General features: G+C 42.6%; 1 protein-coding gene across 3 annotated transcripts; it reads right to left on the reverse strand.

The window, feature by feature from the left end:
- Positions 1–3,923: 3,923 nt before the first annotated feature.
- Positions 3,924–55,240, reverse strand: LOC132865876 (histone-lysine N-methyltransferase PRDM9-like). Of its 3 annotated transcripts, XM_060898387.1 has the most exons (7): positions 54,897–55,240; positions 37,356–37,440; positions 32,301–32,472; positions 30,137–30,339; positions 19,099–19,166; positions 18,749–18,927; positions 3,924–5,033 (listed from the first exon to the last, which is right to left on the reverse strand). In XM_060898387.1, exons 2-7 carry the CDS (start codon positions 37,359–37,361, stop codon positions 4,030–4,032), a joined length of 1,632 nt encoding a protein of 543 aa, XP_060754370.1. In that variant the 5' UTR covers positions 37,362–37,440; positions 54,897–55,240; the 3' UTR covers positions 3,924–4,029. The 3 variants fall into 3 exon arrangements, with proteins under 3 accessions (XP_060754370.1, XP_060754371.1, XP_060754372.1); XM_060898388.1 differs by lacking the exon at positions 37,356–37,440 and having other exon boundaries at positions 54,897–55,239; XM_060898389.1 differs by lacking the exons at positions 37,356–37,440; positions 54,897–55,240 and adding an exon at positions 42,988–43,032.
- Positions 55,241–144,179: the final 88,939 nt, after the last annotated feature.

Raw genomic sequence — 144,179 nt, forward strand, 5'->3', positions numbered from 1 at the left:
AGGTGAGATCGCTCCTTTTTTTCCCTATTTTTGCTGGCAGGATTGACTCTGCCCTAAGGGCTATTCTCTCTCTCACTTTGCACCATTACACAAATATTCACAGTGAAAATATTTTGTAAGCGCGTTTCATGAACCAAGTTATAGGATTTGTTGACAACTCGCATCGAGTTCGTTACACTTCTACCCAACGTGAAGCACATGTGGTTGTGATGTCATCGCAAACAAATCCGTTCTACTCATCCAGACGACTTCACAACGGCGCCGTTGCCAGATCTTTCCACTCTGGAACCCGTTCTCAAAAGATTTCGTTTTGGGGCACCCAAAACGCCGGTGCCGTGTGGATGCCAGGCCGAAACGATAAACAATTTTATCAGATTCACCTGAATCCGTTGCCATGTGGACAGGGCCTCAGTTGAAGTTGATTTGAAATAGCTAACATGCCAACATGCTTAATGTATACATGTATGTACAGACACAAGTGTTCCTCATAAAGTGACCACAAAGTTGAAGTTGTGTTTATACAGTGACAAGTGGTCCTAATAAAGTGGCCACTAAGGTGAAGTTGATTTGTATTGGATAACATATGAACTGCTAGCCTGCTAAACATGCAAATTGCTAACATGCTAAATGTATGTGTGGGTTTATACAGACACAAATGTTCCCAGTAAAGTGGCCATTAAGTTGACGTTGATTAGTCATGGCTAACATGCTAATGGCTGATATGCTCAATGAATATGTCTATGTTCTGACACGTGTTCCTAATAAAGTGGCCACTACGTTGGCGTTGATTTGAAATGGCTAACATACTAACTGCTCATCTGCAAACATGCCAATGAATAACACGCTGAATGCATACACGTATGTACAGACACAAGTGTTCCTCATAAAGTGACCACAAAGCTGAAGTAGATTTGTATTGGCTAGCATACTAACTGCTCGCCTGCTGAAGGCTAAACGACACAACACAGATACAAGTGTTCCTAATAAATTGGCCACAAAGTTGAAGTTGATTTGAAACTAACATGCTAAATGTGTTTATACAGACAAGTGTTCCTAATAAAATGCCACTAAGTTGGTTTGTATCAGATAACATAACTGCTACCCTGCTAATTTGCTAAAATGCTAAAGGCTAACATGCCAAGTGTGTGCACATATGTACAAACACAAATGTTCCTAATAAAGTGGCCACAAGGTTGCCGTTGATTAGTCACAGCTAACATGTGAAATGTATGTTTATACAGACATAGGTGTTCCTAATAAAGTGGCCACAAAGTTGGAGCTGATTCGTCACGGCTAACTTACTAACATACTGCTAACCTGCTAATGGCTGACATGCTCAATGTGTCGATATAGGTTTTTCACAAGTGTTCCTAATAAAGTGGCCACTAAATTGACATGGATTTGTAAATGCTAACATGCTAATGGCTCATATGCTAAATGCTTGTATTTTGTATGTCTGAACACAAGTGATCCTAATAAAATGGCCACTAAGGTGAAGTTGATTTGTATTAGCTAACATATTAACTGCAAACCTGCTAACATGCAAATTTGCTAACATGCTAAATGTACAGTGGTGCTTGAAAGTTTGTGAACCCTTTAGAATTTTCTATATTTCTGCATAAATATGACCTAATCATCAGATTTTCACACAAGTCCTAAAAGTAGATAAAGAGAACCCAGTTAAACAAATGAGACAAAAACATTATACTTGGTAATTTATTTATTGAGGGAAATTATCCAATATTACATGTGTGAGTGGCAAAAGTATGTGAACCTCTAGGATTAGCAGTTAATTTCAAGGTGAAATTAGAGTCACATGTTTGTCATCTCTTTGATTGAAATCAACTGTGCGTATTAGGATCACCTGTTTTATTCAAAGAACAGGGATCTATCAAAGTCTGATCTTCACTACATGTTTGTGGAAGTGTATCATGGCACAAACAAAGGAGATTTCTGAGGACCTCAGAAAAAGCATTGTTGATGCTCATCAGGCTGGAAAAGGTTACAAAACCTTCTCTAGAGAGTTTGGACTCCACCAATCCACAGTCAGACAGATTGTGCACAAATGGAGGAAATTTAAGACCATTGTTACCCTCCCCAGGAGTGGTCGACCAACAAAGATCACTCCAAGAGCAAGGCGTGTAATAGTCAGCAAGGTCACAGAGGACCCCAGGGTAACTTCTAAGCAACTGAAGGCCTCTATCACATTGGCTAATGAGTCCACCATCAGGAGAACACTGAACAACAATGGTGTGCATGGCAGGGTTGCAAGGAGAAAGCCACTGCTCTCCAAAAAGAACATTGCTGCTCGTCTGCAGTTTGGTAAAGATCATGTGGACAAGTCAGAAGGCTGTTGGAAAAATGTTTTGTGCACGGATGAGACCAAAATAGAACTTTTTGGTTCAAATGAGAAGCATGATGTTTGGAGAAAGGAAAACACTGTATTCAGCCTAAGAACCTTATCCCATCTGTGAAACATGGTGGTGGTAGTATCATGGTTTGGGCCTGTTTTGCTGCATCTGGGCCAGGATGGCTTGCCATCTTTGATGGAATAATGAATTCTGAATTATACCAGCGAATTCTAAAGGAAATGTCAGGACACCTGTCCATGAACTGAATCTCAAGAGAAGGTGAGTCATGCAGTAAGACGACGACCCTAAGCACACAAGCCGTTCTACCAAAGAATGGTTAAAGAAGAATAAAGTTAATGTTTTGGAATGGCCAAGTCAAAGTCCTGACCTTAATCCAATTGAAATGTTGTGGAAAGACCTGAAGCGAGCAGTCCCAGAGTTGGAAACTCACAAACATCCCAGAGTTGAAGCTGTTCTGTATGGAGGAATGGGCTAAAATTCCTCCAAGCCGGTGTGTAGGACTGATCAACAGTTACCGGAAACGTTTAGTTGCAGTTATTGCTGCACGAGGGGGTCACACCAGATACTGAAAGCAAAGGTTCACATACTTTTGCCACTCACAGATATGCAATATTGGATCATTTTCCTCAATAAATAAATGACCAAGTATAATATTTTTGTCTCATTTGTTTAACTGGGTTCTCTTTATCTACTTTTAGGACTTGCGTGAAAATCTGCTGTTTTAGGTCATATTTATGCAAAAATATAAAAAAATATATATAAAGGGTTCACAAACTTTCAAGCACCACTGTAACTATATTTAATAAAAATGCAAGTATTACATCAAGAGTGTGACCACTAGAAATCATACAAAAACCTGAACAAAAATAGGGTTAGGTCCTATGATGTTCTGATTAACCCCTACTGAATCTAGAATGGACACGAAGGCTGGTCTCAGAGTGTCTTCCAGGTGATCAAAATGAATAATGTCTCCAACAATTAATTCTTTGTGGAAATAAACCACCAGGTTTGAGATGAAATCTGCAAATACAGAAAGAAATTCAAAATATAGACCACAGGTCTGTAAATAATAATTAGCTAAATAAACTAGGTAGCTTATACTTTTGGCTACATTTTAGTATAAAGAAATTCAAACATACTGAATTTTTGTTCAGGTTTTTATATATGATTCCTAGATCATCATTACAAATAACTGTGATGCCTTCTCCTCTACCAGTTAGATGAGGCTGATGCTTATAGCTGGACAAGCTTCATTTAAATGTTCCATACTCATTTAGTTTGATCCACATTTCTGTTAAATATAGTACATTAAACTCTTGATCAGTAATAATTCCATTAACAATTAGTCTCATGCTGCACTACTACATTGATAATAGTGGTGCAGTTAAATCTTTAGTTATATGGTGGTAATTAAGGACTACTTAATGACTACTTCAGATCAAAAGAAAACATTAATAGTTTTGTTTTAAACATCATTCTAAGATTACATATTTTAAAACAGTCATAACATGAACAATAAAATTCAAAGTACAGGTAATTTTCAGCCAAAACTGTAGTGATAAGCATATTTAATTTGACAACTTTAAATCATGCAATGTCTCGGACTTAGTGCACTTGTAGGTCTTAAAAATGTAGGAAACGTCTTTCCAGACTGTGATCAGTGATACGGCTTCTCTCCTGTGTGAAGGCGCTGGTGTATTTGGAGATTACTCTGCTGAGTAAAACTCTTCCCACACTGTGAGCAGTGATACGGCTTCTCGCCTGTGTGAATGCGCTGGTGTATTTGAAGATTACCCTGCTGAGTAAAACTCTTTCCACACTGTGAGCAGTGATACGGCTTCTCTCCTGTGTGAATGCGCTGGTGTCGTTGGCAAGCACTCTCTTGAGTAAAACTCATTCCACACTGTGAGCAGTGATATGGCTTCTCTCCTGTGTGAATGCGCTGGTGTTTTCGGAGATGACTCTGAAGAGTAAAACTCTTCCCACACTGTGAGCAGTGATATGGTTTCTCTCCTGTGTGAATACGCTGGTGTATTTGAAGGTTACTTTGTTGAGTAAAATTCTTTCCACACTGTGAGCAATGATACGGCTTCTCTCCTGTGTGAATGCGCTGGTGTTTTTGGAGATCACTCTGACGAGTAAAACTCTTTCCACACTGTGAGCAGCGATACGGCTTCTCTCCTGTGTGAATGAGCTGGTGTGTTTGGAGAACACTCCGATGAGTAAAACTCTTTCCACACTGTGAGCAGTGATACGGCTTCTCTCCTGTGTTAATGTGTTGGTGTCGTTGGAGAGCACTCTGTTCAGTAAAACTCTTTCCACACTGTGAGCAGTAATTTGGCTTTCCTCCTTTGTGACTGCACTGGTGTGTCTTGAGTGCATTCTGATGACCAAAACTCTTTCCACAGTCTGAGCAGCGGTGAATTCCCTTCTGTCTGTCATTGTGAGAAATGTCAGAACTGAGAGTATCAGTTGATGTTGGCGGACTACTTGAGCATTTGGAGGGGATCTGAAGCTCATATTTGGTCTTTCCTGATTCCTGCAGTCTCACATACTCTTCATAATGGCATCTCTGTACGTGTTTGTCGAGGTAAATTTGAGATGCATAGGAACGAGGACATGTGGAGCAGGAAAACACTTGCAGCAGAACGTTCTTTATTTCTGGAGAAGTGAAAAAACAAAAAATATCAGAAATTTAACAAAATGTAACATGATGATAAAATGCGACAACACTAACCCAATGTAAGGGAACATTTTTACTGAACCTCAAACATTCAAGATTCTACATGAATGAAGACGAGAACATGCTGAAAACAAGAGGGCATTGCACCCAGGGCCAAGCCTTTATCCCCGAGTAACAGTGGCCAGGACTGATGTGTGTTCCAAATTTCATGAGTTTTTCAGCAATGGAATCATTACTGTCCTGGTCCAAATGGTGGTGCTACACAAGAAGCTCACTTTGGGCATGGGGATATCATCAGAACCCTGATGTCTTATAACCTGTGAGGTTTTAGCTCTATCAGGCAATGCATGATGAATTTATGACATGGACAGGTGAAACTATATACCGGACAGAAGTCTCAATGACACACCTGGGGTCAAGCCTCTATCCATGAGTACCAGTGGCCAGGACTGGCGATATGTGTACCAAATTTCATGAGTGAGTTTTTTGGTAGTGGAATCATTACTGTCCAGGTCCAAATGGTGGCGCTATACCAAAGGGTCAAACTGCGCATGTGGATATCGTCAGAACCATCATCTCATATAACCTGTGAACTTTTAGTCATATCAGGCAATGCATGGTGAATTTGACATGCTTCCTGTTCGTGGGGCATAAATTTATTGTTTCGCCATTTCAACATCTTGCAAGATATCACAAATCCCTTTGTAACTTAAAATCAATAACATCTTGAGATGATGTATACCAAATATGGTATGAATCCAACAAACCGCCTAGGAAGAGTATATAAAAATGTAATGCGTGTTTTGGCAATGGAGTCATTACTGTCCATGTCTAAATGGTGGCGCTATACCAGAGGGTGTCTTTGGCAGGCCTTTAAATTACACCTTGGCCAGGCCGTTTAATGGTGTGCCCAAATTAGCGTCCCCAAATTAATCAAGGAAAAAAGGGTGCATCTTTATCACACCTTGATTGTTCCGATTTCCGATCAAAACAATTATTTCCAAAATTGACCGAAAATGTCAAGCAAGCAACGGAACATTACCTATAACCCACTCAGAAAGGTACCAGTCTCTTTCCTGATTGGCGGAAGTTGGATTCCCGAGGTTTGATTGGTTAAGGCATCTGCCATTGACTCATATGCTAGCGTTTCTGCTTTGATTTTCTGGAAGCCACGATGCCGCGAGGACGGCCCATTACTACAGGACGCTCACACAACAAGCAAAGCGACACTTATGAGAGCCGCCGTCTGGCAAGGCTTCAGCCTGAAAGCAAGAAACAAACTGGGCCTTTGGACCGATTTTTAAGTGCAAGGCAAGGCTCATCAATTACAACACTACCACTCCCAACAGCAAGCGTGTCCAACTGCAACAACGAGACTTCAGGAGATGACAAGGTGCGTCCAATAACAACTCCTTCCTTTGTTTACATTGAAAACAAAAGAAATTTGCTGTTGTCATTTTATTATAATATATATCACCAGAAGTCTATTAATAGACTTCTGATATCACACATCATCTATGAAAGATGAAACCTTGGAGAAACTACTTCGGATACAGCTGTTTCCCCTTTCACTAGAGGACAAATTCGTGGAGGAGGTGGTCAACATATTTGACACTAAGTTCAATAAGGACAGACATGTAAAATTACACTAGAAGTCTGAATGAAATGACAGATCGGGTTGTTTGAACACTGGCAGATACCATATGATAGTCTTTCAATTGACCTACAGCACTGCCATAGTTAAATCAAACAGGCTTAGTACATAATAGCATACATAGGCTGTGTTGGGTTAGTTCAGCAATAGACTTGTACATGTGTTTGCGAGTCTAATGTTCATAATACTCATACTAAGGAGATTTTTGTTTTATGTATTTTGGGCATATTGTTTACTTTTTGTTCACTGCTCCAGTTGCAAACCAGTGTTTCTTAGCATGTTTTATCTTTTATTTATTGTTCATGAGATATAATCATCTTGTGCCAAATATTCAGCATTCTGTATGAGACTCATACTAAGGAGATTTTTGTTTCAGGTATTTTGGGCATATTGTTTACTTTTTGTTCATCATTCCAGAAGCAAACGTCAGTGTTTCTTAAACCTGTTTTATATAAATTTACTTTATAGTTCATATGATCTACCGTATTTTCCGGACTATAAGTCGCACTTTTTTTCATAGTTTGGCTGGGGGTGCGACTTGTACTCTGGAGCGACTTATATGTGAAATTATTAAACACATTATTTTATAATTTCACATGTTCGTTATTTTCACACTGACAACCACAAGAGGGCGCTCTAGGCTTGTGTACCTGTACCTGCTACTTCTGTACCACTGAAAATTTTAAATTTCAACATTACCAGTAACTTATAAAGACAACTGAGAAGGGCTGAAAAAAAATGCCATCAAAAAGAAAATCATATTCTGCAGATTACAAGCTGCAAGTAGTAAAATATGCAGCCGAAAACGGTAATCGAGCAGCAGAAAGAAAGTTTGGAGTGAGCGAGAAACTTGTGAGGGACTGGCGAAAAGCGGAGGTTACTCTTACTGCAATGAAGAAAACAAAAAAAGGCTAATCGCGGGCTAAAAGCTAGGTGGCCACAGCTAGAGGAACGAGTTTGCACATGGGTGCTTGAACAACGTGCTGCCGGGAGAGGCTTGCCAACAGTGCAGTTGCATCTCCACGCCCAGGTAGTTGCCAAGGAGATGAATATAAATGACTTTGCGGGAGGACCTTCTTGGTGTTACCGCTTCATGCAACGCAACCGCCTCTCTATCAGAGCAAGGACAACGATGTCCCAAAAACTGCCAGCAGACTTCCAAGCCAAGGTCGACAGTTTCCGTGAGTTCGTTGAAAAGCATGTAACTGAGCACAACGTGACACCGGATCATATTATTAACATGGATGAGGTCCCCCTCACGTTTGACATTCCCATGGGCCGAAGTGTCGCAGAGAAAGGGCTAGAGTGTGAATACAGTAACAACTGGTCATGAGAAATCACACTTCACAGTGGTGCTGGCATGTTGTGGAGATGGATCAAAATTGCCACCAATGGTCATTTTCAAACGAAAAACCATGCCAAAAATCCAATCCCCCTCAGTTGCCGTCGCAGTGAATGAGAAAGGGTGGATGGATCAAGAAATGATGAACTTATGGCTTACGAAGTGCTACACTAAGCGTCCGGATGGCTTCTTTAGAACGCGCAAAGCCCTGCTTGTGATGGACAGCATGCGAGCGCACATCACGCCACAGTTCAAAGATAAATTAAAAGTTTTCAACTCCATACCTGCCATCATCCCTGGAGGCTTAACCAAAATACTCCAGCCACTTGACATTTCTGTGAACCGGAGCTTTAAGGCAGTCTTGCATAACCTGTGGGAGCAGTGGATGATGGATGGAGAGCACAGCTTCACGGCAACCGGGAGAATGCGCCACGCAACTTTCCTGGAAGTCATTGGATGGATCGACAAAGCATGGGCTTCAGTGACAACAGAAACCATCCTGTCAGGATTCAGAAAGGCCGGAATAATTGGAACTGCAACTGATGACGAGTCTGATGAAAGCGACGCGGAAGAGGAAGCGGTGCTTCGTCTACCTCCGGAGTTGGAGGATTTGTTTAGAATTGACACTGAGGATGAAGAATTCAATGGATTTAGTGATTTGGAGTGAGATTGATGGTTTGGCAAACTTGTTAGCATGTTCTTTATGCTATAGTTATCTGAATAACTGTTAATATGTTACATTAACATACCAGACACGTACTCAGTTCATTGTCTATGCGTCATGTAGCTGAATGTGTTACATTAGCATACCGTAACCCTATTCGGCCTGTTGTTCTCTAATCCATTATTATTTTTAATTGCCTTTCAAGATGAAATGTCTGTTCTTGGTCTCGGATTTTATCAAATAAATTTCCCCAAAAAATGCGACTTATAGTCCAGTGCGACTTGTATATGTTTTTTTCTTCTTTATTATGCATTTTGTGGCTGGTGCGACTTATACTCCAGAGCGACTTATAGTCCGAAAAATATGGTAATCATCTTGTTGTGCCAAATATTCAACATTCTGTATGAGACTCATACTAAGGAGATTTTTGTTTTAATGTATTTATCGCTACGCTCATTCGCGCAGTCGCTTCGCTCCTTTAGGTTACACTAATTCGCTCCCAAATTAGTGTAATCTAAAGGCCTGTTTGGGCATGTGGATATCTTCAGAACAACGATATCCTATAACCTGTGAAGTTTGAGCCATATCAGGCAATGTATGGTGACTCACTTCCTGTTTGTGTGGTGTAACATATAAATTCATTGGTTCGGCATTTCAACATCTTGCAACATATTGCAAATCCCTTCGGAATTTAACATCAGCAACATCTTGCCATTATGTATACCAAATATGGCATGGATCCAACAAACCGCCTAGGAGGAGTTTGTTAAAACATAACGTGTCAAAACGCACAAAACCAAAAATCTCACTTCCTGTTGAGTATGGCTGATGCAATGTACAGGGAATTTTGTTCGTCTCAGGGCACTCCAAACACCTACCAAGCTTGACAAGGATAGGTCAACCTATATACCGGGCAAGAGTCTCAATGCCATATGGGGGCACTTTGGATTCCCCCAGAAACACCTGGGGTCAAGCCCTTATGGCTGAGTAGTGGTGCGCATGACTGACGTTTGTACCAAATTTCATGAGTTTTTGAATATGTACAAGTTGTCAAATCTGTATTTTTGAACTAGGTGGCACTATGGAGTTAAGGAAGCCCACCTAGACTAATGTACCATATCACCTCAAATTGCATCCTAGGACAAATATATGTGCAAAATCTCATGAGTTTTTAGCCTTTGTAAGCCCCTCAAAACAGCACGAGAATATTTCAAAATCCCACATTCCATCCAACATGGCTGACTTCCTGTTGGGCAGAGTCAAATACAAACAAGTGATCTTTGTCCTACATCACAAGAGTATCAATCAGACCAAATCTCGTGCCAATCCGAGCAACTTCATCTCAACCACAGCTTGTTCTCGGGGGCGCTATAGAGCTCCAGGACCACGCTCAGTCCCTTGCTCAATGTAACTGATTTTATGCACATTTGATCAGCGTACCAAAATTTGAAAGTTTTTGAGCATCGCAAGTGCCTCAAACATGAGTTTTTGCATGGAGAAAAAAACATAATAAGAAGAACGAACGTATTATTGCACCTACGGCTCGGGCAATAATAATAATAATAATAAAAAACAGGACGAAAACAATAGGGTGTTGCACCTATGGTGCATCGCTCGGGCCCTAAAAAGTTTGAGGACTAAGATATAGCAGCCTCTCCCTAGGAATACTGGTAGATTCAATAAGGTGCTGGAGCAGCAGCTATGCACAGCACTGGCCATAGCCCAATGGGTCTGAGTGACCAAGGGGGAGTTGTTGCTTTCTGTTTGATATAATGTCAATAAGGCAAGCCTAGCCTTATTAACAGCTCATCTAGGATTGAGAAGGAAATTCAGCCCTAGCATTCAAGGTTTTGAAAGATACAACAATGGGCCTTATTTATCAAGCTGGATAGTAGATTTATTTGCAAGTAGTTTCTAGTAGCATTTACACAAGCAAGTCTGTATTTTTTCATATGGATTAGGTTGTCACATTTAGAATGCTTATTAATTTCAATTACACACAAATTTAATGAAATGAAATTGTGGGATTTTATGAAACCCAGTTGATTCATATAAATGTAATTGATGAAAGAAAGAAAGCCAACATTCATAAATTAAAACAAAGAAGTTATTTAATTTAAGAAAAAAAAAGGTAGGCTTATAAAAAGGGACATGCTGCAACAGTTCAGATGGCATTCAAGTACTGCAGCAATATAGGAATTTCCTTACTGCAGTATTTCAAGAATGCCATAGTGTGATTTGTCATAAAGCAAACCAAATCTCCATGTGTTTAATTATTCATTCATCAGATGCTACTTGTTCCTTAACATATTTAAGTTCTTCAGCTGCAAGAGTTTAAGGAGTTATATAACCATTGTATAGTATAATAGTTGATGGGTTTGACTGACATCTGTATTAGCCAATTAACAACGTTGCCTGGTTAAATGTGTTTTAGTCTCTAAACAGACCACTACAAAAATGTGTAACTTTAACCCTCTGGGGTCTGAGGGTATTTTCTGGCACTCTAATGATTTTGTCTGCATGCTGCACGTGTGTTCAACTAACTTCTCTCCAGCCAGCTGATTGTATTACACTGAAGGTATAATATGCCCCCCGTCCCACCGTGTGTTTCTGTAATATGGGGGAAGTCTGACAGCATTATCCTATGTTGTGCGTTTGCTGTGATAGAGCATGTGTTTTTTTTCCCCTAATTTAGCCATGGCCAATTCCCACCCATCAGACTGCTCTTCAGCATCACATAACAGCTACCAACCAGGGAGGGCTAAGGTGATCATGTGCTTCCTCCAAGACAAGTTACACCAGTTGACCGCATCTTTTACTCATACATCATCAGGGGTGGCAAAGTACACTCAGAGGGAAGCCCAATCCACTCACTTCCTATTGTGTTCACACGCACCCATAACTGGCTAGTGTAATTGATGGCAGGGAACAGAGCGCATGCCATCTCGCCCACCCAGAGAGCCCAGACAATTTTGCTCTCTTGAGCTCCCAACCACAGATGACTGTGGCATCATCAGGATTCAAAAGTGGCATTTTATGAAGACTTGGAGTGGCATCTGGATGATGGGGAAGACACTTTTCTGTTATGCTACTGTATGTGGCTAAATGTATGCCACAGGGCATACATTTTACGCTAACCTCTGGTTAAATTGTGCATGATGAAGAAAAATACAACAGTATTTTGTGGTTTACTATATATTCAATCAATTAACCCTAGAGATGGGTTATGATTTTCAAATAGTCATTAAAATATCAAAATAATAGTTTAGTTTGTTTATGTGACAATCCTCTTTTTCTTGCTTTGAAAAAAAGAAGCTTCCCTGTGTGCTGCACTTAGTGCCCACAATTATCATGACATCCCCCCCCCCCATTTTAGTTTCGTGGGCTTCACCAAATGCAACTCATCTGGGGGTGTGCTAATTTAGGGGTGATTTGCATTCATCAACATGCACTTGAATATAAAGCAAATCAGCCTTTTGTAAATCTGAGATTTTTATAAAAGCCAAGTCTTCATAAAATGTTAACAAATGGCCAAATGTAACCAGACTCTTCAAAAGCCCAAAAAAAGTATTGATTTTATCCACAAGTGTTTTTTGATCACATCCACAAACGATTTCAAGATGATACACTGCATTTATTGAAGAACTTTCTTCATCATACATACACTTGTGAAATTCCTCTCTGCATTTAACATATCTGAAGCAGTGGAAAAACACACACACACACACACACACACACACACACACACAGAGCAGCGGGCAGCTGCGCTACAGGGAGCTACAGGGAGCAGTTGGGGATTAGGTGCCTCGCTCAAGGGCACCTCAGCCAAAGGCCACCCCATGTTAACCTAACTGCATGTCTTTGAACTGTGGGGGAAACCGGAGCACCTGGAGAAAACCCAGACAGACACGGGGAGAACATGCAAACTCCACACAGAAAGGCTGCTGGGCTCAAAAGTTATTCTTGTGAGGGGACAGTACTAACTTCCGGTTCCGGCTGAGTGAACGCTGGCGCAACTGGCTGCCGCTGCTCGCTGGCAACTTCTAACCACTTTTAAAGTGATTTTAACTTCTCACCTGGCTCTGCTTGCCCTGGTGTCCAAGGGACTGGGTCCCTGTGCACAATGTGGTCCGATATGATATATATCTGGTCCATGATTATCTGGCCTCTCCTGTTGCTGGTCCACCAACCCGCGACTGGTTTGCTCCAGTACTCAGCTGCGGAGCTTCTCCGGCTACATTTCCACCTGTCTGCGCCTCCGCTGGCTCTACTTGACTTTCATCCGGACATCGCCTCCCAGCCTCGCCGGAGATACATTCACCGTGGATCCCACCGGAGCCTTCATCAAGACACCTCGACAACAATAAAATCCATCTGGTCCATCTCTCATCGCCCTCCACGAAACACCGGTCGAGTTGTTGACCACAGTGTGCTAGCCAGCCCAGCTCGGTTGGCTAACATTGCTGTCATAGGTGACAACACCACTGTCAACTTCGGTCTACTCAACATCCGCTCCCTTACGAGCAAAGGGTCTCTCATCCAGGATCTCCTCATTGACCGTAAGTTTGACTTTCTCTGTTTAACTGAGACATGGCAACAACCTAATGACTTTTCCCAACTCAATGAATCAACTCCTCCGGGGTTTGTTTACATCTGTCAACCTAGTGGCTCCGGCCGGGGAGGAGGTCTCCCAATAATTTACCGCGATAAACGGAAAGTCTCGCCAGTGTCTCGACCTGCCTTCAGCTCCTTTGAATTCACTGTATGTCAACTGTCTGGATCTACTCCCACCATCATTGCAACTGTCTACCGCCCCCCCAAACCAAACAAAAACTTTTTAAATGATTTTGCTGCTCTGTTGACACACCTCTCCACTCTCTCACCAAACATTATTTTGTTGGGAGATTTCAACATCCACATGGACAATATCAACAACACTCTTACCAGAGACTTTTCATCCTGCCTTGAGAGTTTTGGTTTTCAGCAGCACACCAATTTTCCCACTCACTCCAAAGGTCACATCTTGGACTTAATTTGTTGCTCTGGTATCTCCCCCCTTGACTGTACAGCAGATGAACTCCCTATAACTGACCACTTCCTCCTCGTTTAATACCAAACTCTCTCTCTCCACTACTAAGCTCCCTCATCTTATTTCTTTCCGTAATATAAAGGATATCAACTTGAATTCTCTCTCCTCTAGCACTGACTCCCTCTTGGACATTCACAATTTAACCACTCCGGAAGAGCTGGTCTCACAGTACAACACAGGCCTTCACACCATCGTTAATTCCCTTGCTCCACTAAAAAAACAGGTCTGTCTCCTTCTCCCGTTCTGCTCCCTGGTTTACACCTGAACTTCGGCTCATGAAAGCCAAAGGCCGACAACTTGAGCGACTTTACAAGAAAACTGCACTATTTGTTCACAAAGACATGTACAACAATCATGTACTTCATTACAAGGACTGTATTGCTCAAGCCAAATCCAACTATTTCTCTGGTATAATCTGTTCTAACGAAGTTAACACCAAATCACTGTTTTCACTGCTCAAGAACTTCAGCCAACCCCCAGACTCCCTACCACCTCACCTGTACTCACCTGCTTTCTGTAACTCCCTCATGTCATTCTTTGCTGAAAAAATCCAAACAATTCACCAGTATCTCGATTCACAATCCACCCCCATCAGTTTACCTGAACTTCCTCCACCCTCTCACTCCTCCTCCTTCCAGCTTCCCACCGCCTCATCCGTAAGTCTAAGCCCTGGGTGCCCACTACGTCGATCGCGATCGACCGGTCGATCTCGAAGGCAGGGATGGTAGATCTCATGATTGATATGTAAATATTAATATATTTGTTATGAAATTAAAAAAAAAAACGTCGTGGTCATTTTTACATGTAAACAAATTCGCTTTTTCCCTGAAGCGAAATGTCAGCCAAGCGCTGCGTCAAAAAAAATGTTACATTAGGTTACCATGACAACCAGTAAAATGAAACTGCTGGTTTCAAAGATGCAGCGCCGTGATTTAGGAAACTTCCGAAACCTCGCCTCGGAGCTGGAGATGCAAGGGAGGGCGTTTGCGCAACTTAACAGTGCGCGCTACACTGAGCAGATTGAAATTCTCCAGTCAGAGTTTGAGAAGCGATTTCAAGACTTTGCTTTGCTCGAGCCACTAGCTACATTCATGCGCCACCCATTCGGGGAAGATACTGAGGTGGATTCCCTCGCCTCAAAAGTTGCGGCACTGTTTCAGCTGAACACGTCTGCCGTGCAAGACGAGATGCTGATGCTGCAGTCTGACATCGAGTTGAAGTCCAGGGCGCATGGGCCGTTTTGGAATTTACTCACGGAGGCGAAGTACCCGAACATGCGGCAATGTGCCACCTCCTTAACCGCATTGTTCGGCTCCACTTATTTGTGCGAGTCGGCCTTTTCGCATATGAAGATCATTAAGTCCAAATACCGCTCCAGTATGTCCGACGATCATCTCGAGGCCTGCTTGAGGCTCGCTACCAGCAGCTACTGTCCGGACTATGCAGCCCTCTCTGACTCCCTCCAGTGCCGATCATCATCGGATTAAGATCTGATTTAGGGCCTACATCAGTATGCTATGTATTAATGTTGTGCTGTTGCTAAGTTCCACGGTTAAAAAAAAAAATTAAAAAAAATATAAAAGGAAAAATGTTTTTATATAAAATTGTTGTAAATGTCAAATCTCTGTCTAGCAGGCTATACAAAAGTCAATTGATGTGAACAAAAATGTTTTGGGGTTTACAATGCCTGTCTGGATGCATTAAACTTTTTTTTTCTAAACATAGCCCATTTTTTTTTTTTTTTTACAGTGGGCTTGTTTCATGTTTAATTAGTAGTTTGCGGTTTATAAAAGTTAACAGTGATTTGAACAAAAATACGTTTAGGAGTACAAAGCTTATGCATTTAACATAATTTGAATGTAAATTTCAGTCACCTTTTTGTATGCATGTTTGCATATTATTAAACAAATTGCATATGAATGTTTATAAATCAAAACAAGTGTCATTATTATTATTATTATTAGTAGTAGTAGTAGTAGTAGCAGTACTAGTAGTCATAGTAGGCCTAGTAGTGGTAACAACCTAGTCCGAGTAGATCATATTAACATGGTCATTTTAAAAGTAGCTCGCGAATCAAAATATTGTGGGCACCCCTGGTCTAAGCCATCCACATGTCAGCTGGACCCCCTCCCCACTTTTCTTGTTAAAGCCTGCCTTCCTTCTCTGGTCCCTTTCATCTCTTCCATCATCCATTCCTCTCTTTCCACTGGAACTGTTCCTACATCCTTTAAGACTGCTGCAATAACACCAATATTGAAAAAACCCGGTGCAGAGCCTACCAATTTCAATAACCTATGCCCTATCTCTAATCTACCCTTCATTTCCAAAATTATTGAAAAAACAGTAGGTAATCAACTCCACTTCCATCTGTCTCACAATAACCTGTATGAACAGTTTCAGTCTGGTTTCCGTCCCGTCCATAGCACAGAAACAGCTCTAATCAAAATCACCAATGATCTCCTCATGGCAGCTGATTCTGGTTTACTCACCATCCTCATCCTCCTTGACCTGAGTGCAGCCTTCGATACCATTTGTTGCTTCACCCTCCTCAACAGATTAGCATCCATTGGTATCACTCACACCTAGCCTGGGCCCGCCCATCCTAAGCGTGATGCAACACGAGGGCCTGTTGCGAGCTTAGTCTGGCAAGGCAAGCTATCTACAGCTCTTCCAAGCTCCCGAAAAATCGGGAACCAATCAACTTTGAGCATCTCCAATGGCCCTGGGTAGAGGCGTGTTCAAGGCACTGACATAGTAGAACTGCGACCGGAAGCCATAGATTGTTTACAGAATCTATGCCGGAAGCGCTTCATTCATGCTTCCGCATCTATTACGCATAGATGCTGTATTGAAAGCATTCAACAGGAAGTTCTCATTGAAAACGGAGCAAAGAGCAGCCCTGGAGGTATTTATTGAAAGGAAGGACGTTTTTGCCTTGGTCCCGACCGGCTTCGGTAAGAGTTTAATCTACCAGTTAGCCCTTTCGCGTCGCATACGTCAGAGGAAAGAGTGATGTGATTGGTTTAAGCTTCGTCACAGCCTTTTCTGGCTTCGACCAGTAGCAAACTGAGGCATTTCAGGGAGGCGGGTCAACCACGGGCTCTGGGAAACGGTTGGGCTTAATATCTTGGCCAGACTAATAGCTCGTAGAGCTTTGTCGCGTTAGCCAGACTAACTCACACCCCCCTTGACTGGTTTAAATCTTATCTTTCCTGCCGCACTCAGTTCATTCAGCTTAAATCTTTCACATCCCACCCTTCCCCTGTCACTTCAGGTGTGCCCCAGGGCTCTGTCCTGGGGCCCCTCCTTTTCATCATTTATCTCCTTCCCCTTGACAACATCTTCCGTAAATATAACATCAGTTTCCACTGCTATGCGGATGACACCCAGCTCTACCTCTCCAGTAAACCCACTTCCTACCTTCCACCCTCCTCCCTTACTGACTGCCTAGCAGAAATAAAAATCTGGTTCTCCTCCAACTTCCTCAAACTAAACAGTGACAAAACTGAGGTTCTCCTCATTGGCACCAAATCGTCACTATCCAAAATTGACAGTTTCTCTCTTTATATTGACAATTGCTCTGTCTCCCCCTCCCCACAGGTTAAGAGTCTGGGTGTCATCCTCGACAGCACTCTTTCCTTCCAATCCCACATCAATAACATTACCCGGTCTGCATATTTCCATTTACGCAATATCAACCGTCTCCGCCCCTCCTTTACTCCCCATGCCACTGCTATTCTTGTCCACAGCCTCGTCACTTCTCGTCTGGATTACTGCAACTCCCTCCTCTCTGGTCTCCCTCACAAATCTGTCCATAAGATCCAACTGGTCCAGATTTCAGCTGCCCGCATCATCACCAGAACTCCCTCCATTCACCACATCACGCCCATCTTGCAGCAGCTCCACTGGCTCCCAGTCAAGTTTTGAATTGAATTCAAAATCCTTCTGTTAACTTTCAAGGCCATCCACAACCTCGCTCCCTCATATCTGTCCGATCTCCTCCATGTTGCCACTCCCTCTCGTTCATCATCTTCTATCCACCTGATTGTCCCCTCCGCCCGTCTCACCACCATGGGGAGCAGAGCTTTCAGCCGCTCTGCTCCCCGGCTTTGGAACTCATTACCTCCTGAACTTAGAAATATCAATTCCCTTCCACATTTCAAATCCTCACTCAAAACACACCTGTTCAAACTTGCTTTTCAAATTTAATCACTGCACTGTCTAATTTTTAATTTTGAATTGTAACTTGTTTTAATGTTTTTTATTTGTAATTTTAATGTATGGTTTGTCTTTCATTTTTGTACGGTGTCCTTGGGTGCTAGAAAGGCGCCTTTAAATAAAATGTATTATTATTATTACTAACTTCTACACCACCATGTTGCCCAATGGTTATAAACCATTTTTTTCCCTTTGATTTTCACCTGCTGCTACATTTCTTTTTTAAACAACAATTTTGTTTAAAGACAGGACACCATGTTGTTCACAGTCCTCATCAGGAAAAGGCTCAAAATGCAAATACAATCCACAGTATTTCAGAATACCCAGCATGGAGTTTATTCAGTATGGTGAGTGGAAGACGTTCAGCTATTCTTCTTCTATCATCAGTATTAGTTTTACTAGTGAGAAATGTAGATTAATTAGCACTCTTATAGAGAAGAGTCAGACTTTACAGAGGACTCGCAAAAACAAGAGATGTAGTGGGGTAACTTCATGTGTTTCAAAAGAAGCTGACAGACTTCACCCTCTCTGGTTGGTCATTGTCATATGCCATATGACCTACCTGGTTGGTGGAACTGGCCAAAATGAGTTCTCTGGGGGAGTGCTCTGGTTATTGTAGACTCCATTGTACAACAGCTTTCATCCCAGAAACATTGTTAGGCTAAGAAATACGTCACTAGATAATGCAGAAAACAACCTCTATAACCTCTTAGACAAAAGTAACACCTTGCTCTCTGGTTGTTCCTGTAGGTGCAGGACTGAGTTCTTTGGCATACTCCTCTTCAAACCACACCAAGAGCTCCTGTCCTGGGTTAATGGGCCGACAGCAACGATACAGAATTCCCCCTTGATAGCGAAATGCCATAAGATTCTGTTCTTCATCATTACGGGCACAATTCACATATCTAAAAGAGTAAGGCAACGTTCCAGAAAAAGTAAAAATCAGATTAGAGTTACAGACTTGGAGAAAACATGGCAAAGATATCAGTGACAAAAAGAACATAAAGTTATTCCAACAAACGAGGCACTGTAAAATCAAATCACTAAAAAGACCCAACAACTGGTGTATTCCTCACCTCATCCAATTCACATGCATCTCTCTTTTGGCATCGATGTATTCTTCACACTGCATGCTCTTGTGTATCTGTAGAAAAATACATTTACATTTTCTTCACTAAATCAATCTATACCTTTAAATGAGGTATACAGAAATGAGAACGATGGCTCATGAAGGCTGAATTAAAGGTCCTTGACGATCTTTAGATTCACAAAACAGCCGACAAGCTCCAAGATGAATTTAGTCACTGTAAAAAAATGCAGGCAAGGCTGTTCATCAGAATTTAGGTAAAGGAAAGGTTTCTCATAAAAGGCAAAGCTGTGCTGTGAATCAGACCTCTCTGATAAATATCTATCCCATGTCTTTTGGTCTCTAAACAGACAGCTACAAAAATGCGCAACTTTAACCCTCTGGGATCTGAGGGTATTTTCTGGCACTCTAATGATTTTGTCCATTTCAACAAATTTAAGCAGTATTTTCAAAAAGTCATATGACTTTTTTTGTATTCAGCACAAGTTCAGTCCTTTGGGAACCACATGATTTCATCTCTGCTTTTTGCGGATGATGATGTCCTGTTGGCTTCTTCAAACCAGGACCTCCAGCATGCACTGGGGCGGTTTGCAGTCGAGTGTGAAGCGGCTGGGATGAGAATCAGCACCTCCAAGTCCGAGGCCATGGTTCTCGACCGGAAAAGGGTGGCTTGCCCTCTCCAGGTTGGTGGAGAAGTCCTGCCTCAAGTGGAAGAGTTTAAGTATCTCGGGATCTTGTTCACGAATGAGGGAAGGATGGAGCGTGAGATTGACAGGCGGATCGGTGCAGCCTCCGCAGTGATGCGGTCGCTTTACCGGTCCGTCGTGGTGAAGAAGGAGCTGAGCCAAAAGGCGAAGCTCTCAATTTACCGGTCGATCTATGTTCCGACTCTCACCTATGGTCATGAGCTTTGGGTAATGACCGAAAGAACAAGATCGCGGATACAAGCGGCCGAAATGAGTTTCCTTCGCAGGGTGGCTGGGCGCTCCCTTAGAGATAGGGTGAGAAGCACAGTCACTCGGGAGGAGCTCGGAGTAGAGCCGCTGCTCCTCCACATCGAGAGGAACCAGCTGAGGTGGCTCGGGCATCTTTTTCGGATGCCTCCTGGACGCCTCCCTGGGGAGGTGTTCCAGGCATGTCCCCCCGGGAGGAGGCCCCAGGGAAGACCCAGGACACGCTGGAGGGACTATGTCTCTTGGCTGGCCTGGGAACGCCTCGGTGTTCTTCCCGAGGAGCTGACCGAGGTGTCTGGGGAGAGGGAAGTTTGGGCTTCCATGCTTAGACTGCTGCCTCCGCGACCCGGTCCCGGATAAAGCGGAAGAAGACGAGACAAGTTCAGCTACAATAATATCCATGTAGTATGTATATCATGGTTGTACTTTTTAAAAAGTAAATTAGATGATGTAAAAAAACAGTTTTAGAACGGTGTTGGAATGTGTGAAAAAAGCATTACCTCACCCATTGTGACTAACCGTTCTGATCACTTGAGGGGACTCTGTTCAGTCTTAGGAATGAATCAAGCACAAAAACTTAAATCTGCTCCACTGATTTGGACAATTAACTAGCCATCAAAAATATGTATGTCCTACTGTTTTAGCATAAAGGCTTGGCAGTGGGAGGGGCATTCAATGAGAAGGGTCCCAAATCGTGAAATGAATCATGAATTGAATTGCTTTCCTGAATCATCTGAAGTGCATAAAATCCATGTGCCATAAGTTTAACCTCCAAACAGCCTAAACTATGTCTGACAGATTTTATCCTGTTTACGATGGGTGTTCCCACAACAAAAGAGAAACCAATCGAAACTGAAAGAGTGAAAGTGATTATCATGCCATTGCCATGTGAACAGTCTTTTATGAATGCGTAAGTGGGCGCTCGGTGCTCTGACTCTGGAGTGACTGTGTAAGGTGACAAGTTTTATGTTTCATCTAATTTAGGTAACTTAAAAACTATAACATTATTTGGCAGTGGGCACATAGGAAAGTGTAATGTTTATCATGCTTGTATGATAAAAAACTCAATGATATTTATCCAAATACATGGCCTACTCATTCTAAACCTGTCAAGCTTTGCCGGCGAAGCTCTCAATCCAAAAGGGTTAAAGTCAGTTCTGTCACTGAATGGATTTTATATAAAACATTTTGGATTTGTACAAGTAATATTTATTTGCCATAAGTGTTTGGGAACTAATCTTGGTTTAGTTCAGTATAGCAGTGTTCATTTTTTATTCAAAGAATTTTAAATTTAGTTTCAGTCTTAGTCATGTCCTGAAAATTGTAGTTTCATTTTAGACTTTTTTTTCGGTCAAGATTTAATCACTGGGACTCAATTTTAATTCTAGTCTAATTACAGGGATGTGATTTGGGGCTGGTGAAATTATCTGAAAATTTTAGGCGGGGGTCTGGGGGCCACAGGCCCCTAGCTGGTCTAGGGCAGCGCCCTGGTGGGGGGACAAGGGGGGAAGCCCCCCGAAGCTCCTGGGTTTTGGGGTTTTCTGACTTAAAAATTGTACTAAAATGGCAAGCAAAACACACAAGAAAAAACTTGTCATGATTAACAAATTCAAGCCAATTTAATGGTCAACATGCAACTCTGACACACACGCTCACTCTCTCACACACACTCACTCACTCTCACACACTCTCACTCACTCTCACACACTCTCACTCACACACTTACTAACTCACACTCACTCACACTCTCTCTCACTCACTCACTCACCCCCCCCCCCCAAAGAACCAGCGCGAGCAGGGCCCGCTAGCCCCGCGCCTTGGGACGTAATTCGCCCCGAGGCGAGCTGCGGCGCTCCGCTTAGGTTTCGTTTCTATCCCGGGCTCCAGCCCGACTTTGCACGCTCGTAGCTCGGGCAGGGGAGGTCCCAGTAGACCAGAGACCTCTGCCCTCTCCCCAAAGAACGAAATCGCTGAACAAATGTCTCACAGTCTTATGTCCAACGTCTGTAGCAACCTCTTTCTCCAACCATTCCCAGCGGAACTTGTTTTTCACTATTCTGTCAATTTCTTTAACTCGATTTGCATCTTTACGCTCGATCACGGAGGCTGCCATCTTTCAACTCTTTGTTTGAAGCGAGCTTACGTACAGCTATCTAACAAGCGCGTTCATTGGTTGTTACAGAGCGATGGGCTCATCACGTACCTCGTTTCATCTCAATGACGTAATTGCGTAAATGACGTAATTACGTCAATGAGATGAAACGAGGTACGTAATTGGCCCATCGCTCTGTAACAACCAATGAACGCGCTCGCTTCAAACAAACAGTTGAAAGATGGCAGCCTCCGTGATCGAGGCATAAAGATGCAAATCCGAGGCTGCCATCTTTCAAACAAAGTCGGAACGAATAGGATACGAATGTGGATTTGAGGGAAAAATCGGAAACATTTTTTTTTCAAGTTTTGAGGTGAAAAAAGCAGAATTCTGCGAATTCGCGGAAAAAATCACATCCCTGTAATTAGTCAATCAATATTTTTGTCATAATTTTCTCAGACAGTTGCATGGTACTTGTAAAATGCGCCCTGTAGTTTCAAGAGAGACTACTTCAGCAGGGGTATTGCTGGATGATTCCCCCCAGTACATGGCTGGTGTTATCACTATGCAGAAGTTATGCGGAATTTGCTATGACTAATGATGATGGTCGCTATTTTCATATGAAGATGTTACTTTGTTCAAACCAACACATGTGTGTGTGTGTGTGTGTGTGTGTGTGTCCCCTGACTCATATACCTGTTAGAATCCAGGAGCATTATGAAAGCCATGTGAGCAGGTCCCATCTCATCTCATTATCTCTAGCCGCTTTATCCTTCTACAGGGTCGCAGGCAAGCTGGAGCCTATCCCAGCTGACTATGGGCGAAAGGCGGGGTACACCCTGGACAAGTCGCCAGGTCATCACAGGGCTGACACATAGACACAGACAACCATTCACACTCACATTCACACCTACGCTCAATTTAGAGTCACCAGTTAACCTAACCTGCATGTCTTTGGACTGTGGGGGAAACCGGAGCACCCGGAGGAAACCCACGCGGACACGGGGAGAACATGCAAACTCCACACAGAAAGGCCCTCGCCGGCCACGGGGCTCGAACCCAGGACCTTCTTGCTGTGAGGCGACAGCGCTAACCACTACACCACCGTGCCGCCCCATGTGAGCAGGTAAAATGGATTTTGCTAAAAGATTTCTCCTGGCTGTAAAAATTCCTCTGACAAGTAAGCTAGGATGTCCGTCTGAACAGAACCAGCTATTTTGGCTCATCCTTATTTGTCAGAGCATAATGAACAGAGATTTTGTTTTGTTGTCTTTTTACCAGCTCTCTCTGTGGACCTGTCATTATGGGTTCACATAACAGCATGCTGCATGCGTGTTCTCACTGGTTAATCATGACCAAGTTAGCTAGCGTGCATTAACATTCTACACAAATGCAAAAGCAGTGTAAAAATCCATGGACAAGAAAAGGTCAAAAATTAGGTCAAAAGGAGGGGCCAGAAATTTGACAAAAAAAAAAAAAAAGCAGGCATTAGAGGCATAGGCTTCCAAATGTAAAATAAAAAAATATATATATATTTTATATATATATATATATATATATATATATATATATATATATATATATATACATACACACACACACACACACACAGTATATTATATATATATATATATATATATATATATATATATATATATATACACATATATATACACACAGTCACACAGTGCCTTGCAAAAGTATTCATACCCCTTGAATTTTTTCACATTTTGACACCTTACAACCACAAACTTAAAAGTTTTTTATTGAGATTTTTATGTGATAGACCAACACAGAGTAGCACATAACTGTGAAGTGAAATGAAAATGATAAATGGTCTTCAAAATTTTAAACAAATAAAAATCTGAAAAACTTGATGTGCATTAGTATTCAGCCCCCCTGCGTCAATACTTTGTAGAGCCACCTTTTGCTACAATTACAGCTGCAAGTCTTTTGTGGTATGTCTCTACCAGCTTTGCACATCTAGACACTGAAATTTTTGCCCATTCTTCATTGCAAAATAACTCAAGCTCAGCCAGATTGGATGGAGAGCATCTGTGAACAGCAATTTTCAAGTCTTGCCACAGATGCTCAATGGCATTTAGGTCTGGACTTTGACTGGGCCATTCTAACACATGAATATTCTTTGATCTAAACCATTCCATTGTAGCTCTGGCTGTATGTTTAGGGTCATTGTCTTGCTGGAAGGTGAATCTCCTTCCCAGTCTCAAGTCTTTTGCAGCCTCCAACAGGTTTTCTTCCAGGATTGCCCTGTATTTAGCTCCATCCATCTTCCCATCAACTCTGACCAGCTTCCCTGTCCCTGCTGAAGAAAAGCATCCCCATAGCATGATGCTGCCACCACCATGTTTCACAGTGGGGATGGTGTGTGCAGGGTGATGAGCAGTGTTAGTTTTCCGCCACACATAGCGCCACACATATTTAGGCCAAAAGTTCAACTTTGGTCTCATCTGACCAAAGCACCTTCTTCCACATGTTTGCTGTCCCCCCTACATGGCTTCTTATGCCTGTCTTTCAACAATGGCTTTCTTCTTGCCACTGTTACAAAAAGGCCAGATTTGTGGAGTGTACGACTTATAGTTGTCCTGTGCACAGATTCTCCCACCTGAGCTGTGGATTTCTGCAGCTCCTCCAGAGTGATCATGGGCCTCTTGGCTGCTTCTCTGACCAGTGCTCTCCTTGCTCGCTCTGTCAGTTTAGGTGGACGGCCATGTCTTGGTAGGTTTGCAGTTGTGCCATACTTTTTCCATTTTTGAATGATGGATTGAACAGTGCTTCTTGAGATGTTCATAGCTTGGGATATTTTTTTATAACCTAACCCTGCTTTAAACTTCTCCAGAACTTTATCCCTGACCTGTCTGGTGAGTTCTTTGGTCTTCATGATGCTGTTTGTTCTTCAGTGTTCTCTAACAAACCACTGAGGCCTTCACAGAACAAGTGTATTTATGCTGAGAGTAAATTACACACAGTAGGACTCTATTAACAGATTAGATGACTTCTGAAGGTAATTGATTGCACTAGATTGTATTTAGAGGTATCAGAGTACAAGGGGCTGAATACTAATGCACACCACATTTTTCAGATTTTTATTTGTTTAAAATTTTGAAGACCATTTATCATTTTCGTTTCACTTCACAATTATGTGCTACTCTGTGTTGGTTTATCACATAAAATCTCAATAAAAAACTTTTAAGTTTTTGGCTGTAAGGTGGAAAAATGTGAAAAAGTTCAAGGGGTATGAATACTTTTGCAAGGCACTAATATATATATATATATATATATATATATATATATATATATATATATATATATATATGCTGTTCAGGCATCAGCATCCTGAATTGACCTGCAATGCTGTTTTTGAGAAGCTGACTGAAAAGCTTAAGATGGCCATTAAAACATAGCTATAGGGTAGGCTGCATGTTCACTTAAAACTGCTGTAACTTGCCCAACCATAACTGATTGTCATATGTACCAGAGGTTTTCTAGCTTGTTGGGACTGAAGCACATCAAAGGTCAAACCAAAACGTCAAGGCACACCAAATTAAAGTTGGCTATCGATTATGAAGGTCACACACATTAGGATAGGCTACAATGTCATGAGCACGATTTGACCCAGATTGCACTACAGTAGACTGTCAATTATTAAAACAGATATGTAAATCAGACAGGCAATTGTATAATTAATTAAAAACATTAGGCAATGCTCATTACAGTGTTTCCCATTAGTTACCTAGACTGTGGTGGCCGAAGCAGTTTGAGAACACATCACAATTGATTTGAGACTGGTAACATTAACTTTACAGTGTCCACTACAGTCATCCACTAGTCCAAGCACAATATTATGGTCATCAATTTGATACATTTAACTTTACAAGAAACACAATTTTCTTACAGGGGAGCATGCCCCCAGACCACAGCATGCCATTCACACAATCCTGAGGGAAACACTATTATTCTGTCCTTTTTTTGTTTTAAATACTGTCGGTGGAACATCTACCCGTTCTTTTGCAATTTAAGGTAGATGTGAAAGAAATCTCTCTCAACTCAAAATGTAAAAGCAGGTGACCGTGATTATGCGACATATCCTAGAAGCATGTTGATGGATAGTAAACTAATGTGGCGAGTGTGCATGGAAGGAAGAATCATGAGACAGAGATCTCTGCTTTTGAAGATGAATATATCTGTCACTGCACATTGTACAATGAAATTGGATGTCATCCTACCAGTGCAACATCTGCTTATTAAAAATAATAAATAATGAAGAGGACTGGTTTAACATATGTGATGTACAGCGAACCACCACCAGCTCCAGGATGTGGAAAGAATTTTGCTGGAAAAATGTGATTAGATTCTTTATCACTCCCAAAACAAAAAGCAAATTTTCAAATACACAACAAACATGCTGGAGCAGACCGTTGTGGGGAGCAGAATGCAGGTCACAGTCATGTATTTTGGGAATGTAATAAAATGATTAATTATTGGAATGATGTGTGGGTGGGCATTAAAACAATTTTGGGATACAAGCTACCAAAGTCATGCGAGATACTATACCTGTGTAATCTGACAAAGGACACCGTACAACATCTCATCTCATTATCCCGAGCCGCTTTATCCTGTTCTACAGGGTCGCAGACAAGCTGGAGCCTATCCCAGCTGACTACGGGCGAAAAGCGGGGTACACCCTGGACAAGGGCTGACACATGGACACAGACAACCATTCACACTCACATTCACACCTACGGTCAATTTAGAGTCACCAGTTAACCTAACCTGCATGTCTTTGGACTGTGGGGGAAACCGGAGCACCCGGAGGAAACCCACGTGGACACGGGGAGAACATGCAAACTCCACACAGAAAGGCCCTCGTCGGCCACGGGGCTCGAACCCGGACCTTCTTGCTGTGAGGCAACAACGCTAACCACTACACCACCGTGCCGCCCCACCCTACAACATGAAGACAGATATTTAGTAAAAGTTCTGCTGGCTGCGGCCAAGGAGGCAATCACCAGGAAATGGCATAGAGCGGACCCTCCCACTCGGAGGAACTGGCTGGGCACAGTCGACGAGATACTCAAACTGGAAAGACTCACATATATATTGAGACTCCAGCAAACAAAATTTGATAAGAAATCTGAAAAATGGACCGAATACAAATCTCAAAACAGAGGCACCACTGGAAACTTTGATGTCGAAGATATTTGAATATTATTTTTTAAGATCATGTATCCCACTGGCACTGCATTGTGTTCTGTATTGTTCTATAATGAAAATAAAAATTTGAGTCATAAAAAAATAATAAATAAAGAAATATGTCCATATATATAAACTCCTAAAAAAGACATACACACAAGGCATTCTCACACTGCTGTTTTTTAATTGCACAGTCCCTTTAAAACAAGCAGCATTTAATGCAATTATGGCTCTTGGGTAGATGTTTTTCAGTCTATTTGTCCGTCTCTTAATTGACCTGAACTATCTGCCCAAGCACAGCAATTCAAACTGAGAATGTCCGGGGTGGGATGGATCTTTTAATATACCCTGGGTTCTTTTGAGGCAGCAAGAACTGTAAAGCTCTTCCAGGTAGGGGAGAGGGCATCTGATCTGTGTGGTGGTGATGAACCTCTGGAGCGCTTTCCTCTCTGCTACTGTGCAGCTAGCAAACCACACACTGATGCAGTATGTAAGTATGCTCCCTATGGAGCAACAGTAGAAGCACACAAGCAGTGTTTGAGTGAGGTGGTTCTTCCTGAGGATGCTCAGGAAGTAAAGTCTCTGCTGTGCCTTATTTATCAACTTGTGTGGTGTTCATGCTCCAGGTCAGGTCCTCCTCTATGTCCAACCCCAGGAACCGGAAGTCCAGGACCCTCTCCACACATTCCCCGCTGATGAGAATAGGCTAAATGTCCATTTTCTTTTTCCTCAAGTCTATGATCAGCTCCTTGGTTTTGGTGGTGTTGAGGACCAGGTTGTTGGTCTCTGCACCACCCAGACAACTGCTCCGACTCGTCCTGATAAGCGGACTCCTTGCCCCCCCAGAGATGAGCCCCACTATGGTAATATCATCTGCAAATTTGATGATGCCATTACTGGAGTGGATGGGGTGCAGTCGTAAGTGTAGAGGGTAAAGAGTAGGGAGGCTCAGCACACAGCCCTGTGGGGAGCCAGTGCTAAGGCTGAGGAGATGTGGGGAGTGATCAGACAGGAAGTTCTTTATCCAGAGGCAGATGGATTGAGACAGTCCCAGGTCTGTCAATTTGGACACCAGTCTGTGAGGGAGAATGGCGTTGAATGCTGAGCTAAAGTCCACAAAGGGCAGCCTAGCATAGCTCTCCTGCTGCTCAAGGGGAGTGAAGGCAGTGTGGAGAGTTGTGGCTATGGCATCCTCTGTAGAGCTGTTAGCTCTGTAAGCATACTGGTGTCTGTCTAACATGGGTGGGAGGCTTGTGATGATGCGAGTCTGGACCAGTTTCTCAAAGCACTTCATGATGATGGGAGCAAGTGCCACTGGACAGTGGTCATTCAGGCTGCTGCTGGTCTTTTTTTGGCAGTGGAACTATGATGGAGGACAGGGTGGGATGGTGGACTAGAATAGGGACTGGTTGACTTCATGTAAAATCCTGTGGTCTGTACATAACATGGCTCTAGGAGTAATGTTTTATTTTACTACAAGATGCATGCCTATCAGAAACACTGGCCAGAGGTGATCAATTATTGCAGGAGTCTTGGTCAAGGTGGGTCATTGCTATTTAGCCTCTAATGCACTCTAAACTTAAACATTAACAGACCCATGAGCCTTTGCACTCTAGCAAAGCTCTGTGGAACTGGCAACAACTAGAGTGACTACCTTTTCTAGTCGCTACAATAATCCTCCTCCCTGGACTTAAATTTATTTTCAAAATCAAATCGAGAATGGGATTAAAGGCCATTTAGATAAAAAAAAATGGAAAAGTTCTAAATAAGTGACTACCTACAAACATTTTTAATTAAAAAACAATCGTTGTATTTAAAAAAAAAATACTATTTCATAAGCCTGTCTAAAAATGCATGGGGTTGCTTAAAATTCCACAGCATACTTCACTTTGTCTCACAGCATAAATCTAATCAACCCTCACCGAGCCGATGTTCTAATTATATTTTGTTTGCATTTGTGAATTAATGGAAATGAAACAGATTGTGTAAAATGTCATACCAACTGCATACCCCAGCATCAAACCAACTCGCATAGTGGCAAATTTTGTGGCATCTAAAATTATCTGCTCGTTGGTGTAGTAACAAGTTTTATATTAACTTTAGCATTAATTATAGTTAACAGTATCTGTTCAGATCTTCTACTGTCATGCTTCTCTGTTTATCCTCGAGATTTAGAAAAGAAGCAAGCTGAAAGTATGAACGAATAATTTCCTTGTTTTTTTTTGTGCGCGTGTGTGTGTGTGTGTGTGTGTGTGTGTGTGTGTGTGTGTGTGTGTGAGAGAGAGAGAGAGAGAGAGAGAGAGAGAGAAAAAGCTACTGTTGTCGTGGATGCAGCAGAGTCAATGTAAAATTGGTACAGTTTCTCAGCTGCATTTGGGAAAACAAACTATGATGGAATGTTGATGGAAACTATGATGAATAATATCTTGTGTAATACAGGAAGCTGACCATGCAATTGGGGGGGGGGGGGATGGACCCATGTTGGTGACTACCTGGGCTTTATGTAATTTTTCATGAATATCTTAAAATTATACAATAAATACATATTTGTTTGAGTATTATTCAGGTGTTACTCATATTTCTATTATTAACAGGTTAATTTCCATCACACTGGCTAAAAGAATCGATGTAGGATGGATCAAACTTGCGATTTACACAACTACTCCACATATCATTGGCAAGAAGAAATTTATATTAATTGGAGCTACCTTCACCTAGTTGTTACTTAAAAATATAAAGTCTTTATAATAAATTTATGACAGACTCACAAGCGAGGCGTATCCACTATTCCTGGCTTCTTCTCTGGTTACCAGCTCTCCCTGGTAGGGTCCGAAGTGTGTACCTACTGGAACAGTCTCCCCCTTATTAAACACTCCCAGTCCTGCATCAGGAATACTGGACTTCTTGATTTCTAGCCCAGGAGGAAGAGTTTGTCTGGTTCGGTCAGGGACTCCTATGAGAACAGGAGTATCTGGAATGAAGAGAGGCAGTCCATGAACCTCACATTTGTTGAGGAAGAAGGATTTGCAAACTTCACAGTCTGGGAGCAGAGAAAACAATAGGAAGAAATGAGGCCCAAAATGTGTGTGTCTATATTCAAGACCATATACAGTACATTAGTACAGTATAAAGATTATCCTAAGAAAGTTTGCCAGAAAGATTCACTGAGCATCTGGTTGAGACTAGAGGTGTCCATCAGGACCGAGATCTCACAGGACACAAGGTACATGAGCACAATTTTTTTTTATTTCATTGTGGGAGTAAACAAGTGGCCAGATATGAAGCTTGCAAAATAAAACAAATGTTCATTAACATAAGTGTGGCACTGCATGATGTACTTACAGCATTCTGGTCAAGGTTGTTTTAAATTCAGCTACTTGTTTGCTTATCTTTTGGGAAACAGAATTTCCCAAATTTGTTAGGAAATAACATGCAGGTACAAAAAAAACCAACAAAAAAACCCCCAAAAACACACACCTGTCCACACAGTAAGTAAATAAACAAACAGTCCCACACACATCTCGACTTGAACTTTGACAATTCTGGCATTTCTAGATCTAGGTATTTTTCCCAGTGCTATACATCTAGGATTAATATTTAATTTTAAAAATTCATATCTAGTGCCAATTTAAGCATAACCAATTTGCTGAAAAAAAAACAACAACAGTGGACCCAGAGGAAACCCATGCAGACAGGGGAAGATCTTGCAAAACTTTACACACAGCAACCCGAACTCAGAATCAAATCCAGGACCCTGGAGCTATGCCACTGTGACGCCACTAAATCTGTATACAGATATTTGGATACCTGTCCATCACACCCATCTGTGCTTATTGAACATCCCATTCCAGGGGCATACTGAGAGGTATTACTCTCTGTCCCCTATTAACCACAGCCAATTGGGGCCTTCTGCAAGCTGATGTATGTGGGGAAGAGAGCACATAGCACTTTCCTCTGGGTGTGTTTTGCTATCCTGTGATGCAGCATGGGCTGAATTTGGAAAAGAGGGGGTTGATGGCTTCACATGTCTTGGAGGAAACATGTGTTAGCATTCACTCACCATGGTTAGAGAGACCTGGCTGGTGGGTGGATACTAGCAGGTGACCACACTGGGGAGAAGATAGGCAGGTGGGGAACACACACACACACACACACACACAAAACAAAAAAAACAAAACAAAAAAACACCACCCCCATAATCTTCTAATATAGTGAAGACATTAGGACCCGTTTATTTAACATTTATGGAAGGAGACCCAGGTATCAGTCAGTAAATTTTCCCATGATGTTTTCTCTGCAAGTTTTCTCTGCCTTCAGGACAGAGGAGTTTGTGCTTTCTGGTTTCTCAGTCACACAACATGCATTTATTTATTTATTTATTGTCTCGAACAAAACACCGGAGTGGCTGGAGAGAATGACAGACATTCTGTAACATTAAATGTAAACAGAAACAAATAAAACATGCAATGTGTCATTCATTAATACATGAAAAATTGTAATCATTGGCAAATCACTGTGGTATGAAGGGAATAATACACTTTGGGCTGTGCTGTTATACGGGGAAAAATTTTTTAAAAATCACCCGGCATAGATTTTTATATAACAGCATGACCAATCGTGTGTTATTCCAGACTTTTTTGTTCAGGTTAACATCTCTTTATAATGACTAATGTCTTTTAAGGAAATAAAAAAATATATATTTAGTTTCTCTCACTCCTTGCTACCATATTACACTCTCTATAGACAAAGTTCGTGCTTTATCAATAAAAATATTAATTTCAAATTTAATTGTGTCATAATTTGTTGATAAAATAATCCGAGACTGAGGCTACATCCCAAATGTACTGTATTGTACTTTTAGTGCACTAGATCATGTGGAGGGTAGAATAAACAGTGAATGTTACTGAGCACCAGAGTGGCCTGATGTCTTACAGAGGTAGTCTTTATTGTCAGGATCTTCCACTTTAATGGAGAGAACTTCAGGTGGGTTACCGAGGTCGTCTCCATGGTTGTAGATTTTCAGCTCCAGTGTCTCCTCTTTCTTCACACAGACTTCTGACATCCCTCCACGTATGGATGTCTCCGTTTTCATGTCCTCACACAGCTAAAGATCAAACAACAAATCTGTTAGGGTGGGATGATATCCGTCCCACTTGGGAAGGTGCTGCTCTCATTTCTTGCAGCATAGTTCATAGTCTCAGAACAGGCCTAATCAATCTGTGACAATCCAGAGCCAAGGCCAGGGAGCAGACGAACAGGCTAAACTGACTGTCTGCTAGCTGCACAGAGTCGTCACTCAGGTTCCACTATATCAAGACTGTGTCTGTTCCCCGAGCTATACAAAAAAGTAGAAAGACTCAGTTTGTTCGAGTAATCTACAGTGGTGCTTGAAAGTTTGTGAACCCTTTAGAATTTTCTATATTTCTGCATAAATATGACCTAAAACATCATTAGATTTTCACACAAGTCCTAAAAGTAGATAAAAAGAACCCAGTTAAACAAATGAGACAAAAATATTATACTTGGTCATTTATTTATTGAGGAAAATGATCTAATATTACATCTTTGTGAGTGGCAAAAGTATGTGAACCTTTGCTTTCAGTATCTACTGTGACCCCCTTGTGCAGCAATAACTGCAACTAAACGTTTCCAGAAACTGTTGATCAGTCCTGAAGCGAGCAGTTCATGTGAGGAAACCCACCAACATCCCAGAGTTGAAGCTGTTCTGTACGGAGGAATGGGCTAAAATTCCTCCAAGCTGGTGTGCAGGACTGATCAACAGTTTCTGGAAACGTTTAGTTGCAGTTATTGCTGCACAAGGGGGTCACAGTAGATACTGAAAGCAAAGGTTCACATACTTTTGCCACTCACAGATATGTAATATTGGATCATTTTCCTCAATAAATAAATGACCAAGTATAATATTTTTGTCTCATTTGTTTAACTGGGTTCTCTTTATCTACTTTTAGGACTTGTGTGAAAATCTGATGATGTTTTAGGTCATATTTATGCAGAAATATAGAAAATTCTAAAGGGTTCACAAACTTTCAAGCACCACTGTAATTAATATAAAAATTAGATCATATTGACTGTACAGCCACTTCCAGCACCTTTGATCTAAAAGGTAGGACTATGAAATATTAGATCCCACTCATAATGGTGGTCCCACTCTCGATCTAATACTTGCATTTATATTAAATATACAGGTTCACTTAGGCCTGTCGCAATATTTGATATACTGACTTATCGTACGGTAAATGAAAATGAACTCTTTTTTTTTACGTGATTTTGGCATTTACGCACTGTACATCTACATAGGGAAGTCGCCAGAGCTTGACCCACTGACTCAATAAAACACCGCACTGTTTTCTGTCGTCTCATGTGGCTCTCTGTCAGAGGCGGGGCCTCCCAACATGCAACAGTTACAGTGCCTTGCAAAAGTATTCATACCCCTTGAACTTTTTTCACATTTTTCCACCTTACAACCACGAACTTAAGTTTTTTATTGAGATTTTATGTGATAGACCAACACAGAGTAGCACATAATTGTGAAGTGAAACGAAAATGATAAATGGGCTTCAAAATTTTAAACAAATAAAAATCTGAAAAATGCGGTGTGCATTAGTATTCAGCCCCTTGTACTCTGATACTGCTAAATACAATCCAGTGCAATCAATTGCCTTCAGAAGTCATCTAATTAGTTAATAGAGTCCTACTGTGTGTAATTTACTCTCAGTATAAATACACTTGTTCTGTGAAGGCCTCAGTGGTTTGTTAGAGAACACTGAAGAACAAACAGCATCATGAAGACCAAAGAACTCACCAGACAGGTCAGGGATAAAGTTCTGGAGAAGTTTAAAGCAGGGTTAGGTTATAAAAAAAAATATCCCAAGCTCTGAACATCTCAAGAAGCACTGTTCAATCCATCATTCAAAAATGGAAAAAGTGTGGCACAACTGCAAACCTACCAAGACATGGCCGTCCACCTAAACTGACAGAGCGAGCAAGGAAAGCACTGGTCAGAGAAGCAGCCAAGAGGCCCATGATCACTCTGGAGGAGCTGCAGAAATCCACAGCTCAGGTGGGAGAATCTGTGCACAGGACAACTATAAGTCGTACACTCCACAAATCTGGCCTTTTTGGAAGAGTGGCAAGAAGAAAGCCATTGTTGAAAGACAGGCATAAGAAGCCATGTAGGGGACACAGAAAACATGTGGAAGAAGGTGCTTTGGTCAGATGAGACCAAAGTTGAACTTTTTGGCCCAAATACAAAGCGCTATGTGTGGCGGAAAACTAAGATGGATGGAGCTAAATACAGGGCAATCCTGGAAGAAAACCTGTTGGAGGCTGCAAAAGACTTGAGACTGGGAAGGAGATTCACCTTCCAGCAAGACAATGACCCTAAACATACAGCCAGAGCTACAATGGAATGGTTTAGATCAAAGAATATTCATGTGTTAGAATGGCCCAGTCAAAGTCCAGACCTAAATGCCATTGAGCATCTGTGGCAAGACTTGAAAATTGCTGTTCACAGACGCTCTCCATCCAATCTGGCTGAGCTTGAGCTATTTTGCAAAGAAGAATGGGCAAAAATTTCAGTGTCTAGATGTGCAAAGCTGGTAGAGACATACCACAAAAGACTTGCAGCTGTAATTGCAGCAAAAGGTGGCTCTACAAAGTATTGACGCAGGGGGGCTGAATACTAATGCACATCAAATTTTTCAGATTTTTATTTGTCTAAAATTTTGAAGACCATTTATCATTTTCGTTTCACTTCACAATTATGTGCTACTCTATGTTGGTCTATCACATAAAAATCTCAATAAAAACTTTTAAGTTCGTGGTTGTAAGGTGGAAAAATGTGAAGAAGTTCAAGGGGTATGAATACTTTTGCAAGGCACTGTATCCAGCCAGGGTGCCCACTGAACGGGGAAAAGATAACACCTTGCTCCATTGTACAGACCATCAGCGTAGAATTGGGTGTGGACGTGTCCCTATCAATATCAAACGGCAGCTGATATGTCCCTACCAATATTTCTGATTGAAGAAAAAAAAATATTTTTAAATCACGCTCTGTGCGCAGTACACAAATGGTTACTGTAGGTTTCCACTGGGCAAAACACCACGCAAAATGCACTCATGAATATTCGCTCTGGGGGCATGGTCACGAAAACAGCAAGCAAGTTCGGCTACCATGTCAATTAGCAAGTGCGGTTGCAATGCAGTGACTGGCTGCTAGCTAGCAAACTGTCCTTGAGGAATGTAATGTTAGATTAGCTCGTAAAATTAATCAGTTAACAACAGTTCGTATTCAGTGTGTAAAAAAACGACAACATATGAATATGACCGTTTTCTAAGTTTGTGTGGCATGTAAATAACAATCCGACTTGATACCAACAACAACTGGTGTTCATTAAGGTCACAAAGACATTATTAAATCATATCACATTGTGCTAATGTTGGCTAATATTGCACCTAGTCTTGCTTGTGAAGTGCCTGCAAACTTTAGCAGCCTGCTAACCCTTAATTTGAAGTACTTCAGTAAAGACCTGCAGAGTGCCCTGACCAAGTTTTCGTAACATGACACATGTAAACAACAACCCAATGGTGATGACATGGTTCGTGGCCCAGACACCTTTTAATCAAATAAAACATTTTGTAATAAGCATAACAGCCTCCACCTTCTTAATCAGAAATTTTTGGTTACTCCCACCTCTCTTCTGAAAATGTCACATACACGCTGAACTGATTGGTTTTCGAGGGGGTTCATTTGAAAGCAGTAGGTTAAAAACTTTTCTCTGTAGAACCCTGTCACTTTCTCCTCTCTGGGCTCAAGAAGAGAACAAAAGGGCAATACAGGTAGTCGTCGACTTACGACCTATGCGACTTACGACCGATCGACTTTACGACCGTCTGGTTATGACTGGCAAGTGTTTCCCAGCTGAGCGTACGACAGTTTCCGCCCCAGCTCCTGGCAGCCTCTCGCCGCATACAACAGTTTCCGCCCCAGCTCCCGGCAGCGCCTCTCGCCGCGTACGACAGTTTCCGCCCCAGCTCCCGGCAGCGCCTCTCGCCGCGTACGACAGTTTCCGCCCCAGCTCCCGGCAGCGCCTCTCGCCGCGTAGGACAGTTTCCGCCCCAGCTCCCGGCAGCGCCTCTCGCCGCGTACGACAGTTTCCGCCCCAGCTCCCGGCAGCGCCTCTCGCCGCGTACGACAGTTTCCGCCCCAGCTCCCGGCAGCCTCTCGCCCCAGCTCCCGGCAGCCTCTCGCCCCAGCTCCCGGCAGCCTCTCGCCCCCAGCTCCCGGCAGCGCCTCTCGCCGCGTACGACAGTTTCCGTCCCAGCTCCCGGCAGCGCCTCTCGCCGCGTACGACAGTTTCCGCCCCAGCTCCCGGCAGCGCCTCTCGCCGCGTACGACAGTTTCCGCCCCAGCTCCCGGCAGCCTCTCGCCCCCAGCTCCCGGCAGCGCCTCTCGCCGCGTACGACAGTTTCCGCCCCAGCTCCCGGCAGCGCCTCTCGCCGCGTACAACAGTTTCCACCCCAGCTCCCGGCAGCGCCTCTTGCTGCGTACAACAGTTTCTGCCCCAGCTCCAGGCACACGCACAGTCTCTCTTGCGCTCCGTCATACAGTTTCCGCCCCAGCTCCTGGTTTATGAAACGAGCAAATGCTCCTGCCAGCCCAAGCGCTGCAACAGCTGATGATGACGTAGACGACCCACAGCCAGTGATGCCAGCGGTCACTAAATTTTGTATTTTGCTATGTTTTCCTTTGTATTTTGGTATGTTATAAACTAAAATGTTTTCTATTTTTCACACCTGTATTTCGTATTTTGTTTTGCACATATTAAACGAATTGTACTGTACGCAGTGTAGTATGCAGTGTTTGACTTAAACCAAATAATGAGCCAAGGTAATGAAATAAGAAAATGTTGATAAAATAAGACTTTAAGATGATTACAATATCATTACACATCACAATATACTTACGTTCATTTAACATAGGCCAACTTACGACCAGACTGGTTTACGACCGGTCAATTGTAACCAAACGCAGTCGTAAGTCGATGACTACCTGTAATATAACAATAACCAATCAGAATTCAGATACATTCTGTTGCCAAGTAAAATTGTAACCTTTCAACGTGTCAAAAAAGTTCTAGAGACCTCGTCTTGTTTTACCATTAGATCAATCACATATCAGCTTAAACTAGCATTCTAAAACTAGTTAAAGATCACACAGAAGATAGCCTACTCCCCCTGCAAACTAATGTAAGTGTTTAAGGCTCTGCATGTGTTTTACTTCCATTTATGAGGGAAAGGAACATACTCCCTCCCGACAGTCAACGCGTTATTCACTTGTAAAACACATTTGCAAATTGGTAGAATGAGTTAATCATCACATGCAAGATTTGCAGTTAATCAAATGAATTGCATATTCATGAATTACTACAGTTCTGAACTTCAAATTTTAAAAGTCTGGACTTTGGAGAGATGATGGATACTCTTTTGGTGGAACACAAAAGAGCAAAATATTGTGACCCTCTAATGTTGACCTGAAGTTGGCATTGAGTTTATGTCCCCACCAATGTTAATACCAAGCCTACGCCCTTGCCTACGTTATCTCGTTCTAATTGTTGTTACTTTTATCCAAATGACAGCTGGCAATACATTGTTACTTTGCACTTTTTGTTTATCTGGGTACTAATCTTTGAGAAACTGGATTGGCAGAATGTTGCCTGTGAAGAAAAGAATGTCTTTTTATTACCCTGTGCCAAGTTAATATTTACTTAAGTGCAATTTTTAAGAGCCATAGATTGTATTTTATTTATTGTTTTTGTTGTGAGTGGTTTTGTTTGATTGTTGTTTTATTTCTTTAGGTTATTTCTTTATATTTTTTTACATTCCACCGTTGAATTGAATAAGTTGACAATTAAAAAGTTGACTGTTCTTTGAAAGGGTGTATTTGCATGATCATTATTATTTTACGAGTGGCATAAAATTGTCTTGAAAAGATGTCAACAATAATATCGTTTATCGCAATAATTTCTGAGACAATATATCATCCAACAAAATTTATCGTGACAGGCCTAGGTTCACTAACTTTCAAGCACCACTGTAGTCACACTTCCACAGTCTGAAGCTCCCTCAAACAATTATCTCATCTGATTCAAAATATGTCTGAACAATAATATATGCACCTTGCCACACCATTGCCTCAAAAGTACATTCACACCAACTACTGCATCAAGTTTTATCAGTAGTCTCCCAGAGTTATCAACATCAGACCCCACAGAACTTGATCAGCCTGCTTTGAGTCAATGTTCCACTATAGACCCTTTTCAGTCACGTGACCTTCGTAAACGCGACCACCATTTTGGACATGTAGCGGACTTCGGCTCGAATTGGTTTGAATGCGAGGAAGGCGACAAACGGAGAACATACAAAAAAAGGAGCGAGATGCAGAAAACACCTTCGCTATCCAGCGACGTAGGGCATTTACAGGGCGAGCAGAGGGAGAAATAACAACAGTAACGACACGTTAGCAACGCCGTACAGAAATAACGGTTTATGGCACAGACCCTTTCGGTTCTCGCTCATCTAGCTGCTACAATGACTGCTTAGACTGCAACAATAATACCTAACACACATTTAAGTATCCGTCGTAAAGACGTGAAACTCGTCGAGTGATGAGTGTGTTCATTGATAAGCTAACACAATCTAAAAGTAGACATACCATCACACTGCCCTGGCGCTGTGTACAGTTTACCTTCTATGGTTTGTGCACTCACTATTTGCCATTACTTTCTCCAACTGTTGTGACAGATTACAGGGAACGGCCTGGATTTAAGAGACAAATACATGTTCCTCTTATTTTGAACACTTATTTGTAGGCAGTGCTTAATTTGTAAAGTGGGAGGTCCCGGAGCGCGGAGGATGAGCGGCTCCGGTGCGGAAAAAAAGAGGAGAGGAGAGGGGAGGGGGGCGCGGCGCTGCGCTTCTGGGCATGTTTTGTAATAACACTGCAAAATATAGCTGCAAGCAGCAATGTGGGGGCCAAGCAGCATTGGTGCGACGGATTCGTCTTGACCCAAGGATTCCAGATATAGTGGAATTTTGTTTCTACCCAAAAAGCATCATGAGATATGAGCTAGAAGTCATTTTCCCTAGTTATAGCGACCTCTAGCGGCCAGTCAGATTCGTCTTGACCCAAGGATTGCAGAGATAGTGGAATTTTGTTTCTACCCAAAAAGCATCATGAGATATGAGCCAGAAGTCATTTTCCCTAGTTATAGCGCCCCCTAGTGGCCAATTTGTTCCAAATGTTTTGTGGCCCTTTGTGGCGGTGTGTGCCATAATGCCACCAAGTTTTGTTAAGATACGCCAAAGGGCAGGCGAGATATGGGCACACTTCCTGTTTCGCGTCTGCACAGCCAAATTTGATTGGCTGCCACGGCCAAACACTTATGAAATTCAAAACTCTGAGCATAAGTTTTGTGCGGCTTGGTCCACTTATGCTACATACCAAGTCTGGGAAAAATTGTCCAAAATTTGAGGGAGGAGAAGCATTTTAATTGATTTTCACCAAATTCAAAATGGCGGAAAATCTCCTGTGTGGAATATGACGAGATAGGGCGCGTTGGATTCGTGTTGACTGAAGGATTCCAGCAATACTAAGGTTTTGATGATCAGACATACGGTTCAAAAGTAACAAGCAGAAATGTACTTCCAAATTTGACTTATTGGTGGCGCTAGAGTTTTTGAGGTGGTGAGCTGAAATTTGCTGGGAAGAACCTTGAGGCAGCCTAGAATCATGGTGCCAAATTTCACAACCTCTCGTCAGACGGTTCTATGGGTTGCCATAAAAATTCATTGATTTTAACATAATTCAAAATGGCGGACAATCCCCAAGGCAGAATATGACGTCATAGGATCCGATGGATTCGGCTTCACCCAAGGATTCCAGAGATACTGGAATTTTGTTTCAACCCAAAAGGTATGAGATATGAGCCAAAAGTCAATTTTCCTAGTTATAGCGCCCCCTAGGGGCCAATTTGTTCCAATTGTTTTGTGGGCCTTTTTGGAGGGGTGTGACATCATGCCACCAAGTTTTGTTAAGGTAAGCCAAAGGGCGGCCGAGATATGAGCACACTTCCTGTTTTGCGTCTGCGCAGCCAAATTTGATTGGCTGCCACGGCCAAACGCTTAAGAAATTCTAAACACTGAGCAGAAATTTTGTGCGGCTTCGTCCAATTATGCTACCTACCAAGTCTCGGCAAAATTGGTCAAAAACTGAGGGAGGAGAAGCATTTTAATTGATTTTCACAAAATTCAAAATGGCGGAAAATCTGCCAGGTGGAATATGACGTCATAGGGCGCATTGGAGTCGTGTTGACGGATGGATTCCAGCAATACTAAGATTTTGACAATCAGATGTATGGTTCAAAAGTAACAAGCAGAAATGTACTTCCAACTTTGACCTGTTGGTGGCACTAGAGAGTTTGAGGTGGTGAGTTGAAATTTGCTGACCAGAACCTTGAGGGAGCCTAGAATCAGTGTGCCAAATTTCACAACCTCTCGTCAGACGGTTCTATGGGTTGCCTTAGAATTTCATTGATTTTAACATAATTCAAAACGGCGGAAAATCCGCAAGGCAGAATATGACGTCATAGGATCCGATGGATTCGGCTTGACCCATGGATTCCAGCGATAGTGGAATTTTGTTTCTACCCAAAAAACATCATGAGATATGAGCCAAAACTCATTTTTCCTAGTTATAGCGCCACCTAGCGGCCAATTTGTTCCAATTGTTTTGTGGGCATTTTTGGAGGGGTGTGGCATCATGCCACCAAGTTTCGTTAAGATAAGCCAAAGGGCAGGTGAGATATGAGCACACTTCCTGTTTTGCGTCTGCGCAGCCAAATTTGATTGGCTGCCACGGCCAAACGCTTATGAAATTCAAAACACCGAGCATAATTTTTGTGCGGCTTGGTCCACATATGCTATCAACCAAGTCTGGGAAAAATTGGTCAAAAATTGAGGGAGTTGAAGCATTTTAATTGATTTTCACAAAATTCAAAATGGCGGAAAATCTACCTGGTGGAATATGACGAGATAGGACGATTTGGATTCGATTTGACCGAAGGACTCCAGAGATACTAAGATTTTGACGATCGGACGTACGGTTCAAAAGTAACAAGCAGAAATTTACTTCCAACTTTGACCTGTTGGTGGTGCTAGAGAGTTTGAGGTGGTGAGCTGAAATTTGCTGAGAAGAACCTTGAGGCAGCCTAGAATCAGTGTGCCAAATTTCACAACCTCTCGTCAGACGGTTCTATGGCTTGCCATAGAATTTCATTGATTTTAACAAAATTCAAAATGGCGGAAAATCCTCAACTCAGAACACGACGTCATAGGGTGCGATGGATTTGTCTTGACCCAAGGATTCCAGAGATAGTGGAATTTTGTTTCTCCCCAAAACGCATCATGAGATATGAGCCAAAAGTAATTTTTCCTAGTTATAGCGCCCCCTAGCGGCAAAGTTATTCCAAATTTTTTGTGGGCGTTTGTGGAGGGGTGGGGCATCATGCCACCAAGTTTCGTTAAGATATTCCAAAGGGGGGCAGAGATATGAGCACACTTCCTGTTTCGCATCTGCGCAGCCAAATTTGATTGGCTGCCACGGCCAAACGCTTCTGAAATTCAAAACACTGAGCATAACTTTTGTGCGGCTTTGTCCACTTATGCTATCAACCAAGTCTGGGAAAAATTGGTCAAAAATTGAGGGAGTTGATGCGTTTTAACTGATTTTGACAAAATTCAAAATGGCGGGAAAACTATATGGGCGGAAAATGACGTCATGGGGTCCGTTGGATTCGTCTTGGCCCAAGGATTCCAGCGATACCAAGTTTTTGAAAATCGGACCAACAGTTCAAAAGTTACAAGCAGAAATGTACCTGCAACTTTGACCTGCTGGTGGCGCTAGAGGTTTTAAAGGAGAGGCCTGAAATTTGCTGAGAGGAATGTTGACACTGTCTAGAATCAGTGTGCAAAATTTCACAACTTTTTACCAGACGGTTCTATGGGCTGCCATAGACTTGCAGAGGCGGAAGAACGTTGAATAATAATAAGAAACAGTAGAAACACTATGGGTGCCTTCGCAGCTTCGCTGCTTGGCCCCCAATTAAGTTCATCTGCAGATATTTTGTGGATGTCGTTTCATGAGAGAAATCACCAACAAGACAGATATCAAAATCAGACATTAACACTAAATAAACTTGCATTTTTTAATTTAATTATTATTATTATTTTTTTTTTGTTACATAGTCAAAAGAGGTGTCGGATCACCGGATCCAGTGTAAATAGCTGCCGGAGCCAACGCCCGAGGTTCCGGAGCGCGCTCCGGCTTGCTCCCCCTCAAATTAAGCGCTGTTTGTAGGACACTGCCTCTGATCTGTCCTACAGTCTACCAACAGCAAAGGAACACAACGCTAACTAATAGCTACTACAGAAGAACAAAGAGGTTACAATGGGTTATTTTAGCCTATTTGGTTACACACTCGCCGCCACAGAATGTTAACACCAATGTAATGCCTTTTCTGGCTAATTTTATTCGTCTTACCTCCAACAAAGTGGTCACTACACAAGCGCTGGTATGCCGCTATCCATCTTCTCCGTCGGTCAGCATCTACCGGGATCCGATAAAATGATAACCCTTGCCTTGTTTGTTGATGGTTACTACATCCAGGTGCACAACAATATAGTGGCATGATGGAAGTCTTGCTGAAAATAAACACTTTCTTTGCTGCCGTTCCTCAATGTTGGCTGTGGTAAACTACTGGTAGTACACGTCCAAAATGGCAGCCGCATTTGTCGTGACATCACGTGAAAATGGTCCATACTTTAGATAATGTAGCTCCACTTCAAAGAAAATAATTCAAGAGAAAAAAAATACTAGCACCCTGGTAAAACGATCACACACACACACACACACACACACACACCTTAAAACATAAAATTAGAAAATTATGTAAAAGTTGATAGTATCCCAATAAGCATGGAAAGAGAGTCTCTTGAACTATACAGACAAGCTGCTTGATCAATGTTTCTCTCTACTCCAAAAGAAGATAAAAATAATCCTAGATTCTTTCTTACAGTGGTGCTTGAAAGTTTGTGAAATTTTAGATTTTATGCAGAAATATAGAAAATATGACCTAAAACATCATCAGATTTTCACACAAATACTAAAAGTAGATAAAGCGAAACCGGTTAAACAAATGAGACAAAAATGTTATACTTGGTCATTTATTTATTGAGGAAAGTGATCCAATATTACATATCTGTGAGTGACAAAAGTATGCGAACCTCTAGGATTGGCATTTAATTTGAAGGTGAAATTAGAGTCAGGTGTTTTCAATCAATGGGATGACAATCAGGTGTGAATGGGCACCCTGTTTTATTTAAAGAACAGGGATCTATCAAAGTCTGACCTTCACGACACGTTTGTGGAAGTGTATCATGGCACAAACAAAGGAGATTTCTGAAGACCTCAGAAAAAGCGTTGTTGATGCTCATCAGGCTGGAAAAGGTTAGAAAACCTTCTCTAAAGAGTTTGGACTTCACCAAACTGTGGTCAGACAGATTGTGATAATGGAGGAAATTCAAGACCATTGTTACCCTCCCCAGGAGTGGTCGACCAACAAAGATCATTCCAAGGGCAAGGCGTGTAATAGTCGGTGAGGTCACAAAGGACCCCATAGTATCGTCTAAGCAACTGAAGGCCTCTCTCACATTGGCTAATGTTAATGTGTCCACCATCAGGAGAACACTGAACAACAATGGTGTGCATGGCAGGGTTGCAAGGAGAAAGCCACTGCTCTCCAAAAAGAACATTGCTGCTCATCTGCAGTTTGCTAAAGATCATGTGGACAAGCCAGAAGGCTATTGGAAAAATGTTTTGTGGATGGATGAGTCCAAAATAGATTTTTTTTGGTTTAAATGAGAAGCGTTATGTTTGGAGAAAGGAAAACACTGCATTCCAGCATAAGAACCTCATCCCATCTGTGAAATATGGTGGTGGTAGTATCATGGTTTGGGCCTGTTTTGCTGCATCTGGGCCAGGACAGCTTGCCATCATTGATGGAACAATGAATTCTGATTTATACCAGCTATTTCTAAAGGAAAATGTCAGGACATCTGTCCATGAACTGAATCTCAAGAGAAGGTGGGTCATGCAGCAAGACAACGACCCTAAGCACACAAGTCGTTCTACCAAAGAACGGTAGACGTGTTGTGAAGATCAGACTTTGATAGATCCCTGTTCTTTAAAGGAACAGTCCACCGTACTTTCATAATGAAATATGTTCTTCTCTGAATTGAGACGAGCTGATCCGTACCTCTCCGAGCTTTGTGCGACCTCCCAGTCAGTCAGACGCGCTGTTACTCCTGTTAGCAATGTAGCTAGGCTCAGCATGGCCAATGGTATTTTTTGGGGCTGTAGTTAGATGCAACCAAACTCTTCCACGTTTTTCCTGTTTACATAGGTTTATATGACCAGTGACATGAAACAAAGTTCAGTTACACAAATTGAAACGTGGCGATTTTCTATGTTATGGAACGTCCGCACTATAATGACAGGCGTACTAACACCTTCTGCACGCTTCGACAGCGCATTGATACCTTCACTCAGGAGTGAAGGAAAAACGTGGAAGAGTTTGGTCGCATCTAACTACAGCCCCAAAAAATACCATTGGCCATGCTGAGCCTAGCTACATTGCTAACAGGAGTAACAGCGCGTCTGAGTGACTGGGAGGTCGCACAAAGCTCGGAGAGGTACGGATCAGCTCGTCTCAATTCAGAGAAGAACATATTTCATTATGGAAGTACGGTGGACTGTTCCTTTAAATAAAACAGGGTGCCCACTCACACCTGATTGTCATTCCATTGATTGAAAACACCTGACTCTAATTTCACCTTCAAATTAACTGCGAATCCTAGAGGTTCATAGACCTTTGCCACTCACAGATATGCAATATTGGATCATTTTCCTCAATAAATAAATGACCAAGTATAATATTTTTGTCTCATTGTTTCACTGGGCTCTCTTTATCTTTACTTTTAGGACTTGTGTGAAAATCTGATGTTGTTTTCGGTCATATTTATGCAGAAATATAAAAAAAAATTATAAAGGGTTCACAAACTTTCAAGCACCACCGTAATACTTTTACAAAATGAACTAGAAATAAGACCGCCACAGACACATGCACACCAGGCAAAAATATCAAGCTAGACAATTTGATAAGTATCCGTGTTGAGAACAATATAACTACATAAGAGCAGTGATTGATGTTTTACTCCCCTTAGATAGTTCAAACTAATTTCACTTATTTCCTCATCAAAATCTTCATCTTGTAGATCCCTGACCTACATGATTCTTCAAACAGATAACACCAGAAGCAATAAAACCTCTTCCAAAAATAAACAATTATTCTTTTAGCAGTGGCTATGTATCCTTTAAACTAGCAGTTGTCAGACCCTTGATTAAAAATCCTGACTTTGACCCCTGTCAGCTAACCAACTATAAGCCAATATCAAACCTCCCCTTTATTTCCAAGATTCTAGAAAATGCTGTTGCATAGCATTTATGCTCATATCTACATCGGAATAACATTCATGAAATGTATCAGTCAGGATTTAGACCTCATCACAGCACAGAGACAGCACTGGTTAAAGTAGTAAATGACCTACGGTTGGCATCTGATCAGGGCTGTGTCTCCCTGCTTGACCTTAGTGCAGTCTTTGACGCCATTGATCATTCCATTCTCCTGGATAGACTAGAAAATGTTGGGGGAATTAAAGGAACGGCCCTCTCCTGGCTCAGGTCTTGTTTAACTGACTGCTGTCAGTTTGTTGATGTAAATGGTGATTTTTCTATGCATACTGAGGTAAAGTTCAGTGTTCCACAAGGTTCCGTCTTAGACCCACTGCTTATTTTTTTTACTTTATACATGTGACCTCTGGGTAATATTTGTAAGCATGATATTAGCTTCCATTGTTATGCTGATGACACACAGTTGTATGTTTCCGCAAAGCCAGATGAGAGACAACAGCTTAATAAAATTGAGGAATGCGTAAAGGACATTAGAAACTGGATGCTTATTAACTTCCTTCGACTTAACTCTGACAAGACAGAAGTACTTATACTAGGACCACATGCAGGAAGAAGTAGATTTTCTGATTACACAGTAACTCTGGATGGCCTTTCTGTTTCTTCACATGTGACAGTGAAAGACCTCAGTGTGATCATTGACTCCAGTCTTTGGTTTGAAACTCGTATCGAGACTCATAACATTACCTAGTTAGCTTTCTTCTCATCTCACAAATATTGCTAAGATAAGAAATGTCACTACATGATGCAGAAAAACTAGTTCATGCTTTTGTTATCTCAAGGTTGGATTATTGTTATGCCTTCCTGTCTGGACGTTCCAATAAGTGCATAAGCAAGCTCCAATTAGTTCAAAATACAGCAGCAAGAGTCCTTACTAGAACTAGAAGATATCACCCCCATCTTATTCACATTGTAGTGGCTCCTAATCAAATTTTGCATCGATTATAAAATAATATTATTGTTGACCTTTAAAGCACTGAGTGGTCTTGCACCACAGTACCCAAGTGAAATTCTGGTCCTTTATGACCCCACCACGCCTACTTTGATCGAAAAGTGCAGGCTATCTGTTGGTACCTCATGAAATTAAGGTTACATCAGGGGGCAGACCTTTTTCTTACAAAGCCCCACAGTTATAGAACAGCCTTCCAAGTAGTGTTCGGGACTCAGACAGACACAGTCTCAGTGTTTAAGTCTTGGTTGAAAACATCTCTTTTTAGTCAAGCCTTTTGTTAATAGTTTTTTTTTATTAGGTAAAAGAGCAGATCTGGAGGGTCCTCAGGCATAGTGTTTTTTGGTAAACTGAGATGTATGGATGCTGTCGCCCCATCACTCAGGTTTGTTGACGGTGTAGTGGCTGGCTGCTTTATGTCCCAGGGCTTCCACATGTCTGTGTTACTTTCGGGCTCTCCCTTTTAGTTATGCTGTTATAGTTGGTCTTGCCCGAGTTCCTGCTTGCACTCGGAACACAATGTACACTTTTCTTAACCATTAGGTGACAATGGGCAAACCTAACAATCTGCATTTCTCACACTCTCTCTGTTGAGTTACATATCACTCCTGAGATACCAATGATGCTGACCTCTCCTCTTCTTTGGACCTGCTTGATCCATCCTGATGCCCTACTTCTGGCCGGAGTTCTCATCACTTTTCTCCTGGGGAGGATGGCCCCATATGAACAGTCTAGGTATAGAGCGGCGGCTACAATTATCGACACCTTAATCTTTTGGCCATTGCAAAGTAGAAAAGACTTTCAATACGTAAATTGTGCATGAACACTCAAACTTCCACTAAAAACAAAAAAAAGAGTTGATTCTAGGGATGTTAACCGATGACCATTTGACCGAATCAACGTCAACCGGTTAATTTTTTTTTGGTTGTTGGTTAAAAAAAAAATATATCGTTTTGAAGCTGCCGATTTTGGAGCGGAGAACCTGGAATTCTGTGTTGTAAACGCTTGGGGCATGCCATGCGGTGTAAGGACGACAGCTGACAAATCAGAAACACCCATTCAGTCATGTCCTGCCCTCCTGCCCCAGTTGAAGACAGGACTGGAGGGGGAGTGACAAACGCAGCTTTTATGTCTGTGAGCCAAGTCGGTGACGGCTTCAGAGCAACTTCAATACCATGCAGTAATGACGTGTTGATATTGGTAACGGCGTTATAACGATTGTAGCTAATTAATTGGATTACCCGGCGTTATAACAGCCTTTATTTTAACGCCGTTATTCCCATCACTGAATGTTATGTACTTGACTTTATTTTCAACGCCATCATGGCCAACTGAAACTGTCTCTAAGCTGGAGCCATTTGTCCTCCACTCCAATACAAACCCCTCGACATCAGTGCTGCGTTTGACTAAATGTTTCGCGCTGTAGAAAAGTAATGTGAGTGGAGGGCAGCGACTGGGACTGAATGTGCGGATGCTCGCGGTTAGATTTAGAATAGATTCTAATAATTCCAATTCTAGAATTTTAAACAGGGATGCAAATGGTGCGCCTTTTGGCGGATGACGCCTTTTTCACGGCTGAATTGTGCAGATCCGATTTTTTTTTAGGGGGGGCGTTGGAGTGTCTGAATAATTTCATCAGAGTAAATTCTGTATTAAAATTACTAAATAAGCAAATGCCGTTACAGTCCATGAAACATAGGAAGTATAAGTATGAGAAGAAAACAGTAAATCAGAAAGCTGCGCACATGTGCGCAGCTTTCTGATTTACTGTTTTCTTCTCATACTTATACTTCCTATGTTTCATGGACTGTAATGGCATTTGCTTATTTAGTAATTTTAATACAGAATTTACTCTGATGAAATTATTCAGACACTCCAATGCCCCCCCCCCCAAAAAAAAAAAATTAGATCTGCACGATTCAGCCGAGAAAAAGGCAGCATCCGCCAAAAGGCGCGCCGTTTGCATCCCTGTTTAAACTCATAGGTTAACCGACTTTAACCGGCTAATAAGACTAGGTGGTCGGTTAAGATTTTTTTTAGTTTTCGCCATCCCTAGTTGATTCCCAATTACTTAGCGCATCAGATCACGTGACACCATTCCACAAGTATTGACACCTTTGCACACAGACACCCAGAAGATTATTTATAAATTTTGTTCAGGGTCATTCCATGTCAATTGACACAAATGCCCAAAACCTCCCCAGTGACACCTCTTCAATTTGTTATGAACGCTTTAGATTAGTTCATGCGGAGAGGAAAGATTGGAAAGCATTGTTATTACCTCTGCCAAGGAGGTTGTGTATTCGATGCAGTTTTTTTTTTTGTCCAACAAATTAACTTTATTTGTATAATGCTTTTAACAATAGGCATTGTCACAAACCAGCTTTACAGAAAGGTAGAGATTTTAAATATATGAATTAATAAATGTATCCCTAATGAGCGAGCCTGAGGTGACAATGGCAAGGAAAAACTCCCGTGAGATGTCATGAGGAAGAAACCTCAAAAGGGAACCCGTCCTTATTTGCGTGATGACATATTGCATGATTATAAATAACTCACTTCTATAAGTGTGTCCTATATGGTCAAAAAATGCAATTGTTTGACCAGGAAATTCATTAGATTTTTAACATCAAGTCTATTCTGTTGAAGTTGTCAGCTGTTTATTGATGGAGACTTGAATGCAAAACTGTTCATGACAACTGCAGTCCTAAAGCATGTAGAGCGATGGCTACAATTATCAACAGTCCATAATTAGCAACACCTTTTCAGATTTCCCAATAATTTTTTTAAACATAGGTGTTTCAGTTACAACAGTTATTATTGGTTAATTAATCAACCAGAAGACCACCCCCCCACCCCCCCGAGCTGAAGCATGGTGGAAAGATCATGTACGTTATTACTTATCAAATTCACTGCTGTTTTATGATATCCTTATCGAAACCTACTTTGTTTCTTACTCTTTCATTTGACAGTCAACATTCTGTATTTAAATGCATGTTTGAGACATCAAGTGATGTTTCGATAAAAGTGATCACTTTCACTGGTGTCCATCATTATCGACACCTGCGGCATTACGACTGTTATAGATCAATCTTTCTGTAACATTGTTGAAGTGGATGAAGTATATATATTTGGATATACTATATGTGGTAGATATTTACAACAAACTGCAAAAATATTTTCTAAATGGAATAGAAAAATCTGTACGTTTTAAGCATGTAATTTTTTATGCTAGGAATTTAATTCTGGTCTAATTCTATTTATTGCAATAGGATTCCAAATAGCGGCACGGTGGTGTTGTGGTTAGCACTGTCGCCTCACAGCAAAAAGGTCCTGGGTTTGAGCCTAGCGGCCGACGAGGGCCTTTCTGTGTGGAGTTTGCATGTTCTCCCCGTGTCTGTGTGGGTGTCCTCTGGGTGCTCTGGTTTCCCTCACAATCCAAAGACATGCAGGTTAGACTAATTGGTGGCTCTAAATTAACCGTAGATGTGAACGTGAGTGTGGATGGTGTTTGTCTGTATGTGTTAGCCCCGCAATGATCTGGTGACTTGTCCAGGGTGCACCCCGCCTCTTGCCCATAGTCAGCTGGGACTTGCCATAGGCGCCAGCTTGCCTGAGACACTGTACAGGATAAGTGACTACAGATAATGGATGGATTGATTCCAAATACTCTATAAGCATTCGTTATGAATCGGGGGAATGAATTTTATATATATATATATATATATATTATATTATATATATATATATATATATATATACTTCATCCACTTCAACAATGTTACAGAAAGATTGATCTATAACAGTCGTAATGCCGCAGGTGTCGATAATGATGGACACCAGTGAAAGTGATCACTTTTATCGAAACATCACTTGATGTCTCAAACATGCATTTAAATACAGAATGTTGACTGTCAAATGAAAGAGTAAGAAACAAAGTAGGTTTCGATAAGGATATCATAAAACAGCAGTGAATTTGATAAGTAATAACGTACATGATCTTTCCACCATGCTTCAGCTCGGGGGGGTGGGGGGGGTGGTCTTCTGGTTGATTAATTAACCAATAATAACTGTTGTAACTGAAACACCTATGTTTAAAAAAATTATTGGGAAATCTGAAAAGGTGTTGCTAATTATGGACTGTTGATAATTGTAGCCATCGCTCTACATGCTTTAGGACTGCAGTTGTCATGAACAGTTTTGCATTCAAGTCTCCATCAATAAACAGCTGACAACTTCAACAGAATAGACTTGATGTTAAAAATCTAATGAATTTCCTGGTCAAACAATTGCATTTTTTGACCATATAGGACACACTTATAGAAGTGAGTTATTTATAATCATGCAATATCATCACGCAAATAAGGACGGGTTCCCTTTTGAGGTTTCTTCCTCATGACATCTCACAGGAGATTTTCCTTGCCATTGTCACCTCAGGCTCGCTCATTAGGGATACATTTATTAATTCATATATTTAAAATCTCTACCTTTCTGTAAAGCTGGTTTGTGACAATGCCTATTGTTAACCCTTTGATGCAAAACATGGGTCAAAAGTGACCCGGCTGAGTTTTTATCTTCTATATCTTTGCAATAAATTAATTCCATCATTCAGTATTCAAGGTATTCCTCAATTAACTTGTTTTTGATCATCATGCATCCTTATTTTATTTTTTCCTTTCTTACTTTTTGAATAAAAACCCTTTTTGTATCACTACCCTTCTAATGCACAACATGGGTCAAAAACGACCTGCATTCATTTTCCAGGTTATTTCATGTATGGCTGAGTGTTTCTATGATATACTTTTGAAATAAATTCATTTTGTCATTTACTTTTCCAAATATGCAGTAAATATCTTGTTTTTGTTTAGCACAAATCATCATTTTTATTTTTCCTTTCTTAAGTTATGAACAGGGCGGCACGGTGGTGTAGTGGTTAGCGCTGTCGCCTCACAATAAGAAGGTCCAGGTTCGAGCCCCGTGGCCGGCGAGGGCCCTTCTGTGTGGAGTTTGCATGTTGTCCGCGTGGGTTTCCTCCGGGTGCTCCAGTTTCCCCCACAGTCCAAAGACATGCAGGTTAGGTTAACTGGTGACTCTAAATTGACCGTAGGTGTGAATGTGAATGGTTGTCTGTGTCTATGTGTCAGCCCTGTGATGACCTGGCGACTTGTCCAGGGTGTACCCCGCCTTTCGCCCGTAGTCAGCTGGGATAGGCTCCAGCTCGCCTGCGACCCTGTAGAAGGATAAAGCAGCTAGAGATAATGAGATGAGAAGTTATGAACAAGCACAGCTTTTGTAATTTTACATCAAGTTTACACGCATGGGTCAGAACCGACCCGCATGCATTTACTACAGCGTTTGGTGGGAACTGTGAATTGTGCTTGTGTCAGACATTTCACAGCTCAGCACGGCGCCCTTTGCCCATCTAATACATGTAAGTAATGTTTTTCAATTGTTCTAACATTACCTTAGAAAAAAATTGATTATGTTTAGGTTACCTTGAGAGTGAGTAGATTACTTGTCAGAAAGTTACAAGTAATTACTATTAGCTACCGAGCTGTTGACATATTCTACTTTAGTTAGCTAATTTTATTGTAGTTGGCTTAGCTAACTACATAGTTAATAAATAAATAACTGGCCCCATTCACTGCTAAAGTAATTACTTGAAACAAATTATTATTATAGTATTAAGACATTTAATTTTAAACCACACTTGGATGACCCATGTGTAGTAATATAAAAAGTATTTTTGTTCATAAAGTAGGAAAGAAAAAATTAAATTAATTATTTGTGGTAATTAAAAACAAGATATTTAAAGAATACTTGGAATATTCAATCATAACATAAATTGATTTCAAAAGATAGAGCAAAGAAAAACTCAGTCAGCATGAAATAACCTGGAAAATGAATGCAGGTGGGCGGCACGGTGGTGTAGTGGTTAGCGCTGTTGCCTCACAGCAAGAAGGTCCTGGGTTTGAGCCCCGGGGCCGGCGAGGGCCTTTCTGTGCGGAGTTTGCATGTTCTCCCCGTGTCCGCGTGGGTTTCCTCCGGGTGCTCCGGTTTCCCCCACAGTCCAAAGACATGCAGGTTAGGTTGACTGGTGACTCTAAATTGACCGTAGGTGTGAATGTGAGTGTGAATGGTTGTCTGTGTCTATTGGCCCTTTTCCACTACCCTTTTTCAGCTCGCTTCAGCTCACTTCAGCCTGACACGGCTCGCGTTTCGACTACCAAAAACCAGCACGACTCAGCTCGCTTCAGCCCTGCTTAGCCCCTAAAACTCGCACCGTTTTGGAGTGGGGCTGAAGCGAGCCAAACTGTGCCGAGTGAGGCTGGGGGCGTGAGCAGACACTCCCCTGTGCACTGATTGGTGAGGAGGAGTGTCCTCACATGCCCACACACGCCCCGCGAGCGCGCTGGGATCTGTAAACACCGTAAACCTGGAAGAAGAAGAATTACGAATTACGAGAATTTCTGAAGCCTTATGCGCCTCGCCTCATCTATACGCTCTTGCCAGTATCTGTTGGCGTTGTCGGTGACAACAAGCCACAGCACCAAGACCAGCAACACTAACGACTCCATGTCCTCCATGTTTATTGTTTACTATTCGGGTCGTGAGACTACCGCTTAAAAGATCGCTGATGTCACTGTTTGCGCTGCTTAACGACATCACCTGACGTCCACCCACTTTCGCTAACTCCACCCAATGTGTCCACCCACTTCCAGCCAGCACAGTTCAGCGCGGTTGTAGTCGAAATGCAACTCCAACAGCCCCGCTCAGCCTGACTCAGCACGGCACGGCTCAGCCGCGTTTGTAGTGGAAAAGCGGCATATGTGTCGGCCCTGTGATGACCTGGCGACTTGTCCAGGGTGTACCCCGCCTTTCGCCCGTAGTCAGCTGGGATAGGCTCCAGCTTGCCTGCGACCCTGTAGAAGGATAAAGCGGCTAGAGATAATGAGATGAGATGAATGCGGGTCATTTTTGACCCATGTTGTGCATTAGAAGGGGTGTGCATATGTTTCGCATCAAAGGGTTAAAAGCATTATACAAATAAAGTTAATTTGTTGGACAAAAAAAAAAAAACTGCATCGAATACACAACCTCCTTAGCAGAGGTAATAACAATGCTTTCCAATCTTTCCTCTCCACATGAACTAAGCTAAAGCATTCATAACTAAGTTATGACACGAATCGACCCTCAGTGAACAATCTACACGTCTTATTAGTGTAACTTAGTTTGTAAACAGAAGGCAACATGGCGGATGAAGAACAGTGAGCAGACCAACATCCTGAAAGAAGCATCAAAGCGGTGGAGATACAAATCACTTCTGGGCACAACTTTAAGGTTAAAACCAGAGCGAGTTGGGCCTTTAGCTTTGAGTTAAAGTAACAGGTTTCGTTGCTGCCAGAGCTAACTGTTAGACAGAGTTCTCTCTCTCCAGGGATCAGGGGCTTAGAGCTCAACACCATACGATTCTTCCAGTAACAAGATCTCCCGGTTCGGGAAACCGTACCTTAAATAGTCTGCTATGATTTAATCCATTTTCATTTTCAATGCTTAAAGTTTTCTGGTTAACCTACTACAGACGGGGTGACGCTACTTAACTGGCTAAAATAAATACGGAGGGGAAGCCTGTGATAAATGAAGTCGGAATTCCGAGAAATAAAGTTTGAATTACGAGGAAGTCGCAATTTAGAGGGGAAAAAAAACCGTAATGGAAATTAACTTTAAGTGAAGATTATTTAAATATTTTCAAGATACAAATAAGCAGGTTAGCCGAACTACAAACCTCTCCTGAGTGGATAAATCGTGCACTACATAGTGTATATGGCATTAGTTCATATTGAACGTAGTTCACTTAAACAGTGAAGTGGTGATGTATTTGGGATTCGACCACGCATCCTTCAGTTTAACTTACCTCAGGGTTTTAAAGCAGAACAAGGTTTTAAATCGTCAAAGCCAGACACAATAACGTGCTTTTATTTGTATAAATCGAGGGGCTAAAGCTGTTCAGGCGAGTGACGGCTTTTTCTTCTCCAATGTTTTCTGTCGGTTGGAGATGCGGCTACTGGACGCGTTACCGCCACCATGTGGCGTTTCAGGGTGGAAGACACCTATCCAGACCCGGCGCCAGACACGGACGGGCCTTGAATTGCTTTGGGGGGGGCACACATTTTATACGCCAAGCCAGGGCAACACAACTGTTTCTAGCAACCCAGGAGAGCAGCACAGACGTGACGAGTTAAATATTCTAAGAAACGTATAAAGCAACCAAAACAACTTTCCAAAATGTATCAAACATTGCTCAGCATATTAAAAGTTTTTTTTTTTGCTCCGCTGGCCTCACAACGCACAAAGCTGATTTCGGGTATCTACCGGAAGATGTCGTGATATGATCCCGTCTAGCAATAAAATGTGATTGGCTGAGACAGCTGCTGATTTACCCAGATACCATTTGAAGAAAAAATGCGATTGGTCGGTTGGTTCATTCCATTCCATTAACCCATTGGTTCCCAAGAAATATTAGTCCACGTTTATAGCAGTGATCCAGAAATTATTATAGTGTTTCTGTACTCACGGATAATAATGAATGAACCGATCAGCCGATTTCGAATAGTTTCAATACATTTTAAATTGAGCACATTTTTCTTTATTATTGTTATACTGAAAAACTTTGACTTGTAGTTTACGTTTTTTTTTTGAGGGAAAAAAAAAACAAAGAAGAAGAAGCTGTAGGCGGCACGGTGGTGTAGTGGTTAGCGCTGTTGCCTCACAGCAAGAAGGTCCTGGGTTCGAGCCCTGGGGCTGGCGAGGGCCTTTCTGTGTGGAGTTTGCATGTTCTCCCCGTGTCCGCGTGGGTTTCCTCCGGGTGCTCCAGTTTCCCCCACAGTCCAAAGACATGCAGGTTAGGTTAACTGGTGACTCTAAATTGACCGTAGGTGTGAATGTGAGTGTGAATGGTTGTCTGTGTCTATGTGTCAGCCCTGTGATGACCTGGCGACTTGTCCAGGGTGTACCCCGCCTTTCGCCCATAGTCAGCTGGGATAGGCTCCAGCTTGCCTGCGACCCTGTAGAAGGATAAAGCGGCTAGAGATAATGAGATGAGATTTCTTCAGTGACCTGTCTCCTATGAAAAAAAGTCTCTGCTCTGGGTTCCAGCAGGGCGGGCCCACATGAGTCTCAGGGCGGGCACGGCCCCCTAAGGCCTGCCCATGGCGACGGGCCTGCACCTATCCCAACCTAACCTGAACGCACTTCTACTATTAACAATTAAAATGTCGCTTTAAAGAGTGTAATATTACATGCCTGGACCCATTTGGTTGTTCTGAACATGTCTGTGCTGGTTTTTGCTAACAGAGGCTAAAATTCTCTGGGGCTGGTTTGCAGTGCGTAGCATAAGGTGAGTGGAATAATAGAAAATACTCCTCTGAAGAACATGAAGTAAGGTGATCTGACATCCCCGTTTTCCGGGGATAGCTGGCGCGGATTTAAGCGTAAATAAATAAAGTATTGCAGATAGAGATATGTCCGCCATTTTTATATAATTAATAAGGTTTAAAAAATAAACAAAATAAATCGTTATGTGGGATTGAGCTGAAGAGTTTATGGTATAAATTTATATTCAATAGTAGCACGGGCGATTGCTCTAAGACAACGAGGGAGGCTCAGCCTCCTCTAAAAATGCCCTTATAACTTTAATGTGTGCGTGAGTTTTTCCCCCTCGTGACAGCGCGATGCAGCGCAGCCTCAGTGGACTTCAATGGCATTTGGGAGCTCTGCGCTTTTCAATCTCAAAATGCAAGACGGTTACTGGACAAATACTGCGAAAATGCCCGCCTACGGACTCCGAGCCTCACATGGGAGGGATATGGCAGTTTCCGCGAGGAGACTGGCGATTGGTGAAAGCGGCCGGATATTTTCTTTGATTGACATCTCGTTTCAACTATAGACAGGCAGCGGTGAATTTCAGTTCAGTCCCATGCGGATTCGCAAGTGCTGTGGTGTATTGTAAGAGATCAGCTTACATTTCGATTTCATTCATTACATACTGTTTCTACCAGCTTTTTTAGTTTGTATATATTTTCATTGTAAATAAAGTGTAAATATAGTGTTGTCAAGTTTGTTATCTTAGTTCCAGAAATTTCGTTTATTTGAGTGACTGAACTTGAACTTGAGGGGGCTAGTCAGCTAGCAAGAAAGCTGCGCATGGAGGCCAAGCATTGCTGATTTAATTTTGGCGAAGCCATTTGCCAGTCTTCCTTTCGAGGAAAAAATTAAAATTAAAGAGCAGGGTAGACCAACGCCTCAAACTGACTTGGTGAAAAAGGTAGGGAATAATACTCGTTCCTTTCAGCTCTCCTGGTACGAGAAAGTGAATTGGCTAACAGCAAGTGACCCACATCAACAACAGTAAATAGGCTACTTTAGTAATATGTCATGGATGGACCAAAAATATAGAATCTATTTAAAATGATTATGCTGAGTATATTATATTGGAATATATATTTTTCTGGACATGAATTAAACACAGCTACAGTTTGGAAAACATTTTTAAACAAAAACACAGCCGAGAACATTTCACACTACAGACCTGGATTAAAAGTGAAGGGTTATCAAAATTGTCAATAAAACATCTCAGTCAAAATAAGTAAAATATAGGGAAAGTGTCATTGAATGAAATGTGTGGCACCCAGCTCTACTGCTGAGGTTCCTGACAAAGAGCTGCTTTCAGTAATGATCAATTTTTAAACAACATGCCACAATTTTAAAATATAAAATGTTAAAATATACCCCCCCCCAACACCACCATCATGTATATTGGACAGTGGGCCAATGGGCCAAAAGAACCTGTTATTTCACAGTTTGTGACGCTGCCAACAATCAGCCAGATCAGAGGCAAGAGTATGGGCAAAATTGATGTTTTTTCTTTTAAAATCTGGAAATATCGTAACCGACCAGCTTCCCCGTTTGAAAGACTACCAGCTGCCACTGAATAGTAGTAGATCCAAGCTTAGGTTTTTTTCGCTCATGATACGAATGCAGTGAAAAGCAAGCTGGGCGAGTCCTGTTGGATTTTAACAGAACGCGGGAACTTCGTGCATCGACATATAGACCATAAGGTGAACCCCATTTTCGTTTTAGGTCGCTCCGACGTCTCTGAACCACATGCTCTTTAGCTGATAAAAAGGACCAAGTTATGTTACACTTACCGGTATAGCAAACTTTCGGCGTCACAGAATCGCACTCGTTTTTTAAATCGAGACATTTTCTGAAGAACTATTTTCCTCAGAGCTGAATGCGATTTTGACGTCACGAGACACCACGTGACCGTGCTAAACCAATTGCGTAGCCGATTTACGACAACAAACTGGAAAAATGACAGCCTGCCTGTGGTGTTGTCAAATGTAACCAACATAAAGGAATCTCCCAAAATATCCTTCTAAAGTGGGCCAAATTGATTCTTAACAGTGCTTTATTTATAGCACGAAGAACAATGATGCAAGTGCATGATAAAGGCAGACATTTCATGTTGTCATTTTGATCAATAAATGGAAATAATTCTAATTATCAATGGTAATGATCATTCATGTATTTCTAAAGTGGGCCAAATGGATTCTAAATAGTGCTTTATTTATAGCACGAAGAACAATGATGCAAGTGACCTTTCATGTTGTCATTTTGATCACTAAATGGAAACAATTTAATTATCAGTGATAACCATTCATGTATTCCTAAAGTGGGCTAAATGGATTCCAAACAGTGCTTTATTTATAGCACAAAGAACAATGATGCAAGTGGGTGATAAGGTAGACCTTTTCATGTTGTCATTTTTATCAATAAATGGAAATAATTCTAATTATCAATGATAAGGAACATTCAGGTATTCATTTGTTCATTTATTCACTCACAACTATATACAACACATAAAAACAATCATAACAAGTATACATTGACTGGCATAAACTTATATACATATATAAATAAACATCATAATAAAATGAATGATAATGATATCAATGGAATAGAATAGAGGTAAAAAACACATGACATGCTATTCCTCACTGTCAGTGTCAGGGCAGTTATCATCTTTCTCTTCTGTTTCCTTTGTGTTCGAACAGCTGGAACACCTGCACAAGTCTGTACAAAAGAAAAGAAAAAAGGATGGATAGATAGGCAGACAAACAGTCAGACTTCATTTTTCCTGGTGGACTGGCATTCAGTGGCATATTAACATCAAAGCACACAGACATACTATGACATCCATACAAACATACACGCTACCTTATTAAAGTCAAAGTGTACTTTATTGTCAAAAATCTTTGCAACAGGCATTAAGACAGAAGGGGGGGGGGGCAGTCCTTAATTCAAACACTGCATTTTGGTCATTTATGGTATTGGAATATTATAGGCATGGGGAAGTTACGTATGTATTGGAATGTTATTTTACTCACACCCACACACATACACAACACATTATAGAGTGCTCTGAGATGATGCTAAAAATAGTAACCATGCGGTTGGCGCGGCCATCTTGGAAGTCACTCGCTCCAGAGCGCGCATAGAGTACACATCATAGAGTAAACATTCACTGATTCGTTTCCGCGTTAGAGGGCTTAGAAGCTTTGCTTTTTTAAGAATTTAGACATCTGAAGTGATGGAGCAATACTGTGAAAGTTTGGATAAGCAGGCACGGGAGCGTTATGCTGAGAAGGTACGTTTCATTGGGAATGTAGATCCATACACTGTTAGTGAGAAGGAATGGAAAGCTGACCCCAGCTTGTTGCCACATAATTATCAATTATTTTAGTCAGTGAATAAAATGTAGGCCTAGTATCACTGGCGGCTCGTTAATAGGGGCGATTTGGGCGACGCACTCCCAAACAGGGAGGGAGATTTTTTTTTATCTACTCCTACTACCACGGCAACAGTAATGTCATTGTCCAATCAGGCTAAGGTCGTGCCTGGTGTAGCCATGCCCTTTTGGGGCGATTTCTGTCAGGTTCAGATTTGCCCCAAAATCTCCCATTGACAGTAATGGTACGTACGTTTTTTTCGAAAATCATGCTCTCAATGCATTTTCTATTAGGTTTTATGTGCTAGCACAAGCAGCGTGCTTACGTCATACGCCTGTTGCGCCGTGCAAGTGTTGCCAGATTGGGGGGTTTTAAGTGCATTTTGGCGGGTTTTGAACATAATTTTGGGCTGGAAAACGCAACTTGCACGGGAAATGTGTGAACATTCTATGAAGAAGATGGCGAGTGTTGAGTGCAACAATACGATAGCGTCTCTGAAAGAAGTTCCCTTTAGTCGTCGTACCAATGAGGAGAAAACGGCAATCAAACAGCTAGGACCTCCTAGATCGAATTTAAACATCAAGTAAGTGTCTACGAAGGGGGAGAAGACCTACTCAAGAGGTTTTAACAAGAACTGGTACCACCGGAAAACTTGGCTAGCTGGCTGTGATGTAGTCAATGCTCTTTTTTGCTACCCTTGCGTTCTCTTCCACCCTGGAAGTAGCACAGCAGACGGTACAGTGATATCTGATATTTGAATTTACTAGGCAAAAGTTGTGTGTGTGTGTGTGTGTGTGTGTGTGTTACCAATGGCAGTTGTTTTACCAATGGCAGTTTAACATTGCCATGCTTCGAATATTTCAGTAGCCTCAAGTTCTCTCTGACTTGGTGTAAATTAAGCATATTTTCAGTTTTTATATATTGTACAGTATGTGTCCATTGGAGCCAGCAGCACCTTACCTTTTTTTCAACTTGTTAAGCCAAGTTGCACTGACTACAAAACCTTGTGTAACCTTGTGTGTATATAGCTAAATAACTAAAGCCTTTTGTGTTCATTGACATGCTTGTAATACTTTAAATTTCCTTTTAAGGCATGGTTTTCTGGAGGAATTCTTGGGAAAAAAAACTGCAGAATTTATTTAGAATTATTATTTGTTGTTAAAATGGTGCAATTCCATATAAAAAAACACATAATTAAGCTGCACATGTTTGTTTGATGGTTATGCTTTTCTTCATCTTTTTCAAAACTTAAATAAACACTTGTTTTGGATTTATATCCTGCCACTTTAATTGCATTCTTTAGAATGAAGAAATTAGAATATGTTTATAATTAAGAATTTGCATCTACTTATTATAGAATACTGGAATAATATGAGAAAATAAATGAGTAATGTAATATTAATTGATTGTGATGCCAAATGTTTTGCTTTGAAGGCTTCACAATGAATCTTCCTTAGTTTTAGCCTGGCAAGCCAGACTAAATGTGAATATTTGCCACTCGTAGGCAAAAATATTTTTGGCCGCTAGGCAGGTGGGTCTAGTTTACTAGGCTACCTTAGTTTGCCACCTTTAACTTGTTCAGTGTTGCCAGCTAGTGGAGAGAAGAGATATTGTCTATATTGATATCTGAATTTACCAGGCAAAAACAAGTTCGGCCAATTGATTTGCTACCTAGGTCAATTTACTTCAGTCCTGTGGACATTTATGGTCCGTGTAGACATAACAGGGGAAAATTGCCCCCCCTGAAAAAAAATTCAGGAGCCGCCACTGCCTAGTATGTAACTTGTACTAACAGTATGTGTACATAAACATTACTAGGCCTAGATCTTAAATGCCATTTGATGCAACAATGCACTGCAGTAGACATAAGCTACCTAATGTGACAAATATATCCATTAATCATTGCTGAAAGTACATAGAAAAGATAATAGTTTGTATCACATTTATTTTAGTAACTATGAAATTCAAGACAATTTAACCTACCTGTCACAAAGTGATCTGAACAAATCCGGATACAGTCTAGTTGTCCTAAATTTGATCGGTTAATGGCAGCCAGCCACTGTCGTCTCCTCCGCTCGCTTTTCTCCTGTGCTGCAATTCCCTGGTTTGTCACAACTTTAGGGAGTCTGTGGAAGCTTTTGCCACCCTTTTCCCCCAGCTACTACAGCCAACAATGACACACGTATTCGGCATTTTGCTTCACTGAGCAGCAACAATGCACTGACACAGCTACGTTTGACTTCCAATATGGCCGCCGCCGGGTTCGCGCTGATCTTGAAGCACTCTATAGTTCACACACACACACACACACACACACACACACACACACACACACACACACACACACACCAGCAAAAGTACAACCAATAGACATCTTTCCATATTCATACAGCCATCCATACATCTGTACGTCAATGTACTATAAATCCACACATACATTCAAATTAGACAAATGCAAGGAGATTGTGTGCAGTCAGTAGCAGTGTAGATAGTCATTCAACTACTCTGTGTGTGTGTGTGTGTGTGTGTGTGTGTGCTGGGGGATGGGATGCATTTGCATAGACTACCTACTGTGTAGTGGAGGATGAGGGTGAGATGCCTTTTAGCTTACCTGCGGTTAAAGTCTGTGTCTTTGACAAAGCTTCTTTTTGTCATCTGCCAGCCTTGACAACATATTTGCAGGTTTTCTTGCATATTATACAGATGGCAGGAAGGACGGGGCCAGAGCTCGAGATGGGCAGGCTTGATCTGGAACGTAGTTTCCTTGTCGGAGTCGTGCCAGTCACTGTTGCAGGGATAGCCTCGCTGGTCTGGGGGTCTTGTTTATCATCTTCCCGCTCTTTCTCTCGCACGAGACGCCTTTTTGCTCTTTCAATTTCGCGCTTGTCAATGAACCTCCGGTAACATGTGGGATGGAAAGCCGCGTCTTCGAGAATTTTATCAAAATCCAAGTCAAGACAGTGTTTGTAATGTTCGGATTTGTCTCTGCACTCACCCTCAACTCCAGCCACTGCCGAAGGCTGTTTCGGTAAGTATTCCACCGTATGCTGGTGAAATTCTGTTTTTTCATGCTTCACAGAAGATATGTGCATATAACAAGTCTTACGTGTCGAAGATTTAGTTTTTTCAACAGTTTCGGCCGAGTTTTCTTCTTCTTCGGTACTGCTGGATGATAGCACTGCTACTCCGGTGGCTGCCATGCTGCTTCTGTTTACCTAGCACAGCTGGTAGCTACCCGATTCGTCCAGTCTGATGACGTTTCAACCGTGGCACCTCTCGCGAGCCAAAGTGTTATTACGCCTGCCGAATATGTACATACACCTTGGAGATACTAGTTCTTAATTAAACGTTGTGATTTAAGAAATGAGCGCGATTCTGTGACGCAAACTGTTTTGTTGTAATCTTACCACAACTCATTCTTTTTTATGAACGTGTGCGGTTCGGAGAGGTCGGAGCGGGATCCCTTTTCGGAAGGACTTTTCGAGGTTCACCTTACGGCCTAATAATAACAGTGTGGGAAATAAGGCCGGACCGGCGGACATTGACCAGTAATTTTCGCATTTGTCCGTCTGTATTTCAAAAGCATCAAACCAGATGGCTCATGAAAAAAAAATTAAAGATATGGGTCTAATCTACTTATAAGTTTCTTCCAAATGTTACACTGGGCAAATACATCATGTCATAACACGGCCTGTGATTGGCTGATCGCAGACACTCTCGATGAATGACAAGTCGCCTCTCATCAGCGAGTAGGAGTGCAGTCTGGGTAGGTATGCCACTAACGTTAAAAGAAAATAGGCTACTACAGGTTTTGGACCCTGACAAAGTGTTTTGTTTTTTTCCATTGTATTTTAACCCGTTGGGGTCGAGAGCTTCTCTGGCAAAGCTCGGCAGGTTTAGAATGAGTAGGTAATGGATTTAGATAAATATATTCGTGAGTTTTTATCATGCAAGCATGATAAGCATATTGACAGAAACTTTACATTTTCCTATGTGCCCACTGCCAAATATTATATTTTTTAAATTACCTAAATTAGATGAAACATAAAACTTGTCACCTTACTCAGTCACACTGGAGTCGGAGCGCTGAGTGCCCACTTCCGTATTCATAAAAAACTATTCCCATGATAATGGAATGATAATCACTTTTGCTCTTTCGGTTTCGATTGGTTTCTCTTTTGTGGTGGTTTCTTCTATTTTCTAAGTTCTAGTCCAGCAGATTTTAGTCTGAATGCCAAATGATATTACCATGTTGTAGCAGTTCGATAGGTATGAGTGGAGCACAGAGGACGGCAGGACAGAGATCAGGTTGATACACTGTTTTATTGTCACACTTTTCAGTCTAACAACTATGGTTTAAAGTTTACAGACACACACACACTCGGCGTCTGGTTCTGGGAAGCGCCCCTCTCTCTCACTCTCCCTCCTTAAATAGGGCGCGGTCACTGGGAAGACACACACAAACACAGGTTAATTGCCATCAGGTGTAGTGATTCTGCCACTTACCTTCCCTGACTCCGCCCTCCTGTGTGACCACGCCCCCGCTGCCACATACCCCCACCGCCCGACTCAGGCCGGGCGGCCGTCCGGCCCGCAGCCGACTCCCCCCCCCCCCCGACGGGAGAGGAAGTCCACCACGGCCATCTGCTCCCCTGGCCTGTGGACCACCTTAAAATTGAAGGGTTGGAGTGCCAGATACCAACGGGTGATCCGCGCGTTGGCATCTTTCATGCGGTGGAGCCACTGGAGGGGCGCGTGGTCCGAACAGAGGGTGAAAGGGCGCCCCAGCAGGTAGTAACGGAGGGCGAGGACCGCCCACTTGATCGCCAGACACTCCTTTTCAATGGTGCTGTAGCGCTCCTCACGCACTGACAGCTTCCTACTGATGTAGAGGACGGGCGGTCCTCCCCTTCCACCTCCTGGGACAAAACTGCCCCCAGCCCTCTGTCCGACGCATCGGTCTGCAACACAAAGGGGAGAGAAAAGTCAGGGGAGTGTAAAAGTGGCCCCCCACACAGTGCAGCCTTTACCTCGGACAAAGCCCGCTGTCATTGCTCTGTCCACTGGACCGGATCTGGGGCCCCCTTTTTAGTGAGATCAGTCAGCGGGCTGGTGACGTCCGAATAATTAGGTACAAACCTACGGTAATAGCCAGCCAGCCCCAGGAACTGTCTCACCCCCTTTTTGGTCTTGGGCCTCGGGCAGGCCGCAATCGCTGCCGTCTTATTAATTTGGGGATGCACCTGCCCATTGCCCAAGTGGAAGCCCAGATACCGTACTTCCACCCACCCAATCGCACACTTCTTTGGGTTGGCTGTGAGCCCCGCTCGCCTCAGTGACCTAAGGATGGCCCTCAGATGTTCAAGGTGCCTCGGCCAGTCATTACTATAGATGATGATATCGTCTAGATAAGCGGCTGCATAAGTAGCGTGGGGGCGGAGGACTCTGTCCATCAGCCGCTGAAACGTAGCGGGCGCCCCAAACAGCCCAAATGGAAGGGTGACGAATTGATGTAAACCAAACCGTGGGGAAAAGGCCGTTTTTTCTCGGGATAGGGGAGTCAAGGGGATCTGCCAATATCCCTTCGTCAAATCCAGTGTCGAATAAAAGTGAGCAGTGCCGAGTCGATCGAGCAACTCATCAATATGAGGCATTGGGTACGCATCGAATTTAGACACCGCGTTGACTTTTCTGTAGTCCACACAGAACCGGACCGACCCGTCGGCCTTGGGTACCAAGACCACCGGGCTGCTCCAGTCACTGTGGGACTCCTCGACGATGCCCATTTCGAGCATGGTCTCAAGTTCTTCCGGAACCACCTTTTTTTTGTGTTTGGGTAGTCTGTAAGGGCGGCTACGCACTACTACCCCCGGGGGCATCTCTATGTGGTGCTCTATGAGGTTAGTGCAACCGGGCAGGGGCGAGAACACATCCGAAAACTCGGTCTGCAACTGGGCGACCTCCGTGAGCTGGGTCGGGGAGAGGTGGTCTCCACAGGGGACCGGAGGGGTACGTGATGTCAATGCCCCTTTTTGAACCTCTGGCCCCAGCTCTGCCTTCTCCGGAACCACCAACACCAATGCCACGGGGACCTCCTCCTTCCAGAGTTTAAGCAGATTGAGGTAGTAAATTTGTAGCGCCCCACCCCTGTCCGTTCGCCTCACCTTGTAGTCGACGTCCCCGACTCGCCTTGTGACCTCAAAGGGTCCTTGCCACTTGGCGATCAATTTGGAGCTCGAAGTGGGCAACAGTACGAGTACTTTATCTCCCTGGGTGAACTCCCTAAGGCGTGTGCCCTTGTTGTACAGGCAGGCTTGCCGGTCCTGGGCCTGCCGCAAATTCTCCTGGGTTAGGTGGGTGAGCGTGTGGAGTTTTGCGCGCAGGTCCATAACGTATTGAATTTCGTTCTTGCTTTGTGAAGGTCCCTCCTCCCAATTTTCCCGCAGCACGTCTAGGATGCCGCGCGGCTTACGCCCATATAATAATTCGAACGGGGAGAACCCCGTGGAGGCTTGGGGAACCTCTCGCACTGAGAACAACAAGGGCTCGAGCCACTTATCCCAATTACGTGCGTCCTCACTTACGAATTTTTTAATGATATTTTTGAGGGTGCAATTGAACCGTTCCACTAAACCGTCTGTTTGTGCATGATACACACTGGTGCGGATCGGCTTAATCCCCAATAACCCATACAGTTCGCGCAGTGTCCGTGACATAAACGTAGTGCCTTGATCAGTCAGAATCTCTTTCGGGATTCCGACTCGGGAGATGACGCAGAAGAGTGCCTCTGCAATACTGCGTGCTGAGATATTGCGCAGAGGCACTGCTTCCGGGTATCGCGTTGCATAGTCCACCAGAACTAATATAAAGCGGTACCCCCGTGCTGACCGATTTAATGGCCCGACGAGATCCATCCCAATTCTCTCAAACGGGATCTCGATCCATGGAAGAGGGCGCAAAGGCGCTTTTGGAATGGCTGCTGGATTTACTAACTGGCATTCGCGGCATGCCGTACACCACCTACGAACATCGCCGCGAATCCCCGGCCAATAGAATCGGGCCATTATTCGGGCTAGTGTCTTATCCTGCCCTAAGTGTCCAGCCATGGGATTAAAGTGAGCTGCTTGGACTACCAATTCCCGGTGGCTCTTCGGAATTAAAAGCTGCGTGACTCACTCTTTAGTTTGAGTGTCCTGCGTCACTCGGTATAACCTATCCTTCATAATCGCGAAGTAGGGGAAGGGCGGGGTGGTGTTCGGCTGGAGCGTTTGACCATCGATTACTCTCACTTGGTCAAACGCATGTCGCAGAGTCTCGTCTCGCGATTGCTCTAATGGGAAATCTGCGAGGGATTCCCCAAGAGAGAAAGGAGGGGCTGGCGGCTCCTCACTCTGACGCGGAGATGACGTAGACGGCTCTGTGACAGCTGCTCCCGCCAAAGCGACCCCGGGACCTCCCCCCGTTAAATGGCAGGACCCACTCTTGACTAAGTGCATCATTAAATCCTGAAATCCCGGCCAATCAGTCCCCAAAATTAAAGAATGGGTAAGGCGAGGATTAACCGCCGCCTTCACTATAACTTTTTCCCCTCTGAAAAAAATGTGGACCGACACCAAAGGGTAGCTGTGAACGTCCCCGTGCACACACAACACCTTCACCCCCTGTGCTCCCCCCAATGCCTCGTTTTGTACCAGGCTTTGGTGAATTGAGGTCTGATTACAGCCAGAATCCACCAACGCCTGATATGTATCCCCTTGGATACTCACCGGTATGCGATATGCTCCGGCCCGATCAAGGGCGGTCTCTGGCGCGTCGGGGATCCGAACCACCGTGCCCACTTCCATCACCGTGCACTGCTGTTGAAGGTGGCCCGGCTCCCCGCAGCGCCAGCAAACCGGCCCGGGCTTTCCCTCTGCACCGGTGTTCTGGGGCTCACTCACCTGAGGGGGGGGGAGAGACAGACACAGAAGGGAGGGCACCGCGGGTGCGGCGGGCCGGGTGGGGTGGTGCCGGCCCCTGCCTCTGCGGTGGGGGAATGGGGCGAGGACGGGACACAGGAGGAGGGAGAGAGAGAGAGAGAAGAGGAGAGAAGAGAAGATGCCGTCTGCTGTCCTGTCGCCGGGACAGCCGCCAAATGGTCCTCCGCCAGCTCGACTGCCTGATCCAGCGACACCGGGCGGTGGCACTGGACCCACTCCGCGGTTCCCGCTGGCAAGCGAGTGATGAATTGTTCCAGCACCACCTCGTCGATGATTCCCTCGGTGTCACGGTTGCCAGCCCTCAACCACCGCCAGCAGGCGTCCCGGAGCTGCTGGCCAAACGCGAACAGCTGGCCGACTTCCTCCAAGCGCAACGCGCGGAAGCGCTGGTGCTGCTGTTCTGGGGTGCACCCCACACGCTGGAGGACGGCCCGGCAGAGGTCCACGTAGGCCAGCTGGCAGTCAGTGGGGAGCTGTAGCGCGGCCAGCTGTGCCTCTCCCATTAGCAGGCGGAGGAGGCGTGCCGCGCACTGCTCCATCGGCCACCTCAAGGCTTCTGCAACTTGCTCGAAGAGCGTGATGAATGCCTCGGGGTCGTCCTGCGGGCCCATCTTGGTGACGGTGAGGGGAGACGGGCCCGCGGTAGGAGCGCTGGTGGACCCCACTGACGCGAGGAGGTGCCGGAACGCCTCTCGGTCTTCTTGCTGGGCCATCACCAGGGCCTTGAAGCGTCGCTCTTGTTCCTTTCGGAGGGTGATGAGCGCCTGGTGCTGGCTTTGCTGGGCCGTGGCGAGGGCGTGGACCAGGTCGGCGAATGGGGAGGACTCCATGGGGCTGATCGGCTGGTGCTCCACTTTCTCCCGGGTTTCAGCACCACTGTAGCAGTTCGATAGGTATTAGTGGAGCACAGAGGACGGCAGGACAGAGATCAGGTTGATACACTGTTTTATTGTCACACTTTTCAGTCTAACAACTATGGTTTAAAGTTTACAGACACACACACACTCGGCGTCTGGTTCCGGGAAGCGCCTCTCTGCTCTTGCTCTCCCTCCTTAAATAGGGCGCGGTCACTGGGAAGACACAAACAAACACAGGTTAATTGCCGTCAGGTGTAGTGATTCTGCCACTTACCTTCCCTGACTCCGCCCTTCTGTCGCAGACCGGCGCTTGACCACACCCCTGCTGCCACACATGTCTAGTTTTGAGTCATTTTAAAAGTCATTTTGTTACAAAGTTAATCTCATACTCAAATTTTAACTCTATCATGTAAGAATACTTATATTGTTAATTATTAAATTTCTTGTTGACTTATTATTAAATATAGTATTATAAAAATAGTCATTGTTGACATAATGTTTCATGAGTGTTATTTTTGTACCTCTATATGAGTACCAGTCAGTTGTAACTAACTGGAACACCCTTGCCCCCCATACTTTTTTCTAGACATGGAACTGACCTGTGCGTACTACTGTTTTCTTGGGTATAACTTCAAGCATGTTTTTCTTGAATCTTCTGACATTTTCTTGTAAATTATATTAAATTTGTAGTGTAATTAGCAACTAATGTCTAGTGTAATTTGGCCTTTGAAGATCACAGAAATGTGTCTGGAAATAGCTGAGAAGCCATCTCCAGTTATCTAAAGCCCTTCAGCTTCCCCGGCTGCATTGTTCTAGGCCTTTGGTCCATCATTCGGACAGACTGAAAATTGGATGGACAGACAACATTTCAGACTTGTCTGTCCTGTGACAGTCTGCTTAAAATTCCCCAGTGAGCTCAGATTGCAGTTGCTAAAATCGTGATAATGTATTGGTATAAGATGTTTTGTGGTCAGTGTACTGCACTGTAGTGTGTCATGTGGTAATGCATTTTATGACACTGCAACTTTCATAAATATTGCCATATATCAGTTGTAATTACAGTGGGGCAAAAGAGTATTTAGTCAGCCACCAATTGTGCAAGTTCTCCCACTTAAAAAGATGAGAGAGGCCTGTAATTTTCATCATAGGTACACTTCAACTATGAGAGACAGAATGGGGGGAAAGAATCCAGGAAATCACATTGTAGGATTTTTAATGAATTAATTGGTAAATTCCTTGGTAAAATAAGTATTTGGTCACCTACAAACAAGCAAGATTTCTGGCTCTCACAGACCTGTAACAACTTCTTTAAGAGGCTCCTCTGTTCTCTACTTGTTACCTGTATTAATGGCACCTGTTTGAACTCGTTATCAGTATAAAAGACACCTGTCCACAACCTCAAACAGTACACTCCAAACTCCACTATGGCCAAGACCAAAGAGCTGTCAAAGGACACCAGAAACAAAATTGTAGGCCTGCACCAGGCTGGGAAGACTGAATCTGCAATAGGTAAGCAGCTTGGTGTGAAGAAATCAACTGTGGGAGCAATTATTAGAAAATGGAAGACATACAAGACCACTGATAATCTCCCTCAATCTGGGGCTCCACGCAAGATCTCACCCCGTGGGGTCAAAATGATCACAAGAACGGTGAGCAAAAATCCCAGAACCACACGGGGGGACCTAGTGAATGACCTGCAGAGAGCTGGGACCAAAGTAACAAAGGCTACCATCAGTAACACACTACGCCGCCAGGGACTCAAATCCTGCAGTGCCAGATGTGTCCCCCTGCTTAAGCCAGTACATGTCCAGGCCCATCTGAAGTTTGCTGGAGAGTATTTGGATGATCCAGAAGAGGACTGGGAGAATGTCATATGGTCAGATGAAACCAAAATAGAACTTTTTGGTAAAAACTCAACTTGTGCTTGGAGGAGAAAGAATGCTGAGTTGCATCCAAAGAACACCATACCTACTGTGAAGCATGGGGGTGGAAACATCATGCTTTGGGGCTGTTTTTCTGGAAAGGGACCAGGACGACTGATCTGTGTAAAGGAAAGAATGAATGGGGCCATGTATCGTGAGATGTTGAGTGAAAACCTCCTTCCATCAGCAAGGGCATTGAAGATGAAATGTGGCTGGGTCTTTCAGCATGAAAACCCCATTCTGTCTCTCATAGTTGAAGTGTACCTATGATGAAAATTACAGGCCTCTATCATGACAATGATCCCAAACACACTGCCTGGGCAACGTAGGAGTGGCTTCGTAAGAAGCATTTCAAGGTCCTGGAGTGGCCTAGCCAGTCTCCAGATCTCAACCCCATAGAAAATCTTTGGAGGGAGTTGAAAGTCCGTGTTGCCCAGCGACAGCCCCAAAACATCACTGCTCTAGAGGAGATCTGCATGGAGGAATGGGCCAAAATACCAGCAACAGTGTGTGAAAACCTTGTGAAGACTTACAGAAAACGTTTGACCTCTGTTATTGCCAACAAAGGGTATATAACAAAGTATTGAGATGAACTTTTGTTATTGAGCAAATACTTATTTTCCACCATAATTTGCAAATAAATTCTTTAAAAATCAGACAATGTGATTTTCTGGATTTTTTTTTTCTCATTTTGTCTTTCATAGTTGAGGTATACCTATGATGAAAATTACAGAAAATTAATCTTGCCAGTACTATTATTTTGAGTCATAGTGCGCGAGCACAGTGCGTGCCGAAAAATACACCTAATTATTTATTATTGTCTACTTATCAAGCATTCACTATGACTTCTTATCACTCAGTAGTACTAGTATAGTACTTTTTTATCACACTATCACTCTTTCATTCACCTGTATCAGGTTTTGATTATAAATAAATTGTAAACACATCATTTCAACAACACAATCGTTTTAATAACATTTTTTTAGCTGAACAGTAAGTGCGTGTGTTCTCGGTGCGCGTGCTATGCATTGGTAGCCTAGTTACTCTGCTCGCTCCAAACAGACAGTAATCTAGAATCTTTGCCCCAACTTCCACTCAATTTATGAATTATGATCAAAGTAATTTTTAATAGCCTATCATGAAACATTAACATGTTTCTTTATATGCCTTTTTATTTGGGAGACTTTGCAACTAACGTCTGTCTGCTAAAACACTTTGATTACCAGCTGCGCACGTTATAGCACAAGATCTGGTTAAGCCGTACGCGCACTGTAGCTCGCTCGTTGTTTGTCCAGCAAAACACTGCACACATAACAGAACATTGAAACATCAACATAGGTTTCTGTATATGTTGTTTTTATTTGGGAGACTTTGCAACAAATGTCTGTCTACTAAAACACTTTGGATACCAGCTGCGCATGTTGGCGCAAGATGGTTAAGCAGTGGGCTACGTGCACTATCTCTGCGCACGTTATCTGTCGAGTGAAACACGGAAGGAATTCACTTCAGACATAATTCAGAGACAGGTCAGAATGAGTTATATGCAATGTATATTGAGGAAAACGTGTTGCTTTTGGTAAACTGATGTTAGCAGGTGTGTTGTTATGCTGAAAGTGCATTTTTTTTTCAGAGACAGTATATTTTTCTTTCCTGTACGGCCGAATCTTTTAGTGGTATGCCGGACCGGCCAGGACCGGCTTACTTTCACCCCTGGATTTTATGCACATTTGATCAGGATGCCAAAATTCGTGAGTTTTCGAGCATCGCAAGAGCCTCAAACACGAGTTTTTCCATGGAGAAAAAAAATTGAATATAGCCACTAGCGGTGATAAAGGGCCTTTGCACATGAGAACATGCCCAAAACAATAGGGTATTGCACCCAGGGCCAAGCCTATATCCCTGAGTAGCAGTGGCCAGGACTGATGTGTGTACCAAATTTCATAAGTCAGAATTTTTCAGCAATGGAATCATTACCTTCTAGGTCCAAATGTTGGTGCTACACCAGAGGCTCACTTTGGGCATGGGGATATCATCAGAACCCTGATGTCTTATAACCTGTGTGCTCTATCAGGCAATGCATGGCAAGTTTATGACCCACTTCCTGTTTACATGGCAAAACATACAAATTTATTGTTTCGCCATTTCAAAATCATGCAAGATACATGTATCACAAATCTTGTCGCAAGTCAATTGAATAAAACCATGTGCATTTCAGTTTCGATCATCTTGAGGCACCCCACACACCTACCAATTTTGACACAAATAGGTGAAACTATATACTGGACAGAAGTCTCATTGACATGTGGGGGCACTATGGAGTCCAGTGGACACAACCGGGTTCAAGCCTCTACACCTGAATATCGGTAGCCAGGAGTGACGTAAGTACCAAATTTTTGAGTCAAAGTTTTTAGGCAATGGAATCATTACTGTCCAGGTCCAAATGGTGGCACTATACCAGAGGGTCAAATTGGGCATGTAGATATCATCAGAACCATGGTATCCTATAACCTGTGAATTTTTAGCCATATTAGGCAATGCATGATGAATTTATGACTCACTTCCTGTGTGCGTGGCGTAACGTATATATTTATGGGTTCACCATTTCAACCTTTTGTGAGATATTGCAAATCCCTTCACAAGTTAACATCAGCAACATCTTGACATGACATATACTAAATATGGCATGGATCCAACAAACTGCCTAGGAAGAGTTTGTTAAAACATAATATGTGTCAAAACACATAAAACCAAAAATATCTCACTTCCTGTTGTGTATACATGATGCAATACATATTGCAATTTTGTTCATCTCGGGGCACTCCACACTTTCAAATTTGACATGGATAGGTGAAACTATATACCGGGCAGGAGTCTCAATGACATATGGGGGTGCTTTTGGAGTCCCCCGGACACACCTGGGGTCAAGCCACTATGGCTGAGAAACAGTGCATATGACTGACATTTATACCAAATTTCTTGAGTTTTTGAATATGTACAGGGTGTCAAATCTGTATTTTTGAACTAGGTGGTGCGATGGAGTTAATGAAACCCACCTAGATGAATTTACCATATCACCTCAAATTGTACAATTTGACAAATGTATGTTCAAAATTTAATGAGTTTTTAGGCATAATAAGCCTCTCAAAACAGCGCGGGAAAATTTCAAAATCCCACATTCCATCCAACATGGCTGACTTCGTGTTGGGCGGAGTCAAATACAACTAAGTGAACTTTGTCCTATATCATAAGAGTATCGATCTCACCAAATCTCTTGCCGATTCAAGCAACTTCATCTCAACCATAGCCTGTTCTCTGGGGCACTATGGAGCTCTGTGACCATGCCTGGTCCCTTGCTCAAGGTAATTTTGTGATTTTACACACATTTGATCAATGTGCCAAAATTCGTGAGTTTTTGAGCATCGCAAGTGCCTCAAAAGTCAGTTTTCATGCAGAGGAAAAATATAAATAAAATAATAATAATAAATATAGCTGCTAGCGGCAATAAAGGGCTCTCACACTCAAGGCCAAGCCTCTTCCCTGAGTATCAGTGGCCAGGAATGATGTGTTTACCAAATTTCCTGAGTCAGAGATTTTCGACAATGGAATAATTACTGTCCAGGTCAAATTGGGCATGTGGATATCATCAGATCCCTATTGCTAAGTAGCAGTGTGCATGACTGACGTGTCTACCAAATTTCATGAGTTTTTGAATATTTCCAAGATGTCAAATCTGTATTTTTGAACTAGGTGGCGCTATGGAGTTATTGAAGCCCACCTTGACTGATTTCCTACATCAATTCAAATTATAGCAGAGGACAAATATATGTGCAAAGTTTCATGAGTATTTAGCCATGTTAAGCCCCTCAAAACAGCGTGGGAAATTTTCAAAATACCACATTCCATTCAGCATGGCTGACTTCCTGTTGGGTAGAGTCAAACATAACCAAGTGAAATTTGTCCTGAATCACAAGAGTATCGATCTCACCAAATTTTGTGCTGATCCGAGCAACTTCATTTCAACCATAGACTGTTCTTGGGGGCGCTATAAATCTCCGGGACCACACCCAGTCACTTGCTCAATGTATATTTTTGATTTGACACACATTTGATCAGTGTGCCAAAATTCGTGCGTTTTTGAGTGTGTCAAAAATGAGTTTTTGCACAGAGAGAGAGAAAGAAAAAAATGAAGCAAGCTGCTAGGACTGCTTTAAACAGACAGACTGGGACTTATTTGAACACCAGGAGCTGGAGACATTCACAGGAACGCTGCTGGACTATATCAAGTTCTGCATCGGGAATGTGACGGTGGATAAAAACATCTGGGTCTTCCCAAACCAGAAACCCTGGATGACCAGCCAGGTCTGCTCACTCCTCAGGGCTCGCGACGCTGCCTTCAGGTCAGGTGATAGAGCTCTGTACAGAGCCGCTTGAGCTGATCTGAAAAGAGGAATAAATAAAGCTAAGGTGGACCATAGGCTGCGTATAGAGTCCCACCTGTCCAGCAACAACACACGGGAGGTGTGGCGGGACATACAAGACATCACGAACTTCAGAGACTGTGATGCATCAACTGGAGTGCGCCGCTGGCAGAGGAGCTAAATCGCTTCTTTGCTCGCTTTGAAACATCTCAGCAGCACTCATCTGCTCCAGCCCTGCCCCCACCACCACACAGTTCCTACACCACTCCATTCACTGTACAAGAGCACGATGTCAGACGGGTGCTCCTGACAGTGAGCCCCAAGAAAGCTGCCGGCCCAGATGGTGTACCTGGTAAGGTGCTCAGAGCGTGCACCCACCAGCTCGCCCCTACCTTCACCAGGATCTTTAATTTCTCCCTGGCTCAGGCAGTCATCCCGCCCTGCCTAAAATCAGCTACAATAATCCCAGTGCCGAAGAAGTCTCCCGTCACCAGCCTGAATGATTACCGTCCTGTGGCCCTCACCCCGGTAATCATGAAGTGCTTCGAGAGACTAGTTCTTCAGCACATCAAGGACCACCTCCCCCCAGACTTCGACCCCTACCAGTTCACATATTGCATGAATAGATCCACAGAGGACGCTATCGCCGTAGCTCTCCACTCTGCGCTGAACCACCTGGAGCAGCAGCAGAGCTATGTCCGCATACTCTTTATGGATTACAGTTCAGCTTTCAACACAATAATCCTGGACATCCTTATCAGTAAACTGGACACTCTCGGCCTCCCCCCTCTCACATGTGCCTGGATAAAGGACTTTCTTACCAACTGGCCCCAGACAGTGAGACTTGGCCCCCACTTCTCCTCCACCCGCACGTCAAGCACTGGCTCTCCACAGGGCTGTGAGCTGAGCCCCCTCCTGTACTGCCTCTACACCCATGACTGTAGTTCGACCCATAACAACAACCTTATCGTCAAGTTTGCTGATGACACCACAGTAGTCGGACTCATCTCAAAGGGAGATGAGGCAGCCTACAGAGAGGAGGTCCTGAAGTTGGCAGCCTGGTGTTCAGAGAATAACCTCGCTCTGAACATCAAGAAAACCAAAGAGCTTATCGTTGACTTCAGGAAGCACAGCACTGACCTAGCCCCCCTTTACATAAACAACAAGTATGTGGAGAGGGTCCACACCTTCCGGTTTCTCAGCGTCCTCATCTCTGCCGACATCTCCTGGTCAGAGAACATTACAGCAGTCATTAAGAAGGCTCAGCAGCGGCTACATTTTCTGAGAGTCCTCAGGAAGCACAACCTGAGCTCCAACCTGCTGCTGACCTTCTACCGCTCATCCATCGAGAGCCTGCTGACGTACTGTATCACAGTATGGTACGGCAGCTGCACTGCTGCAGACAGGCAGAGGCTCCAGAGAGTAGTAAAGGCAGCACAGAAGATCATTGGCTGCCCTTTCCCCTCCCTGATGGACATTTACACCTCTCGCTGCCTTAGCAGAGCTAAGAACATTATCAAGGACAGCTCCCACCCTGGCTTTGATCTGTTTGACCTGTTGCCCTCAGGGAGGCGCTACAGGTGCATCAGGACAAAAACAAATAGATTCAAAAACAGCTTCTTTCCAAAAGCCATAACCATCCTGAACTCAAATATGCTCTGACTTTATAGTCTAACCCCCCTGTGCAATACGGTATTTTATAATGTGACTCTCTTTGTGAAATAATTTATAATGTGCAATACTTTATAATATGACTCTCTTGTGCAATACTTACAATATGCAATACCTCATTCCATAATGTGAAACACAACACATATGCCTCAGGACTGTGCACCTTACACCCTCACTTTTATTTATTTATTTATTATTATTGTTTTTATTTATTTATTTATTCCCCCCCCCACACACGCTGTTTGCACTGTTATTGGAGTTGCTTTTAATCTCATTGTACATGGGTATAGTGACAATAAAGGCATTCTATTCTCATCATCTCTAGCCGCTTTATCCTTCTACAGGGTCGCAGGCAAGCTGGAGCCTATCCCAGCTGACTACGGGCGAAAGGCGGGGTACACCCTGGACAAGTCGCCAGGTCATCACAGGGCTGACACATAGACACAGACAACCATTCACACTCACATTCACACCTACGGTCAATTTAGAGTCACCAGTTAACCTAACCTGCATGTCTTTGGACTGTGGGGGAAACCGGAGCACCCAGAGGAAACCCACGCGGACACGGGGAGAACATGCAAACTCCACACAGAAAGGCCCTCGCTGGCCCCGGGGCTCGAACCCAGGACCTTCTTGCTGTGAGGCAACAGCGCTAACCACTACACCACCGTGCCGCCCGCATTCTATTCTATTCTAGTGCTGATAAAGAGCCCTCGCACTCAAGGCCAAGCCTCTATCCATGAGTAGCAGTGGCCAGGTGTGTACCAAATTTCAGGAGTCAAAATTTTTAGGCAATGGAATCATTACTGTCCAGGTCCAAATGGTGGCGCTATACCAGAGGGTCAAATTGGGCATGAGGATATTATCAGAACCATCATATCCTATCACCTGTGAATTTTTAGCCATATCAGGCAATGCATGGTGAATTTATGACAGGCTTTCTGTTTCTGTGGCATAACATAAATTTATTGGTTTGCCATTTCAACATTTTGCAAGATATAGCAAATCCCTTTGCAATTTAAGATCAGCAACATCTTGACATGCCGTAAACCAAATATGGCATTAATCCAATAAACTGCCTAGGAAGAGTACATCAAAATGTAACACGTGTTTTGGCAATGGAGTCATTACTGTCCATGTCCAAATGGTGGCGCTATACCAGAGGGTGTCTTTGGGCATGTGGACATCTTCCGAACCATGATTTCCTCTAACCTGTGAAGTTTGAGTTTTATCAGGCAATGCATGGTGGATTTATGACTCACTTCCTGTTTGTGTGCCGTAACATGTATAAATTTATTGGTTTGCCATTTCGACATCTTGCAACATATTGCAAATCCCTTCACAATTTGATACCATTGATCATTCCATTCTTCTGGATAGACTAGAAAATGTTGTGGGAGTTAAGGGAACGGCCCTCTCCTGGCTCAGGTCTTATCTAACTGATCGTTATCAGTATGTTGATATAAATGGTGATATTTCTAGACATACTGAGGTAAAGTTTGGTGTTCCACAAGGTTCTGTCTTGGGTCCACTGCTTTTTTCTCTATATATGTTACCTCTGGGTGATATTATTTGTAAACATTGTATTAGTTTCCACTGTTATGCTGATGACACACAGTTGTATGTCTCTGCAAAACCTGATGAGAGACACCAGCTTAATAGAATTGAGGAATGTGTTAAGGACATTAGACACTGGATGCTTATTAATTTCCTTCTGCTTAACTCTGACAAGACTGAAGTATTTGTACTAGGACCACATGCAGCTAGAAGTAAGTTTTCTGATTACACAGTGACTCTGGATGGCCTTTCTGTTTCTTCACGTGCAGCAGTAAAAGACCTCGGAGTGATTATTGACCCCAGTCTTTCATTCGAAACTCACATTGATAACATTACCCGGATAGCTTTCTTTCATCTCAGAAATATTGCAAAGATGAGAAATTTAATGTCATTGTATGACGCGGAAAAACTAGTCCATGCTTTCGTTACCTCCAGGTTGGATTATTGTAATGCCTTACTGTCTGGATGTTCCAATAAGTGCATAAACAAGCTCCAGTTAGTTCAAAATGCAGCAGCAAGAGTCCTTACTAGAACTAGAAAATATGACCACATCACGCCTGTCTTATCCACACTGCATTGGCTCCCAATCAAATTTCGTATTGATTATAAAATACTACTATTGACCTTTAAAGCACTAAATGGTCTCGCACCACAGTACCTGAGTGAACTTCTGCTCCTCTATGACCCGCCACGCCTACTTAGATCAAAAGGTGCAGGCTATCTGCTGGTACCTCGTATAGTGAAGGCTACATCAGGGGGCAGAGCCTTTTCTTACAAAGCTCCACAGTTATGGAACAGCCTTCCAAGTAATGTTCGGGAATCAGACACAGTCTCAGCATTTAAGTCTAGGCTGAAAACATATTTGTTTAGTCAAGCCTTTTGTTAATGGTGTTTATGAGGTAAAGGTGTAGATCTAGAGGGTCCTCAGACATAGAGTGTTTTGGTAAACTGGGATGTATGGATGCTGTCAGTCCCCACTCACTTGCTCACTCAAGTTTGTTGACGGTGTAGTGGCTGGCTGCTTTATGTTCCGGGGCTCCCTCATGCCTGTGTTACCTTCTGGCTCTCCCCTTTTAGTTATGCTGTCATAGTTAGTTGCCGGAGTCCCTGCTTGTACTCAGTGCAATATGTATACTGTTCCTACTTATTCAGGTGACATTGGGCATACCTAACCACCTGCTTTTTCTTTCCCTCCCCCCCCCCCAAAATCTGTCCCTCTGAGTTACATGGAGTCAACAGGAAATCTTTTGGTGGAGAGGGTGGAGACCTCGACTGGCTCTCGTAGCCTGCAGGGAATTGGCCGTCAGACATTCTGTCGCATGTGCCAGACCCGGTGAAACGTAACTGAATTGTCTTGGCCAGCCCTAAGGGTCCCATCTGCATCTCATCATTGCTGAGGAGTGTGCTCCCATCACCCAATCAAGCATCCAGCCAGAGCAGGTCATGATATTTTTTAACCATATTAACATGCCATTGTTGTGTGTTATGCCTGATGTCAAGAGACCTGTCTCTGCGAGCCTACCACACAGATTAAATACTTGTGTCATTTTTAGGGCATACCTAACAACCTGTGTTTTCTTTCTCTCTCTTTCTCTCCCCCCCCCCCCATCTGTCCCTCTGAGTTACATGTTGGTCCTGGGATTGAGATGCTGGCCTCTTCTGCCCCTCGGACTTGCTTGATCCATCCTGGTGCCCTGTGTCTGGTTGGAGTTTTATCGCATCGCTCCTGTGGAGGACGGCCCCATGAGGACAGTTGAGGGTTGTACCTGGAGGATGCTCTGGATTCTTACAGTAATGCTTTTATGGCTGAGGACTGCAGTTGTCATGAACAGTTTTGCACTCAAGTTTCCATCAATGAAGAGTTATAACATCAATGAAACTGTCTTCATGTTAAAACTGTTAATGTTATAGTCATGCTGTCTGTTGTTGCCCAAATGAGGATGGGTTCCCTTTTGAGTCTGATTCCTCTCAAGGTTTCTTCCTCATGTCGTCTGAGGGAGTTTTTCCTTGCCACCGTCACCACAGGCTTGCTCATTGGGGATAGATTAGGGACAAAATTAGCTCATGTTTTAAGTCGTTCAAATTCTGTAAAGCTGCTTTGCGACAATGTTTATTGTTAAAAGTGCTATACAAATAAACTTGACTTGACAGTTTAACCAAATCCCACATTCCATCCAACATAGCTGACTTCCTGTTGGGCAGAGTCAAATACAACTAAGTGAACTTTGCCCTGTATCACAAGAGTATCGAAAACACCAAATCTTGTGCCTAGCCGAACAATTTCATCTCAACCATAGCTGTAGAGCTCCAGGACCATGCCCAGTCCCTTGCTTAGTGTAACTTTATGATTTTACGCACATTTGATCAGTGTGCCACAATTTGTGAGTTTTCGAGCATTGCAAGTGCCTCAAAAATGAGTTCTTCCACAGAGAAAAAACAAAATAAAACATTAATAATAATTAGAAAATACATGCTGGAACCAATAGAGCTTTGCACCTACAGTGGTGCTTGAAAGTTTGTGAACCCTTTAGAATTTTCTATATTTCTGCATAAATATGACCTAAAACATAATCAGATTTTCACACAAGTATTAAAAGTAAAGAGAACACAGTTAAACAAATGAGACAAAAATATTATACTTTGTAATTTATTTATTGAGGAAAATGATCCAATATTACATATCTGTGAGTGGCAAAAGTATGTGAACCTCTAGGATTAGCAGTTAATTTGAAGGTGAAATTAGAGTCAGGTGTTTTCCATCAATGAGATGTCAATCAGATGTGAATGGGCACCCTGTTTTATTTAAAGAACAGAGATCTATCAAAGTCTGATCTTCACAACACATGTTTGTGGAAGTGTATCATGGCACAAACAAAGGAGATTTCTGAGGACCTCAGAAAAAGTGTTGTTGATGTTCATCAGGCTGGAAAAGGTTGTAAAACCATCTCTAAAGAGTCTGGACTCCACCAATCCACAGGGAGATTGTGTACAAATGGAGGAAATTCAAGACCATTGTTACCCTCCCCAGGAGTGGTCGACCAACAAAGATCACTCCAAGAGCAAGGCGTGTAATAGTCGGCGAGGTCACAAAGGACCCCAGGGTAACTTCTAAGCAACTGAAGGCCTCTCTCACATTGGCTAATGTTAATGTTCATGAGTCCACTATCAGGAGAACACTGAACAACAATGGTGTGCATGACACGGTTGCAAGGAGAAAGCCACTGCTCTCCAAAAAGAACATTGCTGCTCGTCTGCAGTTTGCTAAAGATCACGTGGACAAGCCAGAAGGCTATTGGAAAAATGTTTTGTGGACGGATGAGACCAAAATAGAACTTTCTGGTTTAAATGAGAAGCGTTATGTTTGGAGAAAGGAAAACACTGCATTCCAGCATAAGAACCTTATTCCATCTGTGAAACATGATGGTGGTTAGATCATGGTTTGGGCCTGTTTTGCTGCATCTGGGCCAGGATGGCTTGCCATCATTGATGGAACAATGAATTCTGAATTATACCAGCGAATTCTAAAGGAAAATGTCAGGACATCTGTCCATGAACTGAATCTCAAGAGAAGGTGGGTCATGAAGTAAGACAATGACCCTAAGCACACAAGTCATTCTACCAAAGAATGGTTAAAGAAGAATAAAGTTAATGTTTTGGAATGGCCAAGTCAAAGTCCTGACCTTAATCCAATCGAAATGTTGTGGAAGGACCTGAAGCGAGCAGTTCATGTGAGGGAGCCCACCAGCATCCCAGAGTTTAATTTGTTCTATACGGAGAAATGGGCTAAAATTCCTCCAAGCTGGTGTGCAGGACTGATGATCAGTTACCGGAAATGTTTAGTTGCAATTATTGCTGCACAAGGGGGTCACATCAGATACTGAAAGCAAAGGTTCACATACTTTTGCCACTCACAGATATGTAATATTGGATTATTTCCCTCAATAAATAAATGACCAAGTATAATATTTTTGTTTCATTTGTTTAACTGGGTTCTCTTTATCTACAGTTCTCCATGCCACATATGTAACATATGAAACCCACGATGTGATTGGGTTCAGGTAAGTTACCTAAGATTTTTATTATATTAATAACAAAATGGTGTTTCCATCTAAATACCTTCTCAAACTCTTAAACAGATATTTAATGAAATAGTGCTTCCACCAAAAACCCTCTCAAACTTCTAAACAGGAAATTAAATAAACGACAAAACCTTCCTGCTCACCGGTGAGTCCAACAAAAGAAAAGGGCGCTTTGACCAAAGTAATAATTCTTATTCCAATCACCTAAACCATAAAAATTAACTTAGGATGCTGTGCACCACCTGATTACCTCAAAATTGTAGTTTGGTGTACATTAGCTTAATAATAGACAGACCAATACGTACACAGTTCTCACACTACAGTGTTCAACTCCAAACCAAAAGCATTTCAGTCTTTCTTCCAAAAAAAACCAGTACAGTTCGTAACATCAAAAAGGGTTGTCTAAACCGAAAGTCCCTTCCACTCAAAACAAACTATATATTGGCCCATGAACTGTTCATGAAATCAGTTCAGTCTTTGGGGCTGGTTGACAGTACTGGAGAGTCTCATGTGGCAGGGGAAATACTCACAAACCACACCGTCCGTGCTGCAGGCCGGGGAGAGTGAATGGAGAATGAGGGAGGAGGCGTGGGCAGCAGATCCAGGAAAAGCTGCTGCCGCGGAGGTAGAGTTCACTGGCTTTCCTTGAGTGTTGTCGTGATGTCCTCCCGTTGAAGACGACGGACTAAATTTCTCTAAGCATAAACTCACTGGAAAGATTAACTAGAGGACATTTCTCCTCGCTCTACGACATCCAACACTTTCTCACTTACAACGATTCGCGGTCTTGAAAGTTGATTGAAGCCCCTCTGACTCGACCACTTCAACTGCACTTCTTCCACACATAGAAACTGAACCCAGCTCACTCTAAACTTCAACGTAAACATACAGTGTTCATGAAGTTCGTTAGTACTTTCACGCTATATATTTCGGCAGGATAAATCCGCACACGATAACCGTATCAGGGCGCCGCCATCTTCTCCTTCTGTGTCTGTCGTCTGCCGCATGTCCCTCCCCCTCCACACTCCCCATTGGCCATCACAGCAGCTTACGCAGTAGGTGATTGGGTGACCTGCTATACGTAGTCTTTACACTGGGGCTTCATCATAGTAAGAGCGGAGTGCATAAAAGAAAACATGTCCATACGCTGGGTGTACCTCTACACATAGCCAGGTCAATCAAGCTGTGGATGGAGGACCACAGGATCAAGACCCTGTCATGGCCAGCCCAATCTCCAGACCTGAACCCCATTGAAAACCTCTGGAATGTGATCAAAAGGAAGATGGATGGCTGAGCCATCAAACAAAGTTGAATTGATTGAATTTTTGCACCAGGAGTGGTATAAAGTCACCCAAGAGCAACAGGAAAGACTGGTGGAGAGCATGCCAAGAGGAATAAAAATGGTGATAAAATCTCATCTCATCTCATCTCATTATCTCTAGCCGCTTTATCCTTCTACAGGGTCCCAGGCAAGCTGGAGCCTATCCCAGCTGACTACGGGCGAAAGGCGGGGTACACCCTGGACAAGTCACCAGGTCTGGTGATAAAATGTAAGGGTTATTCCACCAAATATTGATTTCTGAACTCATCTTCAGGTCAAATAGTATCGTGTTGTTTAAAATTGAATATGACCTTGATTACTATGCATTATTCAAGGTCTAAAAAGACGTAATCTTTTTTGTTATTTTGACCAGTTGTCATTTTCTGCAATTAAATGCTTCAATAAAATGACCATATTTTTATGTGCAATTTGGGGGAAATATAGTCAGTAGTTTATGGAATTAAATAAAAAAAGTTAATGTTCCTCAAACACACACACACACGTGTGTGTGTATATATATCACATTATTATTGTGTATATTATATATCAGCTGGATAGTACAGTGGTAACGCTCACTGACTACAACGCAGGAGATCGGGGTTCGAATCCCGGTCGGGGCAAAACATCATCCAGTAAGGGTTCTTAGGCAAAAACCCCTCATGATATATCAGCCTACCTCAGGAATGAGTGAAGACATAAATGATAGAGTCATACCGGCTGCCCGGGTCAACAAGGTCTGCGTCAGTTGCTAGGGAACCAGGGCAAACTGATGAGAAATGGGCTACTGGAACAAGACATCGATGGACGAGGACAGAAAATACGGATTTGCTGGAATGCTACTATACAAGCAATCCCAGAGAGAGGGGATACATGCAGAGAATGTGGGACCATTGGATACTTCGAAACCCACAATCAAGGCTAACAAAGAAACAGTGTTCCAACATCCGTAATCACAACCAGAGATTGGGTACCAACAACAACTAACTGCCTCAACACAAGAGCTGCTGACCTGAGAAGGAAGATCGTGACCCAACTGGAAACCTGGAGCCCCCGACGAATACCGAAGCTGAGTTGAAGATCTACTAGTAGATGTGAATGCTGCTCTGAAGACAATCTCCACAAGAACCATCACTGAGACCAACAAGCTGATACACAGTACAGCAACAGTAATCATGGAGATGCTTGGACACAAGGTGGGCTTGGGACATAACAAACAGTATCCACCATGGAAGAGACGATTAGAGGCCAAGATAAAGGCAGCACGGAGAGAAGTTAGCCAGCTAGCTGAACTACAGAAAGGGAAGTACAACTCACTCTCCATACCAGAGGCACTCGAAACTGCCAAACAGCGACTAACAGCTCTGCCCACCTGGTTGAAGAGATACACCAAGGAGGGAGAGGCCAGGAGAATAAACAAGCTGTTCTCCACTGAACCAGCCAAGGTGTACTCTCAGTGGCAGGGGAACAACAACCGGTCAGACCCACCAAGAGCTGAGGTGGAAAAATACTGGAAAGACATATGGGAAAGAAAGGCATCACACATAACCCAATGGTTAGTGGACCTAAGAGCTGACCACAGCAACCTCCCAGAACAAGAACCAGTAACCATCTCAATGGCAGACGTCCAAGAAAGAGTGTCAAAGATGAAGAGCTGGACAGCACCAGGCACCGATATGATCAATACGTACTGGCTGAAGAAGCTAACTGCACTCCATGAACGCCTAGCAGCACAGATGAACCAGCTGCTGAGGAACCCACCCAGAATGGCTAACCCAAGGCAGGACAGTCCTAATCATGAAGGACCCCCATAAGGGACCCATCCCATCCAACTACTGGCCAATTACTTGTCTCTGTACAACATGGAAGGCCCTGTCAGGCATCATTGCGGCAAAAATGAGTAAGCATGTGGCTCAATACATGAGCGACGCACAGAAAGGAATTGGCAGTAACACCAGAGGAGCCAAGCACCAGCTACTGGTCGATAGAACAGTCGCCCGAGACTGTAAGAAGAGACGGACCAACCTGTGCACTGCCTGGATTGACTACAAGAAAGCCTACGACTCAATGCCACACACATGGATACTGGAATGTCTGGAACTGTATAAGATCAACAGGAACCTAAAGACCTTCATCCAGAACTCAATGGAAATGTGGAAGACAACCCTAGAGGCCAACTCAAAACCCATTGCCCAAGTCAACATCAAGTGCGGCATATACCAAGGAGATGCGCTATCACCACTGCTGTTCTGCATAGGCCTGAACCCCCTCAGTCAGATCATCACGAAGAGTGGCTACGGGTACCGATTCCGTAGTGGGGCAACAATCAGCCACCTGCTCTACATGGATGACATCAAGCTGTATGCCAGGAATGAGTGAGAAATAGACTCGCTGATCCACACCACCCGGATCTACAGCGATGACATAGGGATGTCATTCGGATTGGACAAGTGTGGCCGGATGGTCTCAAAGAGAGGCAAGATGATCCGGACTGAGGGGATTGACCTACCAGAGGGCAACATAGGTGATATCCAAGACAGCTACAAGTACCTTGGCATTCCACAGGCTAATGGAAACCATGAAGAGGCCACAAGGAAGTCAACCACAGCCAAATACCTCCAGAGAGTAAGGCAGGTCCTGAAAAGTCAGCTGAATGGTAAGAACAAGGTCCGAGCCATCAACATGTACGCACTACCAGTCATCAGATACCCCGCTGGTATCATAAACTGGCCAAAGGAGGAGATAGAAGCCACAGATATCAAGACTAGAAAGCTCCTCACCATGCATGGAGGGTTCCACCCCAAGTCCAGCACCCTGAGACTATACACTAAGCGGAAAGAGGGAGGCCGAGGGCTAGTGAGCGTCAAGACCACGGTCCAGGATGAAACATCGAAAATCCGAGAATACATCAGAAAGATGGCCCCAAAGGATGAACTGCTAAGTGAATGTCTCAGGCAGCAGAACCCTGATGAGAGTGCAGAGGAGGAGGAGGAACAGACAACCTGGAGAGACAAACCCCTACATGGCATGTACCACTGTCAGATAGAGGAAGTGGCTGATATCAAGAAATCCTACCAGTGGCTGGATAATGCAGGACTGACAGACAGCACAGAGGCACTAATCATGGCAGCACAAGAACAGGCCATAAGCACAAGAGCCATAGAGGCCAGGATCTACCAGAGTAGATCAGACCCAAGATGCAGACTGTGCAAAAAGCCCCTGAAACAGTCCAGCACATAGTAGCAGGGTGTAAGATGCTAGCTGGATCAGCGTACATGGAGAGGCACAACCAAGTGGCTGGGATAGTATACAGGAACATCTGCAACCAGTATGGAATAGAAGTACCCAAGTCCCAATGGGCCATACCACAGAAGGTGGCTGAGAACAACAGGGCCAAGGTTCTGTGGGACTTCAGCTTCCAGACTGACAAACAGATCCTGGCTAACCAACCGGACATAGTGGTGGTGGACAAAGAGCAGAAGAGGGTGGTGGTGATAGATGTGGCGATCCCAGCTGATGCCAACATCAAGAAGAAGGAACATGAGAAACTTGAGAAGTATCAAGGGTTGAAAGAGCAGCTGGAACGGATGTGGAAGGTCAAGGGTTGCGTGGTCCCCGTGGTAGTGGGGGCACTTGGGGCAGTAACCCCCAAACTGGGAGAGTGGCTCCAGCAAATCCCAGGAACAACATCTGAAGCCTCAGTCCAAAAGAGTGCAGTACTAGGAACATCGAAGATACTGGGAAGCAGGGGCGATTCTAGCATCTGATCTTTGGGGGTGCTTAGCCCCCAGAGCTGACAGAGGCACCTGGCTTGAACGACAATGTTTCCACGTTAATTCCGCATTTAGACTAGACTTAACTAGACAAGAAGACTAGACTAGACAAGACTAGACTTATGCAATGTTTTAACAGAAGCTGACCCAATAAACTATGATATCTACACATTTACAACCACTGACACAAATATTTACATTATATTTTTAACTAAATAAGACCTACTACTGCATTTGTAATGTTGGAGCTATTCATTTTGAACAGTGGTAATTGTTAATTAATGTGTTATTGTGTATTGTTTAATAATAGTGTGTATTATTATGATTTTACATTAGTTTACATTAGTAAATGCTATGTTACACTAACACACAGTGGTCTAGCACCGTAGCACTTGTACAGCTCTGCACAAAAGTATCTCGATATGGATGATAAATGTCATTTTTATCATTCTGTTCATAGACCAGGGAACATCAATATTGCATTATGCATATTATTGTGTTGTGTTTAACAATTGTAACTCCAGTCCGTACCTTCACATCTCGCTATGCCAGTAATACTCAGGTGCTACTTTGAGTTCCTCATCGGCGTGGAATCCAGTTAAAAAAAACACCATGTCGTAGCAAGCACTCACACGGACAGGCAACCCAATCAGAGGGGACGCAAGGAGGAGAGGGATTTTACTGCTCATAGAACTATCACGTAACAGGTGAATTCAAGAACACACACATGCCCGCGCACACATTCATTGCGCAGTGAGCAAGGGCACTTATTTCTGAAAATTACGTCCAAAAGCAGTGTTTTTGAGGGTGCTGAGCTAGGGGGTGCTGAGCTCGTTTTTGGGGGTGCTTGAGCACCCCCCATAATAGGCTAAACACGCCCCTGCTGCGCAGAACCCTCAAACTCCCAGGCCTCTGGTAGAGGACCCGAGCTTGAGGATGACATGGATACCACCCCCCGCCGGGGGTGAGAAGGAGATTTATATATATATATATATATATATATATATATATATATATATATACACATACAGTGCCTTGCAAAAATATTCATACCCCTGGAACTTTTTCACATTTTTCCACCTTACAACCACGAACTTAAAAGTTTTTTATTGACATTTTATGTGATAGACCAACACAGAGTAGCACATAATTGTGAAGTGAAATGAAAATGATGAATGGTCTTCAAAATTTTAAACAAATAAAAATCTGAAAAATGTGGTGTGCATTAGTATTCAGCCCCCTGTACTCTGATACCTCTAAATACAATCCAGTGCAATCAATTGCCTTCAGAAGTCATCTAATTAGTTAATAGAGTCCTACTGTGTGTAATTTACTCTCAGCATAAATACACTTGTTCTGTGAAGGCCTCAGTGGTTTGTTAGAGAACACTGAAGAACAAACAGCATCATGAAGACCAAAGAACTCACCAGACAGGTCAGGGATAAAGTTCTGGAGAAGTTTAAAGCAGGGTTAGGTTATAAAAAAAAATATCCCAAGCTCTGAACATCTCAAGAAGCACTGTTCAATCCATCATTCAAAAATGGAAAAAGTATGGCACAACTGCAAACCTACCAAGACATGGCCATCCACCTAAACTGACAGAGCGAGCAAGGAGAGCACTGGTCAGAGAAGCAGCCAAGAGGCCCATAATCACTCTGGAGGAGCTGCAGAAATCCACAGCTCAGGTGGGAGAATCTGTGCACAGGACAACTATAAGTCGTACACTCCACAAATCTGGCCTTTTTGGAAGAGTGGCAAGAAGAAAGCCATTGTTGAAAGACAGGCATAAGAAGCCATGTAGGGGACACAGCAAACATGTGGAAGAAGGTGCTTTGGTCAGATGAGACCAAAGTTGAACTTTTTGGCCTAAATGCAAAGCGCTATGTGTGGCAGAAAACTAACACTGCTCATCACCCTGCACACACCATCCCCACTGTGAAACATGGTGGTGGCAGCATCATGCTATGGGGATGCTTTTCTTCAGCAGGGACAGGGAAGCTGGTCAGAGTTGATGGGAAGATGGATGGAGCTAAATACAGGGCAATCCTGGAAGAAAACCTGTTGGAGGCTGCAAAAGACTTGAGACTGGGAAGGAGATTCACCTTCCAGCAAGACAATGACCCTAAACATACAGCCAGAGCTACAATGGATTGGTTAGGTCAAAGAATATTCATGTGTTAGAATGGCCCAAAGTCCAGACCTAAATCCCATTGAACATCTGTGGCAAGACTTGAAAATTGCTGTTCACAGATGCTCTCCATCCAATCTGGCTGAGCTTGAGCTATTTTGCAAAGAAGAATGGGCAAAAATTTCAGTGTCTAGATGTGCAAAGCTGGTAGAGACATACCACAAAAGACTTGCAGCTGTAATTGCAGCAAAAGGTGGCTCTACAAAGTATTGACGCAGGGGGGCTGAATACTAATGCACATCACATTTTTCAGATTTTTATTTGTTTAAAATTTTGAAGACCATTTATCATTTTTGTTTCACTTCACAATTATGTGCTACTCTGTGTTGGTCTATCACATAAAATCTCAATAAACTTTCAAGTTCGTGGTTGTAAGGTGGAAAAATGTGAAAAAGTTCAAGGGGTGTGTATACACTGGCGCCATCTGCGGGGGGCACGGACCTTTTTGACCCCCCAAAGATAAAGTTGGGGGGGCAAAAACACCCCAATAATGAAAAAAGTAGTAAACAGTACAGATGAACTCATGTTAACTGACGATTGAAACCACCTAAACAAATAATAGCCTAGCTTTGAATGCAAAATAAGTAATCTATAGAAACGTCACCTAAAATGTTATGATCGGACATGACCCGCCCCCTTTTCCACTTGCAATATTCCAATGGTTGGCAGTGAGTGATTGACAGGTTGCACTACGCAAAATTTACACGTCCTTTAGTGCTTTGCGCAGACTTAAGACCTACCTGCGGAGCACCATGACTGCTCCGAGACTGAATTACTTGGCTGTTCTTTACACACACAAGGAACATACAGACCACATTGATTTGAAAAAAAATTACCAATGAGTTCAGCGCTTGTGACAGAAGGAGTGATGTTTTTGCGAAGTTTTAGGGCTGATGGGCTATTAGGGTGAATATGATTTTCTCATGTTCATGAATATGATTTTCTCACTGCCTACTTGTTAATTTCCGTGGCCATGAAAGAGATGTGTTGTTAAAGTTTGTAAGTAAGATTAAAATTAACTTTGTCATATCCATTAACTCTTAACAGAAACTACATTCATGTACAGTTGTCTGCCGAATTCATCTCAAAGAAAATTGCATGAAACTAAATTTGTTTATTGAATAAATTGTGTTTCATCCAATGTTTAAAGTCGTGAGATTTTTTAATGCATCATAATAAGTTATCGTTAAAATGGGCGCTTCCCACTTGCAATGGTGAATAGTAATGAATGAAAATGACTTACAACTGAGTCTTTGATATTCAACTACATACACTGCCGATGTCATGACGTCACGGTGCAAGAACATAATTCTGACCCCCCAATGTTGACATGAAGTTGGTGCCTATGTGTGTATATATATATATATATATATATGTGTGTGTGTGTGTGTGTGTGTGTGTGTACAGCACCCTCCACAATTATTGGCACCTCTCGTTAAGATATTTTCTGAGGCTTCTATTAAATTCATTTTTTAAAAATAATATAGGACAACAATGGAAAGAAAGAGAAAAATCCAACCTTTAATTCAAGTGCATTTATTCAGTGGGAAAAAATCCCACATTAAGAAATAATTCTTTTACATGAAATCATGTGTGCCACAATTATTGGCACCCTGATCTTAATACTTTGTACAACCCCCTTTTGCCAACAAGACAGCACTTAATCTTCTCCCATAACATTTCACAAGATGGGAGAATACAGAGAGAGGGATCTTTGACCATTCCTCTTTGCACAATCTTTCTAAATCATCCAGAGTCCTGGGTCCTCTCCTATGCACTCTCCTCTTCAGCTCACCCCACATGTTTTCAATTGGGTTGAGGTCTGGGAACTGAGATGGCCATGGGAGGAGCTTGATTTTGTGTCTGGTGAACCATTTTTGTGTAGATTTGGCCACATGTTTTGGGTCATTATCTTGCTGAAAGACCCAGTGACAACCCATCTTGGCAGAGGCCACCAGATTTTGATTTAAAATGTCCTGGTATTTCAAAGAGTTCATGATGCCATGCACCCTAACAAGGTTCCCGGGGCCTTTGGAAGAGAAACAGGCCCACAACATCACCGATCCTCCCCCATACTTCACAGTGGGCATGAGGTGCTTTTCCACATACTCATCTTTTGTGCTATGCCAAAACCACTTAGAGTGTTTGTTGCCAAAAAGCTCTATCTTGGTCTCATCAGACCAAAGCACATGGTCCCAGTTGAAGTCCCAGTACTGCTTAGTGAACTCCAGATGTTTGTTTTAAGTGAGAAAAGGCTTTTTCCGTGTATGCCTCCCAAACAGCTTGTTGGCATGTAGATAGCGCCTGATGGTTGTTATGGAGACTTTGTGACCCCAAGATGCTACTCTTTGATGCAATTCTCTAACAGTGAGCTTTGGAGAACATTTTACTTCTCTTACCATCCTCCTCACTGTGCGTGGTGGAAAGATAAACTTACATCCTTGTCCAGGCTTGTTTGCCACTGTTCCAGTTGTTTTAAACTTCTTGATGATTCCTCTGACTGTAGATATGGGCAGGTGTAGGCAAGTGGCTATTTTCTTGTAGCCATTGCCTGACTTATGAAGGTTGACACACATCTGCCTTACTTGAATGGTGTGTTCTCTTGTCTTTCCCATGTTGAAGAGTGGATAAGAGAAATAGGCCTCTGTGTCACATCATATTTATACCCCAGGGAAACAGGATGTGATGAATTACTAATTAAAGATTCCTAAATACTCTGATCAACTTTATAAACTACAGTAGAAATGACAAATGCTTCAATTACATTTATTTTCTAGAAATTGTTATGGGTGCCAATAATTGTGGAACAGGTGATTTTATGAAAAATAATTATTTCTTAGTCAAGGATTTTTATTTTTTTCATTCACTTAAGGTAAAGGTTACATTTTTCCACAATCTTCAGTGTGAGATTCAGGGCTGCCAACTTTTCAAAATTCCTTGGAGTGAGATTTTTTTTGGGGGGGGGCGTCAACGGCAAAATTTTTCTGCACACCATGCAGTAAGTGGGAATTTTGTATTCAGTTTGATATTCACTTGTCCCCCTGCATTCTGGTGTTTTGTTTGTGGGTCGTCCAGCTGGAGATGGACAATGGGGGGGAGATTTTGGATTTAGTAGATGTTCCTGCATTCTGGTGGATTTTTGGAGTGGCCTGCTGTGCCATGCCTACATTCTTACACACCCTGACTTGCCAGGCCTTCAGCTTGTGGCCAACAAAAGCACCAAGTTTTGGCTTAAAAGCCCCCACACTAGAAAAATACAGATGACCGCCAATGTTCCTGTAGCCCTATAGACCTGTGTTTCAGATTTAAAGGCAAGTTCATGTTTGAAAATATTACATCAGCTAAGCCTAAACACCTTATGAATTGAAACTAAATGTTAAGTTTTTAATAACTGTTGCAAAAATAAGATTGTCCCTCACTGACTATTCATTATGCATTTAAGGGCTTTCCCCACCACTGGGTTCAGCAGAAGATTGGCATGGGGAAAAATATCAACAGCAAAAGAACAAATAAAATGCTTAAACAGTAAGCAAAATGTGCATGTGCTACAAGAAACATTAAAATGATTAAGTTTGAACAGTATTGAAACAAAAAGCTGAACCTTGGCCATAGGTGGGAATGTGCACACAAAGTTGGGCTTAAAAATTTTGGTCATACTTAAATAAGCTATATTAATATATTTCTTATTAATTTATTTCTTATCTATGTTTCTTATTAGTAATAGAGCATTCATCAGGGCCTGTTATCTGACAAATATTCTCTACCTGTCTTGCCCTCTTTGAAACCCTGTCTCCTCAGTATATTGTTCTCTGTCTTTTTTTTTAATTATTCACAACAAGTTCAAGTTCTTTGATATTACAGGTGACCATGCTTTATTTACTTTAACTGAGCAATTACATACATCATAAATAATTAAAAATAAATGCCCTGTAAATAAACAATAGGTATGGTGGCTAATGGCTCTTCTTGCATTTGTAATATTATCTCTTACTTGCTTTATTTTACAACATTTCCAGTATGGCTTCAAATAAAGTCATAAAGTATGATAACATACAGTAAACAAACTAAAAATGCGCCTTAATAAACATGTGCTAAGGAGGTGCTTTCCCATGCTGCTTGTTGGGGAAGATAGAGGCTGCGGCATGGCAGTAGGCCTATAATGATTTAGCATCCCTAGTACACAGCTCTCGAAATGGCATTAAATATTCTCACAACACTTATAGGCTAAAACGATTAAGAAACTTTATATAAGTTCATAATTACGCCAGTAACGCCACACATCGGTGTACATATGTAGACACCCGTCTTCAACTCGGATACCTTCTTCTCCCTCCTCTTCCTCTAAATTGATGGTAGACAATTATCCAACTTCCAGCGAGTGCAGCATCATTAGATGCACCACCTACCATAGGGGAGTGTGTACAGAAGGGAACACCTCTCTGTCTGTTTAGCCATGCGTAAGGCGTAATTGATCGATCGCAAGTGGTTGGTGCGACGCAATAGGTAGCCTAGATCAGATAGATAAACTAGATTTTTTTTCTAGCGTGAGAAATCAGAGGTATGGCGTGTGAGCATGTGAAGACAGTCAAATGTGTGTGTCTCACGCTTATTGCATGAGAGTTGGCAGCCCAGGAGATTATGCTTCTGCAATAAAAATTGAATTTATTTTAAGGCTTTAATACATCTTAACGAGGGGTGCCAATAATTGTGGAGGGCACTGTGTGTGTATATATATATATATATATATATATATATATATATATATATATATATATATGCGCTACTCTACTGCTAGGCTATCAGCTCATATACCTAAGCAGAGAAAAACAAAATGGCGGAGTGTGTTGCTGAACCAACTGAGAACAAAATAAAAGTTCAACTCAAAAACAAAACCCCAAAAAGTACAAAAATGCAACAAAGTATGGAATAAAAGTGTTTGATGGTAAGAACATATCTTTTTTTTATTTTTCAATAATTATTATTAATGCATTTTTTTCACAAATTGCTACTGTCATTTCATGGGTTTGTTTACATTCTAACCGGAAATTATTTTGTCGGACGTTTTGTATAAAGTTTTTATTTATTGAATTTGCAAAAAATAAAAATAAAAAATTCTCTGTTTCTCAAAATCCAGTGAATGTGGATATAATAAAACAATTATTCTACTCAATCTCATGCTACGCGCCTCATCGGCTATCAGTTCATGTATGACTCGATTGTGTGGAATAACTGTTTTATATATATATATATATATATATATATATATATATATATATATATATATATATATGGATACCACCCCCCCGCCGGGGGTGAGAAGGAGGTATATATATATATGGAAAGTTTGCACACCCCTTTCACCTTATCCATGTTTTATGTTTCAGACTTATTCTACAACAGATTGAGTTCATTTTTTGTCACAAAATTCTACACAAAATAGCCCATAATGACAAAGTGAAAGCAAGTTTCTAGACATTTGTGCTAATTTATTAAAAATCAAAATGTAAAATATCATATATATTATGTGCACACCCTTTGATATGACACCCAAAAGTGAGCTGAGGTGCATTTTGTTTCCACTGATACTGCTTGAGATGTTTCTACAACTTAATTGGAGTCCACCTGTGATAAATTCAATTGATTGGACATGACTGGGGATTGCCAACACCTGCCTATATAAAGGTCCCACAGTTGACAGTACATGTCAGAGCAAACTCCAAGCCATGGGGTCAAAGGAATTATCTGCAGACCTCAGAAACAGGATTGTGTCAAGGCATAGATCTGGAGGAGGGGACAGAAAAATTGCTGCAGCTTTACAGGTCCCAGAAAGCACAGTGGCCACCATCATTCGTAAATGGAAAAAGTTTGGAACCACCAAGAATCTTCCTAGACCTGGCCACCTGACCAAACTGAGCGATCAGGGAAGACGGGCCTTGGCCAGGGAGGTGAGCAGGAACCCAAGGGTCACTCTGACAGAGCTCCAGCATATCCTTGTGGAGATGAGAGAAACTTTCAGAAGATCAACCATCCAGGCAGCACTCCACAAATCAGGCCTTTATGGTAGAGTGGCCAGATGGAAGCCACTCCTTAGTAAAAGGCACATGACAGCCTGCTTGTAGTTTGCCTAAAGGCACCTAGAGGATTCTCAAACCATGAGAAACAAGATTCTCTGGTCTGATAAAACCAAAATTGAACTTTTTGGCCTGAATACCAAGCATCACATCTGGAGGAAACCAGGCACCGCTCATCACCTGGCTAATGCCATCCTTACAGTGAAGCATGGCGGTGGCAGCATCAGGATGTAGGGATGTTTTTCAGCAGCGGGAACAGGGCGACTAGTCCTGATAGAGGGAAAGATGAATGCAGCTAAGTACACCAAGATCCTTGAAAAAAACCTGCTCCAGAGTGCTCTGGACCTGAGACTAGGACGAAGGTTTGCCTTCCAACATGACAACAACCCAAAGCACATAGCCAAGAGAACAAAGGAGTGGCTTCAGAGAAAGTCTGTGAATGTCCTTGAGTGGCCCAGCCAGAGCCCAGACCTGAATCCAATTGAACATCTGTGGAAGGAGCTGAAAATGGCTGTGTACCAATGCTCCCCATCCAACCTGACAGAGCTTGCAAGGATATGCCAAGAGGAATGGGCAAAAATGTCCAGAAACAAGTGTGCCAAGCTCATAGCTTCTTTCCCAAGATGCGTTGAAGCTGTAATTGCTGCCAAAGGTGCATCAACCAAGTATTAGGTGAAGGGTGTGTACAAATAGGTAACCCCTAAATAACCTATTTTTGTCAGTAAAATACAATTGCAAATTTTCTAAAAACCTGCTTTCACTTTGTCATTATGGACTATTTTGTGTAGAATTTTGTGACAAAAAATGAACTCAATCTATTGTAAAAAATGAACTCAATCTTTTGGTGGAGAGGGTGGAGACCTCGACTGGCTATCGTAGCCTGCAGGGAATCAGCCGTCAGACTTTCTGTCGCATGTCCCAGACCTGGTGAAATGTCACTGAATTGTCTTGGCCAGCCCTAAGGGTCCCATCTGCATCTCATCATTGCTGAGGAGTGTGCTCCCATCACCCAATCAAGCATCCAGCCAGAGCAGGTCATGATATATTTTTTACCATATTAACATGCCATTGTTGTGTGTTATGCCTGATGTAAAGACTCTCGTCTCTGCGAGCCTACCACACAGATTTAATACTTGTCATTTTTAGGGCATACCTAACAACATGTGTTTTCTTTCTCTCTCTCTCTTCCCCCCCCAATCTGTCCCTCTGAGTTACATGTTGGTCCTGGGATTGAGATGCTGGCCTCTTCTGCCCCTCGGACCTGCTTGATCCATCCTGGTGCCCTTTGTCTGGTCGGAGTTTTATCGCACCACTCCTGTGAAGGACGGCCCCATGAGGACAGTTGAGGGTTATACCTGGAGGATGCTCTGGACTCTTACAGTAATGCTTTTATGGCTGAGGACTACAGTTGTCTTGCTAACTTTAGGACTGCAGTTATCATGAACAGTTTTGCACTCAAGTTTCCATAGATGAAGAGTTATAACATCAACGAAACTGTCCTCATGTTAAAACTGTTAAAATTATAGTCAGGCTGTCTGTTGTTGCCCAAATGAGGATGGGTTCCCTTTTGAGTCTGGTTCCTCTCGAGGTTTCTTCCTCATGCCATCTGAGGGAGTTTTTCCTTGCCACCGTCGCCACAGGCTTGCTCATTGGGGATAGATTAGGGATAAATTAGCTCATGTTTTAAGTCGTTCAAATTCTGTAAAGCTGCTTTGTGACAATGTTTATTGTTAAAAGCGCTATACAAATAAACTTGACTTGACTTGTAGAAAAAGTCTGTCATGTTATAAAACATGGAGAAGGTGAAAGGGGTATGCAGACTTTCCGGCTTGACTGTATCTGTGCGTGTGTGTGTGTGTGTGTATATATATATATATATTACAGTGGTGCTTGAAAGTTTGTGAACCCTTTAGAATTTTCTATATTTCTGCATAAATATGACCTAAAACAACATCAGATTTTCACACAAGTCCTAAAAGTAGATAAAAAGAACCCAGTTAAACAAATGAGACAAAAATATTATACTTGGTCATTTATTTATTGAATGAAAATGATCCAATATTACATATCTGTGAGTGGCAAAAGTATGTGACCCTTTGCTTTCAGTATCTGGTGTGACCCCCTTGTGCAGCAATAACTGCAACTAAATGTTTCCAGTAACTGTTGATCAGTCCTGCACACTGGCTTGGAGGAATTTTAGCCCATTCCTCCATACAGAACAGCTTCAACTCTGGGATGTTGGTGGATTTCTTCACATGAACTACTCGCTTCAGGTCCTTCCACAACATTTAGATTGGATTAAGGTCAGGACTTTGACTTGGCCATTCCAAAACATTAACTTTATTCTTCTTTAACCATTCTTTGGTAGAACGACTTGTGTGCTTAGGGTCGTTGTCTTGCTGCATGACCCACCTTCTCTTGAGAGTCGGTTCCTGGACAGATGTCCTGATATTTTCCTTTAGAATTCGCTGGCATAATTCAGACTTCATTGTTCCATCAATGATGGCAAGCCGTCCTGGCCCAGATGCAGCAAAACAGGCCCAAACCATGATACTACCACCACCATGTTTCACAGATGGGATAAGGTTCTGATTTTGGAATGCAGTGTTTTCCTTTCTCCAAACATAACACTTCTCATTTAAACCAAAAAGTTCTATTTTGGTTTCATCCGTCCACAAAACATTTTTCCAATAGCCTTCTGGCTTGTCCACATGATCTCTAGCAAACTGCAGACAAGCAGCAATGTTCTTTTTGGAGAGCAGTGGCTTTCTCCTTGCAACCCTGCCATGCACACCATTGTTGTTCAGTGTTCTCCTGATGGTGGACTCATGAACATTAACATTAGCCAATGTGAGGGAGGCATTCAGTTGCTTAGAAGTTACCCTGGGGTCCTTTGTGACCTCGCCAACTATTACACGCCTTGCTCTTGGAGTGATCTTTGTTGGTCGACCACTCCTGGGGAGGGTAACAATGGTCTTGAATTTCCTCCATTTGTACACAGTCTGTCTGACTGTGGATTGGTGGAGTCCAAACTCTTTAGAGATGGTTTTGTAACCTTTTCCAGCCTGATGAACATCAACAACGTTCTTTCTGAGGTCCTCAGAAATCTCCTTTGTTCGTGCCATGATACACTTCCACAAACATGTGTTGTGAAGATCAGACTTTGATAGATCCCTGTTTTTTAAATAAAACAGGGTGCCCACTCACATCTGATTGTCATCCCACTGATAGAGTCAGGTGTTTTCAAATTTCACCTTCAAATTAACTGCTAATCCTAGAGGTTCACATACTTTTGCCACTCACAGATATGTAATATTGGATCATTTTCCTCAATAAATAAATGACCAAGTATAATATTTTTGTCTCATTTGTTTAACTGGGTTCTCTTTATCTACTTTTAGGACTTGTGTGAAAATCTGATGAAGTTTTAGGTCATATGTATGCAGAAATATAGAAAATTCTAAAGGGTTCACAAACTTTCAAGCACCACTGTATATAAGAAGGGACCCATCCCATCCAACTACCGGCCAATTACCTGTCTCTGCACAACATGGAAGGCCCTGTCAGGCATCATTGCAGCAAAAATGAGTAAGCATGTGGCTCAATACATGAGCGAGGCACAGAAAGGAATTGGCAGTAACACCAGAGGAGCCAAGCACCAGCTACTGGTCGATAGAACAGTCGCCCGAGACTGTAAGAAGAGACAGACCAACCTGTGCACTGCCTGGATTGACTACAAGAAAGCCTACAACTCAATGCCACACACATGGATACTGGAATGTCTGGAACTGTATAAGATCAACAGGAACCTAAGGACCTTCATCCAGAACTCAATGGAAATGTGGAAAACAACCCTAGAGGCCAACTCAAAACCCATTGCCCAAGTCAACATCAAGTGCGGCATATACCAAGGAAATGCGCTATCACCACTGCTGTTCTGCATAGGCCTGAACCCCCTCAGTCGGATCATCACGAAGAGCGGCTACGGGTAGCGATTCCATAGTGGGGCAACAATCAGCCACCTGCTCTACATGGATGACATCAAGCTGTATGCCAGGAACGAGTGAGAAATAGACTCACTGATCCACACCACCCGGATCTACAGTGATGACATAGGGATGTCATTCGGATTGGACAAGTGTGGCTGGATGGTCTCAAAGAGAGGCAAGATGATCTGGACTGAGGGGATTGACCTACCAGAAGGCAACATAGGTGATATCCAAGACAGCTACAAGTACCTTGGCATCCCACAGGCTAATGGAAACCATGAAGAGGCCACAAGGAAGTCAACCACAGCCAAATACCTCCAGAGAGTAAGGCAGGTCCTGAAAAGTCAGCTGAATGGTAAGAACAAGGTCCGAGCCATCAACATGTACGCACTACCAGTCATCAGATACCCCGCTGGTATCATAAACTGGCCAAAGGAGGAGATAGAAGCCACAGATATCAAGACTAGAAAGCTCCTCACCATGCATGGAGGGTTCCACCCCAAGTCCAGCACCCTGAGACTATACACTAAGTGAAAAGAGGGAGGCCGAGGGCTAGTGAGCGTCAAGACCACGGTCCAGGATGAAACATCGAAAATCTGAGAATACATCAGAAAGATGGCCCCAAAGGATGAACTGCTAAGTGAATGTCTCAGGCAGCAGAACCCTGATGAGAGTGCAGAGGAGGAGGAGGAACAGACAACCTGGAGGGACAAACCCCTACATGGCATGTACCACCATCAGATCGAGGAAGTGGCTGATATCAAGAAATCCTACCAGTGGCTGGATAATGCAGGACTGACAGACAGCACAGAGGCACTAATCATGGCAGCACAAGAACAGGCCATAAGCACAAGAGCCATAGAGGCCAGGATCTACCAGAGTAGATCAGACCCAAGATGCAGACTGTGCAAAGAAGCCCCTGAAACAGTCCAGCACATAGTAGCAGGGTGTAAGATGCTAGCTGGATCAGCGTACATGGAGAGGCACAACCAAGTGGCTGGGATAGTATACAGGAACATCTGCAACCAGTATGGAATAGAAGTACCCAAGTCCCAATGGGCCATACCACAGAAGGTGGCTGAGAACAACAGGGCCAAGGTTCTGTGGGACTTCAGCTTCCAGACTGACAAACAGATCCTGGCTAACCAACCGGACATAGTGGTGGTGGACAAAGAGCAGAAGAGGGTGGTGGTGATAGATGTGGCGATCCCAGCTGACGCCAACATCAAGAAGAAGGAACATGAGAAACTTGAGAAGTATCAAGGGTTGAAAGAGCAGCTGGAACAGATGTGGAAGGTCAAGGGTTGCGTGGTCCCCGTGGTAGTGGGGGCACTTGGGGCAGTAACCCCCAAACTGGGAGAGTGGCTCCAGCAAATCCCAGGAACAACATCTGAAGCCTCAGTCCAGAAGAGCACAGTCCTAGGAACATCGAAGCTACTGCGCAGAACCCTCAAACTCCCAGGCCTCTGGTAGAGGACCCGAGCTTGAGGATGACATGGATACCACCCCCCCGCCGGGGGTGAGAAGGAGATTTTTTTTTTTATATATTATATTAGATGAAAAAGTGGAAAAAAATTATGCCCTAGCATGTAAATGATTTCAGATAATATTTGCCATGATGCATCATTTTAAAATTGCAAAATTTCCCTCCAAGTAAAAAAATGACTGTCAGTTTGTTTCGATCAGACTGTTTTCGAAAGAATCGAAATGTTGAAAAATACAGAAATGCACAGAACATGCTTCCCTTGTGTTAGATTCTGATACCTTTCTAATAATCCATAGTGAATGTGACATCAAGTGCTGGATGCCAGAGTCAGAGTTTGGCTTTGTTCTTGAAAAAGGTTCAAATATTACAGATTCATCATATCACTTTTCCTCATAGAAATCCCTGCAGAGCATCAAACTTTCTCAAGAAGTGCACTTAAAGCCAAACAAAACCTAAAACATAAATGCAGTTTGCCCATCATGACAAGTGCTCTGATGTGCCCTGATGCCCCGTATCTTTAAATTAAAAATAAAAATTTGTGACAACAATTTATCCATTTTAAAAGTTATGATATTCTTAAAAAATACGCTTACCTGGGCACTGTAACTGGATATCCGCTTGTGACATAACCAGCTCACGAGCACACCTTTAGTAACACAGAACCATCAAATAAAGGCTTCTTACTCTAAAAAAAAATTCCTGGGCGCTGGAGTGCAGCTCCCCACTGCTCTCTCTCTCCCTCTCTCTCCATGTGTGTGTGTGTGTGTGTGTGTGTGTTCACTGCTTCAGATGGGTTAAATGCAGAGAAAGAATTTCACTGTGCTGTAATGTATATGTGCCATATAAAGGCTTCTAATTATAATTCTAAAAATTTCATCAGAAATTTTCTGTAACCATGTGATTTTTACTGGCAACAAAATACGTGAATCAACAGATTTCAGTTTTATAAAGTGTAAATCTAATTTGGCTAGATCAGGGTTTCTCAACCTTTTCTACTTTGAGATCTACAAGGTTGTGGGTCTCAACCTTTTCTGCTTTGAGACTTGTAACAAGTCGGGGCCCATTAAAAAAGATCCCCAATTACTTTGGCTATTAGAATCTAATTATCTATTGTCAAGTGTATTAATGGAATGCAACATCACTCCCTGTTACAGATGGAAGCCCAGAAATTAAATAAATGCAAGAAAAACAAACTGTTTTTTAATGGTAGGTATTTTATTTAAAACTATATGGATATGCCAACATAAAACCATGCATGCAGGGCATTCTCAGTCAAAAGGGATTAATGATTCAAAAGTGGAGTCTGGTCGATTAACATGAGAATGTATTGCCATGTTTGTGTACAGCAAACAAGCAAGTTATTAAAACCAAGAAGTACACTCAAAAGAAGTGGACATAGAAACCACTCAATGGGACAGATCCTTACATGTTAACAAAGAAGGATTTTTCCTAAGAGTTGGAAAATTATCCATCCATTGAGTTCCCTGATATCTCAAACTACCTGGTACTGCAGATATTGTTCTACATGGACAAACAGATGAAAACCTGAAAGAGCATGGGAGTACAACTTTTTATATATGGCTGGGTTAAAGATCTGGGGATCAGGACATGACAAGATAGACGGTGGTAGACGGATCTAAGTGCAGGAAGAGTGTTTATTAGCAGGCGTTATATTTACAAAAACAAAATGCATACGAAAGCAGAATCATAAAGCAGAGTATTTAAACAGCGTTATAAACATGGCTAGAAACAAACATGACAGTAATAATAATACTTTGCAAAGCCTGTGTATAAACAGTGTCCATTTCCGTATCTATCCTTATTTACTGATTGCGCTCAAATCAATATCAGGTGTTTTCCATAATGACTGGGTCCCAAGAATGCGCACTATGCACTCTGTGAGCACGTATGGCTGCTCGAGCTCCACCAGAATCAAGTACGCGAAGGTGTGACAGTCAAGTGTTCGCATGCTGTGTGAGCACAACTTTTAGCTCACGTGTATATCACCATGCATCACCACCGAAATGCCTCATTTTCGTTGATAACCACAAAGCATCACGAGCTGTAGTGTGACTGTAACTACAGTAATAAGATGGCGGTGACATCGGATGCAACCCAGCAATTGTACCCGACTACAAGTAAAAATTAGCTTCAACTTGGGAAAAAAAATCCGTAGCCCACTAGATGGCACTTCACAGCCCAGTGGTTGAGAAACACTGGGCTCGATAACGCATATGCAGTACTGGCACAGATAAACAATTTCCATTGTCGTAACAATGTGATTCTTGCTGTCTAAAAAGATAGCTTTTCTCAGTGAATAAAAACAAACAAAAGCATATAAAAATTCAAGGAATTTTTTTTGTAAAGAAAACAAACAAACAAACAAACACTGCAAGTGTCTGGTGATGGAGCATTTATAGGCAGCAAAACAGCCTCCTGTCTGAGTATGTGTCTGTTCACTGCTCACGTGTGTGTGTTCACTGCTTCAATGATCAGTTTTATTTTTACAGCAAAATGCTTGACACTCAGGCATCTTTAGGGTTGTTTACAACATTTTAGAAGTGATGTCAGCCTCAGTAAGTCATGTGGTGAGTAAGGTGATGTCACAATCTCACAATTCTCTCACATAATTTGTACTCAGAGCGCGATATTTGAACCTTGGAGAGAGTAAGATGGCAGCACCCAGGGACATTTTATTTTAAAAGAAAAACAATCTGTACACAGTATACAGGTACAGATATGAAGAAATGAATAATCAAACATGTCTTGTCTGGATATTATCTGTCAGTATGAAGGAGTTTATTTTTTGAGTTTTGTTTGCCTTTAAGGCCAATGTTTGAGGGAAGAAATGGATAATATGCCACATTGGGAAATTGAACACACCGTGTGTGGAACTTTACAACTCTGAGTTCTCTTAAAGCTGTTTTCTGAATTTAAACTCAAAGCTATCAGTCTTACAGCAGTAATGAACGACTGAAGATAAAACAACATGTTGCTGTAAAGTGCCTCAGAAGCACAGCAGGACTCATCTTCATGCAGACAGCAGCAGAAGTAGACTTGATTATACACAGGAAGTGTGAGGTAAGGGTCATGACTTCAGTATGTTTTGCTTCTATTTTAGAGAGAAAACAGACTGACAAAACACATTGGTTTCATGAATATGCACTCAGGTCAAAGAAAAATTTACAAACTCAAACATACAGTATGAATATGAACTGAACATCTGAAATATGATGTAATAAGATATTTAAGATGTATAAAGTCTCATAGGTGTATGTAGTTGTGGAGAGCTCTCACACATAAGATAGAGTCAATACTAAAGACATTAATATAAGAAACACATCCATTAATTTACAAAGTAAAGTAAGAAAAACAGGAGACTTATAGATAGACTAATAAATCCACTAGGATTTTAAAGTGTCTTACACCACAGCACTGGGTTTTGATTGGTCAGCTCCTGTTTCAGATTAATTTTCTGAAACAGAAGCTGTTATTGTAGTGCAGCTGAAAATGACAGATTTATATTCATGTGCTTGTTCTAATGCATCATTTCAATAGTAACAAGTCATTCAAAGGGGCTTGTATAGTGGATGGTCCATCTAGTTCTAATAATAAATGGATTACTTAAAAAAATGTGTAATCATGTAATCATTAAGTGTTAAACACAGTAAAATATCTGAAAATGTGATAGATCCTTACCAAACTGTTATTTTATCACCACACCTCTTGGTTCTCCTTCATATCTTTCTTCACTTCTGTAAATACTGTATGTTCTTTCTAAAGCAACTGTGGTTTTGAGAAAGGCAATAATAATAATAATAATAATAATAATAATAATAATAATAATAATTTAGGAAAATCATGAAATGTGTTCCCCTGTGAAAACGTAGATTAGCAGTAAACACAGATGCTGTTTTTGAGTTATGTTAAGAATGAGGCTGATATTGAACTCTGTGTTTGGCAATGATTGATATGAAACAGATTTCTGCCCTCATCATTACATTTTACTTATTTTCTTTCATAAAGTCTGAAAGTTCTTTATTTTCTTTCATAAAGACTGAAAGTTTTGCTGAAGCTCCAGCCCTGCAATGTTCTGGCTAAAATATTGCAATCTTGTTGTTGTTGTCATTACAATCCAGATAGCAGCTATGTAAAGATCATATTTTTATTCTCACAAACTGACTGTAGGGTCACAAGCAACAGACAGCTGTAAGTGCAGAAAGAGAGTTTATTCAGGCAATCAGGCAGACAAATCTAAATCATGAGGCAAAGACAGAATCAAAAAGCTTGGCAAGGTTCAGGTGAGGCACAAACGAATATCAAAGGCATAGGCAAAAGAGCAAAATCCAAAAATACAGAACAAATCGAAACCAAGAAAACAGTGCAGAACTCAAAAGCCTGGTAAAGTCAGAACAATGGCTGCTGAGCTTTTACTTTGCAAAGTTATTGTGATGTGAATGTGTATATACAGCGTGCTGTGGTGATAGAGTCCAGATGTGCTGCATGATAGCCATATTTAAAGGTCACTGTGAATTCTGGGAAACAGAGTTTTGAGTGCTGACAACCTTATATGTGACACTTGACAAGCTTTTCAGTTTGGTTTCTTCTGTTTTTTTTCCCTTTACTGTATGACTCATCTCATCTCATTATCTCTAGCCGCTTTATCCTGTTCTACAGGGTCGCAGGCAAGCTGGAGCCTATCCCAGCTGACTACGGGCGAAAGACGGGGTACACCCTGGACAAGTCGCCAGGTCATCAAAGGGCTGACACATAGACACAGACAACCATTCACACTCACATTCACACCTACAGTCAATTTAGAGTCACCTAACCTGCATGTCTTTGGACTGTGGGGGAAACCGGAGCACCCGGAGGAAACCCACGCGGACACGGGGAGAACATGCAAACTCCGCACAGAAAGGCCCTCATCGGCCACAGGGCTTGAACCCAGACCTTCTTGCTGTGAGGCAACAGTGCTAACCACTACACCACCGTGCCGCCCACACTTCTATTGTAATAGGCATATTTATCACACTGCATCAAGTTAAAGGGATCAAATAAGCATGTACTGAATAAAAAGAAATTTTAGATCCCAGAGAATACAACTGAATTAAAAAGGGCTATATGTACAGTCAAGTAAACAATTGTCTACTAAAGAGAATGACTGAACTATAAAATTAATTATTTAATATACATTGTATCAGTAATACCAGAATTATTGATGAAAATTTTGCAAATAAAAGTATTAATGTTAAATAGTTCTTAAAAATTACACAAAGTTCTATTTGACAAGTGTTGACATCATCTACAATATTACATTCCACCAAAGAAAATTACTTGAAATATAACAGCAGTACTAGGTATGTTAATGAAAATAGTAGGTTACATGTAATAAATTATATATAATCATGTCAAACAGGCCCTGTGATGACCTGGCGACTTGTTCAGGGTGTACCCCGCCTTTTGCCCATAGTCAGCTGGGATAGGCTGCAGCTTGCCTGCGACCCTGTAGAAGGATAAAGCGGCTAGAGAGAATGAGATGAGATGTCAAACAGTAAATGAAGGTTAGTAAAAGTTCCATTTGAGAAAAAAAGTGTTGACACCGCAAGGAGTGTTAGATTCAACTAAAGATGACTGAACTACATCAAGTATATTATGTAAACAAGGATAAGTGAAAATATTAATAAATTATGAAGTTAAATTGAAAATCTCATCTCATCATTCTCTAGCTGCTTTAATCTGTTCTACAGGGTCGCAGGCAAGCTGGAGCCTATCCCAGCTGACTATGGGCAAAAGGCAGGGTACACCCTGGACAAGTCACCAGGTCATCACAGGGCTGACACATAGACACAGACAACCATTCACACTCATGGTCAATTTAGAGTCACCAGTTAACCTAACCTGCATGTCTTTGGGGGAAACCAGAGGAAACCCACATGGAGAACATGCAAACTCCCCACAGAAAGGCCCTTGCCAGCCACGGGGCTTGAACCTGGACCTTCTTGCTGTGAGGCGACAGCACTAGCCACTACACCACCACGCCGCCCACATATAATGTCTATGGAAGCGAAACTAGAAATTGCCAGGTAACTACACTTGCCGCTGTATAAACGGTGACTCCCAGTATCGCCTCCCTAAATTATCATGATAATGGAGGAAGCTTTCTTACATGCAAACAGTAAAAACATAAAAAAAATTAAAAAAAATTAAAAAATAATAAAAAACACAAATGCTTACCTGTGCAGTCTTTGAATCAGGAAACATTTTTTTTCGCTAGCTGCAAAAAAGGGTCTGCCACAGTCGGGGGGATGTTGTATTCCATGAGAAATTGGCAGAATATAACTTCACAGAAGCCATCACAGAAGTCTGGGCAGTCCGAGCCGATGTACTTGAAAAAAAAAAAACACGGGCAACTATAAAACCACATAAATTGAAAATAGTTCTGTTTCATTGGGTATGCGTGTTTGAAAAAATAAATGGTGGATGCTAAGAAAATTCTCGGAGTAACAGAAAAAATCTCTGAAACAAAACTTAATTTTCCCGTATGAAAATCAGTGTACGCCATATTAGCCAAAAAATTGCATTTTCCCCTACAAAATACAGGGAAACCATATAACTTGTCATGTATGACATTTGGATTTACCTCGCTGACTGTGATAGGCATGTTTGCCAAACTGTGTGGATCGCCTTGGACACTGCTACACTGTGGTCAGACATTTGGGAAATGCTCTCGTGTGCATGGTGTACCTGATTGCAATGCCTAAAGGACAGTAAGATGTTGTTTTATCATGGTATTGTAAATTTGTTTTAGTATGAGTGTGAAATCTTTGTTTGGGGACCTAGGCCTAAGTGAAATGATTGTGTTGTAAATGAGTTGCATTCCAAGTCAAGATAAGATTGAAAATTTAACCATCACTCTCTGTGTCCTGAATTTGTTGTTGCCTTAACACGTGTGTGTGTGTGTGATATATATCTCATCTCATCTCATTATCTCTAGCTGCTTTATCCTGTTCTACAGGGTTGCAGGCAAGCTGGAGCCTATCCCAGCTGACTACGGGCGAAAGGCAGGGTACACCCTGGACAGGGCTGACACATAGACACAGACAACCATTCACACTCACACCTACGGTCAATTTAGAGTCACCAGTTAACCTAACCTGCATGTCTTTGGACTGTTGGGGAAACCGGAGCACCCGGAGGAAACCCACGCAGACACGGGGAGAACATGCAAACTCCACACAGAAAGGCCCTCGCAGGCCACGGGGCTCGAACCCGGACCTTCTTGCTGTGAGGCGACAGCGCTAACCACTACACCACCGTGCCGCCTGTGATATATATATATATATATATATATAAAATCCAGCCACTGGGGGTGCAAAAGAGTACTCTTGGTGCTGGTCCCAAGCCTGGATAAATTGGAGAGGGTTCCATCAGGAAGGGCATCCGGCATAAAACTCTGCCAAATCTAACATGTGGATTGAAAAGAATACTGTAAAATCAGAACAGGTGGGTGGAGCACAGAAGCACAACAGGCCAGAACTGAGTTCTCATCAAAAATCCTTTATTTTAGCTTTTCATCTTTGACTTTCACACTCTCCCAGTCACACGCGCACACACACAAGTGTTCTGGTTGGGGAGAGAGCTCCCTTTCTCTGCTCTCTCTCTCCTTTTAAAGGCCACGGCCACTGGAGAAGACACACAAACACAGGTTAATTCCCATCAGGTGCAGTGATCCTACTACTTACCTTCCCTGACTCCGCCCTCCATTCACAGACCGACGCTTGACCAAGCCCCCGCTGCCACATACCCCCACCATCTGACTCAGGCCGGGGAGCCATCCAGCCTGCAGCCGACACCCCCCTTGACGGGAGAGGAAATCCGCCATGGCCATCTGCGCCCCCGGCCTGTGGACCACCTCGAACTTAAATGGCTGGAATGCCAGATACCAACGGGTGAGTCGTGCATTGGCATCCTTCATGCCGTGGAGCCACTGCAGGGGCGCATGGTCTGAACAGAGGGTGAAAGGGCGCCCCAGCTGGTAGTAGTGGAGGGCGAGGACCGCCCACTTGGTAGCGAGGCATTCCTTCTCTATCGTGCTGAACCTGCCCTCACGCACCGACAGCTTCTTGTACTGTCGCTTTCCTTTTTGTACTTTTCACTTTCGCTTTCTTTTTTTCCGTTTTTTTTTCCGGTTTTTCTCTTTCTTTTTTTGGAAGAACGCCGAGACCGGAAGCTTTCTTTTTCTCTCCTCCTGTGTAAAGACCACAAGTGGAGGCCATCCACATCGAATCTGCTTTAATATCAACAGATCTTCATTTATGGTACGTGAATCTTTTCATCATGGCACACCTTCAGCCTGTTCAGTGTGCTGAGTGCAGGATGTTTAGTCATTCTTCCTCTGTCGCTAGCGATAGCTTTATTAGCTTTATTTGTGATAAGTGCAGATTAGTTAGCTCTCTGACGGAGAAGATTTCAGTGCTAGAAGCGCTTGTCCAGGCTTTAGAGCAGGTTAGTGAGCGTGAGAACAGTGTAGCTTCTGTAGGGGAAAGTCTGGATGCCCTAGGTGGGGTTAGTAATCCCCCAACTCCGGCATTAGAGCCCTTACAGCAGGGCAAATGGGTGACGGCTCGGCGGCATAAGCGTAGAGCCAAAGCTACCGCTGAGGCTCGCCCACGGGAGCACCACTCCTCTCCGCGTCACGTGTCGAACAGGTTTGCTCTCCTTAGTGATGCACCCACTGAGAAACCTGAAAGAGCTCTGGTTATAGGGGACTCTATCATATGGCACGTGAAATTAGCTCAGCCTTTAGGGGCACCAGCAGTTTTAGTCAGGTGTATACCGGGAGGCAGGGTGCCAGACATAGCAGGTAATCTTAGGGTCCTAGGCAAGCACAGGTTCTCAAAGATAGTTATCCATGCAGGAGCTAATGATATACGCCTTCGTCAGTCTGAGGTTACTAAGAGTAACTTTGTAGAGGTGTTTAAATTAGCGAAGGTGATGTCCGATGCTGTAGTATGCTCTGGCCCCATCCCAATGCGGCGTGGCAATGTAGCTTACAGCAGGTTATGGTCGCTGAACTGCTGGCTGTCCAGGTGGTGCTCTGAAAACAGTGTGGGCTTTATAGATAATTGGGCTAATTTTGAGGGCACTACTGGCCTGTTAGGGCGGGATGGTATCCATCCCACTCGGGAAGGTGCTGCTTTCATTTCCTGCAGCATAGGTCATAGTCTCAGAACAGGTCTAGTTAATTTCTGACAGTCCAGAGCCAAGGCCAGGGAGCAGACGAACAGGCTAAACCGACTGTCTGCTAGCTGCACAGAGTCATCACTCAGGGTCCACTACATCGAGACTGTGTCTGTTCCCCGAGCTCAACAAAAAGGTAGAAATTTTCAGAGAGTTTGTTCCAGTAACCTAATCAATATAAAATTAGATCATACTGACTGTACAGCTGCTGCCAGCACCTTTGATCTAAAGGTGGGGCTATTAAATATTAGATCTCTTGCATCTAAAGCGCTAATGGTTAATGAACTCATGACTGATCAGGAGTTTAATGTACTTTGTTTAACTGAAACATGGATTAAGCCAAATGAATATATAGCATTAAATGAAGCTAGTCCTCCTGGATACAGTTATATACACCAGCCTCGTCAAACTGGCAGAGGAGGAGGCGTCGTGGTTATTTATAATGATTATCTAGGTGTAACACAAAAACCTGGTTATAAATTTAATACATTTGAAGTTCTTCATACTCATATAATGTATGTAGCCTCGAAAAATAAGTCTACCCAGTTAATTCCATTGCTTATTATTTACAGGCCCCCGGGGCCATATTCTGAGTTTTTTTCTGAATTTGCAGATTTTACCTCAGATCTGGTTATTTCCTTAGACAAAGCTTTAGTTGTCGGAGATTTTAATATTCACTTCGATAACCCAGAAGACCCTTTAAAAACAGCGTTTGTGTCCATCTTAGATTCAGTCGGGATTAAGCAGAATGTCATAGGACCGACCCATAATGGTGGTCACACCCTTGATCTAATACTAACATTCAGATTAAACGTAGACAATATAGTCATACTTCCACAGTCTGAAGTTATCTCAGATCATTATCTCATCTCATTTAAACTATGTCTGAGTAATAATATATGCACCTCACCACGCTACTGTATTAAACGTACTTTCACATCAACTACTACACAGAGCTTTATAAATGATCTCCCAGAGTTGTCAACTTTGATTGGGTCACTGTCAGCCCCTGCAGAACTTGATCAGGCAACTGAATGCTTAGAATCAACATTCCGCCATACTTTAGATAATGTAGCTCCTCTAAAAAGGAAAATGGTCAGAGACAAAAAATTAGCACCCTGGTATAATGATGACACTCACACATTAAAACAGACCACTCAAAAATTGGAACGTAAATGGCGTCAAACAAAATTGGTAGTGTTCAAATTAGCTTGGAAGGAGAGCTTCCTGAAGTATAGAAAAGCTCTTAGTGCTGCGAGATCAACATATTTCTCCTCCCTAATAGAAGATAACAAAAATAATCCTAGATTCCTATTTAATACTGTAGCAAAATTAACCAGGAATAAGTCCACTATCGACACATGCACACCTGCAGTATGTAGTCGCAACGACTTCATGATTTTTTTTCATGACAAAATTGAGAATATCCGACAAAAAATTCAAACTACTAATTTAAGGTCAGACAATGCAAGTGATCTTGTAGTTAACTATATAACTGTATCAGATCATCAGTTAGAATGTTTTACTCCCCTTAAAGAAACTGAATTACTTTCATTAATCTCTACATCAAAAGCCTCAACTTGCATACTAGATCCCTTACCTACACATCTATTCAAACAGATAATGCCTGGAGTAATTGAACCGCTTCTAAAAATAATAAATTCTTCTCTTCTGATTGGCTATGTACCCAAATCCTTTAAACTAGCAGTTATCAAACCCCTGATTAAAAAACCTGACCTTGATCCCTGTCAGCTGTCCAATTATTGGCCAATATCAAACCTCCCCTTTACCTCCAAGATCCTTGAAAAAGCTGTGGCACAGCAGTTATGCTCATATTTACATAGGAATAACATCCATGAAATGTATCAGTCAGGATTTAGACCTCATCATAGCACAGAGACAGCACTGGTTAAAGTAGTAAACGACCTACTGTTGGCGTCTGATCAGGGCTGTGTCTCGCTACTTGTGTTGCTTGACCTTAGTGCAGCATTTGATTCTTTTCTTCTGGATAGACTAGAAAATGTTGTGGGAGTTAAGGGAATGGCCCTCTCCTGGCTCAGGTCTTATCTAACTGATCGTTATCAGTATGTTGATATAAATGGTGATATTTCTAGACGTACCGAGGTAAAGTTTGGTGTTCCACAAGGTTCTGTCTTGGGTCCACTGCTTTTTTCTTTATATATGTTACCTCTGGGTGATATTAATCGTAAACATTGTATTAGTTTCCACTGTTATGCTGATGACACACAGTTGTATGTCTCTGCAAAACCTGATGAGAGACACCAGCTTAATAGAATTGAGGAATGTGTTAAGGACATTAGACACTGGATGCTTATTAATTTCCTTCTGCTTAACTCTGACAAGACTGAAGTACTTGTACTAGGACCACATACAGCTAGAAGTAAGTTTTCTGATTACACAGTGACTCTGGATGGCCTTTCTGTTTCTTCACGTACATCAGTAAAAGACCTCAGAGTGATTATTGACCCCAGTCTTTCATTCGAAACTCACATTGATAATATCACCTGGATAGCTTTCTTTCATCTCAGAAATATTGCAAAGATAAGAAATTTAATGTCATTGCGTGACGCAGAAAAACTAGTCCATGCTTTCGTTACCTCCAGGTTGGATTATTGTAATGCCTTACTGTCTGGATGTTCCAATAAGTGCATAAATAAGCTCCAGTTAGTTCAAAATGCAGCAGCAAGAGTCCTTACTAGAACTAGAAAATATGACCACATCACGCCTGTCTTATCCACACTGCATTGGCTCCCAATCAAATTTCGTATTGATTATAAAATACTACTATTGACCTTTAAAGCACTAAATGGTCTCGCACCACAGTACCTGAGTGAACTTCTGCTCCTCTATGACCCGTCACGCCTACTTAGATCAAAAGGTGCAGGCTATCTGCTGGTACCTCGTATAGTGAAGGCTACATCAGGGGGCAGAGCCTTTTCTTACAAAGCCCCACAGTTATGGAACAGCCTTCCAAGTAATGTTCGGGAATCAGACACAGTCTCAGCATTTAAGTCTAGGCTGAAAACATATCTGTTTAGTCAAGCCTTTTGTTAATGGTGTTTATGAGGTAAAGGTGTAGATCTAGAGGGTCCTCAGACATAGAGTGTTTTGGTAAACTGGGATGTATGGATGCTGTCAGTCCCCACTCGCTTGCTCACTCGAGTTTGTTGACGGTGTAGTGGCTGGCTGCTTTATGTCCCAGGGCTCCCTCATGCCTGTGTTACTTTCTGGCTCTCTCCTTTTAGTTATGCTGTCATAGTTAGTTGCCAGAGTCCCTGCTTGTACTTGGTGCAATTTGTATACTGCTCCTACTTATTCAGGTGACATTGGGCATACCTAACAACCTATGTTTTCTTTCCCTCCCCCCCACCACAAATCTGTCCCTCTGAGTTACATGGAGTCAACAGGAAATCTTTTGGTGGAGAGGGTGGAGACCTCGACTGGCTCTCGTAGCCTGCAGGGAATCGGCCGTCAGACTTTCTGTCGCATGTCCCAGACCCGGTGAAATGTAACTGAATTGTCTTGGCCAGCCCTAAGGGTCCCATCTGCATCTCATCATTGCTGAGGAGTGTGCTCCCATCACCCAATCAACCATCCAGCCAGAGCAGGTCATGATATATTTTTTACCATATTAACATGCCATTGTTGTGTGTTATGCCTGATGTAAAGACTCTCGTCTCTGCGAGCCTACCACACAGATTTAATACTTGTCATTTTTAGGGCATACCTAACAACATGTGTTTTCTTTCTCTCTCTCTTCCCCCCCATCTGTCCCTCTGAGTTACATGTTGGTCCTGGGATTGAGATGCTGGCCTCTTCTGCCCCTCGGACCTGCTTGATCCATCCTGGTGCCCTGTGTCTGGTCGGAGTTTTATCGCACCGCTCCTGTGAAGGACGGCCCCATGAGGACAGTTGAGGGTTATACCTGGAGGATGCTCTGGACTCTTACAGTAATGCTTTTATGGCTGAGGACTACAGTTGTCTTGCTAACTTTAGGACTGCAGTTATCATGAACAGTTTTGCACTCAAGTTTCCATCGATGAAGAGTTATAACATCAACGAAACTGTCCTCATGTTAAAACTGTTAATATTATAGTCAGGCTGTCTGTTGTTGCCCAAATGAGGATGGGTTCCCTTTTGAGTCTGGTTCCTCTCGAGGTTTCTTCCTCATGTCGTCTGAGGGAGTTTTTCCTTGCCACCATCGCCACAGGCTTGCTCATTGGGGATAGATTAGGGATAAAATTAGATCATCTTTTAAGTCATTCAAATTCTGTAAAGCTGCTTTGCGACAATGTTTATTGTTAAAAGCGCGATACAAATAAACTTGACTTGACTTGACTTCTGGCTGATGTACAGCATGGGTCATTTCTCCCCCTCCACCTCCTGGGACAGAACAGCCCCCAGTCCGATGCATCCATCTGCAAAATAAAGGAGAGAGAAAAGTCAGGGGAATGTAACAGTGGCCCCCCACACAGTGCAGCCTTTACCTCAAAGAAAGCCCACTGGCATTGCTCTTTCCATTGGACCGGATCTGGTGCTCCCTTTTTAGTGAGATCAGTCAGCAGGCTGGTGACGTCCGAATAATTAGGCATAAACCTCCGATAGTAGCCAGCCAGCCCCAGGAACTGTCTCACCCTCTTTTTGGTCTTGGGCCTCGGGCAGGCCGCAATCGCTGCTGTCTTATTAATTTGGGGACGCACCTGCCCATTGCCCAAATGGAAACCCAGATACCGTACTTCCACCCGCCCAATCGCACACTTCTTTGGGTTGGCTGTAAGACCCGCTCGCCTCAGCAACCTAAGGATGGCCCTTAGGTGTTCTAGGTGCAGTGGCCAGTCATTACTGTAAATAATGATATTGTCTAGGTAGGCAGCCACATAGGTGGCGTGGGGGCAGAGGACCCTGTCCATAAGCTGCTGAAACGTAGCAGGTGCCCCAAACAGCCCAAGAGGAAGTGTGACGAACTGGTGTTAGCCAAACTGTGTGGAAAAGGCTGTTTTCTCTCGGGATAGAGGAGTCAAGGAGATCTGCCAATATCCCTTTGTCAAATCCAGTGTCAAATAAAAACGAGCCAGGCCAAGTTGATTGAGCAACTCGTCATTGGGTATGCGTCAAATTTAGACACCATGTTGACTTTTCTATAGTCCACACAGAACTGGACCGACCCGTCGGCCTTGGGAACCAAGACCACCGGGCTGCTCCAGTCACTGTGGGACTCCTTGATGTTGCCCATTTTGAGCATGGCCTCTAGTTCTTCCTGAACCACTTTTTTTTTTGTGTTCGGGCAATCAGTAAGGGCGGCTGTGCACTACTACCCCCGGGGGTATCTCAATGTGGTGTTCTATGAAGTGGGTGTGGCCGGGCAGGGGCAAGAACATGTCAGAAAATTCTGTCTGCAACTGGGTGACCTCTGTGAGCTGGGTCGGGGAGAGGTGGTCTCCACTGGGGACCAGAGCGGTGGGCAATGTCAATTTTCCTTTTTGAACCTCTGGCCCCAGCTCCACCTTCTCCAGAACCACTGACACCAACGCCACGGGGACCTCCTTGTTCTAACATTTTAGCAGATTGAGGTGGTAAATCTGTAACTCCCCACCCCTGTCCGTTCACCTCACCTCATAGTCGACATGCCCGACTTGCCGTGTGACCTCAAAGGGTCCTTGCCACCTGGCGATCAATTTGGAGCTCGACGTGGGCAACAACATGAGTACTTTATCTCATGGTGTGAACTCCCTAAGGCGTGTGCCCCTGTCATACAGATGGACTTGACGTTCCTGGGCCTGTCGCAGATTTTCCTGGGTTAGGTGCGTGAGTGTTTGGAGTTTGGCGCGCAGGTCGATAACATATTGGATTTTGTTTTTACTGGTTGAAGGTCCCTCCTCCCAATTTTCCTGTAGCACATCCAAAATGCCAAGTGGCTTATGCCTGTATAATAATTCGAATGGGGAGAACCCCGTGGAGGCTTGCAGGACCTCTCACACTGCGAATAACAAAGGCTTGAGCCATTTATCCCAGTTACGTGCGTCTTCACTTACAAATTTTCTAATTATATTTTTGAGGTTGCAGTTAAACCGTTCGACTAAGCCATCCATTTGTGGGCGATAAACGCTGGTGCCGATAGGCTTAATTCCCAGTAACCCATACAGTTCGTGCAGTGTGCTTGACATAAACATAGTGCCTTGATCAATCAGAATCTCTTTGGGGATTCTGACTCGGGAGATGATGCGGAAGAGCGCTTCTGCAATACTACGTGCTGAGATATTGCGAAGAGGCACTGCTTCCGGATATCGCGTTGCATAGTCCACCAGAACTAAAATAAAGCGATATCCTCATGCTGACCGATCTAATGGCCTGACGAGATCCATCCCAATTCTTTCGAACGGGATCTCGATTGACGGCAGAGGGCGCAAAGGTGCTTTTGGAATGGCCGCGAGATTTATTAACTGGCATTTGCGAGAAGCCGTACACCACCTACGGACATCGCCATGAATCACTGGCCAATTATTCAGGCTAGTGTCTTATCCTGCCCCAAGTGTCTGGCCATGGGATTAAAGTGAGCCGCCTGGAATATAAACTCCTGGCGGTTCTTTGGGATCAAAAGCTGGGTTATTGGTTCCTTAGTCTGAGTGTCCTGTGTCACTCGATATAAACTATCTTTAATTCTGGAAAAATAGAGGAAGGATGGTGTGGCGTTTGGCTGGAGAGTTTGACCATCGATTACTCTCACTTGGTCAAACGCATGCCGCAGAGTCTTGTCTCACAACTGCTCTAATGGGAAATCCACAAGGGAATCCCCGAGAGAGGGAGGAGGAGCAGGCTGCTCCTCACTCTGACGCGGTGATGACATAGACAGCTCTGTGACAGCCACTCCCGCCAATGCCACTCTGGGACTTCCCTTTGCTAAACTATGGCAGGCCCCACTCTTCACTAAATGTGTCATTAACTCCCTAAATCCCGGCCAGTCAGTCCCCAGAATTATCAAGTGGGTAAGGCGAGGATTAACCGCCACCTTTACTCTAAATTTTTCCCCTCTAAATAGAATGTGGACCGACACTAAAGGGTAGTTGTGAACATCCCTGTGCACATGCACCTTCACCAACTGTGCTCTCCCCAATGCCTCATCTTGCACCAGGCTTTGGTGGATTGAGGTCTGATTACAGCCGGAGTCCACCAAAGCCTGATACGTATCCCCTTGGATACTCACCGGTATGCAATATGCTCCAGCCCAATCGAGGGCAGTCCCTGGCACGTCTGGGATCTGGACCACCATGCCCACCTCCATTGCCGAACACTGATGCTGGAGGTGCCCCGGTTCCCCGCAGCGCCAGCATACCAGCCCGGGCTCTCCCTCTGCACCAGTGTTTTGGGCATCACTCACCTGAGGGGGAGAAGAAGTAAGAAATGGTAGGGCACTGCAGGTGTGGCGGGCTGGCCGGGGTGGAGCCGACCCCTGCCTCCACAGTGGGGGAATGGGGCGAGGATGGGGAGCAGAGAGAGAGAGAGAGAGAGAGAGAGGAGAGAGAGAGAGCTCCCTTTCTCTGTTCTCTCTCTCCTTTTAAAGGGTGCAGTCACTGAGGAAGACACACAAACACAGGTTAATTCCCATCAGGTGCAGTGATCCTACCACTTACCTTCCCTGACTCCGCCCTCCATTCACAGACTGACGCTTGACCATGCCCCTGCTGCCACAAATACCATAACGGATTGGTTGGGACCCGGGTTAACAATGGCCGCCTCTGGTACTGTTGGTAAACAGGGTGGAAAGTATGCTACTGTTGCGCCAAAACAGAGAAGGAAAAAGAGAGGGGGGAGGCGTGTTAGGAGAGAGCATGAAAGATGGAAGGGAAATACTTTAGAATTGAGGGTAGGAACACTGAATGTGGGCACATTGACTGGCAGAGCAAGAGAGTTAGCATGTATGATGGAAAGAAGGAAGTTGGATATTTTGTGTGTGCAGGAGATGAGGTGGAATCATGCCAAGAACATTGGAGGTGGATGCAAGTTGTTTTATTATGGAGTCAATGGAAAGAGAAATGGTGTTGGTATTGTTTGGAGGGGATAGTTGGTCAACAGTGTGATTGAAGTGAAGAGGGTATCAGATAGGCATGAAGTTGGAAATTCAAGGAATGGTAATCAATGTTGTGTGTGCGTATGCCCCACGGGTTGGATGTGAGAAAGAAGAGAAAGAGTTTTTCTGGGAAAAGATGGATGGAGTGGTAGAAAGTATATGAGGGAGGAGCGTGTGCTGATAGAAGCAGATTTCAATGGACATGTTGGTGAGGGAAACAGAGGAGATGAGGACATGATGGGCAGATATGGGGTAAGAGAGAGAAATGTGGAAGGGCAAAGGGTGATAGATTTTTCAAAGAACATGAGTTTGGCAATAGTCAATACCAGTGGCGGCTGGTAGTCTTTCAAACAGGGGAGGCTGGTCGGTTACGATATTTCCAGATTTTAAAAGAAAAAACATCAATTTTGCCCATACTCTTGCCTCTGATCTGGCTGATTGTTGGTAGCATCACAAACTGTGAAATAACAGGTTCTTTTGGCCCATTAGCCTACTGTCCAATATACATGATGGTGGTGTTGGGGGGGGGGGGGGGGGGGTTATATTTTAACATTTTATATTTTAAAATTGTGGCATGTTGTTTAAAAATTGATCATTATTGAAAGCAGCTCTTTGTCAGGAACCTCAGCAGTAGAGCTGGGTGCCACACATTTCATTCAATGACACTTTCCCTATATTTTACTTATTTTGAATGAGAAATGTTTTATTGACAATTTTGATAACCCTTCACTTTTAATCCAGGTCTGTAGTGTGAAATGTTCTCGGCTGTGTTTTTGTTTAAAATTTTTTCCAAATTGTAGCTGTGTTTAATTCATGTCCAGAAAAATATATATTCCAATATAATATACTCAGCATAAACATTTTAAATAGATTCTATATTTTTGGTCCATCCATGACATATTACTAAAGTAGCCTATTTACTGTTGTTGATGTGGGTCACTTGCTGTTAGCCAATTCACTTTCTCGTACCAGGAGAGCTGAAAGGAACGAGTATTATTCCCTACCTTTTTCACCAAGTTAGTTTGAGGCGTTGGTCTACCCTGCTCTTTAATTTTAATTTTTTCCTCAAAAGGAAGACTGGCAAATGGCTTCGCCAAAATTAAATCAGCAATGGTTGGCTTCCATGCGCAGCTTTCTTGCTAGCTGACTAGCCCCCTCAAGTTCAAGTTCAGTCACTCAAATAAACGAAATTTCTGGAACTAAGATAGCAAACTTGACAATACTATATTTACACTTTATTTACAATGAAAATATATACAAACTAAAAAAGCTGGTAGAAACTGTATGTAATGAATGAAATCGAAATGTAAGCTGATCTCTTACAATACACCACAGCACTTGCGAATCCGCATGGGACTGAACTGAAATTCACCGCTGCCTGTCTATAGTTGAAACGAGCTGTCAATCAAAGAAAATATCCGGCCGCTTTCACCAATCGCCAGTCTCCTCGCGGAAACTGCCATGTCCCTCCCATGTGAGGCTCGGAGTCCGTAGGCGGGCATTTTCGCAGTATTTGTCCAATAACCGTCTTGCATTTTGAGATTGAAAAGCGCATAGCTCCCAAATGCCATTGAAGTCCACTGAGGCTGGGAGTCCGTGGGCGGGTGTTTTCGCAGTATTTGTCCAATAATCGTCTTGCATTTTGAGATTGAAAAGTGCAGAGCTCCCAAATGCCATTGAAGTCTACTGAGGCTGCGCTGCATCGCGCTGTCACGAGGGGGAAAAACTCATGCACACATTAAAGTTATAAGGGCATTTTTAGAGGAGGCTGAGCCTCCCTCGTTGTCTTAGAGCAATCGCCCATGGTCAATACATACTTCAAGAAGAAACAGCAGCACAGGGTGACGTTTAAGAGTGGAGGAAGATCTACACAGGTGGACTACATACTCTGCAGAAAGGGTAACCTGAAGGAGATTGGAGACTGGAAAGTGATGGCAGGGGAGAGTGTAGCTAGACAACATTGAGTGGTCATGTGCAGGATGAGCTTGAAAGTGAAAAAGAGGAAGTGTGAAATAGTGGAGCTGAAGATTAAATGGTGGAAACTAAAAGAGGTTGAACATCAGAAGGAGTTTAGGGAAGAAATGAGATGAGCATTGAGTTGTAATGGAAGTCTGCCAGAAGATTGCTGTAAGAGAGGCAGCAAGGAAGGTGCTAGGGTGGTCATTGGGCAGGAGGAAAGAAGACAAGGAGACATGGTGGTGGAACAAAGAAGTTCAGGAAATTGTAAAAGAGAAGAAGCTAGTAAAGAAGAATTGGGATGATTAGAGAGATGAGGAAAGCAGGCGGTTATACAGAGAGATGAGACAGAAGGTAAAAAAGGCAGTAGCGAAGGCAAAAGCAGATGCATACCAGGAGTTGTACGAAAGACTGGAGACCAAAGAAGGAGAGCAAGACCTGTACAGACTACCTAGGCAGAGAAACAGGGAAGCGAGGGATGTACAGCAGGTAAGAGTGATGAAAGATGTAAATGGAAATGTGCTGACAAACAGAGTGTATTAAGAAGGTGGAATAAGTATTTTGAGGATTTATTAACTGAGGAGAATCCAAGAGAGAAAAGGTCAGATTCGTTGGAGACAGCAAATCAGGAAGCAGAGTTGGTTAGTAAGGATGAGGTGAGGACCGCCATGAAAAGAATGAAGACTGGGAAAGCAGTCAGACCAGATGGTATCCCGATTGAGGCTTGGAGATGTTTGGGTGAGATGGCTGTGGAGTTCCTAACGAGATTGTTACATAAGATCCTAGAGAATGAGAAAATGCCGAATGAATGGAGAGTGTGCTAGTCCCAATATACAAGAATAAGGGAGATGTACAGAGCCGCGGTAATTACAGAGGGATAAAATTGATGAGCCACACCATGATGTTATGGGAAAGGGCATTGGAGGCGAGATTGAGAAGAGAAGTAGCAATCTGTGAACAGCAATACGGATTTATGCCAAGGAAGAGCACATCGGATGCAATTTTTGCTTTAAGAATGTTAATGGAGAAGTACAGGGAAGGCCAGAGAAAGCTACATTGTGTGTTTGTAGACCTGGAGAAGGCATACAATAGAGCACCGAGAGATGAGTTATGGAAAGTGTGGAGTGGATAAGAAGTATATTTGAGTGGTGCAAGACATGTATGAGAACAGTGAAACAGCAGTGAAGTGTGCAGTTGGAACGACTGAATGGTTCAAGGTTAAGGTGGGACTTCATCAAGGATCTGCTTTGAGTCCTTTCTTGTTTGCCATAGTGATGGATAGCTTGATGGACGAAGTGAGGCAAGAGTCACCATGGAACATGATGTTTGTGGATGATATTGTGATATGTGGTAAAAATAGAAAGGAGATTGAGTTGGGTTTGGAGAGATGGAGGTATGCATTGGAATGAAGATGAGCAGTAGCAAAACAGAATACATGTGCATCAATGAGAATGGGGATGAGAGCGTAGTGAATATGCAAGGAGTAGATGTAAAGAAAGTTGGTGAATTCAAGTACCTGGGGTCAACTGTGCAGGAAAACGGGGGCTGCAATAGTGAGGTGAGAAAGAGAGTGCAGGCAGGGTGGAGCAGTTGGAGAAGGATTTCGGGAGTCATTTGCAATAAGTTCAGTTGGTCGGGTTGAATGTCCAAACTGACGATCACATCATCAGTTTTTCTTTGGCTAATCAGACACAAGGTACTGTACACCACCACTCTTGCTGGAGCAGTTGGGGGTTAGGTGCTAGGTGCCTTGCTCAAGGGCACTTAAGTCAATCCTGCTAGTCTGGGGAATCAAACCAGCAACCTTTTGGTCCCAAAGCTGTTTCTCTAACCATTAGGCCATGAGTTCCCCTTTTTTGCAATAAGAAAGTCCCAGCAACAGTGAAAGGTAAGATGTATAAGACAGTAGTGAGACCAGCTGTGATGTATGGCTTGGAGACAGTACCCTTAAGGAAGAAACAGGAGGCAAAATTGGAGGTGGTGGAGTTAAGGATGTTAAGGTTTGCGATGGGGGTGACAAGGTTGGACAGGATAAGGAACGAGCACATCAGAGGGACAGCACATGTGGAGAGCTTGGGAATTAAGCTAAGAGAGATGAGACTGAGATGGTATGGGCACATCCTGAGAAGAGATGCAGAGCATGTTGAAAGGAGAATGTTGAGGATGGAGCTGTCAGGCACATGAAAACGAGGAAGGCCAAAGAGGAGATACATGGATGAGGTGAGAGAGGACATGAAAGTGGCAGGTGTGGTAGAGAAGGATGCAGAAGACAGGGAGCAATGGAGACGAAAGATCCGCTCTGGTGACCCCAATCAGGAGCAGCCAGAAGAAGATATACAGTGGCGCTTGAAAGTTTGTGAACCCTTTAGAATTTTCTATATTTCTGCATAAATATGACCTAAAACATCATCAGATTTTCACACAAGTCCTAAAAGTAGATAAAGAGAACCCAGTTAAACAAATGAGACAAAAATATTATACTCGGTCCTTTATTTTTTGAGGAAAATGATCCGATATTACATATCTGTGAGTGGCAAAAGTATGTGAACCTCTAGGATTAGCAGTTAATTTGAAGGTGAAATTAGAGTCAGGTGTTTTCAATCAATGGGATGACAATCAGGTGTGAGTGGGCACCCTGTTTTATTTAAAGAACAGGGATCTATCAAAGTCTGATCTTCAGAACACATGTTTGTGGAAGTGTATCATGGCACGAACAAAGGAGATTTCTGAGGACCTCAGAAAAAGCATTGTTGATGCTCATCAGGCTGGAAAAGGTTACAAAACCATCTCTAAACAGTTTGGACTCCACCAATCCACAGTCAGACAGATTGTGTACAAATGGAGGAAATTCAAGTCCATTGTTACCCTCCCCAGGAGTGGTCGACCAACGAAGATCACTCCAAGAGTGAGGCGTGTAATAGTCGGCGAGGTCACAAAGGACCCCGGGGTAACTTCTAAGCAATTGAAGGCCTCTCTCACATTGACTAATGTTCATGTTCATGAATCCACCACCAGGAGAACACTGAACAACAATGGTGTGCATGACAGAGTTGCAAGGAGAAAGCCACTGCTCTCCAGAAAGAACATTGCTGCTCATCTGCAGTTTGCTAAAGAGCACGTGGACAAGCCAGAAGGCTATTGGAAAAATGTTTTGTGGACGGAGGAGACCAAAATAGAACTTTTGGTTTAAATGAGAAGCGTTATGTTTGGAGAAAGGAAAACACTGCATTCCAGCATAAGAACCTTATCCCATCTGTGAAACATGGTGGTGGTAATATCATGGTTTGGGCCTGTTTTGCTGCATCTGGGCCAGGACGGCTTGCCATCATTGATGGAACAATGAATTCTGAATTATACCAGCGAATTCTAAAGGAAAATGTCAGGACATCTGTCCATGAACTGAATCTCAAGAGAAGGTGGGTCATGCAGCAAGACAACGACCCTAAGCACACAAGTCGTTCTACCAAAGAATGGTTAAAGAAGAATAAAGTTAATGTTTTGGAATGGCCAAGTCAAAGTCCTGACCTTAATCCAATGGAAATGTTGTGGAAAGACCTGAAGCGATCAGTTCATATGAGGAAACCCACCAACATCCCAGAGTTGAAGCTGTTCTGTACGGAGGAATGGGCTAAAATTCCTCCAAGCCGGTGTGCAGGACTGATCAACAGTTACCGCAAACGTTTAGTTGCAGTTATTGCTGCACAAGGGGGTCACACCAGATACTGAAAGCAAAGGTTCACATACTTTTGCCACTCACAGATATGTAATATTGGATCATTTTCCTCAATAAATAAATGACCAAGTATAATATTTTTGTCTCATTTGTTTAACTGGGTTCTGTTTATCTACTTTTAGGACTTGTGTGAAAATCTGATGATGTTTTAGGTCATATTTATGCAGAAATATAGAAAATTCTAAAGGGTTCACAAACTTTCAAGCACCACTGTAGATAGACAGATAGATAGATAGATAGATAGATAGATAGATAGATAGATAGATATAATTACATGTGTTAAGGCAGCAGCAAATGCAGGACACAGAATTATGGTTAAATTTACACACAGTTGTAGTCAGAAGTTTACATATGAATGTCATGGCAATATTTGGGCTTTCAGCAATTTCTTTGAAGTGTTCTTTTTCTGTGGCAGAATGATTGTACAGCATACATCTTTAATTAAAAAAAAACACTAGAATATGGTGCACAAGTTTTAATTTTCTTTGGGTTTTCTTTCATCAACACATGGTCAAAATTTACATACAGCACACCTAATATGACCTAAAATGTCTCTTCACAAGATTCATTATTTACTATGAACAAGCTTCTGGCAGAATTCTGGTTGGATATTTCATGACTCTTCATGGTAGAATTGGTAGAGTTCAATTAAATGTTTTTTTTTTTCCTCTTGCCATGGACTTGACTTACCGGTATAAGCACAGTCCATACATTTTCAATAGGGTTGAAGTCAGGACTTGTTTAAGCTTAAATGTTAGCCTGCTTTATCCTCCACAACCAGTTCTGATGCGTGTTTGTGTTCATTGTGCTGTTGTAAGTCCCATGTCGTGTTCAAGTTTCTGATGGTTTATGCTGAAGAATTCTGAGGTAGTCTTCCTTCATTATTCCATCCACTTTGTGCAATGAACCAGTTCCACTGGCAGCAAAACAGCCCCAGAACATGATGATCCTACCACCACCACCAGCTGGTACAGTGTCCTTCTGTACATGGTGGTCACTGTGACCAAACAACTCAATCTTTATCTCATCTGGCCATACAGCTATCCTCCAAAAGGCTTTTTTCTTTGTCCATGTAGTTAGCTTCAAACTTTAATTAAGCTTAAAGGTGTCAGTTTTGGAGCAGGGGGTTATTTCTTGGATAGCAGCCTCTTAGTCCATGGTGATGTAAAACTCACTGAACTGTTGACAGTGATCCATCAGCTTCCAGTTCATGGCAGGGCTGTGCCACGGTGGTTTCCAGATTGTTCCTGACCATCCAAACCAATTTCCTTTCAGCTGAGGGTGACAGTTTGTGTTTTCTTGAAGTAAAGTGGGTTGGCAAAATGACTACACCTCACAATAACTTGGATACAATTGTTTGCACTGATCTTGAAATTTGCATTTGTTTAGAAATGGCTCCAAGAGACATTCTGGGAGTTGTGTATATCTGCCATCCTCTTTCTCAGATCTGCACTGAGCTCCTTGGACTTTCCCATTTTACTGTGTGTTGGTCAATTCAGTGGGTGCAGTTAAACAAACCCTTTTTATGAAAGCACAGAGAAGCTACCTGCTGTAGTCAATCATAGCCACTAACAGGAAGTTAAGAGACTTCAGCCTTGGCAAGATAAGAGACTTTTTGGAAGTTTCAGCACTTCTGAATTAATAATCTAAGTGAGTGTATGTAAATTTTTGACCCTGTGTTGATTTCAGAAAACCCAAAAATTAAAACTTGTGCACCAAATTCTAGTGTTTTTTAATTAAAGATGTACGCATGTACAATCATTCTGCCACAGAAAAAGAACAGTTCAAATAAATTATTGAAAGCCCAAATATTGCCATGACATTCATGTCACTGTATGTAAACTTCTGACCTCAACTCTCTGTGTGTGTATATTCAAAAGCAGTTGAGATTTTAATCAAATCCATTCAGAACATCTACAGCAGGATGGTGCTTCATTCAGATGATTCATTTGTTATTGATGGATATGGGAAGTTTTGCTGCATTTTTGGATGTGCAAATCATTTTGAATGACATGGACATCAGATTTTTTTTTTATTTACCAAAAGTAACTCATCATTGGGGGAAAAATCTCAAATTTCTAAATGTAGAAGGGAAAAATGGGGAAAAACATTCACTAGGACTCGATGTTGAATGGAAAGGTCAAAAACCATGTGGTATACTCACTTCATTTCCACAAATGTAAGAAATGAAAGAAAAATTAATTTCAGAACTGTAGCAAAGTGCTCATTCTTATACAGAGAGGTGAACATGAGCAACACAGTGGCTTGGTACAGCCTAACCTTCACTTGATCCCCAAGTGCATTTACATTTGGGGATCCTTCAGAGCGTGTTGTGCGTGCGCTTGGGACCCAGTCATTATGGGAAACACCTGAGGCTGATTTGAGTGCAATCAGCACATACAGATAAGAATGCTATTTTCACAGAGACTTTGCAAGTATTCTGTTAGGTATGCAGCACTAGATGGCTCTAAGTACAAGAAGAGTGTTTATTTGCAGGAGTGATATTTACACAAATGAAACCAAAAGCAGAGTCATAAGCATGGCTACAAACAAATGTGACAGTGATAATGATAATACTTTGCAAAGCCTCTGTGTCCTTATATGCACATGCTGATTGTGCTCAAATCTGAATGAAGCACTACAAGCATGCCCCCTGTCATAGCAGCATGGTTACCATTGCTATAGGGTTCATGTGACGGTGCAAAGCCTCTTATGGTGGGGAATGTGGGGTGTCCATGTGCTGCATGTTGAGTATAGTGTGACATGCTTGCAGGCTGAACACTACATTTTGCTCTTCAATTAAGGTTAATTGTTACGTGTAGTGTGGGTATAGTGTGTGTGTGTGTGTGTGTGTGGAGTGTAGCATGTCTTACTCTTTATTTTGTATAGCTCTTACTGGCTAATTAAAGCAGATTTCTGAAATGCCATGTTTTGATATTGTTTACATTTTATAACTCAGTTGCTATTTGTTAAAGGTGCTTAGCTCTTACAGAATGGGCTGCACCATAAATAAAGTTTCATGAAAGACTCAGCTTTATGAAAATGCTCATGTTCTCTCTGTCTCTCACAGTTATTCTGTTTCATGATTCAACACTCTTTCAGTCTGTCTGTCACACAAACACACAGCATTGTTCCTGAAATGCTGTGAGAAGATAAAATAACTTCCCAGGATCAAAAGAGACATGCTGTGGTGTATGTCAGTCTGCTATATCCAGGCAACATGAACAGACGATTACCAAAGCAAGTGCTTGTTTTCCCCCAGTGTAATGTATTAAACAAACCAATAATTCACAGTGTAATTAACCACACCATGCTTGCTGCTTATTTTACGTAACACCAACATGCCTGTAGTTTTAGTCTGGAGTTCTGTGGAATTGTTTTCTTTCATCACAGTTTGTGGTGTCTCCACTGTACCTGCTTTAGAAGTGAACAATACAATACAAAAAAATGCCCAAGTCCATATCACACTTTTCAAAAATGTCACAGTATCTGATCATAAAATGTTCAATAATTTGGCGGGGGGAACAATCTCATGAGTGTATGGTTCAAGGAACAGTCCAAGGAATTGATCTGTTGGTTTCTATTAAACAGCTTTCTCCAGCAAGATCTGATGGTTTTAATATTCTACAAATGTTTGTTTATATATTTTATGTATTTTCTTACAGTAATCATGAAACAGGATTAAACTGGATTGTTACTGATGAGGACAAAATCTTTCAGTTAAAATAAACCGAGTGTGAGCCATTTTGTCATATGTCAAAAATACATGAATTTGCTTGTGGAATTAAAAGCAAAATTTTATGATGAGTATGTTGAGGGGCTAAAATTAAACACTACTGTTCATGTCATATGATTAGCCTTGTGATTGGTTGATTAAATTCATTGCTCAGAATAATCAGGACATTATATATTAATTACTCATGATTCATATCCTGAGTCTTCACTCTGTTTAATGTTCATTTTATTTTCCTCCATAAAGTGTGTGTATGTGTGTGTGAGAGAGAGAAAGAGAGAGAGAGAGAGAGGTGTATTTTATACAAGTAAAAGTGATGAAGTGACTCACTTGTGTGGAGGTGTTTGACATTAGACTGAATTTTTGTTTTCACATAAAGGCTTTAAAAAAAATCCCTGAGTTCAAGAGGAATTACAGTCAGGCCTTGAACACGGAACCACATTGTCCTTCAGCAAACATTGTGGATCATTTCATATTGTTTTCTTTCTTTCTTTTTTTATTGTTCCTGATCAAACACACAATTACAGTCCCTTTAGCAATTTATTTACTTTCAGGTCTTTGGCTTTTGTTGACACTTGTTCAAAATGGTTATGAAACAACACAAACACGAAGCTGAGAGTTAAAGCGGGTTTAAACTCAAAACCTCCTGCTTAATAGTGCACGTGTGGCAGTAAAGCTTCTCTGGAAGTGTGTGTGTTCATATTAGTGCTGAGCATAATGTATTCTGTTTGTATACACAAACACACATGCACACAAAATCTGACCTGTGAACACATGCAGCTTTTCAATTTGGCCTTTTCCTGACACAGTACAAGACAGTAAATTAGAGTCTGAGATTAAATTGCATTTCTGGGTTAAAAAAATAAAACGGCACATTAATCTGCTATTTCTTCTAATTTACCCATTACTCCTGCTCCTCAAAACACTGTATAGTTTCCTCCTCCCTGCATATTGTGAAATTAAAAGCAGTGCTATGGACAGTGGTAGGAGGACTCAGCTCAGTGCTTCTCAACTCGGCCGCTGAATGACTAAAGAGGCTGCCACTGAGCCTGACTCGAAACCCATACCTATCTGTCTGAGTGCAAAGTGGATTTCCTGCCCTGCACTATCGACTGAGAAACATATAAAACACTAGGGTATTTTTAGTGCTAGTGAAAGTCTAGCCAATTCCCGAGAAGGCAAATAGGCATGTGGGAATGGTAACCTGTCAGTCTTTGGTGTGATTGATCAAAGTATATTAATCTACTTCTGCTTCTTTTCTGTTTCACAGTTCAGGGAATGTCAGCATGAAGGGAGTGAGACTGAAGGGGTGATAATTTTCATCCCAGAGTCCCTATGAAATTGTACTGTTACATATTACACTCAAGCTATCCAGGGCCGCGTTAACCCTTGCCGAGGCCCTGGGCAGACACACCCCCGAGGCCCCACCCCCGCCTGTTGCCAACTGCGCTCAGCAAATTCACCACCTCAGACATGCCTGTCTAACTAGACACAGAAACTTAAATAATGACAGTGGCACAATTAGAGATACTATTGAACGATAAAACTTTATATCCATCAACACCTATTTGATCGAGAAAAAGCAATGGTGAAATAGGCAATTGCATGGTGAAAAAATCCATCAGACATCACAGTTAACAAGTCTGGTTAACTAAAGTTTAGCCTCAAGAAGCCTTTGAATGAGTGAGTCAATGAACAACATGTCAAGAACATAACCTAGGCCTACAACAGTTTCTTTAGTATTCAGAACAAGAACATTCATTTGGTATATAACCGTTCGTTTTCATTTTGGAATCCAGGCGACTTTTAACTTGTGAAAACAAAGAGCGATAACAAAGAAAGAAAAATATCTTGCTTCTCAGAAATAAATCTCAAAATGTTAGGCTATGTGAAACATTTCATCCTTTCACACACGTAATGTCCCAAACAGCAGTGGCACACAGCTTTGCGCATTCAGTTTGACAGCCATGGGTCAACTTACAAGGGCACTTTCCTACTTTTCTGGAAAGCGAAGTCATTAATTAAATCATTGAACTCAAGCTGGCGTAGCGTGTGAAGACATGGTGGACAGTGATCATGTTGACAATGACGGGTGATTTATGCGACGGGACAAGGTGGGTTTCCTTACGGGTGGTGAAATGCATAAAAAATTGTATCAATATGATCAAAACTTCTGAAAATATCGTTTCATATTTTCTGATCTCGCTACCTCCGAGGCCCCTTAGTGGCTGAGGCCCTGGGCAGCTGCCCATGAAGCCCATTAGGATAACGCGTCCTTGAAGCTATCTGCAGTGCAAACAAAAATGCCAACCTCATTTTCATTATACATGTGTAGCTGAGGGAATTTCTGTGACTTCTGTAATCTTAAAGACACATCATCTCATAGCATGTCCTGGCCTGGCATAAATACCATCCTTTTGGCAAATCACCCACATGCTAAAACAAGGAGGTGTCCCATAGGCTACAAATGCTTCATATAAACAACGAATTATCAAATAGTTCCAAAATATAAGGATTACATATATCTACATGGTAAACTGAAGTAGCCACTCAACACTGGATTATACAGTGGCGCTTGAAAGTTTGTGAACCCTTTAGAATTTTCTATATTTCTGCATAAATATGACCTAAAACTTCATCAGATTTTCACACAAGTCCTAAAAGTAGATAAAGAGAACCCAGTTAAACAAATGAGATAAAAATATTATACTTGTTCATTTATTTATTGAGAAAAATGATCCAATATTACATATCTGTGAGTGGCAAAAGTATGTGAACCTCTAGGATGAGCAGTTAATTTGAAGGTGAAATTAGAGTCAGGTGTTTTCAATCAATGGAATGACAATCAGGTGTGAGTGGGCATCCTTGTTTTATTTAAAGAACAGAGATCTATCAAAGGCTGAACTTCAAAACACATGTTTGGGGAAGTGTATAATGGCACGAACAAAAGAGATTTCTGAGGACCTCAGAAAAAGCATTGTTGATGCTCATCAGGCTGGAAAAGGTTACAAAACCATCTCTAAAGAGTTTGGACTCCACCAATCCACAATCAGACAGATTGTGTACAAATGGAGGAAATTCAAGACCATTGTTATCCTCCCCAGGAGTGGTTGACCAACAAAGATCACTCCAAGAGCAAGGCGTGTAATAGTTGGCAAGGTCACAAAGGACCGCACGGTAACTTCTAAGCAACTGAAGGCCTCTCTCACATTGGCTAATGTTAATGTTCATGAGTCCACCATCAGGAGAACACTGAACAACAATGGTGTGCATGGCAGGGTTGCAAGGAGAAATCCAGTGCTCTCCAAAAAGAACATTGCTGCTCATCTGGTTTGCTAAAGATCACATGGACAAGCCAGAAGGCTATTGGAAAAATGTTTTGTGGATGGATGAGACCAAACTAGAACTTTTTGGTTTAAATGAGGAGTGTTATGTTTGGAGAAAGGAAAACACTGCATTCCAGCATAAGAACCTTATCCCATCTGTGAAACATGGTGGTGGGAGTATCATGGTTTGGGCCTGTTTTGCTGCATATGGGCCAGGGCGGCTTACCATCATTGATGGAACAATGAATTCTGAATTATACCAGCAAATTCTAAAGGAAAATGTCAGGACATCTGTCCATGAACTGAATCTCAAGAAAAGGTGGGTCATGCAGCAAGACAACGACCCTAAGCACACAAGTCATTCTACCAAAAATGGTTAAAGAAGAATAAAGTTAATGTTTTGGAATGGCCAAGTCAAAGTCCTGACCTTAATCCAATGGAAATGTTGTGGAAGGACCTGAAGCGAGCAGTTCATGTGAGGAAACCCACCAACGTCCCAGAGTTGAAGCTGTTCTGTACGGAGGAATGGGCTAAAATTCCTTCAAGCTGGTGTGCAGGACTGATCAACAGTTACCAGAAATGTGTAGTTGCAATTATTGCTGTACAAGGGGGTCACACCAGATATTGAAAGCAAAGGTTCACATACTTTTGCCACTCACAGATATGTAATATTGGATCATTTTCCTCAATAAATAAATGACCAAGTATAATATTTTTGTCTCATTTGTTTAACTGGGTTCTCTGTGTCTACTTTTAGGCCTTGTGTGAAAATCTGATGATGTTTTAGGTCATATTTATGCAGAAATATCGAAAATTCTAAAGGGTTCACAAACTTTCAAGCACCACTGTACTCTCCAGTATACCCTAAATTATACTCTGGGTTACACACTAAATAATACTCTTGATTATACTCTGCCCTAAACTAGGGCAGAGTATAATCAAAACCTAAACTTGTGGGAGGGCAAATGGTGGTTGATTTTTTAAAGAGGATGAATTTGGCAATAGTCAGTACATACATTGAGAAGAAAGATCAGCACAGGGTGACGTTTAAGAGTGGAGGAAGATCTACACAGGTGGACTACATACTCTGCAGAAGGGATAACCTGAAGGAAATTGGAGACTGGAAAGTGATGGCAGGGGAGAGTGTAGCTAGACAACATCGAGTGATCGTGTGCAGGATGAGCTTGAAAGTGAAAAAGAGGAAGCGTGAAATAGTGGAGCTGAAGATTAAGTGGTGGAAACTAAAAGAGGTTGAACATCAGAAGCAGTTTAAGGAAGAAATGAGATGAGCATTGGGTGGTAATGGAAGTCTGACAGAAGATTGGGATACTACTGCTATACTAGTAAGAGAGGCAGCAAGGAAGGTGCTAGGGTGGTCATTGGGCATGAGGAAGGAAGACAAGGAGACATGGTGGTGGAACAAAGAAGTGCAGGAAGTTATAAAAGAGAAGAAGCTAGTAAAGAAGAATTGGGATGATTAGAGAGATGAGGAAAGCAGGCAGTTATACAGAGAGACGAGACAGAAGGCAAAAAAGATGGTAGCAAAGGCGAAAGCAGATGCATACCAGGAGTTGTACGAAAGACTGGAGACCAAAGAAGGAGAGCAAGACCTGTACAGACTACCTAGGCAGGGAAACAGGGAAGCGAGGGATGTATAGCAGGTAAAAGTGATGAAAGATGTAAATGGAAATGTGCTGACAAACAGAGTGTATTAAGAAGGTGGAAAGAGTACTTTGAGGATTTATTAAATGAGGAGAATCCAAGAGAGAAAAGGTCAGATTCATTGGAGACAGCAAATCAGGAAGCAGAGTTAGTTAGTAAGGATGAGGTGAGGGCAGCCATGAAAAGAATAAAGACTGGGAAAGCAGTCGGACCAGATGGTATCCCGATTGAGGCTTGGAGATGTTTGGGTGAGACGTCTGTGGAGTTCCTTATGAGATTGTTTACTAAGATCCTAGAGAATGAGAAAATGCCAAATGAATGGAGAAAGTGTGCTAGTCCCAATATACAAGAATAAGGGAGATGTACAGAGTTGCAGTAATTACAGAGGGATAAAATTGATGAGCTACCCCATGAAGTTATGGGAAAGGGTATTGGAGGCGAGATTGAGAAGAGAAGTAGCAATCTGTGAACAGCAATACGGATTTATGCCAAGAAGAGCACATCGGATGCAATTTTTGCTTTAAGAATGTTAATGGAGAAGTACAGGGAAGGCCAGAGAAAGCTACATTGTGTGTTTGTAGACCTGAAGAAGGCATATGATAGAGTGCCGAGAGATGAGTTATGGAAAGTGTGGAGTGGATGAGAACTATATTGAAGTGGTGCAAGACATGTATGAGAACAGTGAAACAGCAGTGAAGTGTGCAGTTGGAACGACTGAATGGTTCATCCTTCATCAAGATCCTTCATCAAGGATCTGCTTTGAGTCCTTTCTTGTTTGCCATAGTGCTGGATAGCTTGACGGATGAAGTGAGACGAGAGTCACCATGGAACATGATGTTTGTAGATGATATTGTGATGTGGTGAAAGTAGAAAGGAGGTTGAGTTGGGTTTGGAGAGATGGAGGTACCGTATGCATTGGAACAAAGAGGGATGAAGGTGAGTAGTAGCAAAACAGAATACATGTGCATCAACGAGAATGGGAATGAGAGTGTAGTGAATATGCAAGGAGTAGACATAAAGAAGGTTGGTGAATTCAAGTACCTGGGGTTAACTGTGCAGGAAAATGGGGGCTGCGATAGTGAGGTGAGAAAGAGAGTGGAGGCAGGGTGGAGCAGTTGGAGAAGGATTTCAGGAGTAATTTGTAATAGGAAAGTCCCAGCAAAAGTGAAATGTAAGATGTATAAGACAGTAGTGAGACCAGCTGTGATGTATGGCTTGGAGACAGTACCCTTAATGAAGAGACAGGAGGCAAAGTTGGAGGTGGCGGAGTTGAGAATGTTAAGGTTTGCGATGGGAGTGACAGGGTTGGACAGGATAAGGAATGAGCACATCAGAGGGACAGCACATGTGGAGAGCTTGGGAATTAAGCTAAGAGAGATGAGACTGAGATGGTATGGGCACATCCTGAGAAGAGATGCAGAGCATGTTGAAAGGAGAATGTTGAGGATGGAGCTGCCAGGCACATGAAAAGGAGGAAGGCCAAAGAGGAGATACATGAATGTGGTGAGAGAGGACATGAAAGTGGCAGGTGTGGTAGAGAAGCATGCGGAAGACAGGGAGCAATGGCGATGAAAGATCTGCTGTGGCGACCCCCAATCGGAAGCAGCCAAAAGAAGATGATGAAACTCTGCCCTAAACTGTGGACTATACTTTGTATTATATGCAGAATTATAGATCTGGTTATACAATTAATTTTATTCTGGTATAAAGCGGCTGTAACAAACCAGGCGCTCACGGATTATGAATGAACTCAAGGTTTTAATGAGCACAATTGAAAAGACAATGTACAACAGCCAGGCCAGGTCAATTCAAAACAGTAACGAGGACTAGACAAATCGTGGTCGGAAAACAGGTGAGGATCAAGAAACCGGGAAGCAAGAGAAACGAGCAAACAAACACAAGGGTTAGGCAAAATGGGAGAAAACTGGAAGGCAAAAAAGGGTCATACACAGGAATACAATCAGAATAGTAATGCTCAGTAGCCTCACGAAATGTGGGGGCAATACTGTGCGAGGAACAAAACAAACTAAATTCTTAATTTCCCTGAGGGAACCCGCCCAAAGGGATCAATAAAGTTTTATCTAATCTACGTAATCTAAATACAAATGGAAACAAAAAAGTACAGGTGATGGGAATTAGAACTCGGGGGAACCACTCCTAGGAAGTGGCTCTGGGTTGGCTGATGGAGTGCATGTGGTAGTGATGGGTGTGTGAGGGGGATTGTGGGAAGTGGAGTCCTGAGTGTTTGGTGAGCCCAGGAGCATGACATCTGGATTGTACTCTGAATTATGCTGTGGATTATACTCTGGGATATACACTAGATTATACACTAGATTGTACTGTGCATTATGCTCTGAATTATCCACCAGATAACTATACTATACTGAACTATACTCTGGATTGCACTCTGTATTATAATTATATGAATTATACACATGGTTATACATTGAGTTATAATATAATTATACTCTGGATTATACAACCCCAAATCAGAAAAAGTGGGAACAGTATATTAAAATTGAAATTAAAACTGAAAACAATGATTTTTAAATAATATTTGACCTCTTTTGCATCCCTCCCCCATAAATAAATAAATAAATAAATAAATAAATAACAGCATGTTATTGTCACAGACGTGTTATTGTCCATGTCTGATTCTGACATGGACACACATACTGGAGACAGACTTCAAAGTGCAGTATTTATTCACAGTGCAGGGACATAAGTGAGTGGGGAGTTGATAGCTGAGGCAGGGATCAAAATCCGGTTACTGTGTTGAAAGTGTGATGCTTAACCCAGTGGTTTTCAAAGTGGGGGCCGCGCTAGGGGGGCCTCAGAAAGTTGGAGGGACGATAACAAAAAAATTGTGGAAAAAAATACTTTTTAAAAATAATTATTAAATATTGTAATTAGTTTTTTAATCATTATTATAAAATATAATTATTAATAATAATACATCATATCGCAACGTTGTTTGCCATGCTCATCTCTCCGATTGCCTGTGACGTTGTGGTTTGCGCCATTTATCAAGCTGCTTTGCTCCTCAAACTAGCGTATTGCTAGCGCAAAATGGACAGGTTTTCGAAGAAGAGACCGAAGGAACAAACCAACAGCCCTGCTGTGGAGGACACTGCTGCGAAAAAAACTAAGAAGTCCTGGCCAAATAAAATCTGAAAATATGAAGCAGCATACATTAAGTATGGCTTTACAGCCATACAGAAAAATGGCCATGATTGCCCGAAATGCGTCCTCTGTCTGGAGACCCTGTCAAACGAGTGCTTAAAACCTTCGAAACTTCAGGATCATTTGGTACAAAAACATCCGACAGATGCTGAAAAAACAGTAGATTTCTTCAGATGCAAAGAAGAGCATTTGGTCAGGCAATCTGCTGCATTCACCCAGCAAGCTATTGTCCCCGAGCGGGCCCTGAAGGCATCATTTTTAGCCTCGTACCACATTGCTCATGCTAAAAAACCTCACTCAATTGGAGAAGATTTGATTTTACCAGCCACCAAAGACATTGTCCGAGAATTGCTTGGTGAGGATGCTGCCAAAAAAATCGATGCTGTCCCACTCTCTGATAACACCGTGAGCCAATGGATTGGTGACATGGCTCAAGACGTATCTGCTCAGCTGTTGGAGCAGGTGAGAGCCAGCGAATACTTCGCACTTCAGCTGGATGAGAGCACAGATTTATCCAATGAGGCCCAACTGCTTGTGTACATCAGATTTATTTCACAGGAAAGATTTGTGGAGGAAATACTATTTTTAAAGCACTTTAAAGAAGAACTACTGGGAAGGACATTTTTCAAGTTTTGGACGATTACATCGAGTCTAACGAATTGGACTGGACCCGCTGTGTGGGGGTGTGTTCGGACGGAGCCGTGGCGATGACCAGGAAGATCAGTGGAGTGACCGCTCTCATTAAGCAGAAGGCCACACACTGCATGCTCCATCGCGAGGCACTGGTTGCAAAAAGGATGGATAATGAGTTGAATCAGGTACTACAGGAGGTTATACAGTTTATTGTTCAGTGCGAAAATATTTGTGTTGAAAACATGTTAGTTAATAATATTCTTATGCTAAACAAATGTAACAATTATTGAATATTGAATAAAAGTAAGAGAAAACATTCTAAAAGTTGATGTTTCTTTACATATTTTGTAGCATTGTCTGTGGGTTTGCAAAGGGGGTCCCCGGCCAGAAGCTAATGTTGTTTGGGGGGCCTTGGCATGGAAAAGTTTGGGAACCCCTGTACTACTGTATGAAAGAAGAGAAACATTATGTAGAGTGTTTCCCACAGACCAGGTAGCAATTTGTGGTGCTCCACTGTGCCGATGAGGGAATTGTGCGCGGTGGAGTCGGTCATTGGGGTGTATGCAAAGTGTTTGCAGCGGGCGGTGTTCAAACACAGTATTTTTCTTCAGGGTCACCTGCTGGGACTATTTTAAAGCTACAAGAAGCATTTGAGATTATTCAGTTCAATCTAAATTCTTTTAAGTTCTTTAAGAGAAGACAGCTAAAACAATTTTTACCAGAACCGTGCCTGGTTTCATTCCTCGACCCAACTTTACATTACAGGGCAGGCCATTAGTTTGCTGGGCTTGATGTTGGTGGAAAACCTCTCATCTCATTATCTGTAGCTGCTTTATCCTGTTCTACAGGGTCGCAGGTAAGCTGGAGCCTATCCCAGACTACGGGCGAAAGGCGGGGTACACCCTGGACAAGTCGCCAGGTCATCACAGGGCTGACACATAGACACAGACAACCATTCACACTCACACCTACGGTCAATTTAGAGTCACCAGTTAACCTAACCTGCATGTCTTTGGACTGTGGGGGAAACCGGAGCACCCAGAGGAAACCCACGCGGACACGGGGAGAACATGCAAACTCCACACAGAAAGGCCCTCGCCGGCCATGGGGCTCGAACCCAGACCTTCTTGCTGTGAGGCGACAGTGCTAACCACTACACCACCGTGCCGCCCGATGGAAAACCTGTCTTTTAAATTTATGAAAATTACTCACCAAAATTGAAGTTAAAGTTTAGTTTTTACCTTAGTTTTTTGCCTTTTTGGTGGCAATCTTTCAATCATTCTTTCGTTGGCATTCAAGGAATAAATTGCAAAAAACAAGCTGGAGGTTTTTATTATAAATATTGAACTCAACACTTACCTCAACCAATACTAAAATGGAATAAATAGTATAACAACAAAATAATAATAAAATATCATAATTAGATGTAAGAAACCACTTAAGGTAACACCAAGGCAACTAACAATAATGAAAAAGCATTACCCTAATTGGTGCAAAGCCTGCATGCCCTATCAGAACATTTAATTCTGCATGGTTTCTTGAAAAAAAAAAAACCTCAAGTGCCCTATCGTAAGGGAAGTCATTGGGTTTGGGACCATTTATGAAGATTCGTAAGCAGGCTGCCAGGTGTTCCCTTTGGAGCCTATTCCTGAGGTCTGTTTTAATCTATGGATAAAAAAGTACATTTTCTTAATCATCAAAGCAATAAAAATTTCCATTACATCAAAAAAAATATACAAAGGAATACTGAATTTCTATGTGCTTGCCTTATTCATAGCTGAGAAATCCCGCTCGCAATTCTACTTCGCCAATAAAGCTAATAAAGATGTTTCTTAAAATATTCAGATTTTATGCTTCAGATAGCATCAACTAGGCATCCCCGCGAGTATAACAACATTTTATTTAGGCTAGTGGGAAATCTTTATTTATTGTGAATGTCAAGCCATTATTAATAACTTGCATGAATGCTGAAGTGGGATAAACGGGATAATGCAATAAGGCCGGTTCCTTGCTTCAAGCTGCTACTGTATGCATCAAAATTGGTTTGTAGCCTGACTCAGGGATGTCTATTTCATGTAAGCCAAGAAGGCTATAAAGCTCATCACGAGCACGACGTAGGCTACCTTTTAAAATAAAGGGTTGGAAGGTGAATCGGGAAGGCTGCGTTATTTTTAATTAGCCTAACACTTGCAGTCTGGGTATATGCGCAATGGCAGGCCTGTGTACATGCCTCTCCGTCTCTCTGTCTCTCTCTCTCTCTGCCTCTGTGTGTGGGTGTGTGCGCGCATGCGTGAACAAGAAGAAAGAGCACTATGAATGAACAGAACGATACGCAAGGGAATTTTTTTTTTTTCAAAATCGCGAGTCTGATTGTGTGGCAATAGGAATCCATTGTGTGGCACTGCGCCACACAATGATCTATGTATGGGAAACCCTGTAATCACATGCATCACACATGCTTCATAAGTGCGGCCTGAACTCGTAGTGCAGGAAACTGGTAAAATGCAAGTTTCACACACTCCACACTCACTGGACACACACTGATCACGTGAGTCAGGTATATACGCTTTCCACGGGCTACCGGTGCAATTTTTCCCAAGCCTCGAGGAAGTCAGGTGTGCAACCTGTACTTGACAAGTACTTTTTTCTGTATTCCTCCCCCAAACTTTCCCATGTTCACCGTAACCCTGTGGCACAGCTGCTAGCTACCAAACCGCGTGACCCGTGCATGTCCAAAACACTTACGGCGGGTTGTGAGTGAGGCTTGGCCAATTTATGCTGACAACCCAGTCCTCGCAGACGGTGTCGCAGATAGTGTCTGCGTAGCCCCCCCACCTTCGCAGACGCTCTGCGCGCACCTCCCCAAAATTGTGACCACCGCAGAAGCCTCGCAGACAGCGCCGCAGATAAGAGGGCTCTGATTGGTCCACTCTACATCCGCTTCCCTACTTTCCCGGTTTGTTTTGTTTTCACGACCGGCATTTTTAAAAACACGAGCGAAGCTGGAGCAGCACGAAGAGCGGTTGATTGAGGAAGTACGTACATCTATACGACTCCAGTTCTAGTCATTATAAAAAAAAAAAGTTCTAGTCATTATAAGTAACCGGAGGATAAACACTCCATTAACCACACCCACCAACTACTCCTAGTGACTTTGCACCCCCTTGCGTTGTGCCGGTGAATAACATCGCGCACGCCTATTTCTCCCCGCTCAACAATAAATTACAACTGTCTGCAAAAAGCTATCTGCGAAAGCCTTGTCGCAAGAGCATGCAGAGGCCTTTAACATTTGCGTTTCAGCTTGAAGTTAACTTGCACATCTACACATTACATTACAGGTATTTAGCAGACGCTCTTATCCAGAGCAACATACAGCATAGAGTAGCCTGGGGAGCAGTTAGGGGTTAGGTACTGTAGAAGAAAATTTAATATTTAGACAATTCTTATGACTTTAGTGATCTTTAGAAAATTAAGCTTCAGAGACACTGTGTAGGGGGAAAATATAATTTTTAGAGAATCTGTGCCTCTCAGATTCTTAGAAGGTCAGACACTGTCTCATGTTTATATAAGATGAAGAATGTTGTTTTGTGTTACACTGTTCTATTTTCCAAGGTTATCGTAAACATGTGCACATGTGAAGATAGCTAGGATAATGAGGTAGTGATAGAGGAGATATGCTCCTGTCATGTAAGGAGATAACAGGGGAACATCTGGTATGTTGGTTATGTGAACCTGGAAAAAACAGTGTGTGAAAATGGAGAATGTCTCTCTGGGTGAAACGTTTTTTGAAACATTTTCATTTGGAAGGCCTACTGTTGCAAGGGTATTAATAAACTCATATTGCTGTCTGCTTTCTTCCTAACAGCCCAGAGTTGAAGCTTTTCTGTACAGAGGAATGGGCTAAAATTCCTCCAAGCTGGTGTGCAGGACTGATGATCAGTTACTGGAAACGTTTAGTTGCAGTTATTGCTGCACAAGGGGGTCACACCAGATACTGAAAGCAAAGGTTCACATACTTTTGCCACTCACAGATACATAATATTGGATAATTTTCCTCAATAAATAAATGACCAAGTATAATATTGTTGTCTTATTTGCTTAACTGGGTTCTCTTTATCTACTTTTAGGACTTGTGTGAAAATCTGATGTTTTAGGTCATATTTATGCAGAAATATAGAAAATTCTAAAGGGTTCACAAACTTTCAAGCACCGCTGTATGCCACAGCACACCACCACCAACAGCAGTGCCTCACTGACAGAGCAACTCCACCACTTATTTGGTTGTCATGCAAGGGACAGCACAAGGACCATAATGACCACTGCTCCAGCCACAGACATGAGCTGCCTCATCATACAGACTGCGGATGTTGACGCACACTCCATAACATAAAGGTATGGAAAGCAGCTGGCCTGGATGGTATCCCAGGATGGGTTCTCAGAGATTGTACTGTGGAATTAACTGAGGTATTTAGAAATATCTTCAGCCTTTCCCTATCACAGTGCACTCTCCCCACCTGCCTGAAGACATCCACCATAGTGCCAGTTCCCAAGCAGTCCATAATAACCTGCCTTAATGACTACAGGCTAGTACTGACACCAATACTCTCCATTCACTTCCAATATTCATGAAGTTAATGGAGAGACTGGTCCTCAAATACATAAAAGACGCTCTCCCACCTACTCTGGACCCTCATCAATTTGCATACAGAATGCCATCTCCATTGCCCTCCACACTGTACTGTACCACCTGGAACAACAAGGAGCATGTGCACAGTTGTTTCTTGTGGATTACAGCTCTGCATTTAACAGAATCATCCCCAGCAGACTGCTCCACAAGATGTCTGACCTAGGCCTCAAATCATAACATCTGCCTGTGGATACTGGACTTTTTAAGAAACTGGCCACAAATCGTTCAGGATGGGTCCTAGCTGCTCCTCCACTCTTTCACTCAGCACAGGAGCCCCACAGGGCTGTGTTTTGATCCCTTTCCTGTACTCTCTGTACACACATGACTGCATGACATTGCATAGTACAAACACCATCTTAATGTTTGCAGATTACACAACAGTGGTGGGACTGATCACTGGAGGAGATGAGTTTTCCTACTGAGAGGAGGTTCAGAGGCTGACAGACTGGTGTGTGAGAACAACTTGGCTCTGAATACCAAAAAGACCAAGGAGCTGATAATCCGTTTCAGACATGAGTAATGAGCCCACACATATACATAGCAATAGGCAGCTATGCTACAGCACCCAGGGAGCAATTGGGGGTTAAGTGTCTTGGTCACCACATGTTAACCTAACCACCTGTCCTTGTACACCTTGAAGTGTGGGGTAAACCAGAGCACTCAGAGGAAACCCACACAGACAGAGAGAGAACATGCAAACTCCAAACAGAAAGGCCCTCATCAGCCGCTGGGCTTGAACCCAGAACCTTCTTGCTGTGAGGCGATGGTGCTAACCACTATGCCAAGTCGCTAGTTTCAGGTTCCTGGGTCCACATGTCAGAGGACCTTACATGAACATACAACACACACTGCCTCATTAAAAAAAGCACAACAAAGACTGTATTTCCTGAGAACTCTCAGGAAAATCAACTTGTCCCAACAGCTGCTGATGTCCTTCTATGGCATCTTGATATGGTATGGTAACAGCTCTGCAACAGAGAAGAAGGCACTGCAAAGAGTTTTAAAGACTGCAAAAAAAACCCCCAACCAAACAAAAAAAAAAAAAAAACAAGCAGCTGCAGGGCTCGAAATTCTTTTTTTTTCCCCCCACCAGCCAGCCGGACTAGTTATCTTCCAAAGTAACTAGCCAAACAGAAAATCAACTAGCCAAAATTTGTTCACCTGTATGAATTTTACTTCTGTCAAAAATAACGCAAAAGAGAGTAGTTACCATTGTTCATGACTAATGTGCATTTATTTTAAGACCCGAGTATTTTGATACTGTTGTTAAATACATAAATGAGGACAACACAGAGCACCATAATATATTATCAGCAAATAATAATATATTCAGGGTTCGTACACATTTTAACCAACAAATTTCCATGACTTTTCCATGACTTTTCCATGAGTTGGCCACAAGTTTCCATGACTATGCATAACCTCTAAAATGTCAATATTAGGTGTGCTGCATGTATACTTTTGACCCTGTGTTGATTTCAGAAAATGCAAAGAAAAGTAAAACTTGTGCACCAAATTCTAGTGTTATTTTTTTAATTAAAGATGTATGCTGTACATTCTGCCACAGAAAAAGAACAGTTCAAAGAAATTACTGAAAGCCCAAATATTGCCATGACATTCATATCCAAGAGGACATTCATGTCACTGTATGTAAACGCCAAATATTATGTAAACCATAGTTAGTACAAAGTAAAAGTGTTTAATAGAAGTGACAATGCAACCAAAATGTGCACACCCTTAGAACAAAATTAAAAGGAATTTTCCACATTATAACCATTTAAGTTTATTTATTCAGTAACTACAGTGAAACTAATAGGAAAGGTGTGTTGTAGTAGGGGTTCACGAATGTGAACCTAGACATTTAATTAATTAATAGGGGTTTTCTTGAGTTACATTCTTTCTGCTTCTCTTATTTGGTGCTGCATTCACCTCATTCCTTCTCACTTATTTTGTCTGAGCTGAAGACTGGAGTCCATTGTTTGCGTTGTTATTCGATCAACATGTTCAAACATCAAATATGCATGTTCAGAATAAACAGGATATAAATGTTATGGCTGCTTTCACAATCTCGCATTCTCATTCTCTTCTTTACCTTGTTACCATATGAAGATAGTCCAAATGTGCAGAGATATGCACACTTGCATTCACTGCACGCAAATCCTGTGGCTATCTGACTATCGGGAAACATGGCCTGGAACAACTGGGCTGTATCCTCACACAACTTGAAGGAGTAGTGAGCTTTGATTACCATATCTCCGCAGTAAGCGAGTCATTTCTAGTCACAGCACTTGAAAGCGTTCCTCGTCTCAAAGACGAAGTGGCAGTAATGCAGGTAGATGTCGGTGTCGTCGTGTGAGGTTGAAAAAAACTGGCGATTGAGTTTGCTTGGCGGGCAGCGACTACAGCTTGGTGCTTAGCGCCTTTGGCATGGCTAGTAAGAGCTGCTTCTCCCATGTTAGCTATGTCGAATATTTTACTGCACAAGACACATTTGGCTCTTCCAGGGTCCTCTACCCTCTCCAACCACGATTTGTATTTTTCGGCATGAAGCCAGACATTATTAAATGTACATTTCCCTGGCATTGTGTACTTTGTCTCTTGGCATAGTACAAGCCACGCGATCTGATCTAAAGACTGAGGTAAGTTTACATTGCATCTAGGCAACGCACATCACACGTGATATGAACAGTGGCCGGAGAGGGGGAAAAAGCTGATCAGTAATGATCTCCGCACTGGCCGGTTAATCAAATCAACACGCACGATTTTCTTATTATAAGTTGTTTACAATATACAGTAACCAATTTTAAATCACATTGTCTGTTCACAAAGGAAGGCGGATAAATTCCATAACTTTTCC

This window comes from Neoarius graeffei, chromosome 18 (genome assembly GCF_027579695.1).
Source record: "Neoarius graeffei isolate fNeoGra1 chromosome 18, fNeoGra1.pri, whole genome shotgun sequence".
Classification (NCBI taxonomy): Eukaryota; Metazoa; Chordata; class Actinopteri; order Siluriformes; family Ariidae; genus Neoarius; species Neoarius graeffei.

Excerpts from the sequence above, each read along its gene's own strand:
- LOC132865876 (XM_060898387.1), bottom strand. Across the intron at positions 19,167-30,136 it reads ATAGTGGATACGCCTCGCTT|ATACACAAGAGCATGCAGTG; the intron begins GTGAGTCTGTCA and ends ATTTTTCTACAG. Across the intron at positions 5,034-18,748 it reads AGGAACAACCAGAGAGCAAG|AAATAAAGAACGTTCTGCTG; the intron begins GTGTTACTTTTG and ends TCACTTCTCCAG.